Here is a 144,179-nt window from a genome sequence, read left to right as displayed (position 1 = left end):
ACTATCCACAGGATACGGGACAAGTGTCTGACTGGAGGGGGTCCAACCACTGGAGAGTGGAGACCCAACCAATCGCTAGTTTAAAATGTAGCGGCATTCACATTGCTACTCCATTCAGCTGAATGGGGCTGCCGGAGATAGCTGACTGCTTGAATGCTATCTCCAGCAATCTGCCAGAATTGAATGAAGCAGTAGCACACATGTAGGTCCACCACTCCATTTAACAGCAGAACATGGATCTAGTGATCAGCAGGGCCCCAGCACATGGACCCCACTGAGCAGACCTATACCCAATTCTGTGGATAGTGGATAAGTTGTTGTAATGGAAATTCAATAAATCCTAAGTGCGATGGGTTTGTTTCCGTATGTCCCATTCATTATGATTAAGGCTGAAATCAAACATTTGGGCACTTTTGCAATAAAAATGGGAGTTGCGTCCCTTTTTGCTTTTTGTATTATTGAGGCTCCCAGTGGTCACCAATGACGTTTATGATGTGTCTAATTGACAACCCATAATGATATATAAGTAAAAAAAAACTTTAACATATATCAAATGTATTCCTATAAGAGGATAAGACGTGAGAAGACCTCTGGGCAAACAGAGTAACATAGGCTTTCCCCAAAATATATCTATTAGTGTATATAAATACATGTACGACAACATATAAATTCTTCAAAATTTTCTCATACCTTATCAGATGGATACTGTAGGTTATGTCACTTCTCCACAGGTACATATGTCTATCAAACACTGATGACTTATTCTTGGGGCAATATTCCTCCTCCATGTAATTAGTTAATGAGGTAATTTCTTCAACTGAAGCTTTAAGGCAGGTAAGTTTTTAGGTGGTACATACTTAGCCAGCATTGCATCGAGTCTGGGGTGTTCAGCTAGCATGCCCAGGATATTCCTGCCATACATCCTGGCTTGTGGGCAGCTATCCTGCACAGCTTTGGCTACAGCTGGTATTACCCTATCTGTGATGCCCTTTCTTCCAGAAAGGAAAAACTCTGGGCCCATTCTATCCACCAGACCTGAGAGATGTTTCACTCTGGTGGATCTCACCGTGGTGTTCTTGTGGCAGAGTCCTCCTTCTATCAGGGCTGTGAGAGCGGGGCCAGGGCTGACATTCTCCACCATTGATGTTAGAGCACTGTTCACTGCCTCCCGGATAAAGGAGCTGGAATCCCCGGCCTTGTGTAATAACACACTGACTGTCTGCTGGAGGTTGTAGTCCATGTGTGTCTTCACTGTAGAGAACATTGTATCCAAGCATTTAATAGCTGCAAGTGACACGGCTGATCTCAGGTTGTTCACTTCTTTTATTACAGCGGTCCTGAGTTCTCGTACGGATGGTAGAGCAACTTCAGTATGGCAGGATATCAGGGAGACAATGGTATCAATCCCTTGGATTTTTTTTTCCCAGTCCTCTTTCCCCAGCAGGCTCAGGGCCTCAGCAGCCGCCGTATAGGGCTGGGATAGTTGTTTTAGGTTTTTGTTAGGGGTAACTTTCTGGTTTTTTATTGCATGATGACTTGAAGATGTTCTTATAGGTGGTAATGCTGATGTATTTGTCTTGGGTGCAGGAGGTTCATCATGCTGGCCCCTTGGATGTAGCTGGGAATTCTTATACTGCACCGTTTTCACAGATGTTATTTTTGGCAACGGTCTTGATTGATATGCCTGGCAAGAATTCTCCTCGTAGATCTTTTTCTTAAGGGAGTCCAGGGTCTTTTCCGCTGCTGCCAAATATTTAGCCACTTGGTCAAGGTCTTTGGTTACTTCTTTTGCTGTGGCTCTTTTTGACCATGTAGGTGATTCAGATGTGATAGGAATATTCCATCCTGATGTTCTTTCATAGCCACTAGATGATGGGTGTCTCTCAGGGTTTCTCAGTTGAGTATTACTGGTCAGTCTGACCAGCACTTTCTGAGCCGCCATGTCCCTGTGTTCAGTGTAGTTGTCACCTAGGCGGTATTTAGATGGTAGTGTCGACTTCTTGCCATACTGATTGGAAGATGAGAAGTCTGAGAGGTCAGACTCTGAGCTAGATGTTACTAAGCTATAGTCAAGTGAGTCTGACTCCCACATCTTCCAAAATTCCCCAAATTCTCCTAATCACTCGATGCGCTCGCCAATATCACTGCTGCTCCTTTGAAAGAAAGTCAAGCAATCTACAGAACACTGAGTGAGCCAGGTTCTAATCCAATCTTCTCACAATGCCGCGGTTATGACATCAGCACCACGTGTAGAATGTTCAATTTAAAGGGCCACTGACTCCAAAATAGAGGAATATATTTAATATGGTTCACACAGAAATGCACATAACTCAATGTGTGTTGGCTTAAATGTTTCAGTTTGTGTTTCATTTTGTGACTTTATGTCTTTAATTATGGTTAAACTCAAATTTTATTTGCACGAGGGCTATTGTTACCTGTTATCAACCATTTCAGATAAACAGAAGTCAAAATATCTTATCTTAATATTCAACATTCCAGTTTAATCATTTCTTTACTATTAAATATTTAGGGCACATTTTTTGTATCATCACCTAGGTGACTTTTGGTTTTTACCATGTCATCAGCAGGAAGAACTCATTGGCTAAAGCCTATGAATGTTTGCACTGTAAAATGTGGGGGACGGAGTCTCAGTAATAACTAAAAGATGGGACTAAACATGAAGGGATGTGGGTTACTTTGACAGTTGGTACCAGGAGAAAGTGGGAGGCAGTTGAGAAGGATAACTGATAGAAGATGGCTGGAGGCTGAGTACAGAGAAATATCAATGCTGATCTAAAACTTAAGAAAACTTTAAAGGCTATGTACACCTACGGAGACAATTTTTTATAAGTATGATTGAATTGTACTAATTTTGGGGTAAAAATCATTTGTTTAATTGGTCTTTATTAAAAATATGGAGCTGATCTGTCACAAAGGGTTACTTGTTTAGCTGTGTGACTGGTACTTTCACCTTCACTTTGTGCTCTAATAACCCTTAGCTTTAAGTTACTTAAAGGGGTTTTCACATCTCAGACAATGGGGGTATATTGCTAGGATATGCCCCCATTCAGTATCGAACTAAGGTTCCTAGGGCCCACCAGTAAAATGTATTTTGGGGGCCCACCGTACGGATACATTCAAATATTACCTGCTCACACAGCAGCAAGTTGCTACCAGATGATTGAATATGGGGGTCCTTGCAGCAACTTTGAGAAGGTAGGTCCTGGGGAGAAGAGGACACTGTCTAGCTTTCCTCTATACCTGGAAGTCATCTCAGCTCTGATCGTGTCTATAATAATAAACTGGGGAGTTTCTTTAATAATCTGTCAAGTTTTTTATATAAACTTAGGCTGTTGAGGAGCTGTACATTGAGGAGCTGTATGTAGTGCAGGAAGTCTACTGTGTTATGTGCCACTTGTGCAGGGGGTGGATGACAAGGGGCCCACCTTGCTAAGGGGCCCACTGGGGGATTCACCTGTACCACTGTGGGCCAGTCCGAGCCTGCCCCTATTGTCTGATAGGTGCGAGTCCCCTACACTGAGAATGGATGCACGAAAGTTGTGGAGGGCTCACTGCGCATGCGCAGCCGTCCTCCATACATTTCTATGGGGCCACCGAAAATAACCGAGCACTAGCTTGGTCACCACCTTCCCCGTTCCATTCTCGGTGTAGGTGCGGGTCCCAGCGGTGTGACCCACACCCATCAGACAATGGGGGATATCCTAATGATATGCCCCCATTGTCTCAGATGGGAAAACCCCTTTAAAGGTCATAAACACAGTATATATACTGTCTCTTCATCTTAACAGGAGAACAAAAGGATGAAGCAAAGTTTGGATGAAGAACAAAAGTCAAGAAAGGAATTGGAAAAGTTGGTTCGCAAAATGTTGAAACAAGCTAGTGAGACAGCACGTGACGACCCCTCGTACTAGTTCCCACTTGTCAGAAGACTCATCCGGGACACTTACTGTAAGAACACGGAATAAGGAGTATACCCCTTCTCAGCATATGAGGGTCCCAGTGAGGGTTAGAAGGAATAGATACATACATGGCTGGAATCTATTTGAACTTTCTCTATGGCTCTGTGTACCATCATCACACTAGAGGCAGACATTATGTAGAGTAAAATTTTATGTGGCCCCTTTTAAACAGGCAGTCTGTGTGCTCCTACTTTGTAAAAGTTCCTCAGACGGAGGGATCAAGGTGACATTGGCCTGTACAGTCACATCTCATCCATGAATTTTATCATATGTAAATAAGTGCAAACTCCATGAGACTTCCAAGGAGTATATTACAAAGTAGGCGCCCGGACAGTGCTTGGTTCAATAAACCTTATTTATAGTCAACCGGTACAAATTGTCTGTAGAGACAACAATGAGATAAAAAAGAAAAATGGACTGATAGCTGGACTATTTGATTAGTTATATTTGTATACGAACAGTCGCACTATAAATGGAATACTCAGCCCTGGTTGGAGTACCGCACTAGGAGTTGTTCAGAAAGGGCAGACTGACTGTAGGCTTTGTCTCATCAGCATTGTGAGAATCTACCTTCTTTAAAGGGACACTGACAGGGCCAAAAAGCATATTAAGGTATATATATGACCGTACAGGTCTTATAAAGTGTATTAGAATCATCTAAGTATCCCCCCTGTCCACCTTATAACTACAGTAATCTGAAGTTTTATAACCTGCCCAAGGGGCGGCGTTTCATCTCAGCTTGCGCCCAGCCAGCCTCGCCACAACTGCCGTTTGAAGCGCCGCCCAGCTCATCAATATTCACTTCGCTGGGCGGCTACTAGTGTCCCCGGCCATCTTCAGCTCATGCGCCCGGCACCCTCACTGGCCGGGATCGCATCGCGCCTGCGCACAGTCTCATTCTCAGAGGGGTCTCCTGCCTGATTTTAGGTTGAGCGGCCTTGCTGTTGGGTGTTTGGCAGGATGCAAGGCAGGAGTGCAGAAACACAGGTTGGCGGATGACGGAGGAAAAGACCAGGCCCAATTTGATTGCATTAAGTAAACTCTCACTTTACTGATTGGACAATGGGAGCAGTAGTTCATATCGCTACAAAGGGCACAGTTCCAAAATATAGTCTTCTCTTAATAACTGTATATGGGCAGCAATAGTGATGGTGGTGCCAGTCCCCGAGTCTAATTCAAAAATACTTAAAGGGTTTCTATCACTTCGTATGCCATAATTAGCTCTCAGACACTAGCGATCCGCTAGTGTCTGCTCTGGCCAACCATCCTAATATAACAGCTTTTGGGGCAGCCGTTTTGCTAAAAAAATAACTTTTATAAATATGCTAATGAGCCTCTAGGTGTTATGTGGGCGTCATTAGCACCTAGAGGCTCCGTCTACCTTCATACACAGCCACCGCCCAGCGCGTCCCTCCAGCCCGCCCATCTCCTGCTGAATGCGATCCTCCGTGTGACGCAGCGGACGAATTCTCGCGCATGCGCCGTGCGCGGCTGTATTCGGCGCATGCGCAGTGAATGTCTGACCGCTTCCCTGCTCAGACATCTCCACTGCGCCTGCGCCGATGACGTCATAGTGCTCCAAGGAGGCACCCACTAAACTATTAACCCCTTAGAGACCAGCCTGTTTTGGACCTTAGTGATCAAGCAATTTTTTTTCTTTCTTTCTTTGTCACATTCACACTGGAATAAATTACATTATAATTGTGTAGTGCAGGTTGTTCTGGATGCAGCAATACCAAATATGTGGTAGGGATTTTATTTTTAGAAATTTTATTTTCAATTGAAAAGCTTTTTTTCAAATGGAAGAAGGATGTATTTTTAACTTGGAGATTTTTTTTAATTTTGTTATTCATTAACTGGTCCCACAAAGGACTATGACAGGCAATCTTCTTATGCAGTACAGTGTATCATACTGTCAGTGCTATACTGATTGGCAATCATCAGGGTGTGCCAGAGAGGTGCAGCCTAAGGCCCCTTTCACACGAGCGTGACGGATTAGGTCCGGATGCGTTCAGTGAAACTCGCACTATTTTGCAAGCAAGTTCAGTCAGTTTTGTCTGCGATTGCGTTCAGTTGTTCAGTTTTTTCCGCGCGAGTGCAATGCATTTTGATGCGTTTTTCACGCGCGTGATAAAAAACGGAAGGTTTACAAACAACATCTCATAGCAACCATCAGTGAAAAACGCATCGCACCCGCACTTGCTTGCGGATGCATTGCGTTTTTCACGCAGCCCCATTCACTTCTATGGGGCCAGGGCTGCGTGAAAAACTCAGAATATAGAGCATGCTGCGATTTTCACGCAACGCAAAACTGATGCGTGAAAACCAACGCTCATGTACACAGACCCATTGAAATTAATGGGTCAGGATTCAGTGCGGGTGCTATGCGTTCACGTCACGCATTGAACCCGCGCGGAAAACTCGCTCGTGTGAAAGGGGCCTAATGGGCATACACTGCAGGCAGGCATGGATCCTTCATTAGGCCCTAGGCTGCCATACTTAGATGCAGCAGTCACTATTGATCGTGGCAGTAATTGTGGGCGTAAATAGCCTGGATTGGTGCTTCTGCAGGGGTAATGCATATCCATTGACTGGCCAAAGTGGTGATGTACCACCCATGCATCAAGTGACTCAATGACACATGGGAGATACATCACCGCTGTGGCCAGTCATTGGCTACAGTGGTCAAGTGACCTGCGTCAAACCAAGTGTTGATAACGGGAGACCCAAGACCTGCAGAACCAACTAAGTATTATCGCACAACCGGTCAAAGAAAGAAACTTGTGACTATTTTTACAACTAAAATAGCCGCAAGTCCTTTAATAAATGAACCTCAATGAATCGGCAGAGACCACTGTAGAATGTCAGCTGCAGTGCTTTCAGAATTGTAAATGTGGCTACACTGACTATAATTCAGTACAAGATACATTCATCAATGAATTTACAAAGTTCTCAGTTTCTCATGTAAATGAAGCCTACGGGTGATCAGTAAAAAGGTGGGCATAAACATTAAACGGATTGTCCAATAAGTGCAAAAATTGAAGAACATTTGGAAATCAGGTCCACAAAAAACACATCACACATCAGCTTATAGTCTTGCATTTTCAGAGCAACATCTCCCACCCCTGTTGTTTTGGATCCCTTGCCTTTCTTGCACATCTCACTAGAAAATGGCTGCAGCCAGGGGCGGACTGGGAACTTAAAGTGGCCCTGGAAAAAAAAACGGCACCCATTTTGTAGGCAGGTCCATATTAACAGTAGGCGGGGAAACACAAGTAGGCGGGTCAACAATACCATAGTGCAAAATACCAAATAACACAGTGTAGCACAATATACTGGTCCAAAAGCTGGCCCTCTGTGGTGGCCATCAATAACTACCATCTTCTGTTCTCTTCCTCCAGTTGTCTATGGAGCTTAGGTTAGGAGCTGAGGTGTGGGCCACAGCAGTTGAATTCAGGAGGGAATGTGCAGTCACTGGCTACCTGATTATCACAGTGTTAATTACATTAGGAGGAGGACTTGGGTGGCCCCCTAGGGCATCGGCCCACCGGGAAATTTCCCTGTAGTGTCTATGACCAATCCGCCCCTGGCTTCTTCAGTCACTGGACCTCATCATTTCTGGTCTAGTGAGAACCTGAAATGGCAGGGAATGTAGCCGCGGTGCTGTAACAGCGGGACTTCTGAGGGCTTTTAATTTAAAAAAATGCTTTCTTCTAACCTGTGGGAAAAAGATTATTTATTTAGTATTTACCCTTAACACACTAATACCGCTGTCTTTGCTGCACTCTTTAATTCGGGTCAGGACCAGATGTCTTCCCTTCTCTTACTGTTCCTTCGTGAGCAGAAGAGCCCCCGCGCCTGTGTGAGTGCAGAAGATATGGCGGCATTGGCAGTGCAAGGGAGCAGTAAGCACTAACTAAACTACTTTTCTTCCACAGGTAAAAAAAAGAATCCCCGCAAATCAGCTGTTTGAAGGGGTCATGGCACGTGTGCAAGCACGGCATCCTCTTAGGGTACTTTCACACTTGCGGCAGAGGATTCCGGCTGACAGTTCCATCGCTGGAACTGCCTGGCGGATCCGTCAAAACGTATGCAAACTGATGGCATTTGTCAGACGGATCAGGATCCTGATCTGTATGACAAAGGCATTGAAATCCGTTTTGCCGGCACACGCGGGCCGGATCCGGCATTAATGCTTTTAAATGGACGGAACTCCATATGATCTATACCAGTGTATTACTGTACAACGGCGGCAGCAGGAAGCGCATGGCGTCATAGCAACCAATGACGCTGTGCGCTCCTGCACTCAGAAGAAATCCAGGCCGGTATCACACGGACCGTGTTCCACGGCCGTGTGAATGCAGCCTAAGAACATGTGGCTGTAGCCCAAGGCCTCTTTCACATGAGTGATACAGATTGTGTACGGATCTGTTCAGGGAAAAACTGATGGTTTTGCACGTAATCAGTTCAATAATTTTTTTCTGTGATTGCATTCGATGTATGCGTTGTTTTTTATTTGGATTGTACTGTGTGCGTTTTTCATGCGCATGAAGAATAACAATCTACATCTCCTAACCAACCATCAGCGAAAAACGCATTGCATTTGGATGCCTTCTGTTTTTCAGACAATTTCCATTCATATCTATGGGACCAGCGCTGCGTGAAAAATGCTAAATGTAGAACATGCTGCTATTTTTTCTGAACACAAAGATAATGCCAGAAAAACAATGCTCATTTACACAGACCCATTGAAATGAAAGGGTCAGAATTCAGTCCGGATTCTACCAGTTTGCTACATACATCGCATCTGTACAGAAAACTTGCTAGTGTGAAACAGCCCTAATATATCAGTTCTTTTCCTGCAACAAAATGGTCATTTGGGCAAAAGTCCCTTTAAAAATGAATTCTTATTTAGAGGTACATTCTTCAACAAGTATTAGGAAATGGAGAAGTCAGAGCAAACTAGCCTAATCATATGTGTTTCCAAAATGATGCGCAGGGTTTATGGTTTCTTTTTCGGGGTGAAAGCCAAAATATTATGGTATTTTCCTATTATTGCCAATAGGAGAAAAATACCAAGAAATTCCTGAAGAAAATATAAGAAATGCAATAGAAATGCAAAAAATGGTCTTGTCATTTCAGGCCAATGGAATATACAGTGATAGGCTGTCTCTGTTTAATTTTACCCAAAAGTTATTTTAAGTGACTGATAGTAAAAGAAAACAGATGCTTCAATGTCAAAGAACCCATCGTGCATCTGACCTGTGCACTCTTCAGGCTTAATTACAACACTGCTACTCCTCCACTCACAGCTAGATTGACACACCCATCATGTATCTGAAGGAGCAGAGCAATACACTCCTCAACATTGAAATTGCAACTACAAGAAGGACAAGCTGTGAGGCTATGGAAATCTAGAAAGTTAAAGGGGGGCACTAAGATCTACAGATGATTACATTTTCACCTAACTCCAGTCTGTGGCATGTAGATGGTGCATAAAAGCCAGCTTGAAAGTTTTTTAGCCACATGAAACCTCAAAAACTGAATCAAGTCATGTGGGATGATTGTACGAGGCCTCCTGTTCATCAACGTGCCTGTCATCACCACTTGTCACAAACAGAGAGACAGAATCCTTGACAGGCTCGGACTGGCCCACAGGGGAGCGGGTGAATCTACCGGTGGGCCCCCAGTCCCCCCACCCTGTGCACAAGTGGCCCATGGCGCAGCAGACTGACCTCACTGCATATAAATAGGCAGTGTGTAACATTTTAACCAGCCTATGTTCATATAAAAATCTATGTAGATTTGACAAACTACCCTTTTTACTTTTATAGATGCATTGGATGGCTCAAGTGACTTTTAGGTACAGAAGCAGGCTAGCCATTATCATCTTTCATCAGGGACCCACCTTTTCAAAGTCTCTGCAGGGACCGCTATATTTATTCATTTTTAGGGTCTTGCTGCTGTGTAAATAGATAATGTTTGCATGTAGCTGTACAGTGGGACCTCATTTTACGGGTGGGCCCAAAGCACCCCAGTCCGACACTGAACCTTAAAATTAGAGACCTTGGTTAATCACTTTGGCAGATCACTACACAACCATAGTGGAATGACAAGAGGTGCTATCACGTCTGATATGGCAGGTAACAGACATGCAGCGCAGAGAGGAGGGAAGGAGGGTACCCTTTCTCTAGGGATAGGGAGGAGTGGTGACCCCTAACTCACCTAGCACTGGCACCTGGCTGCCTTGACGCCCCATTGACGGTCTGCTCACTCGTACGTCGATCACGTAATTCGTCCCTGGCTTACCCTGAAAGAAGCCCTAGGTAGTAAGTAGGGCGATGGGAGCACTAGTCCTCACCACTGACACTTAGGGTAACAACAGGGAAAGGACAAACAACACTAACACCACAAACAATCCCAGAAGAGGGACAAAAAAAAGAAGAGAACCGGAGATCAGACAGCACCAGTTCCAACTGTTCCAACAGTTCCACAGCAACTCTAATTCCACCAGAGGTCAGAATAGAAAATCTGGACGGAAGGTCTATATCTGGCAACAAGGGAAGTAGAAGGGGAGAAAATATAGTAGATGGGAGTGGCTGACAGAGAACAGCTGAAAGGAAAAGCTACCAATTCCTAAATGGGACAAAAGGGATTGCAAACTAAAGCAGGAAAACCTGGCCGGAATCCATTCCCACCACTAGGTCATGGAGCGATCCCTTGAAACCGAGCGAGTAGCCACCCGCTGCGACCTTCTGACCTCAGGCACAACAGGGTCAGCGATAGGTCGTGAAACCCTCGTGATAGTACCCCCCTTTCTACGAGGGGGCACTGGACACTCAGGACCAGGTCTTTCTGGATGAGAAATGTGGAAAAACGAATTAACTTGCTGTTGTTTACTTCCGACGCTGGCACTCACATTCTTTCTTCCGGACCATAGCCCCTCCAATGCACCAGATATTGAAGGGAGAGACGGACAAAACGAGAATCAACAATTCTTGCCACCTGAAACTCCAAACTGTCATCGACAATAATTGGAGGGGGCGGTAACGGTGATGGTTCCAGAGGTACAACATACCTTTTGAGCAATGATTTATGAAATACATTATGAATTTTCAATGTTTGAGGCAGCTCCAGGCGAAATGCCACGAGGTTAATGACAGTGACTATTTTTTAAGGACCAATAAACCTAGGACCTAATTTCCAAGAGGGAACCTTTAACATAGCATTTCTAGTCGACAACCACACAGTCCTTCACCCCTAGGTCTGCACCTGGCGAACGTTTTCTATCAGCCATACGTATATATCTGCCTCCTATATTTTTCTAATTGCTTTGAACCTTTCGCCATACAGAAGAGAGAGATGACGTAAACCGTTCTTCTTCAGGGATCCCAGAAGGCTCCCCCTCACTGAAAGTGCAAAATTGAGGATGAAAACCCTGTGCACCAAAAAATGGTGACTTACCAATTGATTCTTGACGGTGATTGTTTATAGCAAACTCTGCTAAAGGTAAGTGAGATGACCATTCCTCCTGATTTTCAGACACAACACTTAAGGTAAGTCTCTAGGTTTTGGTTGGTGCATTCGGTCTGGCCGTTCAACTGCGGATCAAAAGCTGAGGAGAAGGACAAATGTACCCCAAGACAAGTACAAAAAGTTCTCCAGAATTTAGAAATAAACTGGGTTCCCCGATCCGAAACAACATCGGAAGGGGCCCTGTGAAGCCTAAGTGTAACGCAGAGACAACCACCCCCTTTTGGAAAATCAGCACCGGATCGTCAACATCACCCCCTCCAGGAAAACGTTTGGATAGCTCATTAGCTTTGGTAATGAGTTCGTATGGAGGCGATGTATACACCCAGGTTGTCATCCTCCGCACAACCTGGGGTCAGTAGTTCCAGAGGTTGTTTCTTTTTGGGTATGGATGGACAAGCTCCAATGAAATGACCCCTCCAACCACAGGAAAAACAAACCCCAGACTTACGGCAAGCTCCAGGAGGACCAACCTGATGAGTAGCTCCTCCTAATTGCATAGGTTCGTTTGAGTCAGAACAAACTGACTCCTGCCTGAGAAAAGTTTCTGGAGGACAAGAACTCCACAGCCTATCCCTAAGGCCTCTTGCACACGACCGTATGCCCTCTGAGACATACGGTCTGTGAGCTCCCGTGCGCACGATCAATGCCGCTTCGGGACATATGGCCCGCTCGGGGGGCATACAGTCATCTGCAAGTGCCCTAAGGTGTCTATAAATTCTTATAGATAGTGGCCTCAAGGTAAATAGGAGTCTCATACAGCGCAAGTGCGTCTTTTACTTCGTAACTAGTTGTGACACCCTCGTGACAGGTGCACAGAGGCGAACTTCTGCATGGACGGATTATCTGTAATGCCCCAAGTGGCATTACCACCTCTTTTTGGAACCCCATTATCTGTAATGGTTGATCTTGTGTCATCTCCTGCAAATTATACCATGTCATGCACAGTGTGTAAATATATTTTTATTCTGCAGTGGTTTAACATGTAATGTGCCTGGTTCACCAGCAGATGGTGGCATTTCTGGCAGAGCTGAGTTACCAAGAATGGAGCCCTTCTTCCATTCTAGCCCCCTCTCTAGAGAGGGAGGAGTTGAGTTAATGTCACATTAGTCTAACCTACGCACCTAAGGGAGAGGTCGTGTCTAGCCTTCCCCTCCTTGGGGGCAGGTGGTGTTCAGAGTAGCCCCTGTATGGGGAGGAAGCAGGTCTCGTCCCTGCCGGACAGGCCCTGACTGTGAGTTCTAAATGGTTGCATGTCCCCTCCTGGGCTTGCATTGCCTAAAAGCCAAGCTAAGGAAGCTTGAAGCCAGGAAGAAACCAGGAACATAGAAAAGGATTCTTTACGGTAAGAGCAGTGAGACTATGGAACTCTCTGCCTGAGGAGGTGGTGATGGTGAGTACAATAAAGGAATTCAAGAGGGGCCTGGATGTATTTCTGGAGCGTAATAATATTACAGGCTATAGCTACTAGAGACGGGTCGTTGATCCAGGGAGTTATTCTGATTGCCTGATTGGAGCCGGGAAGGAATTTTTTATTCCCCTAAAGTGGGGAAAATTTGCTTCTACCTCACAGGGTTTTTTTTTTTGCCTTCCTCTGGATCAACTTGCAGGATAACAGGCCAAACTGGATGAACAAATGTCTTTTTTCGGCCTTATGTACTATGTTACTATGTTACAGTGAGAGTCAGACAGAAACAGAGAAGTTGCAGCAGAAGCAGAAGGAAAAGTTAGCTAGCATAGCAGAGTTGAAAGAGTTCAGATATAACAGAGCTGAGAGTGTTTGCCTGCCAGAACTTCATGCCAAAACCTGCTGGTAACCAAGACCATGTCTGTAAACTGTTTGAAGAAACATTTCTACAAAGTAAATTACTGCGTTTAATTACTTCAATACAAGTCTGGACTCAATTATTCCTTTATCATCCAAGTTAACCACCCCTTTTGCACTGCTTTGGACTACAACTTCTGGGGACCCAAGGATATCAAGGTAGGAGCACCGTGACAAAGTGCTAAAGCCACACCTAAGGGACACTATAGACAGCCCTCATACCACTCTGGCATTCATACATCTGGGTATTAACACCACTATACTTAAAGTGGACTCCATGTCCTCGTTGCTTCAATGCATCTGGCGTCACTACAACCTGCTCTATCAGAGGGACATATATTGTAAAAACCTCTTAAGGGGCAAGGGATACCCCAGGTCCTTAGTAGGCCCATTGCACATCTAATTAGAATAATGGCACATGGTGATCCATTCTGTACTGGAAATTGGAAGTCACATTCAGGCTTAGGGTGGCAAACAGTGTCTACATAAACCACCTTCTTGCACAACATTGGTTAGGTGGCACCTTTAATACCGCGTGGCCAGTAACAATGAAGACCGACTATACAATGCGGTATTCATTAGTTAAATAAATCAGCTGCAGGTTAATTGACCGCGCAGTTCATGACTGCAGTACGGACACAAACCACTGCATCACGGCCGCTCCGTGTGGCTGTACCCTAACATGTCTATCTATCATGTGATTTCAATAATTCCACAACTTTTCCTTGCTGGTGCTGTAATTTCAATGTTGAGGAGTGTAGCTCTAAAAATAACACTAGGGAATCAAATGCAAACACCTCTCCTAAAGGTGAATTCCCATCTGAAACATTTCTGGCATATCGCTAGGATCCTCTGGGACCCACTCATAACAGAGCCCCAAAGTGAAGGGAGAGCAAGCCATGCCTGTGCCACAACCCTCTATTTTCCACCGTGTCACTTCTGAAAACAGCTGAGTGCTGGCTGAACTATATTTGGAATAGTGGTGAATGGTGGGGGTCTGCACTTACATGACTTGCTCTCAATTCACTGCTATGGGATTTACAAAAATAGCAAATGTGCTTGCTCGACTATTTTCTGAGGTCCCATAGCAGTTTATGGAGAGGACACCTCATATGTGCAGTGTGTGCTCTGTTCACTTTGGCCCTGTTCTGGAGATAGGGGCAGTTCCCAGCAATATCCTAGCAATATGCCCTAAATGTCCCACATGGGAAAACCTCTTTAACCCCTTCCCGACCAGCGCCATAATAGTACGGCGCAGCGGGACGTGACTTGCCGCCCAGCGCAGTACTATTACGGCGCGCTGATCGGGCGGGTGCAGGAGCTGCACCCGCCCGATCAGCTGCAGGGGACCGGCTGTTCCCGTTAGCCGAACCCCTGCTGTATGTGTCGGCATCAGTGAAAACAACGATACCGGCGCATTAACCTCTTCTATGCCGCAGTCAGCGCTTACTGCAACATAGAAGGGGTTTGCTGCGGGTAAGGGAGCCCATCGGGTCCCTGCGCTGCTGTGACGGAGACCGAATGGATGAGAAGGCAGCCCGATGCCGTGCAGAGGCTGCCCAATGCCTTGCACGGCATCGGGACCTGCCTTCTATGGGTGCCCAGGAGATCTAGCCTCAGGCTGGGTCTCCTAGGCAACCTGTTAGTGTACTGTATTACTCTGTGTAATACACTAACAGGCAATGCATTACTATACAGATGTATTGTAATGCATTGCAGAGGGGATCAGACCCCCAAAAGTTGAAGTCCCAGAGTGGGACAGAAATAAAGTAAAAAAAAGTTTTAAAAAAATTGTTTCTAATAATAAAAAAAAGTTTTAAGGGTAGAAAAAAAACGTCCCTGATTTTATAATAAAAAATAAAATAAAAAATAAACAAACACATATTAGGTATCTATAAATATATCACATGATCAACCCCATATATATTCTTATTATTATAGCCAAATTTACCACCCTAACTCCTACCACAGTTTTTACACTAAATAGACAGTAATATACTGAAACGTGCGGATTGTTCCCAATTGGTGTGCTATTACTTTGTGGAACGTTTCGCCGAATGGTTCACAAAATATCAGCTTTTTTGGGCGAAATTGGTCCCATAGGAATGAATGGCGGAATGTTCAAAACTAGAGTGGGAGCTGACAAAAGCTAGAGTGTGAGCTGAAAAATCAGGACATGATTTCTAAACTGCCACCACTCCCTCATTTTCAAGCACATCTAGACAAATCTTATATCAAAACGTTCAGCTATCCCCTGCTGCCACTAAAAATGTCCAGCTAAGTCATAATCCTAATAGTTTTCACAATATGAGAAATTGTTTGCAACTCACGCCGCCCATTGACATTCATTGAAACTCTACTCTAGCCACCTCACATTTGAAGGGCAATTTCTAAACTGCGACTGTGCAATGTCTTTTTTTTTTTTTTGGGCTTAGAATTTTAAAAGCAATTCTTAAAATTTTTAAGAAAATTTCCAAAACACACTTTTTAAGGACCAGTTCAGGTCTGAAATCACTTTGTGGGACTTACATAGTGAAACCACCCATACATGACCCCATTATAGAAACTACACCCCTCAAGCTACTCAAAACTGATTTTACAAAGTTTGGTAACCCTTTAGGTGTTCCTCAAGAATTAAAGGAAATAGAGATGAAATTTCACAATTTCACCTTTTTGGCAGATTTTCCATTTTAATCCAATTTTTTCTTTAACACATCGAGGGTTAACAGCAAAACAAAACTCAATATTTATTACCTGATTCTGCGGTTTACAGAAATGCCCCACATGTGGTTATAAACTGCTGTATGGGCACACAGCAGGGTGCAGAAGGAAAGGAACGCCATATGGTTTTTGGAAGGCAGATTTTGCTGCAGGTTCTGTTATGCATGCTGGCTGCGGTCTTGTGAGTGAACAGGGTATCAGTATGGATGCATTTCTGTTTGTGTCACGGGTTGTTTGTGCTCTGGTGGACTGGCTGTGGTGTGTATGCTGGTTGCCAGTGGCAATGTCCATTACTGCAGCCTGTGTATTCACTTCCCTGTTCATGCATGCTCCCCTCCATGTTTGGTTGTGGTGGGGTTAAATGGGTTCTCCTGGAATTGAGAAAAGGAAAATACTTTATTATAAATATATTCCCAAATAACTTGCATTAGTTATAATGGCTTGTTTTGTCTGTGAATCAATCATCAGGAGAAATAAAATGGCCGTCGTCCTATTAGTACACATAGAACCTGTCCTAATCACACAGGAGGACAAGTTACTTCACAACAGTAAACTAGAGAGCTGTGTCATCCTCCTCTCTGCTCTGCTTGTCAGAGATTATGGACCTGAATACATATGATAAGATCTTTAGCTGAATCTCTGTAGGAATGGAGTTCATGAGGAGAAATGAAGTACAGAGAGGATTGACAGGACCGACTGTGGTAATGGAGACTGCATACAAGAGCTGCTGCTCATTACCCCCACCTCCCCTCTGTACTTCATGTCTCCTCATAAACTCCATTCCTACAGAGGTTCAGCTGAAGATCATATCAGCTGTATTCAGGATCATGATCCCTGACAAGCAGAGCAGAGGAGGCTGAGTGTTGTGAAGTAACTTGTCCTCCTGCGTGAATAGGACAGGTTTTTTGTGTACTAATAGGACGGCGGCCATTTTATTTCTCCTGATGATTGCTCACCAGACAAAATGAGCCATTATAACTAATAAAAGGTATTTGGGAATATATTTATAATAAAGTAATGTGTAAGTATTTTCATTTTCTTAATTCCTGGAGAACTCCTTTAACTTTCCCTGGTATGTTCCTAGGTGTGGCTTATCAGGTGCCCTCGTTATCCAGCTATATCTGTCTGTGAGCTGTGGGGCTTGCTGGGTGTAGCACCTTGCTGCTCGCTCAGGAGGTCAGTCTGTCCTGTGCCTTGCTGGGTGTAGCCCCTTGCTGATAACCCAGGGGGTTTTGCCATCTGCCCTTGTTTGTGAGGTCACCTGGTAATGCATTGATGTTATTCTTTTGCCTGATCTTCTGTACCTGTTCTGTGTCCTGATCCTGTCTGTTTCATGTTTAGCCTAGCAGTGCTCTAACTGCGTCTGATAGCTTGGCGGTGCTAAACCGCTTCTGATTCTGCCTGTCCTTTGTCCAGCCTGGCAGTGCCTACTGCTTCTGATCTAGTCTGTCCCTTGTCTGTCCTGCAGTGCCGTACTGCTTCTGTTCCTGTGTTTGTCCTGCCTTCGTGAGAGGGTCCCTGGGTTCTCCAGAGGGAGGATCTCTAGTCTGTGTCCAGCTCTGCCTGTAACCGGCTTGCTTCCCTTCTGCATGGGGTGCAGGCATCTGCTTCTGTGCTGGTTCCTGTTTGTCTTGTTGTCTGAACCATGTCCTATGTTTGCTTGGGTTCCAGTTGTGTTGTCTGTTCCGCTGGTGCTTGTTTATAAGGCTGAAAAAAAGACATCTGCCCATCCAGTTCAGCCTGTTATCCTACAACTTGATCCAGAGGAAGGCAAAAAAAAAACTGTGAGGTAGAAGCCAATTTTCCTCACTTTAGGGGAAAAAATTCCTTCCCAACTCCAATCAGGCAATCAGAATAAATCCCTGGATCAACGACCCATCTCTAGTAGCTATAGCCTGTAATATTATTACACTCCAGAAATACATCCAGGCCCCTCTTGAACTCTTTTAGAGAACTCACCATCACCACCTCCTCAGGCAGAGAGTTCCATAGTCTCACTGCTCTTACCGTAAAGAATCCTTTTGTATGTTTGTTTACAAATCTTCTTTCCTCCAGACACAGAGGATGTCCCCTCGTCACAGTCGCAGTCCTGGGGTTAAATAGATGATGGAAGAAATCTCTGTACTGACCCCTGATATATTTATACATAGTTTTTAGATCTCCTCTCAGTCGTCTTTTTTTTTAAAGTGAATAACCCTATGGCCTCCTGCACACGACCGTTTTTTTTTCTTCCATTTACGGGCCGTTTTTTGCGTTCTGTATACGGTCCGTATATGGATCCATTCATTTCAGTGGTTCCGCAAAAAAAAACGTATGCATTCTGTTTCCGTTTTTCCGTTCCGTTGAAAGATAGAACATGTCCTATTATTGCCCGCAAATCACGTTACGTGGCTCCATTCAAGTCAATGGGTCCGCAAGAAAAACGGAACACATATGGAATGTACTCTGTATGTCTTCCGTATCCATTCCGTTTTTGCGGAACCATCTATTGAAAATGTTATGCCCAGCCCAATTTTTTCTATGTAATTACTGTATACTGTATATGCCATACGTAAAAACGGAACGGAAACGGAAACACAACGGAAACAAAAAACAGAACAACAGATCCATGAAAAACGGACCGCAAAACACTGAAAAAGCCATACGGTCGTGTGCAGGACGCCTAATTTTGATAATCTTTCTGGGTACTGTAGTCCACCCATGCCAGTAATTACTTTAGTTGCTCTCCTCTGAACCCTCTCCAGCTCTATGTCTGCCTTGTTTACAGGAGCCCAGAACTGTACACAGTACTCCATGTGTGGTCTAACTAGTGATTTGTAAAGTGGCAGGACTATGTTCTCATCACGGGCATCTATGCCCCTTTTGATGCAACCCATTATCTTATTGCCTTGGCAGCAGCTACCTGACACTGGTTTCTGCAGTTTAGTTTGTTCTCCACTAAAATTCCTAGGTCCTTTTCCATGTCAGTGTTACCCAGTGTTTTACCATATGGTATGTACGGGTGACTTGCATTATTCCTTCCTATGTGCATAACCTTTGTCAGTGTTAAATCTCATGTGCCACTTCTCTGCCCAAGCCTCCAATCTATCCAGATCCCTCTGTAGTAGTATACTGTCCTCTTCAGTGTAAATTACTTTACACAGTTTAGTGTCATCTGCAAAAATTGAAACTTTACTATGCAAGCCTTCTACAAGATCATTAATAAATATATTGAAGAGAATAGGGCCCAATACTGACCCCTGAGGTACCCCACTAGTGACAGTGACCCAATCTGAGTGTGTACCATTAATAACCACCCTCTGTTTTCTATCACTCAGCCAGTTACTTACCCACATACAGACGTTTTCTCCCAGTCCAAGCATTCTCATTTTATATACTAACCTTTTATGTGAATGAAAAAAGGGTGGTTGTCCAATATTATCTGTACCTGGATGTTTTTAAATTTTGATACGAAATAAAGTGCTATTGGAACTTCTCAAAGAAAGGCTGGACAACCACCCTTTTTTTATTCATTCCTTCAAACTCTGCTTCCAGTCCGGGTGAGGAAGCGGTCCGTGCCTCCATGATTGAATTCTCCAGACAGGTGAGAGCTGCTCTGACTACCTTTGAATAACCTTTTATGTGGTACAGTGTCTAATGCTTTGGAGAAGTCCAGATATACGACATCCATTGATTCGCCGCTGTCAAGTCTAGAACTTGCCTCCTCATAGAAACTGATTAAATTGGTTTGGCATGACCGATCCCTCATGAAGCCATGCTGATATGGCGTTATTTGCTTCTTTTCATTAAGGTGCTCCAAGATAGCATCTCTTAGAAAACCTTCAAACAGTTTACCCACGACAGATGTTAAACTTACCGGCCTATAGTTTCCAGGCTCTTTTTATGGACCCTTTTTGAATATTGTACATCTAGATCTGTACATCTGACCTACACTCACCTAAAGAATTATTAGGAACACCATACTAGTACGGTGTTGGACCCCCTTTTGCCTTCAGAACTGCCTTAATTCTACGTGGCATTGATTCAACAAGGTGCTGATAGCATTCTTTAGAAATGTTGGCCCATATTGATAGGATAGCATCTTGCAGTTGATGGAGATTTGAGGGATGCACATCCAGGGCACGAAGCTCCCGTTCCACCACATCCCAAAGATGCTCTATTGGGTTGAGATCTGGTGACTGTGGGGGCCATTTTAGTACAGTGAACTCATTGTCATGTTCAAGAAACCAATTTGAAATGATTCGAGCTTTGTGACATGGTGCATTATCCTGCTGGAAGAAGCCATCAGAGGATGGATACATGTTCTCATTCTGTTTACGCCAAATTCGGACTCTACCATTTGAATGTCTCAACAGAAATCGAGACTCATCAGACCAGGCAACATTTTTCCAGTCTTCAACAGTCCAATTTTGGTGAGCTCGTGCAAATTGTAGCCTCTTTTTCCTATTTGTAGTGGAGATGAGTGGTATCCGGTGGGGTCTTCTGCTGTTGTAGCCCATCCGCCTCAAGGTTGTGCGTGTTGTGGCTTCACAAATGCTTTGCTGCATACCTCGGTTGTAACAAGTGGTTATTTCAGTCAACGTTGCTCTTCTATCAGCTTGAATCAGTCGGCCCATTCTCCTCTGACCTCTAGCATCCACAAGGCATTTTTGCCCACAGGACTGCCGCATACTGGATGTTTTTCCCTTTTCACACCGTTCTTTGTAAACCCTAGAAATGGTTGTGTGTGAAAATCCCAGTAACTGAGCAGATTGTGAAATACTCAGATCGGCCCGTCTGGCACCAACAACCATGCCACGCTCAAAATTGCTTAAATCACCTTTCTTTCCCATTCTGACATTCAGTTTGGAGTTCAGGAGATTGTCTTGACCAGGAGCACACCCCTAAATGCATTGAAGCAACTGCCATGTGATTGGTTGACTAGATAATTGCATTAATGAGAAATAGAACAGGTGTTCCTAATAATTCTTTAGGTGAGTGTAAATTGAGCTTACTTTGACTTTGATCTATGCTTAGTTTCATTCTTTTACTAGATACCAGACAGCCACAGCCCCTCTACCTAAATAAAAGATAAAAGAAAGATTACACTGTACAGATTTAATAATTTAGGCAAATGAGCCAAATATTAAATAATGTGAACCTTGAAATATAATATGGCCTAAGCATGTGATGATGCCGATTTCTGGCATCCTACGGGAAAAGTAAGAACCCAGTATTAGTGACTCCTGCACTGGGAAAGATGGCTGCAATAAAACAGTCATGAAAGGTATGCTTTCTTACTATTAAAGAGCACAGCAGAGCAATGCATTCTGTCATGGAGCGGCAGGGCAGTTAATAGAGAGTGAAATTGGAGAAGAATGTGTGGACGCTTACGGCTTTTCTCCTTAAAACAAATAGAGAATTCCTCAGGACTGCTGCAGGAATTAAACAATTAAACAATGATCCACTTGGGGAGGATTTCAACTGTTGCCATGGCAACGAGAAAGCTGTTCTAGACAAGTTCTGGATGGGCTGGAGACTGAATTCAAGAGGGCAAGTGCCCTTTGTCTTCAATCATTTGCATTTGGTGGGATTATTTTCAAATCACGCTCTTTGTATACCAACAACATGGCAATATACATCCTGCAAAATATTACAAGAGGAGAACAAGGAATCAGCCAGTGTTCAGACAGGGATGCTACAAGATGCTTTATTTGCCCATCATTTTGTTAGGTTTAGGCATTTCTGCACTCATTTCCCAGACTGGCACCGAGCCAAGCGATTTCTAGGTCATGACAGATTTTTTCCAAGCTGCGGTATGCAGCTCTGAGATTTATTGTGGCAATACAAAGAAGATTCAATCAAAATGAGTATCAAAATATTTCTTATTTTATCCAAACCTTGTTTGTGATTTCTCATTAAAGCAATTATACTATTTTAGGTTAACTGCATACCATGCAGATTACACAGATTTTTTTTCTGCACAGATTTTTGTGCTGAAAAAACGCAGAGTAGTACAGTACCAGCAAAGTCAATGAGATTTGCAAAATGTCATGTACACATTGCGTTTCCAGTGAATGAGTCCGCATCCGTGATGTGGAGTGCACAGGGGCCGGTGCCCGTGTATTGAGGACCGCAATACGGCCACAGGCACACAGCGGCCGTGTGAGCAAACGCTTATGTAGAGTGGTTTCCCCATAGACTACAGGGAATCCGCAACAAAAAAACACATAAAAACCGCACAAAAAATGCTCAAAATCCATAAAGCATGGATTATGGTTTATATTATGTATTGAGAAAGTGTCAAAAAATTATTTGTAGGATTGAAATGGAAAAACATAGGGGCACATTTATTAATAAAGGAGGATCCGCCGAAGTTATGATGGGGCGCCGGTCTCTCCATAACTTCGGCGCATCCAGAGCCGGTCCTAAATGTAAGACGGCTTCCTAGCTGTCTTACATTTAGACCTTTTTCTACGCCTGATAAATTAGCCACATAGTTCCACCTTGGTATACTGGGTTTTCGTTTTAATACTTTCAGATCAGTGTTTTTACTTTCTGGTATTGAGATCTGTCATAGGGTCTCAATACCGGAGGAAAGCGCTTACGTTTTGTCCCCATTCATTGTCAATCGAGGCAAAACTGAACTGAACGGGACGCACCAGAATGCATTTTTCAGTGTGTCATGGGAAGCGGAGCAAGACGGATCTGGCATGAAACACAATGTAAGAGTACTTTCACACTTGTGGCAGAGGATTCCGGCAGGGCAGTTCCGGCAATCCTGACGCAAACGGATGGCATTTGTCAGACGGATCAGGATGCGGATCCGTCTGACAAATGCATTGAAATACCGGATCCGTCTTTCCGGTGTCATCCAGAAAAACGGATCCAGTATTTATTTATTTTTGCATTTTTAAAGGTCTGCTCATGCGCAGACCGGAAAACCGGATCCGTTTTGCCGGAACACTTAATGACGGATCCAGCACTAATACATTTAAATGGAAATTAATGCCGGCAAGTGATCAGTATTTTTGGCCGGAGAGAAAACTGCAGCATGCTGCGGTATTTTCTCCGGCTAAAAAACATAAGAGGGACTGATGCATCCTGAACGGATTGTTCTCCATTCACAATGCATTAGGATAAAACTGAACTCAAGACCGGAAAAGAAAAACGCTAGTGTATAAATAGGCATATACAAACACGTTTTTCCAGCTCACCATATATTTCCCATGCACGGAACAGACCGGACCAGTCCTCACTTGAAACACGAAGAAAAAGAGAAGTTCCAGCATTCATGATAAAACCTAGTTTTTTTCTTTATTCATAATGGTCACAATTCACATACACGGACAGCTTCTCCCTCCACCGCTAGGTTGACATGTTTCGGGCTTGTTAGTCCTAAGGCTCCATTCACACGTCCGCAATTTCGTTCCGCATTTTGCAGAACGGAATTGCGGACCCGTTTTGCTGTCCGGACACGGAATTGCGGATCCGCACTTCTGTTCCGCAAAAAAATAGAACATGTCCTATTCTTGTCCGCAATTGCGGACAAGAACAGGCATATTCTATTAGTGCCGGCAATGTGCGGTCCGCAAAATGCGGAACGCACATTGCCGCTTTCCGTGTTTTGCGGCTCTGCGGCTCCGCAAAACACGTTGCGGACGACGTGTGAATGGAGCCTTACTCGTAACCTGTGAAAGTGCCCTAAGGCCTCTTGCACATGACCGTATGGTTTTGCAGTCCGTTTTAAACTGATCCGTTTTTCCGTTTTTTTTTGTTTCAGTAGTGTTTCTGTTTTCGTTCCGCTTCCGTTCCGTTTTTTTGCTTGGTTTCTGTTTAAACAGTACATTCAAAAACTGGGCTGGGCATAACATTTTTAATAGATGGTTCTGCAAAAACGGAACGGAAACGGAAGACATACGGATCGTTATTTGCGGGCAATAATAGGACAATTTCTAGCTTTCAGAGGAACGGAAATACGGAAAAGGAATACATACGGAGTACATTCTGTTTTTTTTTTGCGGAACCATTGAAATTTATGGTTCCGCATACGGACCGCAAACGGAATCCGTAAAAACGGAACGGAAACGGATAAAAAAACATGCGTGTGCAAGAGGCCTAAATCAATGGTGCCAGATCAGTTTTCTCTGACACAAAAGAAAATGGATCTGGCACCTATTGACTTACAATGGTGTTAGTGCTGGATCGGCTAAGATAATACAACCAGATCCGTTCATAGCGGAAGCGTTTTTGCTGATCCATGATGGATCCAGCAAAAACGCAGATGTGAAAGTACATGTTGACTTTATTCTACACATCAGTATGATTACAGCAATACCAAATCCTGTCGTTTTTGTTACTTTTTGTTATGATTTACTACTTTTAAAAAAAATTATACACCAGTTTTTTTTTAAACTGTCACCATATTGTACTATATCTTTTTATTTTTCCACCGATAGGGCTGTGTGAGACTTTACTTTTTTGTACATGTTATTTCTTTGATTATTTTTTATTACTGTTTTCTTCTTACACCAGTGTCAGACGATTGTGAGTAATGCAAGAAATGACAAATGGTCCGAGTGGCCATCACAAGAACGCAGACCGCTGCCTGACGTTGGCCTTGTGGCGTTCAGGGCCTATGATCGATATTTCATATTCCGGGCTCTGAATATTCCTTAGCAGAAAACGCAGCACAAGCGCACCACATTTGGCTGATACAGGTTTGCCTTGTTTTAATATCTCAGTATTTTGAAGACCTCTAGAGGACATTAGGAAGGATCCCTAGATCTGAAAACATGGGCAGAATAAGGATTTCCTACAGTGGTACATGGTCTATGCAATCTACTAGGAGCTCAGTACATCATCAACCTTGCAAATGTCTCTGATTTGCTTGCTTCAATGTGTCAGTCCAGCCTTTTTAGTTTAGAGAGTTGTCCAGACTGCACAGGATTGTATCAAAGTGGAGGATTAGCTATCAACCGCTGAAAAAGAATGTTTCTATTCACTGACAGCAAGCACCACTCCTGAAAGTGAATTCTAGAGGTTTCATATCTTTTCAGCATACAGTATGTGAGGTATGTGAGGTGCCAGTTGTCCCTGCACTAGAGGAATTAGGCTGCAGCTAATCCCTGTCCCTAGAACTAGGAGGATCCAGCTGTCTGGTGCAGATTATGAAGGGTGGCCATCCCTCAGAGACACCATGGTAACAGGGGGGCAGAAGAGGCTCCTTATTGTTCTCCTCGCAGGCAGCAGAGTATAGTGATTGTTTTAGCACAGGACTTCCTCAGCCATTCCTTTCATGTAGTCATTTCCATTGAGATGGCATCCTGCACATATCTTGGTGTGCTCTGCTGAAGGAGGAGTTTCCTATGTTATTGTTTTTGGGGCAGGTCCACCCAACTTTCCTATTGGAGAAAGCCCAGTGAATTTGTCCTTGTCAGATCCCCTCATACACCTCCCCAGCCAGTCAGTCAGTGGGGGGTCAGAGCTGGAGCAGCAAGTGCCTGAGCATCACTGACCATCCCAGGCCGGGACACACTCCGGAGGACAAGTGAGAGGGTCTGCACAGTGTGACAAACACCTCAGGACAGCAGCCATGACCAGCCTGGGCTATCTGCTGCCATTCCTCTGGGCTCTGGGTAAGTGCACTGATGTCCCTTGAATTCATTAAAACTTCCCGCTTGGATGGAGCTTCCCCTCCCCTCAAGACGAGAGAGATCAGTCACACGGTCCTGCGCGGCAGAGGCGCTGGGTGTGTGGAGAATTATGTCTGTGTATACCCTCTGGGCTCATATGTCTGTGTGTGCCTGTTATATACACCCTCTGGGCTCATATGTCTGTGTGTGCCTGTTATATACACCCTCTGGGCTCATATGTCTGTGTGTGCCTGTTATATACACCCTCTGGGCTCATATGTCTGTGTGTGCCTGTTATATACACCCCCTGGGCTCATATATCTGTGTGTGTGCCTGTTATATACACCCTCTGGGCTCATATGTCTGTGTGTGCCTGTTATATACACCCTCTGGGCTCATATATCTGTGTGTGTGCCTGTTATATACACCCTCTGGGCTCATATGTCTGTGTGTGCCTGTTATATACACCCTCTGGGCTCATATGTCTGTGTGTGCCTGTTATATACATCCTCTAGGCTCATATATCTGTGTGTGCCTGTTATATACACCCCCTGGGCTCATATGCCTGTGTGTGCCTGTTATATACACCCTCTAGGCTCATATATCTGTGTGTGCCTGTTATATACACCCTCTAGACTCATACAGAGAGAAGTATAGCTGTGTATGCCTGTTATATACACCTCTAGGCTCATATGTCTGTGTGTGCCTGTTATATACACCATCTAGGCTCATATATCTGTGTTTGCCTGTTATATACACCTTCTAGGCTCATATATCTGTGTTTGCCTGTTATATACACCCTCTAGACTCATACAGAGAGAAGTATAGCTGTGTATGCCTGTTATATACACCTCTAGGCTCATATGTCTGTGTGTGCCTGTTATATACACCATCTAGCCTCATATATCTGTGTGTGTGCCTGTTATATACACCATCTAGGCTCATATATCTGTGTTTGCCTGTTATATACACCTTCTAGGCTCATATATCTGTGTTTGCCTGTTATATACACCCTCTAGACTCATACAGAGAGAAGTATAGCTGTGTATGCCTGTTATATACACCTCTAGGCTCATATGTCTGTGTGTGCCTGTTATATACACCCTCTGGGCTCATATGTCTGTGTGTGCCTGTTATATACATCCTCTAGGCTCATATATCTGTGTTTGCCTGTTATATACACCTTCTAGGCTCATATATCTGTGTTTGCCTGTTATATACACCCTCTAGACTCATACAGAGAGAAGTATAGCTGTGTATGCCTGTTATATACACCTCTAGGCTCATATGTCTGTGTGTGCCTGTTATATACACCATCTAGCCTCATATATCTGTGTGTGTGCCTGTTATATACACCATCTAGGCTCATATATCTGTGTGTGCCTGTTATATACACCCTCTAGGCTTATATCTCTGTGTGTGCCTGTTATATACACCCCCTGGGCTCATATATCTGTGTGTGTGCCTGTTATATACACCATCTAGGCTCATATATCTGTGTGTGCCTGTTATATACACCCTCTGGGCTCATATGTCTGTGTGTGCCTGTTATATACACCTCTAGGCTCATATGTCTGTGTGTGCCTGTTATATACACCCTCTAGGCTCATATATCTGTGTGTGCCTGTTATATACATCCTCAAGGCTCATATATCTGTGTGTGCCTGTTATATACATCCACTAGGCTCATATATCTGTGTGTGCCTGTTATATACATCCTCTAGGCTCATATATCTGTGTGTGCCTGTTATATACACCCTCTAGGCTCATATGTCTGTGTGTGCCTGTTATATACACCCCTAGGCTCATATGTCTGTGTGTGCCTGTTATATACACCCTCTAGGCTGTTAATACACCAACTACGGCTGTGCCCAGCCAATATGTGCACCGCACGGCCCCAAATGAATGAACTCCTATAACTGCACAACACGCCAGCAGTGATGTTCATATAAAACTTAAATAAATAGTGTGAAGTCCAGGTGAACACCCGTCAACCCACAAGCAGCATTAAGGCATATTAAGTACATAACAATGAAATAACCAACCTGGCTAGGGAAAGCGCCCGACGACCGTTTCGCTCACTGGCTTTATCACAGGGCACCCTCTAGGCTCTTGTATACAAATGGAAGAAATGTCATAAAGCTGCAGTTTTATATTTTTTTATGTTCAGCAGTTTTGTTACTTTTTAATAGAATAAGCTGCAGGCATCTCTAGTCCTTGGTGGAGCCCCATTATAAGCCTAAGTTCGCATCTGCATTAAGAAATTGTGTTTTTTTTATTTTTTTTCTCTTCCGGCCGAATCCAAACTATGTTTACACTGCCCAAAGGACGGCACTGACATATAATGGGGTCCATCAGGTTTCTGTCCTAGGGTCCTCATCGTGGTACCAGACCAAATAACGCTGCATGTGGCGTCCCTTATACGCAGAGACCATGGCACAGATGGCAGTCTTAGATGTATCCATCCCAGACAGAAAGTTACAATTGTCCTGTTGACTGGAATCTGGCACAATTGCATAAAAAATTCTTCACGTTTTATAAAAAAAATTCATAGAGGTGTCTTAGGAGATATACTGCCGTAAAGCTGATGGGGGATATTGATATTTGTTTTAAAAAAAAACACCATTTGTCTTTATCAGTTTTTTTAATTTATTTTTTATTTTTTGGGGGCTGTTTTTTTGCAATACTAAAATTTGATATAGGAATTTATTCCGGCATTTTTCAACTCTCCTAAGGCATCTTTCACACGAGTTTTCCGTCCAGATGCGATTCGTGTTGCAAACACATATCCTCTGGACTGAATTCTGACCCATTCATTTCAATGTGTATGTGCACATGAAAGTTGTTTTTCACGCATCATCTTTGAGTTCAGGAAAAATCGCAGCATGCTCTATATTGTGTGTTTTTCACACAGCCCTGGCCCTATAGAAGGGAATGGGGCTTGTGTGGAAAACGGAAGCCATCTGGATGCCATACGTTTTTCACTGATGGTTGCAAGGAGATGATGAGAGTTATTCTTTAGTTCTTCTTCACGCTCACGAAAAACGCCTTAAAAACTGATTGCATCCGCACGGAAAAAACGGAAATTCTGAATGCAAATGCAAACAAATCTGATTAAACTTGCGTGCACAACCATCAGTTTTTAATCGAACAGACCCTGCGCGTGTGTGCCCCATGCCTGTGCTGCAGACCGCAAATTTTGTTCCACAATGCATGGGCGCCGTCCCTGTGTATGCCGTTTGCAGATGCGGACCCATCGAAGAGAGGCGCAGATCGAAATCCCCGGGCAGCGCTTCGTAGTGCTTCCGATCTGTGCCTCCTCTCCGTATCTTGCGGTCCGCAATATCGGCACGCACGGGGCACACACGCTCTTGTGCATGAGCCTTCAGTCTGTATTGCTCGTGTGAAATAAGCCTAAGGGGGAAAAAAAAGGCCGGACCTAGAGCATGGACCATATTTGCTAATGTGAGTGCACCTAGATCCTGGCATAAGTTGCGCCAAGATTTATAGAAATGCTTAGCCTGAATGGGGCGTGGTTTAACATGCTGCATTTTTGGCCCAAATTGCTCCAAAATCCTGGTGTAAAATTTAGTCTGGAGCTAAGCCAATCAATAGTTGATGTAGAGTTAGAGAAAAGTGTCTATCCCTGCACCAGCTTCAGCCCCTGTGACAAATCTAGTCCTGGACCTGACCACCTCTTCAAGTTTACTCCATCTATAGGGTTAGTACATCTGGGCCAATATGTGACACCAGCCATATATTAGTCTTCATTACTCTCCCTCTTTTGTGACATATGCATGAAGCACTCACACAGAGGTATCAGTAATATACAGGCGTCTTGTGTGATCTACTCGTGTTGCTTTTTATGTGTTTTTGGTTTCACAATAAGGAGAACCATGAAGTACTTCACTCATTCAGCGTTTTCACGTCCTTCTTCTGTGCAATATACTACAGGCCGGTGTACCACAGTGATGCTGGAGCTTGTAGTTCTGTACAGTTATACAATGTAGCAGTATTGTACTATTATTGCACCATGTTAGTGGAGGCATATTTTGTATGACGTGTATGGGGCCGGCTGCACTTCTCGATGGCTGGTCCCAGGGGTTCTCCTACCGAACTCTTGGCCCACTGGTGTAAAGTAGCACTGGCTTAGTTGCCAATAGCAACCAAACAGATTCTACCTTTCATTTATCAGAGCTCCTTTGGAAAGTGAAAGGTGGAATCTGATTGGTTGCTATGGGAAAATAAAGCAGTTTTCCTTTACACCAGTTTTGATAAATCTCCCTCATTATTTTTACTAGATCCACTGGGTTTTTGGAGCTGCTCTCCACTGTGGCTAGTGACTGGGGGAAGGTGTACAATTGGTTTTAGGGTATTTGCAGATGGTGGAAAATCTGACACGTATTTTGTCAGAGAAAGCAAAGGCAGAAAGCCAAGAATGAGCCTCGGTTCCTGCCTAAATGTGGAAACCCTGCCTTAGTTCACATGGCGGATTTTGCAAATTCCAGATTCCCTACAAATTCCTTTCCATTGAATGGAGCTAAACCGCGGGTCCCAGCATTGTCCTTCCGGACACCGCGTCAAGAAAGGACATGTCTTTTTTTGGCATTGCCGCAACTGTAAACCAAGGCCACATGAAGTGGGATCAGCACCACTGCTGGCAGATTTTTGGTATGGTATGCACATCAAATTTGAATTTCATTTTAAGGCTTCCATTTTTTTGTCTGTTTTTTACAGGATTTCGTACACAAACCTTTTTGTTATGTGTTGTCTTCTGGCATAGAAAACATGCCTAAAAATCAACATACCTTGTGTATGCAGCAGTTTGAAAAAAAATTCCATGGGCCCAAAAATTATGAGGAAGATGCCACAAAAAAACCACATTGGTTTGTAGTGCATTCCATAGGAATATGCTGGCTGAGGCCTCCTGTAAACGTACGTGTGCTGCCCGTTGCCGTATTGCAGACCGCATTTGCGGATCCGCAATACACGGGCGCGCAGTTCCGTGGGTATTCCGCATCACAGATGTGGACTCATTCACTTCAATGGGTCCGCAAATCCGGAGATGCGGAACGGAAGCGTTGAAAGGAACCCCACGGAAGCACTACGGAGTGCTTAAGTGGGGTTTCGTCCCGTACTTCCATTCCGCAAAAAGATAGAACATGTCCTATCTTTTTGCAGAACGGGTGGATCGCAGACCCATTCAAGTAAATGGGTCCGCGATCCGCTGCGGCTGCCCCGCGGTCGGTGTTCATGCATTGCGGGCCGCAGCACGGCCACGGGGCGCACACGCTCGTGTGCAGGAGGCCTAAAGAAGCACCAGATTATTACAGTGAGTGACGCTAAATGATAAATCTGGTGCACCTTTAGACTGTCTAGCTGAAGTTTACCATCTAGTTGGCATACATTGTGCAAGAATTTTTGCGCAAAGTGTCACAACTTAAACCACACCCCTTTACTATCAAGCCACTCCCACTTTATTGAGCCAGAATCTGGTGCATTTTCATTAGTAGAGTTGCCCGTATGTGTGAAACCACCTGTACACTTTGTTTGGAGTTGCTAGTATTTTGGGGCAATAATATGATTTAGGGCTCATGCACACAGCCGTAGTCTCAGTCCGTGTCAATCCGCATTTTTTGGAGGATCAGATGCGGACCCATTCGCCTCAGGGCTCATGCACACAAACGTATTTTCTTTCCGTGTCCGTTCCGGGTTTTTTTTGTGGACCGTATGCTGAACCATTCATTTCAGTGGGGCTGCAAAAAAAAAAAGGTAAGGTACTCCGTTTGCATTCCGTTTCCGTATGTCTGTATTTCCATTCCGCAAAAAAATAGAACATTTCCTATTATTGTCCGCATTACGGACAAGGATAGTACTTTTCTATTAGGGGCCAGCTGTTCCGTTTAGCAAAATACGTAATGCACACAGATGTCACCCGTATTTTTTGCGGATCCGTTTTTTGTGGACCGCAAAATACCTACAGTCGTGTGCATGAGGCCTTAATGGGGCTGCAATAGACGTGGACAGCACACCCATGGTATTCATGGGTCAGCCATTTTTGTATATAAAAAAGCAGGGTACTGTGGGTATAACTAGCTTTACAGCCTTGACCACCTTAAGATCTGACCACAGATAGGTTGTATTTAAACCTAAAGATTACCTAAAACTTGCTCTTTTAATCATTTTGACAGACTTCTGAATGTCACTAGGACATGTATAAGGAGGTTTGGATTGCTATGAGAACCACTGCTTGGAGATGATTACGTGAATGCTGTACTTTTTAAGTGCAACTTGCATGGCAGAGAAACCTGTGGCGATGGCTAAGGTTATGGTGTCGGTATTGTCGGTATATACCCGGTGGGTATATAGAGCCTTATTTTCAAGGCAATGCTCCATGGGGAAAAGGTATGCAGATCAGCTCATGTCAGTCCGAATCATCCAGCCACAATACTGCCGAAAATATGCAAGTGCGAAAACGGCCTTTGTCCCCTCACACCTTTTTTAATTATTTCTCTTGTGTATTACTATATGTTTTGCTTATTTGTTACACCACATGTTCTCTGTACCCGCTAACTTCATAATAGAAGAGGCTTAGTGCACACCGACATAAGTAACCAGTGGTTCCTGGTGTCCTTGTAATCCCCAGCGATCCAATGTACGTTATGCTAATTCCTTTAAGGATCACAACATTTTGGAATATCAGTAGTTTTTTTTATGAAGTGAGTGTTAAATACAGCTTCACTGTTGGATGTTTCATTCTTTTCATAGAAGATAATGGAGAATGACTCCAGTCTGTCATATAGCCCTAGTCCATAAAGTACTTGCTGTATCAGACAACATCAAAGAACCTTGAAGCCCAGTGCTAAATGGTTTTCTTTGTGTGGCGTCTGATGTAGGAAGCATTTTCATGGTGCTGTCGTTCAGTATGTTATGTCTGTACACGTATCCTTACTAATGTTAGAAAAATCAGTCCACACAGATTTGTTTAGGGGTTCTTGTTTGTTTGCTTTTATTCGCTTTTAGCCATTATTTAACACATTCCTGGGTTTTATACTACTTATTCTCCACATAGTAAACCAGTCTGACTGTATACCTTTACTCTCCTTCAAAAAGTATCTATTATAGGGGTTATCCGATATCTAAAATATCCCCCCACTGCCCGGGCCCCTTGTATGTATTATACTTACCTGCTCGCCAGCACCCACGTCGTTCCGGATGCCTGCACGGCCGCTGCTGCATCTCTCCATCGCTCGGATCAACACATGCGGCGATGGGGGGAGCAGCCAATAGCAGGTGGAGACGGTGACCAAGGAGTCTCTGTCGTGGCCTGCTATTGGCTGCTCACCCTGCCACCAGATGTTTTGATCCTAGTGAAGGGGAGATGCAGCAGTGGCCGTGCAGGGATCCGAACTGACGCGGGAGCCGGTAAATATAATCCATACAAGGGGCCCGGACATTGGGGGGGGGGGGGGGGTAGAATTTGGATAACCCCTTTAAGTCAAAGCCATGCACTAGTAGAATAGTGCTCATCTGTGTGAAGGACTGTGACTTGAGACACATTAGGAAATTTATTAAGACTGTCTTAATAAGGAATCTCGCTGGAATACAATGTACCAAAATTACATTATTTTCAGCACATCCTCAAGAACTCTGTGCGCCACAAAATTGAAGATTTCAGGTGTCAAGTATGTCTGTTTTCTAGTGGACATGATGTTAATGTGTCAGGCTATGGAAGTCCTGCAGCCTGGACCCTCCGGCCCCCACTCCACCCAGATTTTGTAAAAGTGGTGAGGGTGCCAGAAAAGGGGGAAAAGTCACACAATAATGCATTTCCCTCTAACTTTTGCTAAATATGAGCATCTGTTGTTCTGCAGTATATGCCAATCGCTGTATTCTTTCACCTGCTATGTGTACGTGTTCCTAATTCCCATGTGCGTTGTAGAAAATGGAGGGCAGGGATTTCCTTCCCATTGTCTTGTGCTATGTTTATCATAATGACTGTGCCACAATGCCATATAATAGTCGTTATTCCTCTATGTGTATCCTTACTAGATTTGTCCAGCTGCAGGGACCTCATAAAGGGATAAGTTCTTCAACAGGAGAATCGTTTCTAGAAGACAATATGGAAATATTTTATTGAAAGAAGACCAGACGTAGAGCAGTTTCACCGGAGGGAGTAGCTGCTAGTTATTACGATGACAACCCCGTCCATGTACACCGTTATGTCAAAGAGGGTATCTGTAAGGGTACGACCCCAAGGGTGTGGCTGGCAGCATTCAGCCAAACCATGTCCACTGGTGGCAACCAATGGCCACATGATTTTGCAGTAAAATCTTGTGGCCGTTGGCTTATATGGGTGGGTCTAACTTAGCCACATGTAACCAGCTGCAACGTAGAGTGGTACCCTAAGGGTGTCTCCTGCTGGACTTAAGCTGGTTACATGTATCTACAGTATAACCCGAAGCAGCTTCGCGTGGCACTAACTGCTGGTTGCACGAGGTTAAACAAACCAGACCCTCCTGATGTGCTAGCTTTTACATAAAAAAAAGGGGTAGTATTCCGGAGACAATCTTTAATATGCTTAAAATTGCAGCGCATAATATATATATATATAATATATAGAAATATAGTTATCTGATCGGACTCCGTCCTTTTTTTGTCACATTCCAAGAGCTATAATTCTTGTTCTTTTACCATTGACACGGCTGTAAGAGGGCATGTTTTTTGCATTTTTTATTTTTCAATGGTCCCACTTTGGGTCCATATTGCGGAAGGGGTGCTACCCCTTTCAAAGGTGATAGAAAAAAGTTGCAATTCTACCATAGTTTTTCAAATTTTTACATTTTGTGTTGTTGACTAGGTAGCAAAAATATCATGTTACTTTTTTCTGTGGGTCGGTACAATTATGGAAATACCAAAATATATCATATAGTTTTCTTTCCATTTTGCCATTTTTGCACATTAAAAATATTTTATATTTTAAAAAAATCATTTATGTGCTGTCACATTTCCGAGGGGCATCAATTTTTTGAAATCTTTTCGATTGATGGAGCTTTGTAAGGGAGCTATAGTTTTTAATCAGTGCCATTTCAGGATATACCGTATATTTGACTTTTTGAATACTTTTTATTCTGTTGTTTGGAAATTGAGATGAGCAAAAATTATTTTTATTTTATACATTATTTACTATTCAACTATAGGTTAATAGATCAGGTTGTTGCAGACACACTCCAATGGCAATTGTGTGTGCTTTTTCTTTTCTTTTTTTTTTTTTACATACTACATTTTTATTGGGGATAAGAGTTTTCATTTTCTTCTGGATTTTTTATGGTTTATTAAGCGGTGGCTCAATCACTAGTATAATACACCAAAATACTTATTACTAATCATACAATAGTATCATTCAGACATAACACCCCCAAAGAGAGCCCCAGTACCATTTGTGTCAGTCACAGTTTCCCCATCAGTTCCTGTCTCCCTCAGTGCCAGCCACAGTCAGTTCTTCTTTGAGTAAGGGCTCATGCACACGAACATGTGCCGACCGTATTGCGGCCTGCATTTGAATGGGTCCGCAATCCCGAAGATACGGTGTGGAACGGAGGTACAGATCAGAGGTTTTCTGTCCGTGCTTCCGCACTGCAAAAAAAAGTGTTGCATGCACAACTTTTTTGCGGTGCGAACCATCCTATGCGGATCGCGGACCATATTCAAGTGAATGGATCCTTGTCTGCAGACAGCAGGCACATGGTTGGCACCAATGCGTTGCAGACCGCAGCACGGTGCATGAGCCCTAACCCTGTGAATAGCTCTATGAGCTGCCTATTCTTGCCCACTGCTTTACTGGGGGACATCCAGCAAAAACATTATATATATAATGTTGTGGTGTTCCTTGGTCCGACGGTTTCTCATATTCTCATTTGCTAGATTAGACATTATTTACATATTAATGGGTTTGGTTTTGCCTCTGCCATTTCCTCCTTGTCCTCCTTCTAAAATTGCTCATACTTAAAGGGGTTGTCTCACTTCAGCAAATGGCATGTATTATGTAGAGGAAGTTGATACAAGGCAGTTCCTAATGTATTGTGATTGTCCATATTGCTTCCTTTGCTGGCTGGATTCATTTTTCCATTACATTATACACTGCTCGTTTCCATGGTTACGACCACCCTGCAGTCCATCAGTGGCAGCCGTGCTTGCACACTATAGTCAAAAGTGCCGGCCTCTAAGGTGGCTGGGGCTGTGGGAGCTCGCATAGGCTGGTGCTTTTTTCTATAGTGTGCAAGCACGGTCACCGCTAATTAATTGCAGGGTTATCGTAACCATGGAAAGGAGCAGTGTATAACATGATGGGAGAATGAATCCACCTAGCAAAGGAGGCAATATGGATAATAACAACACATTAGTAACTGCCTTGTATTTACTTTATCTATGTGATATATACTATTTGCAGAAGTAACACAACCCGTTTAAGGGCCTTTTGCACAGACAAATTTTTGTAGGAACAGATGTTCTATGTGGACATAAAGACCAAGACATTACCCCATATTAACTAAATAGGGACGAGCAGTCGTACTAGAGTTCACCTGCCCTGCTTTCAGTTTGCATTGTCCATTGGGAAGTCTCTTTAACCGAGCGTTGATCAGATTGTTAGATTGTTCATTGGTGCCCATTTAGGGCAGGGCATCAGCCCGTATAAAGCCACCTGTAGATTTCAAGCCTGGTGTTAGAACCAAGACGACAGCCTTGCAATTTTAGCCATATGATTGGGCTGCACCCTTACTACTCCCTGGTGTGTCTAGATGTCACTTGCTGTAACTTGAGCGACCTCATATGTACACCTTGCTCTCCAGCCAGAAGGGAAAACCAACACACTGTGGGAATCAAGGCACGGAGAAGTCAGATGCCTACCGCCAGTTGTAGCTTTACCAGTCCTTCTCCAGCTAAAAAGAATTGTTTCATAATGAATAATACCTCCTCATAGTGTCACATCTTAATACTAAAAATATGGGCTAGAGAAATCGAAATGCTGTCCAAACTGCGTGGTCCGCACCTCTGTACAAGGTCCAGCATGCGTTGGAGTCATCCCTGGATCAAATGAAGCATCCCATCCTGTCTTGACAGGAAGCCTGTGCTCAGAAATACGGATATCACCTCATAGCATTGTGACACAACTTGGGGGAAAAGGATATGGACAATTTAAGCTAAACTTAGAAAATCTTGCTATGGCGACAGTGTTTATCCATAAGTATAATGTAAATGTGCTTATTTTATTTTGAAGAAATAAACAACAGCACTCAATAAAGAACTATGTTCTGGTTATTTATTGGCAACTTCACCAAATTGTGACGTTTCGGTCGTAGGACCTTTATCAAACACAAGTTGCCGTTGAGAAAATGTGTGAAGAGTAGATTGAGCTGATGGTGTATCCACACCCATATAAACGCTCTATATGGGTGTATCCACACCCATATAAAAGCGTTTATATGGGTGTGGATACACCATCAGCTCAATCTACTCTTCACACATTTTCTCAACGGCAACTTGTGTTTGATAAAGGTCCTACGACCGAAACGTCACAATTTGGTGAAGTTGCCAATAAATAACCAGAACATAGTTCTTTATTGAGTGCTGTTGTTTATTTCTTCAATGTATGATTCTGGCTGGGAAGCCAGCACAACAAGCACCACAGTCCACAATAGATAAGAGTGCCACGTCTTGTCTATTTAAAATGTGCTTATTTTATTCAACCGTCAGATCTATCATTTAATACTTCTGCGTCAAATCATTGGTTTGGCCAGTCTACCAGTTAAAGCAGGCATCCTCAAACTGCGGCCCTCCAGCTGTTGCAAAACTACAACTTCCAGTATGCCGGAACAGCCTACAGCTATCAGCCTACAGCAGGGCATTGGGGAAGTTGTAGTTTTAGGAGGGCCACAGTTTGAGGATGCCTGAGCTAAAGACTTGTCACAAATTGTATGACAATTGAAGATTATGCTAGCTTTAGTGTACTAATAATCTTAATTTTAATAAAGACAGGAGGCGAGTATTTTGCATTAACTCTCTTTACTAACTCCACAGCAGTAAAGAAAAAAATGTAAAGAGTAACAAGTAGATCACTCCGCCGCATAGTATATAAGGGTCATGCTGCCTGTACACTTCCTCTTTCTAAAAGCGACATCAAAGTCCAGGTTGAGCTCGAACATCCAGAAATTCAACGAAAACTGTAACAGCGGTTTCTGGCGAGCAGAACTTGAGGAGACTTCTGGTAAATGAGGTTGGAGGTAAGACCGAACGAAGCTCTCATCTCATCCTATGGGGTCGTAAGATTAACAAACCAGCGACCAGTGGAGGACCTGAAGAGGGTTACGCTGAAAGGAGAGTATAAAATAGGTTAGGTATAGAATCGTAACTATTCACGCTTATGGGCTTTAACGGAATAGTGTAAAATTAAATCATTACAAATAGCGTGCAAATTATCTAGTGGCTAAATGTATGGTAGGTGTAAGTATGTAATACAACTAAGAACTGCCCGTCAGGGAGGCAATACTTAGGGTGAGAAATTCTGAATATGTCCCAAAACAGAGAGATTATTAAAATCGAGCCCCATATCCGACACCTTGAGATTCACTCCCCCAAAGAGTCAGGGTAGGGAATAGAAGGGAGGGAAAATACTCGCCTCCTGTCTTTATTAAAATTAAGATTATTACTACACTAAAGCTAGCATAATCTTCAATTTTAAAACATGACAGGAGGCTTCCTATTTTGCAATTTTAACGCTGAAGAAGAGATGTCCCAGCAGAAGGGGGAGTGCGAAAATAAAAGGTACGGAAAGTAGATTCCCTAGACCAGTCCGCCGTTCGGAGAATATCCGAAAGGGACGCCCCTGCCATTAGGGCTGCTGAAGCCGCCACTCCGCGAACGGAGTGGGCGCCGAAAGCGGGGTCTATACATGTGAGGGAAAGGATCCAGCGGATCCAACGGGCCAGCGTGGTGACAGAGACTGGGGCGTAAGGGCGCACGTAGGAAACTAGGAGTTGACCCGACGTAGAGGAACGGAGTGAGGAGGTAACCGAAACATAACTGCGAAGGGTGGACACAACACAGAGCTGCGGGTCGTCTGGAAAAAAGAGATAAGAGACCGACGTCGAACCTGATTTAGTGCGACGAGAGATATGGAAAGTGACTCCTTCAGGGGTCACCTCAAAGGCATCGACATCGAAGGCCCGAACGTCCGACACCCGTCGGAAAGACACAAGACAGAGGAGAAAAGCGCACTTAGCGGATAGTTGGCGAAGGGAGAGGCGGTCATTCGGAGGCCAATCCCTGAAAAAACTGAGAACCAGTCCCATGTCCCATAGGTGATGGTATTTGGGGGCTGGGGGGCGGCGGAGCCGCATGCCGCGGAGTAGGCGACAGACCAGAGGATCTTTGCCGACCGGGAGGTCCCCGACGGGAGTATGGGCTGCCGAAATCGCGGAGCGAACGACGTTGATAGAGCGATAAGAGCGGCCAGAAGAAAACAAGGAGGAAAGAAAATTGAGAATCATGGGAACAGGTGCCGTAAATGGATCGGAGTCCCGTTCCATGCACCAAGTAGACCAGGAGGCCCAAGCTGAAAGGTAGCAGCGTCTAGTTCCCGGGGCCCATGAGTCCCATAAGAGGTCCCTAGCAGTCTGCGATAGTCCGCTGACTCGCCAGGAACCCCGGAAAGAGACCAAGCCACCAGGGGTAGTCGATCTTCCAGGATGAGCGGGTGGAGACATCCTTTGGGATCCGTGAGCAGGTCCTGGAAGGATGGAAGGAGGAGAGGATCCATGTAGGAGGAGGCCAGGAGGTCCGGGAACCATGGTTGACTGCCACAAGGGCGTTATGAGAACCAGTTTGATTTGCTGTGTCCGCATCTGGTGTAGTGTTCTCGCAATCATGGAGAATGTGGGAAAAGCGTAGGCTCCTGTCGCCGGCCATTGTTGGAGAAAAGCGTCTGTCGCCTTGCTCTCCGGGTCCGGAAGCCAGCTGAAGAACTCCGGGGTCTGGTGATTGTTGCGAGAGGCGAACAGATCCAGGTGAAAGGGACCCCTCCGGGCTGCCAGGGCCCTGAAGATTCTCGTGTTCAGCTTCCAGTCGCTGACGTCTCTCCAGTGGCGAGAGAACCAGTCGGCTGTGAGGTTGATTTCTCCCGGCAAGTATTCCGCTTGTAACGTGATGTTGCGAGGGAGGCAGTAGTCGAAGATGTTCCTCGTGATATCCGACAGTAGGCGTGAGCGAGCGCCTCCTAGGCGGTTGATGTACTGGACTGCGGAGATGTTGTCCATGCGAAGGAGGATGCAACAATTGGAGCTCTCCCGAGCCAGGCTGCGGATCGCGAAGGATCCTGCTAGGAGTTTGAGGCAATTGATGTGCATGGAGAGCTCCTGCGTAGTCCATGCTCCTTCCGTGGAGATGGTTCCATTGGTGGCACCCCATCCCCACAAGCTGGCGTCTGATTCTAAAACGAAATCTGGAGTGTCTCCGAATATGGCCTTGCCGTTCCAGGCTTGCATGCTGTCCAGCCACCATGACCCGAGGTAAATGATAATAATACGATATAGTAAGAAATAAATGCACAAGAAGTAATTTAGCTCCAGGGGAGCAAAAAGTCTGACCTGTCTGCTGATGGAGCAGTAAAGAAAGAGGAAGTGTACAGGCAGCATGACCCTTATATACTATGCGGCGGAGTGATCTACTTGTTACTCTTTACATTTTTTTCTTTACTGCTGTGGAGTTAGTAAAGAGAGTTAATGCAAAATAGGAAGCCTCCTGTCATGTTTTAAAATTAGTGCATCCACCAACACACATTTAAAATGATAGATTCTGGTTAATGACTTGGTACCAAGACCATGAAAGGTTACCCGACTACTCCAAAAGCATCAAGAAACCTGGTTCCCACTGGGGAGTATATACTCTTTGTAGCCAACAACCCTTGCTGGTTGTATTTCATGGGAAAGAATTGTCAGCAGAAGCAGAAAAGAAATTCATCAAAGGTGTTGTCCGGGCTTTACTATGCAATGGCCTATCCTCTGGAGTTGATCGGAGGGGGCTTAGCTCCATTGCCAGAAATTGGCTTTAAAACTACACAACTCCATCAACCTTGTAGTGGACAGCGCTCTTCGCTGCAGTTGTGTTCCCATTGAAGCCTGCAGTCCTTTGCCTCCCTGTATGAATGCAGTGGTGGCTGAGCATGCACACTACCGGTTTATTCATTTCTGAGCGACTGGTGCATGTTCAATTCTATTCATGTTGGGTGACACAGGACCCCGTTCTCGTGGTCTTAGCGGTGGAACCCCCACTAATCCAACTCTTATTGTATCCTAGTTTAAACTTGGCAGCAGTCCTTTTTATGTACAAGGGATGTTACGATCATGGGAAGAACTGTTGTCTAAACTGCGTTGCTTTCTTCATAACTTAAAAGGAGAATACCTATTATCAGTGCAGCGAAGAATGGGTCAGTATGTACCGTAAATACGAGACTGGCACACAACAAGCATTTTTCTCTGGTTAATCCTCATACCCTTTGAACTAGAGCACTGTGGAAATAGAGACTGGAAAATATAGCTCATTATCTATGAATAATGGTGGGAATAATAATACAAAAACATGCCTGTGCTATCACTGATATGTCTGGTGCACTGTCAGGCACAGATATGTCCACTTTGACAAATGAAATGTTTCTGAAAATACAGAAAGAACGAAACTGCACTTTATGAGATAGTTCACAGGTTGTTATGAAGCCAAGGCTCTCAAGTAATATATAGCCACGTCTTTCCTGGTACAGGCTGACACCACTTAAGTATTTTGGCTGGGATTTCAGTGTAAAATGTGTGCTAGCATGGAATGTTAGATGTGTTGTCTAGGAGCCGATAGAAAGCAAACAGGAACACAGCCACATACCTTCATCGACTATAACCCATATTATCCGAAACATAGATCACCATTATCTGATTGGCTTACACCTTTGTTTCAGGTTGTAAAATAGTTGCCGATACAGTTACAGGAAATTCTTCTCAAACACACGCACTGGTAACAGTTTCATAGGAAGCCAGTACTTGTTTGTTTTTGGAGTGTAGAACACAGGAGTAGCAAGAGGATACCCTCACAAAAATGGGGACAATTACAAACCCTGTGCAAAACATCACTGAAAAATGTTACAGTTTATACAGTATATCGAAAGCCAATGCAATGGGGGCATGGGGCTAATACTATAACAAAAACAGACTTTGAGTGATTAAACCAATAAAAAACAATATCACCTAAAAAGTCTACACGACACAATATGCATATAAACAGTTTTCAGTCTTTATTAAGTTCATGGTAATAATAAAAGTATTTAAAAAAGTCCATGCCCATAATGACTAGTGGTGATAAGACAGACAAGATTACATCATGCACATCACATCAATATGACATAATCTGGTTAATTCCCAACATAAGATGTATACAGACCGCGGATAACACCACACCCCAACGTGCACTTGCCAATGCTTCGTCTAGGAGTTTATATATTGTGCATCACATTATCTTATAAAGGACATGTGTCATAGGCCAAACTGGCAATTACCGTCCAGAGCAAAGGGACCTTAGGGATGACATACTGTATGCAAACACAGTGGTGTAGGCCGAAGCCTTCCATCACAAGTTTACTCTGGGAAGTCCATCAGGATGGCTGAAGAGTGGAGATCTCCGGGGTTCTTATCAAGTACCTTGCATGATTAATAGGATTGTGTCGTCTGTGACAATGGGTAGTAGATTGTACCCCAATAATACAGGTCTATATTTTCTTCATTGTTGTCTCGCTACCCATCCACGCCCATCCTGGCTCTTTCCTGACTTATCCCAGCTCCGGAGTCCGTCTTTGCTCTGGACCACTGTGTTGGTAGTTTACACATCTGAAGTGAAAGCTTTTGTAGAGAATATGTGCTCTTCACAAGATGACTTTGCCTCTTTTGTGTTTTTACATTCCAGCTGTAATGGGTCTATGGAGTCAGTTGTGCTCCATATTTGGTCTCTCACAAGTTACTTCTTTCTTTAGAGTAGATTGTCCTTGGAGATTGGTGGCCTCTAGTGAATTCCACTGTACATTCCAGTTACTCCTGCGCCTTTATTCACCTTTTGCCCCTTCCCTTTTTAAAAGATTATTTTTAAAACACATTCAGGAAATGAATACAGTTAGTTACCTCCCTTTGGCAGACCCTCTTCAATTGTACAAAGAGTCAGCCATGCACAATATAGGACTGAGTACCTTCCTAACTTGAACAAACAAATCCCTCTATCCAGGACGTTACCTTTTAACCTTATTAGTCGCCTACAAACTAAAGGGAAATTTAAATATCATTTTTTTTAAAGAAAAATTTGGAATATGTACAATGTCTGAACAATATGGTCTGTGTTTTGTTCCTTTGGTAAACATTGCTTGCTTCTTTAGTGACCATGAATTAATTAAAGGGGTTATCTGGTTATATATTTTTTTTCATCTCATCTCGGCATCAGGCATGTGGTGTGACTGAGTAATAAAATCCACTTAGCTGCTCTTGTTTTCTGAATTCCTGCAGCCGCATTTGATCCCAGCCTGGCCACAAGTGTGAGGTGCCAGTTAGCAGTGATGTATGCAGGACCAGCGCATGACCTCTGCCACCGTTAAGGGCACTCTTTGGCCAGCAGCATTGACGTGCAGGGAGTAGGCACATCACACTTCCATCCAGGCGGGGATCAGAAACAGCGGAAACGGAGGCGCACTGCAGGAGCCCGGATGATCACTTGAGTGGGCCTTTTTTTCACACACAAGGCCTGGCCATCAATTTCCATTTTAGGGCACAGACAAGCCCTTTAATGTTTGTATCCAGGGGTGGACTGGGGATGCTGGCCAGGTTCATAAGTGCCTGATGCTCCTACATGAATTAATGCTGACAGCGTCAGATCTTTATGTACCTGGCTGGCGACCAAGAGAGGGGCTGGGGCATTGGCCTCTGCAGGAAATTTCTCTGTAGGGTTTATGGCCAGTCCGCCCATGTTCTGAAAGTTGAGATCATTAGATTAATGTCAATTAAACACATATAATTATTAATTATTTCAAACAAATAGTGAGAACGCTTTGTTTCGATGTTTCCTTAGAAGTATTCAACCCTCTTTTTCCAATCTAGAACCTGCATCTGCAATCTCGCATCCGTACATTTCTTAGCCAGGAATCTGCAAAAATGCATGTACATGCCCTCATCATCTCCCGCCTAGACTACTGTAACATTCACCTCTGTGGCCTTCCATCTAGCACCCCCTCGCACCCCTTCAAATCTATCCTTAACTCTGCTGCCCAACTAATCCATCCCCCCCCCGTTACTCCTCTGCTTCTCCCCTCTGCCAACTCCTTCACTGGCTCCTCATTGTTCAGTGAATTCAGTTTAAAATACTAACAAATACATACAAGGTCGTCCACAACCTGTCCCCTCTGTACATTTCTGAGCTACTTTCCCGAATAGATCTCCACACGAAATCTCCGATCCTTACAAGACCTCCTTCTCTCCTCTTATCACCTCTTCCCACAATCACATCCATCCAAGATTTCTCCCGTGCATCCTCCATACTCTGGAAGTCTCTATCCCTACAGTGGAATCCTTCAAAAGAAACCTGAAAACCCACCTCTTCAGACAAGCCTACAACCAGTGACCCTGCTGCTGGCTTTGTCATGTCCATGGTACTATCTAAGTGCATATGTCTCGGTGTTTGTATTAATACACTGTAACAAATATATGAACTCAGTTTAGTAAAATGTTGTTTTGTGACCTTAAACTTCCATTTATCAGGCACATCTGTCTGAGGAGTTCAGTTGATAAGCCTAAAATGTTGTACTAGTGAGCTAGCTTTTGTTCTGCCGAGGCCCAGTGGAATTCCCTTCCTTTCTGCTCTCTGAGTCAGGAAGCAGTTTGGTGACTTTAGGGAGTTAATTTCTATGGGGCATGTTACTTTTTTTAGTGAAACAATATCATTTTAGATAATGCACACCCAGCTTCCCATTACTATAACTCAGTAATAGATGTTTCTGTCCTGACATCACGGAGCAGCCAGCATAGAAGATTAACCTTTCCTGTGAAACAATAGGGCATAGATAAAACACTTGATATTTATAGTTCACTCACAGGGTTAACATTATAAATCCATACACATGACCACAATATGCTATTATGAAAAGCTCTATGGCCATGTTCACACTAGCTGTGGGTTCTTGGAAAACTGCAGCATCCAGATCTTATGTATATGTGTATACGATTTCAAAACAGTTTCTTTTGCTATTTCCATTTTTTAGGCTTGCTGTTTTTTGTCAGACCACAGCCTGCTCTGTCAGTTGCGTTTTGCTGAGATTTTCCTCATCGAACCCAACAATAAAAAACAGAGCTGCTTTTAAACATAGTACAATGATTATAGTATCCTAGAGCTTCTTTCACCAAATAGCATCAGCCAAGGTCGTATAGTGCAATGGACCTCCTTACTCTCTAAACTAAAGCTACTTTTACATAGGCCGAACCCGATTCACAAGCAGTTATCGGGAATAAACCATTCGTTCCTGATAATTGCCTGATCGTAAGTGGAGGTGACAACTGCATTTACATACAGCAATCACCTGTGCTGACTCTTTTCTGGGTAGCAGATCTGGGATCTGCTGCCGGCAAACAGTGATATAATGGGCCGCATCAAACGTGCTTTCACCCAAGGAAGAACCAATTGGTATACCTTTACATGTGGCAATTATCAGGAACGAGTGTTTGTATAACCGGCCTTGATAATGTGCCTATGTTAAAGGGCCTTTGTCATTATACACTTCTAAGGGGGAGAAGCTAGATCTGGTAGACGTATACAGGGAGTGCAGAATTATTAGGCAAATGAGTATTTTGACCACATCATCCTCTTTTTATGCATGTTGTCTTACTCCAAGCTGTATAGGCTCGAAAGCCTACTACCAATTAAGCATATTAGGTGATGTGCATCTCTGTAATGAGAAGGGGTGTGGTCTAATGACATCAACACCCTATATTAGGTGTGCATAATTATTAGGCAATTATTATTCCTTTGGCAAAATGGGTCAAAAGAAGGACTTGACAGGCTCAGAAAAGTCAAAAATAGTGAGATATCTTGCAGAGGGATGCAGCACTCTTAAAATTGCAAAGCTTCTGAAGCGTGATCATCGAACAATCAAGCGTTTCATTCAAAATAGTCAACAGGGTCGCAAGAAGCGTGTGGAAAAACCAAGGCGCAAAATAACTGCCCATGAACTGAGAAAAGTCAAGCGTGCAGCTGCCAAGATGCCACTTGCCACCAGTTTGGCCATATTTCAGAGCTGCAACATCACTGGAGTGCCCAAAAGCACAAGGTGTGCAATACTCAGAGACATGGCCAAGGTAAGAAAGGCTGAAAGACGACCACCACAGAACAAGACACACAAGCTGAAACGTCAAGACTGGGCCAAGAAATATCTCAAGACTGATTTTTCTAAGGTTTTATGGACTGATGAAATGAGAGTGAGTCTTGATGGGCCAGATGGATGGGCCCGTGGCTGGATTGGTAAAGGGCAGAGAGCTCCAGTCCGACTCAGACGCCAGCAAGGTGGAGGTGGAGTACTGGTTTGGGCTGGTATCATCAAAGATGAGCTTGTGGGGCCTTTTCGGGTTGAGGATGGAGTCAAGCTCAACTCCCAGTCCTACTGCCAGTTTCTGGAAGACACCTTCTTCAAGCAGTGGTACAGGAAGAAGTCTGCATCCTTCAAGAAAAACATGATTTTCATGCAGGACAATGCTCCATCACACGCGTCCAAGTACTCCACAGCGTGGCTGGCAAGAAAGGGTATAAAAGAAGAAAATCTAATGACATGGCCTCCTTGTTCACCTGATCTGAACCCCATTGAGAACCTGTGGTCCATCATCAAATGTGAGATTTACAAGGAGGGAAAACAGTACACCTCTCTGAACAGTGTCTGGGAGGCTGTGGTTGCTGCTGCATGCAATGTTGATGGTGAACAGATCAAAACACTGACAGAATCCATGGATGGCAGGCTTTTGAGTGTCCTTGCAGAGAAAGGTGGCTATATTGGTCACTGATTTGTTTTTGTTTTGTTTTTGAATGTCAGAAATGTATATTTGTGAATGTTGAGATGTTATATTGGTTTCACTGGTAAAAATAAATAATTGAAATGGGTATATATTAGTTTTTTGTTAAGTTGCCTAATAATTATGCACAGTAATAGTCACCTGCACACACAGATATCCCCCTAAAATAGCTAAAACTAAAAACAAACTAAAAACTACTTCCAAAAATATTCAGCTTTGATATTAATGAGTTTTTTGGGTTCATTGAGAACATGGTTGTTGTTCAATAATAAAATTAATCCTCAAAAATACAACTTGCCTAATAATTTTGCACTCCCTGTACAAAGTAATGGAAACAGCACAGTATCTCCTTTTTTTATTCATGTCTATGGGTTTTAATCTTCTGATTACTGTTACAGTGCTGTTAGCAGAAGCTACAAAGGCTCTGTGAGAGCTTAACTGTGAGTCATATGGAGAATGTAAGGATTTAGCAACCAGCAGCATTTCTGGGTAAGGGGATTTTTTCTTTTTGAGGATTTATGAAGCTCTCTTTGTGTGTATGCTGCATCATCCCAAATCTCATTAGACACCATGAAGAGTAAGGCTAAATGTACACGATCAGGATTGCGTGCGGATTTTCCACGTGGATTTGCGTGCGTAAAATCCGCACCGTAGGTCATGTACATTGTACTCTATGAGAATTTGAAATTCTCAATGCACACGATGCAGTTTCTTTTCTGTGCGGATTTCGACCTGTGGTGCGGATTTTAAAATCCGCAGGCTGTCAATTTATTTTATTTTTCCTGACCGGATTTTCTTCATTCACTTAGTAAAATCCACCCCAAATCTGCACCAATTGATGCAGATTGACCGCACGGATTTGCCTGCGAACACCTGCGGATTTCAGTGCGGATTCTCCGCACTTGAATCCTGAACGTGTGCATGTACCCTAAGGCCCCTTTCACACGGGCGAGTATTCCGCGCGGATGCGATGTGTGAGTTGAACGCATTGCACCCGCACTGAATACCGACCCATTCTTTTTTATGGGGCTGTTCACATGAGCGGTGATTTTCACGCATCACTTGTGCGTTGCGCGAAAATCGCAGCATGCTCTATATTCTGCGTTTTTCACACAACGCAGGCCCCATAGAAGTGAATGGGGTTGCGTGAAAATCGCAAGCATCCGCAAGCAAGTGCGGATGCGGTGCGATTTTCACGCATCACTTATGCGTTGCGTGAAAATCGCAGCATGCTCTATATTCTGCGTTATAGTCCCTGGCCCTATCTTATATGAAGGATAGCTTTACGCCTATCCCATGCATGCTTAAACCCCTTCACTGTATTTGCAGCTGCCACTTCTGCAGGAAGGCTATTCCATGCATCCACTACTCTCTCAGTAAAGTAATACTTCCTTATATTACTTTTAAACCTTTGCCCCTCTAATTTAAAACTGTGTCCTCTTGTGGTAGTTTTTCTTCTTTTAAATATGCTCTCCTCCTCCTCCTCCTGCGTGAAAATCACCACTCATGTGAACAGCCCCATAGAAATGAATGGGTCGGTATTCAGTGCGGGTGCAATGCGTTCAACTCACGCATCGCACCAACCCACCGCTCCATCCATCACCGCTCCATCTATTTTTTTCAGGATCAGAATTGCGGACCCGGAAGTGCGGGTCCGCAATTCCGGATCGGGTCCGCACTTCGTGCGGCCCCATAGAAATGTATGGGTCCGCAATTCCGTTCCGCAAAATGCGGAATGGAACCTAAGTGGAGGTGAAGCGCTGCACTTACATGCAGCGATCTATTGTGATTACTCGTCCTCATACAGCTGCATTGTTTCTGGGCAGCAGATCGCTGTTTAGACCGCACAATCTGCTGCCCAGAAACAATAATTTAGGTGCCTGCACTAACGACAGTTTCACCCGATGAACGAGAGTTATGCTCATTCATCGTGTGATCTGCTGCACTTTTAGACGGGCAGATTGTCGGGAGTGAGCTGCCCGATTTTCTGCACGTCTAAATCCACTTTAAAGGTTTGCTTGTTTTACTTTGGAAGAGGATCATCAGTATGATAGATAAGATATGCAGTTAGGACAATGTATCCAGGGTATCAAAACTCAAAACAGCCATGGCCATGCAAATTAGATGAACATAGGCCAAACTTTTATTGTGTATGGGGTAGGAATTTTGGATTTGAAAATGACTAAGGGTACTTTCACACTAGCGTTTTTCTTTTCCGGCGCTGAGTTCCGTCCTAGGGGCTCAAATCCGGAAAAGAACTGATCAGTTTTATCCTAATGCATTCTGAATGGAGAGTCAGTCCTTCAGGATGCATCAGGATGTCTTCAGTTCAGTCTTTTTGACTGATCAGGCTTTTCAGAAAAACGTAGCATGCAGTATTTTTACCTCCGGCCAAAAAGCCTGAACACTTTGACTGAACGCCGGATCAGGCCTTTTTCCCATTGACTTGCATTAACGCCGGATCTGGCGCTGTGTGTTCAGTCAAAACGGATCCGGCTTTTGCATGTTAAACCCGAAAAATGTGAAAAAAAAGTTAAAGTCCATAAATGGCGGATCCGTTTTTTCCAATGCATTTTTTCATTGTGATCAAAATCCTGATCAGGATTTAAATGTAATCCGTTTTCACACGTTTTTCCGGATCCGGCGGCCAGTTCCGGTGTCAGAATTGAACGCCGGATTAAAACAACGCTAGTGTGAAAGTAGCCTTATCCTTTGTTCTCATTCTCATTCTGCTACCAGATGTGCCTGTCAGTGGCATATTCCTCTATCCTCACTGAGAGCACATGCATGCTTGGCCTAGTATGCATGCGTATATGAGGGGTAAGGAGGAATGTAAAGGTGTATGGAAAACTTCAACCCCTTCCTGACATCCTCTGTATGTGTATGGCAGATGTTGAGTCTTTAAAAATGGCGCCCTGTCATAAGCTGAGTAGGCGCCATATCCGCTGGGTGCCTGCTGTTTTACACAGCAAACACCTGGTGGCAGAATCTGTGAATGGTGATATCGCAGATCATGGAGTTTTAACCCCCAGATGCCATGGTCAATTGTGAAAATGGCATCTGAGCGGTCTTTTCCCAGGGGCACTGCATTCCTTTGGACCAAACCGATCCTGCGCACCAAAATTGCGGGATCGGTTCACTTGCTATGATAGCCTCGGGCCTTCTGAAGAAGAAGAGTTCCTATCAAGCCCTGTATGTGGCAGGGCTTGATAGGAATGTAGGGCAAATGCCCCTACTATGAAAATGTAAAAGTATTTATGCCATACAGTGAATGGCGTCAAAATGAAAAGTCAGGTATACCCCATAAAGGTATCAAATGGTATAAAAACTACAGATCACCCTGCAAAAGATAAGCCTTCACACAGCTCCGTGGACGTACATATAAAAAACGTATTGGGGTCCGAATATGACAATGCAAATAAACAAATTCAGATTTTCAAAGTTTTTATTTTTTAAGTATTAAAAAGGGGGTTAATCTGGTCATACACAATAGATAGCGACGGTGTGTGCACACTGCACTAGTAGAAAGTGTGGTTCTGTGTTCATATGATGATATCTCAAAATAATGAGCTGTCATGTTGACTTTCTCAGCCGGTAATCATTGGGTTTGTTTATACTTATTTTTTTTCTTTCTGCTGCATCTGCCAATTTTGGATAACTAGTTTATATCACAAGTTTATATTCTGCCAAAATGTACCAGGACTAAGGGCTCGCTCACATCACCGTCTGGATTTCCGTTTTATTCACCCATTCAACGTTTTGTTTTGCATTAAAGTCAATGAGTGACAGATTGTAACGGATTGCTTTGTATGTGATCCGTTATGCAATCCGTTTTTCTGTTCCGTTTTTTTTCTGAGCATGCTCAAATGAAATTAGAAAAAAAAAAAAATGGATCCGAATGAATAACGGAACATAACGGAAAGCTTTTCCCTAATTATAAATTTTTTTTTTTTTTTTTGTAAATTCCTTATTTTGAGAGAATTTTATATAATCAAAGAAACATTGATACATACACTCCTTCACTCACTATCTCCGGTATGTAGGCGCCAGGAGTAGAATTATGAATTATTTAATTACTACTTCAAAGTGGCTTTTCATGTCTGAATTGTCATTAAATACAATGGGGGTGTCAGTATAAAGTCAAGCTCTGCTTCCCTCAATGACTTTTCTCTATTTGTCATAAATCATCCTTAAAGAGGACCTTTCACCGATTATTACACTATGAACTAACTATACAGACATGTGGAGCGGCACCCGGGGATCTCACTGCACTTACTATTATCCCCGGGCGCCGCTCCGTTCTCCTGCTATGCCCTCCGGTATCTCCGTTCCCTAAGTTATGGTAGGCGGAGTCTGCCCTAGCGCTGGCCAATCGCACTGCAGAGCTCACAGCCTGGGAGAAAATAACCTCCCAGGCTGTGAGCTCTGCGCTGCGATTGGCCAGCGCTAGGGCAGACTCCGCCTACCATAACTTAGGGACTGGTATCTCCGCCTACTATAACTTAGTGAGCGGAGATACCGGAGGGCATAGCGGGAGAACGGAGCGGCGCCCGGGGATAATAGTAAGTGCAGTGAGATCCCCGGGTGCCGCTCTACCTATCTGTATAGTTAGTTCATAGGGTAAGAATCGGTGAAAGGTCCTCTTTAAGGTCTCATGCACACGACCGTATTTTGTTTCCGTGTCCGATCCGTTTTTTTTTTTTGCGGATAGGATGCGGACCCATTCATTTCAATGGGTCCGCAAAAAATGCTGACAGCAAAAAAATAGTGCATGTCCTATTTTTTTCTAGTTTGCGGACAAGGATAGGCATTATTACAATGGATCCGCAAAAAAAACGGATCCGCAAAAAAAACGGATGCCATACGCAATTTGCGGATCGCAAAACACATACGGTCGTGTGCATGTAGCCTAAGCCTCATTCACACGTCAGTATTTTGGTCAGTGATTTCCATCAGTAAGGCCTCATGCACACAACTGTAGTTCTGGTCCGCATCTGAGCTGCATTTTTTGCTGCTTAGGTGCGGACCTATTCACTTCAATGGGGCCGCAAAAGATGCGGACAGCACTCCGTGTGCTGTCCGCATCCGTTGCTCCGTTCCATGGCCCCGCAAAAAAAATATAACGTCATATTTCTGTCCATTTTGCGGACAAGAATAGGCATTTCCACAATGGGCTGCCCGTTCCGTTCCGCAAATTGCGGAAGGCACACGGACGGCTTCTGTTTTTTGCGGACCGCAAAAAAACGTAACGGTCGTGTTCATGTAGCCTAATTGTGAGCCAAAACCAGGATTGGAGCCTCCACAGACATAAGGTATAAGGGAAAGATCTGCCCCTGTCCTGTGTTTAGAGCCGCACCTGATTTTGGCTCACAATCGCTGATGGAAATCACTGACCAAACACTTAAATGTGAATGAGGCATTACTAGGTAAATGACGTATTACCTCTTTGCAGATATTTTCCCTACACAAATATTTAAGTCTAGGGAAAATAAAAATATGTAATATATTAATCATAATTTCCCATGTTTTTAGACAACAACAGGAAACACAGGGACCTCAATTGTCTTTTTTGGCAGAAACATAATTTCAATCATTTGTTTTCACTGGTGATGTAGACTGTATCACTATAGTGAAATATTTAAATGGAAAAAATAAATCTGTGCAGAATAAGGGCCCATTCAGACGGCCGTAGTGCTTTGCGGATCCGCAATTTGCAAAACACTACGATACCGGCTGTGTGCGTTACAAGAATAGGGCTTGTTCTGTCTTTTCCGCGACACGGAACCACTCCCCTCCACCGCATGCAGGACCTGTGAAGAATCCACACTTACCTCCTCCCCACCGTTTGGTTACGACTCTCACAGAGCCAGATCAAAACAGGGAGCAGGTAAGTACTGATCTCTTCACAGGTCGCGTTGGCATGTACTGTATCATATATGCACTTGTGATTCCGGTATCCTGTTCCAACAAAGTAACAGAATGTCGCAATTACCATATCCGTCATATGCCAAACACCGCCGGCACCTGACGGATCCCATTGACTGTAATTTGATCCACAGGATGTCCAGTGTTAATACCAACATTCTCCTGGACAAAATACCGCAGCAGGCATATGTCGGACATGGCAATTCTGATATTCTGTACCTTTGCCAGAACAGAATATACGAATTTCAAACACATATGTGGACGTAGCCTAAAGGCTGTATTACATTAAGGCCCCTTTCACACAGACGAGATTTCCGCGCGGGTGCAATGCGTGAGGTGAACGCATTGCACCCGCACTGAATCCGGACCCATTCATTTCTATGGGGCTGTGCACATGGGCGGTGATTTTCACGCATCACTTGTGCGTTGCGTGAAAATCGCAGCATGCTCCTCTTTTGCATGCTGCTTACTCGCAAGCAAGTGCGGATGCGGTGCGATTTTCACTCATGGTCGCTAGGTGTTACGATCGGGATGGACACCCGATCATTATTATTTTCCCTTATAACATGGTTATAAGGGAAAATAATTGCATTCTGAATACAGAATGCATAGTAGAATATGGCTGGAGGGGTTAAAAAAAAACCTCACCTTAATCCACTTGTTCGAGCAGCCGGCATTTTTTATATTTTTTTTAACCCCTCCAGCCCTATTGTACTATGCATTCTGTATTCAGAATGCAATTATTTTCCCTTATAACCATGTTATAAGGGAAAATAATACAATCTACACAACCTTGAACCCAAACCTGAACTTCTGTGAAGAAGTTCGGGTCTGGGTACCACATTCAGTTTTTTATCACGCGCGTGCAAAACGCATTGCAACCGCACGATAATAACTGAACAACGGAACGCAATCGCATTTAAAACTGACTGCAATTGCGTACCTACTCGCGCGGGTTTGCCGCAATTCACCGGGACGCATCCGGACCTAATCCGGACACGCTCGTCTGCAAGGGGCCTAAAGGATTTTGCAGAGGACTGTTGGGAAGGAGGCGTTCCTTCCTAGTAATTGCCTGCTTGTTAGTGGAGAAGACAACTACTGTTACATGCAGTGATCCCCTCTACAGTATGGGAAGGAGCGATCGCTAATGCCATCGCTCTTCCCCATACTGGCTAGCAGCAGATCGTGATAAGACAGCGATTATTTTTCAGTCTGTGGCAGTATTACACTGCCAGATCATCATTAACGAGGATTCCTACGAACGCTTTTCAGCAGGGGCTGATTGGCCATAGACCTTACAGGGAATTTTCCGGTGGGCTAATGCCCAGGGGGCCGCCTGAGTCCTAACCCCCCATTTTGGGGATGTATTTTGTGATGTGGTATTTGGCTCTGTTGGGGTGGTATTGCTGGCCCTGCCTTCCATCAATTTGGACCCAACTACAAAATGGGGCCACTTTTAGTATTTTATCCAGGGCCACTTTAAGTTCCCAGTCCGCCCCTGCTTGTCAGCGATGATCTGGCCGACTATCAGCCGGTGTAATGCAGCCTTTAGTTGTGTGTATTCTATCCTTTCATAGCTTGGGTCCAGTTGTGATCTATTCCCCACCCTCTGGCCTTTAACTGTTGTGTCTCCCCTTTGTTCTTATGCATGCAATGCACGATAACAAAGGGAAGGACCACCACTTAATGCGAGCGTGCAGTCTGGCAAATGTTTCTCAAGTCAGTTTTAAGGGAACTGTCCCAACCATCCCCCCAAACCACTGCAGAAAGTAACTTACTTGCCTGTGAAGGGTCATTGAATCTTTGTGACTCAAGCTGGCACCAGTCTAATCTATTTTGAAACAATAAGTGATGCCTCCCTGTATAGGTGCCCCTTAAGTGACCCAGCGAGACAGTTCACATCAAGACTAGACTGTGATAAGTAATATTGGAGGAAAAAGCAACTTCACATGACCAAGAATACCGCCCAGAAGAACCTGGTCGAAGAGGTGAAAATTAAACACGAGCCTCATATGAGCCACTAACTTTTTATCCAGGGATAATTTCGGATGAATTCACCCTAAGAGGCAAACTTTTTGGCATTAGTAAATGCTTGGACTACTGAATTCCAAAAATGTATTCTAGTGCAGTGTCTCAGTTTGTACCATTTTAACTGCATCTTACGCTATTATGTTATATTCGTCTCATATTTCTAGAGCAGACTTTTCCAGTTCGTCTTATTTCCTTTATTATTACATTAAAATTAGTTCTGCCAGAGTGAACAATGACATGTAATTTTTTTATTTATTATGGTTGACCCCGAGGAGTTGAACGTAGCAAAACCATCAACATGGAACCTGTGAATGGCTTGTATAAATATTTGGAGTCTCAGGCACAATGCATTTTCTTGAGACCTGGGCTTTTGCCAGTTTCTTTAGAGGGATGCGGATATCCTCACTTAGAGGAACATCTGTGAGAGTCATGGATCTTTCTAAAATGAAACTAGTTTTTAGAAAGTAGGCATTAGGGGTGGGTGATATGGCCTAAAAGCTATATTGCAATATAATTTTAAGCATGTGCGATATATATATCACAATATATTCTATATTTCGGGGGGGTTAAACTTTTTTTATTTTTACTTTTTATTTAATAACTATTAGCCTTCTTAGGGGCTAGAACCCTTTTCCTATTCACCCTGATAGAGCTCTATTATGGTGAATAGGACTTCACACTCTCCCTGCTGCCCTGTGCACACAGCACCAGGGAGCTGACTATGGCAGCCAGGGCTTCGGTAGCGTCCTGGCTGCCATGGTAACCGATCAAAGCCCCGTGATTGCACTGCTGGGGCTCCTATCAGAAGCTGCCCCCCTGGGGCCACTGCCACCAATGATTTAATCGTGTAGAGGGGGGGGCCCGAAATTAATATAATACTTAGAAGAGGGGGAGTAGAAGGGAGGGGCTGTGGCCACTGCGCCACCAATGAATATACTTAATATGCCTGAATACAAACGTAGCCTGCATGTGGACCTGAGGGGTTAATTACGGCGGATCACGACGCACAGTAATAGAGGCCAGGTATGGGATATGGTCGGCACATGCAGGCTATGTTTGTATTCAGCTATATTAACTATATTTATTGGTGACGCAGTGGCCACAGTCCCTCTCCTCCTCTCTGTTCTCATTGGTGGCGCAGTGGCCACAGTCCCTCCTCCTCCTACTCTGTTCTCATTGGTGGCGGAGTGGCCACAGTCCCTCCTCCTCCTACTCTGTTCTCATTGGTGGCGGAGTGGCCACAGTCCCTCCTCCTCCTACTCTGTTCTCATTGGTGGCAGAGTGGCCACAGTCCCTCCTCCTCCTCTGTTCTCATTGGTGGCGCAGAGGCCACAGTCCCTCCCCTCCTCCTCCTAATCTGTTCTCATTGGTGGTCAGTGGCAGCCGCACACAGTGGGGAGGGAGGGACTCCCTCCTTCTCCACTGTGCCGGCTCAGGAGAACATGGTGCGTGCCGAGAGTGGCGGATGCCATGTTCTACTGCGATATGGCGATATAAATGAAATCTCTATCATTGGCCAAATTGATATCGTTTATATTGCATATCGTCTGTATCTCCCACCCCTAGTAGGCATTATCACACATACTGTATGTATGGTAAATACATTTATTGCTTGACTCAATTTACTAATCCTGTCTAAAATGTAGACAGCGGACATTTAGGCTAAAAGATGCATCAAATTTATCCCAGTGGCTCATGCTGTATGACAAATCTAGTGCATCGCTGGACAGTTTTGTCTAACTTTATATTGATTGAAAATGCAAAAACAGATGTCTCATTCCCTAAATTAGAAAGTTTCTGCAGGTGCTCAACAACAACTAAAATGTAATAGGAACACACACAAAATGCCATTCAAAGGGCCGTATGTATTTTGTGGTCTGCATAACGCAGATCCGCAAAAAATATGGATGGCATCTGCATTGCATCAATTTTATTTTATTTTTTTGCGGACCCATTGTAACAGTACCTATCTCTGTCCGCAAAACAGACAATAATAGGACATGTTCTATCTTTTTTGCGATGGATACACGGATGTGGACAGCACAGCGCATTTTTTGCGGACCCATTGAAATGAATGGGTCCGCATTCGATCTGCAAAAAATCTAGATCGAGTACGGACCAAAAAATACAGTCGTGTGAATGGGGAGTATATTCTGGGGAGAAAAAAATCAAGCACTCAAGCCCCACTGAAAAATGAATATAAAAATACCATATATATTTATATACTTTAAAAAGGAATAGAAACCAAATCAAAACACAGAGCACTCTAGCACTTGAACTATCACATTCAGCAGCAAGATGCATAAACAGACAATTAGCCTCTGTCCTGCAATAAGTATACTGCCAAAAACGTACCCTCGCACATAAATAATCCTATAATAATACAATAAGGGCTCATGCACATGGCCGTAGTTTTGGTTGCATCCCATCCGCATGTTTTGCTGTTTGGATGCGGACTGCAAAAGATATCCTCATCCGTACTTCTGTTCCACTGCCCACGCAGTGGCTGATTGTACACTGGTCGTATTAGGAATCGTAGTAATGTCTCTCTACATATGAAGTGAATTAGGGCAGAATCGGACTGTACAGGGTTTTCTTTTTCTCTGTTACCATGGGAGATGCATAGGTCTGCATAGGAGCTGTATAAAACATTTTTGAAATTAAAAGCTATTGTTTCATTTTAGAGTCACTGAGACAGTAGTTGCAGAGTTGGATATAGCTTTTAGGGTCATACATCAGAGCAATTACTAAACTAAACAAAAAAAATTGGTGTTAGAACAAAGCCATATGCACACATTGACACAAAAAAGCTAACTAGATAGAAATTGATGCAAAACTTGGCATAAGGCGGATATGTAAATTATTACAGGTGTGGTCTGATTTGATACTGAGTCTTGCTACAAGAAGGCAAAAAAGTGCTTCCCTCACTGCCCTATAAAAAGGCACTCAGAGGCTTCTTTGGGGTAGTGTACCTCTCGGTGAGAGATCACTAACTGGTAGATATGCTTCTATGACGCGCTCAAAGACATTTTGCCCAGTCGATAGACTGATAGGGGGCATCATAGGACTAAGAGAAGCAGGATGGTCGTTTCAATGAATTGTCGCCATTTAGGCATTCTCACCCAGCTGTTAGGAGATGTAGGGAGCAGTGGCTATATTGGGGCATGCACACACAGCGAACATGCTTCAGATGAACCAGACAGACCAGCAGTAGAAAGGATCATTTGATCCACCGACAAGCACAAGCAGCTCTCATTGTTTTCTTGTCTACCATCCAGACACAGGTGGCACCTTCTTTACACACCCATATCTCTGCCTGGAGCGTTTCCAGACGCTTAGGAGAAGGAAATTTAGTGTCATGGGGACCATTATGAGTCCTTCCATGGACAGCCAGTCACTGTCGCATTTATTTGCAGTGGTGTTGCGAACAAGAAACAAGAACTGCTGCTGTAGCAACAAATCCAGGTTCCGGGTTCAAGTATGAAAGTCTTGTGGTGAACGCTTCAATCCTGCCTTTGCTGTGGAGCAACACACTGCCCCAACTGCTGTTGTGATTATCTGGGAAGCCATCGCATACAAAAGTTGCTCACCCCTAGAAGTGATACGAGGGACACTAACAGCTTAGTGATATTTGCAGAATATCCTGTGGCCCCTTGTGTTGCTTCTCATGGCATGGCTTACAACTGGCATTTGTCAGCAGTATAATGCTCACCCACACACAGCAAAGGTTTCCCAGAAATGTCTCTGCCAAATTGCTACACTTCCTTGGCCTGCCCTGTTCCAGATTTATTGCTAATTGAGCATTTAGCTGGGATGCCAGCTTTGGCAACCTAGGAGTGTGCAGGATCTACAGGCAGCAACATCTCTAGGCAATTGTGCCGCAGAATACCATATGGAACCTGTATGCCTCCATACCCAACCATATCTCATGTTGTATCCAGGCTATAAAGGCGGTGCAACAGGGTACAAGAGACGATATTCAGCTGTACAGTTTCCCCAATAAACGTATCCTTCACTCTAATATTGTAATGACTTACATACAGTGGATATAAAAAGCCTACACACCCCTGTTAAAATGTCAGGTTTCTGTGATGTAAAAAAATGAGACAAAGATAAATTATTTCCACCTTTAATGTGACCTATAAACTGTACCACTCAATTGAAAAGCAAACTGAAATCTTTTGGGTAGAGGGAAGAAAAATATAAAAATAAAATAATATGGTTGTATAAGTGTGCACACCTTTAAACTAACACTTTGTTGAAGCACCTTTTGATTTTATTACAGCACTCAGTCTTTTGGGTATGAGTCTATCAGCATGGCACATTTTGACTTGGCAAGATTTGCCCACTCTTCTTTGCAAAAACACTCCAAATCTGTCAGATTGCGGGGACATCTCCTGTGCTAAGCCCTCTTCAGATCACCCCACAGATTTTCAATCAGATTCAGGTCTGGGCTCTGGCTGGGCCATTTCACTAAAATTTTAATCTTCTTCTGGTGAAGCGATTCCTTTGTTGATTTGGATGTATGCTTTGGGTCGTTGTCATGCTAAAAGATGTTCCTCTTCATGTTCAGCTTTCTAGCAGAAGCCTGAAGGTTTTGTGCCAATATTGACTGGTATATGGAACTGTTCATAATCAGTGATGGCCAGTTCGCAGTGTTCGCCGACGAACACATGCGATCTGCCATCTTTATTCCCAAGCCCGGCGATGCAGAGGTAAGTCCTTACCTGTGCCTGCGCTGCGAGCCGCTCTGAAACACATGTGGTCACCGGGAGCAGACAGTTCCGAGAACAGCCTTCATCGGGCTGTTCTCGGAACTGCCTGCTCCCGGTGACCGCATGTGTTTCAGAGCGGCTCGCGGCGCAGGCACAGGTAAGGACTTACCTCTGCATCGCCAGGCTTGGGAATAAAGATGGCAGATCGCATGTGTTTGTCGGCGAACACTGCGAACTGGCCATCACTGTTCATAATTCCCTCTAGCTTAACTAAGGCCCCAGTTCCAGCTGATAAAAAACAGCCCCAAAGCATGATGCTGCCACCACCATGCTTCACTGTGGGTATGGTGTTCATTTGGTGATGTGCAGTGTTGTTTTTGTACCAAACATATCTTTTGGAATTATGGCCAAAAAGTTCAACCTTGGTTTCATCAGACCATAACACCTTTTCCCACATGCTTTTGGGAGACTTCAGATGTGTTTTTGCAAAATGCAGCCTGGCTTAGATGTTTTTCTTCGTAAGAAAAGGCATTCGTTTTGCTACTCTACCCCATAGCCCGGACATATGAAGAATACGGGAGATTGTTGTCACATGTACCACACAGCCAGTACTTGCCAGATATTCCTGCAGCTCCTTAAATGTTGCTGTAGACCTCTTGGTAGCCTCCCAGACCAGTTTTCTTCTTGTCTTTTTATCAATTTTGGAGGGACGTCCAGTGCTTGGTAATGTCACTGTTGTGCCATATTTTCTCCACTTGATGATGACTGTCTTCACTGTATTCCATGGTATATCTAATGCCTTGGACATTCTTTTGTACCCTTCTCCTGACTGATACCTTTTAACAATGAGATCCCTCTGATGCTTTGGAAGCTCTCTGTGGACCATAGCTTTTGCTGTGGGATGCGACTAAGAACATTTCAGGAAAGACCAACTAGAGCAGCTGAACTTTATTTGGGGTTAATCAGAGGCACTTTAAATGATGGCAGGTGTATGCTGACTCCTATTTAACATGATTTTGAATGTGATTGCTTAGTTCTGAACACAGCTACATCCCCAGTTATAAGAGGGTGTGCACACTTATGCAACCACATTATTTTAGCTTTTTTTGCTTTCTTCCCTTCACCTAAAAGATTTTGTTTTGGTTTTTCAATTGAGTGGTACAGTTTATAGGTCACATTAAAGGTGGAAAAAGTTCTGAAATGATATATTTTTTTACAGCACAGAAACCTGACATTTTAACAGAGGTGTGTAGACTTTTATATCCACTGTATATCATTATTACATTCACACACAGCTTCATTGCATTCTAACAACTCCTTTTTGGTGTGTTATGTCAGTCAGTGTACATGAAATTATCTGCCCACTTGTACAGTACAGGCACCAAAATGTTTTCAATTCGCCTCGACCTTTGCAGACAGGCTTACTTTCTAAGGCCTAATTCAGCTCTGCACCTGCATAACACTAAAGTGGCCATGGAAAAAAAAAAACTAAAATTCAATCTCCTACAACTTCTACAACAGTAGATGTCGGGGGGTAAACAGTCTTTCTCCAAAGACATAGGATTGATGGAGATTCACCTTATAATTGAAAAGATCTGCTAACAAAAAATTATGGTTGGTGTTAGCTGAGCTTCTACAATGCAGAAGTTTATGTTGCAATGCATTATGGGAACGTTATTTTCCTGCATCAGAGTACTTCCCGCATATTTCCAAGAAAGCAGGAGTTATGCATATGTCCATTTAACAGGAAATACTGCCAGATTTCAGCTCTGAAGCCTAAAACATTGTAAATGAATCTTTGAACTGAAGGGCTGTAGCTCGGGAACAGAAAAAGAGAAATAATGTATTTACTAAGTCACTAAGCTTATATCTGCATATAAACTAAAATGATGTTCAAAGGTCGCCATATGCTTTAAGACTTGAATATTGGACAATGTTGCTATTATTCTCCTTGATGTTTGTTTTACAGACGTGGCCTTGAATTCCTAACTTACAATTGTTCTGGCTAGGTTTACAGACGCAAGAATTTTGTATTTTCAGGAAAACATTAATCATATTTGGTGGTCACCACAACAGTTAAACACGCAAAAACATACTTAAAGGGAATGTGTCATGAAAAAAATGACCTGCTGTTTAAATCACGTTTTTATGTTTAACATATTTTTAAATAATTTTTGATTATTTTTCATGTCAAGATCTATATTTGACAAAAATCTTAAAATTCAGCAGTTTTCACACTGGCCACTAGGCCTTATAATAGGTGCCACTTCTTGGTCTGTATAGATCACTTTACTGCGGTTATCTGCTTATCTGTCATTCTAATCCTGCCCGTAATGATATCATCTCTGTGTATAGATAAGACAGAATCCACCATTCACAATAGTTGATTGTGAAATCTCATCTATTCTTTCCTTGTACAATATCCTCTGCACAGGTCACAGAGCATGGCTAGAAAACTCTCCCATAGAAGTGAATGAGGTCCCCTCCTGACCATTGTGTCTATGGACCATGGGGCTGATGTTCAGGAAACAGAATAAATGAATCTGCAATCGGAAAAAAAAAAAAGATTAGAAAAAAAGGATGTGTGTTGATATCTGGTTTCAACTGGCAGATAATTTTTTGGGTGACACAATTCCTTTAAAGGGATTGTCTCACTTCAGTAAATGGCATTTATCATGTAGACAAAGTTAATACAAGGCGCTTACTAATGTATTGTGATTGTACATATTGCCTCCTTTGCTGGTGTGATTCATTTTTCCATTGCTTTATACACTGCTCATTTTTAGGGATTACAGCCAGTGCCTGGGTGGCCAGACCAGAGAGGCTAGCACTTTTTCTTATTGTGTGAAAGCACGGCCACCGCTTTTGGATTGCACAGTGGTTATAACCCCTGGATACGAGCAGTGTATAATGTGATAATAAGGAAACAATACGGATAAAACTAAGTGCCTTGTATTAACTTTATCCAGTGTCAGATGGTCCAGGGAAATTTCCCAGTAGACTGATGCCCAGGGGGCCGCCCAAACCCTTCCCACAGGCTGAGTACATAGTGATCTGATGCTCTCAGAGTTAATGCTGAGCATCAGGTACTTATGGACCTGGCCTGTGGCCACTGGCGTAACTATAGGGGTCGCAGCTGTCGCGACCGGTCCCCTAAGCCAGGGGGGCCCAGAGGGCCCCCCTTGCTAGTGGTACTGTACTTTTCCGTTTATAAGATGCAGTGCATCTTATAAAGGGAGTACTAGTGAGCGCTTCCATAATGGAAGCGCTCACTAGTCTGCAGGAGGAGGGGGAGAGAAGCGCTGTGAGCGCTATCCAGTACTTACCCCTATAGAGGTCTAATGGGGGTCTGATTGGGGGTGTGGAGGTCTAATGGGAGTCTGATTTTGGGGTCGGAGGTCTGATTGAGGGTCTGGAGGTCTAATGGGGGTCAGATATGGGGGTCTGAAGGTCTAATGGGGGTCTGATATGGGGGTCTGGAGGTCTAATGGGAGTTTGGAGGTCTAATGGGGGTCTTATATGGGGGTCTGGAGGTCTAATTGGGGTCTTATCTGAGGTCTGATATTGGGTCGGGGTCTTACATGGAGATCTAATGGGGGTCTGATCTGAGGTCTAAAACTGGGGTCTTATATAGGGTCTGACATAGAGGTCTAAAGGGGGTTTGGTCCGAGATGGAGGGATCTCATTTAGGGTTTTATATGGGGGTCTGATCTGAAAGGAAGGGGGGATTTTTTTTGTACTAGCGCACAATATAAAGGGGTGTTTTTGTACTGACGCACTATCTGTGTGGTACCAGTATTTTCAGGGGGACTGTTTCTGCAGGAAAGTATTGGGGAGCACAGTGGACACAGTATTGGGGGTGGCAGGATGGGGTGTTGGGAAGGTGAGGAGGAGGATGGAAAAGTAGGAAAGTAAGATGTCTGTTAAACTCTGCAGAGACGAGGTGCGGCTGAAAGAAGTCGGAACTGCCTGCCGGATCTGGAAATCCGTATGCAAACGGACAGCATTTGTAGATGGATCTGGATCCGTCTCACAAATGCATTGCAATACCGGATCCGTCTCTCTGGTGTCATCTGGAAAAACGTATCCAGTATTTATTTTTTGCACATTTTTAAAGGTCTGCGCATGCGCAGAACGGGAAACCAAATCCGTTTTTCCGGAACACTTGGTGCTGGATCCGGCATTAATGCATTTCAATGGAAAATAATGCCGGATCCGGAATTCTGGCAAGTAATCCGGCATGCTGCGGTATTTTCTCCGGCCAAATACCGTAAGAGGGACTGAACTGAAGACATTCTGATGCATACTGAACGGATTGCTCTCCATTCAGAATGTATTAGGATAAAACTGATCAGTTTTTTCCAGTATTGAGCCCCTAGGACGGAACTCAAATCTTTAATTAGAGAAAATTAGAGGAGGAGGACAGAACGTGGCAGCTCTTGAGGGCCACCACAGAATGGCGGCTCCTGGGGAGGAAGTTTGTGCTGCACTATGGTATTGCTGACCCAACCTACTTGTGTTGCCCTGCCAATTTGTACCCACCGAAAACATGGGGGTGGCACTTTTAGACTTTAAGTTCCTAGTCCACCCCTAACTTTGTCTACATTTGCTGAAGTGAGACAACCCCTTTAAGACTTTAAATATTCCATGTTTCTGCTAAACCAATACTCATGTCTTAACACAGTGCCCCTGTAGAATTTGCTGTCTTGTACATGTGCCTGTTGGGTGAACATACAGGATGCTGTTTTGTAGTAAATGTTAGTTTTTTTTCCATTTCAGACAATGAGCATTTTGTAGGGTATTCTACAGCTAGGCCTCAAATAAGGCTTTATACACATGGTTAGATATATGGTAGTGGGATTGTGTATCTTCTTCCTCATCTGTGATGTTTGCTTTTGTTTTTTATGTTTTTGCTGTTTCATTCAATACAATTAGAACACATTCTGTGTGAAGATATATTGATCTAGAGCAGTGGATCTGTTTTTTTGTCAATGGATATTTAGGACGAGAAAGCCATATTTCTTGGTAAATGTGTACTGGGAAGATAAGGGCAGATCTATTCAACAAGTGAAGAGTCCGTTATCTTTATAATAGAGCATGACACCATGACTTTATCTCTCTGTATGCTGAGAGGTAACACTGACACCAGTACGTCTTTGTTTTACATAGTCAGACCTGATTGCAGACACAGAGGTTTGCAGAATACAGCTATATTTCATGTATAATTGAACACGATTTGAAAAGATCACCTCTTCTATGCTATTTATTGCCTGCTGTTAGCGTGCTAGTACACGTTCATGTTTTGATCAGGTTTTGTGATGCAGTTTTAAAGCTAAAAACAGATACCCATAATGTTGCTCACTCACAAACAGCAAGAAGTAAGAAAAAAAATTAGGTAGCAAGAATATGAGAAAGGGAAATGGCCACATAAAAGAAGATTATATCCCATAATAATATGGGATATAATCTTGCGCGTTATTAGCGCTACACAAACATGAAAGGTATAGTCACAGTGATATATATGTGAATGTCACCACTAAAAGTGACATAGTGCTAGAACATAAATACTAATAAAGTGCAAAAAATGCATATTTATAAGAAAATACATGATTATATACATAGAAATAAGTGTACACACTATCAATAAACACAAAAATACTCATGTAAATTAAAATACATAATAATAACAAATGTGCGAGATGAGTTATAATATTCACAACATATTGTAATGAACAATATAGAGTGACATAGTGCTATCAAAAATCATAATCATGATCACTAAATAGTATCAAATAAATATATTAAAATAAATGCCAAAATACATGTGACAACACCAAAACATAAAATATAGAAAACCACCCAAAAAGTATCACATTTCCATATCCCACAGATGATAATACATATTAATATTTCATGTAGTAATATTCCTCATAACCAAAAGATGAACTCTTCTCTCACTTCCCATTCTATTTAACACGTCCTTATGGTCACATAAATTCTGTTCATAGCATAGTTATTGTTCCAATATTCAAAGGGCGTTTATGGCTACAAAAATAAAGATACAGTTGCAAGAAAAAGTATGTGAACCCTTTGGAATGATATGGATTTCTGCACAAATTGGTCATGAAATGTGATCTGATCTTCATCTAAGTCACAACAATAGACAATCACAGACTTATTAAACTAATAACACACATAATTAAATGTCACCATATTTTTATTGAACACACTATATAAACATTCACAGTGCAGATGTAAAAAGTATGTGAACCCTTGGATTTAATAACTGGTTGAACCTCCTTTGGCAGCAATAACTTCCACCAAACGTTTCCTGTAGTTGCAGATCAGACGTGCACAACGGTCAGGAGTAATTCTTGACCATTCCTCTTTACAGAACTGTTTCAGCTCAGCAATATTCTTGGGATGTCTGGTGTGAATCGCTTTCTTGAGGTCATGCCACAGCATCTCAATCGGGTTGAGGTCAGGACTCTGCCTGGCCCACTCCAGAAGGCGTATTATCTTCTGTTTAAGCCATTCTGTTATTGATTTACTTCTATGCTTTGGGTCGTTGTCCTGTTGCAACACCCATCTTCTGTTGAGCTTCAGCTGGTGGACAGATGGCCTTAAGTTCTCTTGCAAAATGTCTTGGTAAACTTGGGAATTCATTTTTCTTTCGATGATAGCAATCCGTCCAGGCCCTGACGCAGCAAAGCAGCCCCAAACCATGGTGCCCCCACCATACCTCACAGTTGGGGTGAGGTTTTGATGTTTGTGTGCTGTGCCTCTTTTTCTCCACACATAGTGCTGTGTGTTTCTTCCAAACAACTCAACTTTGGTTTCATCTGTCCACAGAATATTTTGCCAGTACTGCTGTGGAACCTCCAGGTGCTCTTGTGCAAACTGTAAACGTGCAGCAATGTTTTTTTTGGACAGCAGTGGCTTCCTCTGTGGTATCCTCCCATGAAATCCATTCTTGTTTAGTGTTTTACGTACCGTAGATTCGCTAACAGGGATGTCAGCATATGCCAGAGACTTTTGTAAGTCTTTAGCTGACACTCTAGGATTCTTCTTCACCTCATTGAGCAGTCTGCGCTGTGCTCTTGCAGTCATCTTTACAGGACGGCCACTCCTAGGGAGAGTAGCAGCAGTGCTGAACTTTCTCCATTATAGACAATTTGTCTTACCGTGGACTGATGAACAGCAAGGCTTTTAGAGATACTTTTATAACCCTTTCCAGCTTTATGCAAGTCAGCAATTCTTAATCGTAGGTCTTCTGAGAGCTCTTTTGTGCGAGGCATCATTCACATCAGGCAATGCTTCTTGTGAAAAGCAAACCCAGAACTGGTGTGTGTTTTTTATAGGGCAGGGCAGCTGTAACCAACACCTCCAATCTCATCTCATTGATTGGGCTCCAGTTGGCTGACACCTCACTCCAATTAGCTCTTGGAGATGTCATTAGTCCAGGGGTTCACATACTTTTTCCATCTGCACTGTGAATGTTTACATGGTGTGTTCAATAAAAACATGGTAACATTTAATTCTTTGTGTGTTATTAGTTTAAGCAGACTGTGATTGTCTATTGTTGTGACTTAGATGAAGATCAGATCACATTTTATGACCAATTTGTGCAGAAATCCATATCATTCCAAAGGGTTCACATACTTTTTCTTGCAACTGTATATAAACATAAATAAAAATACAAGACATCATAAAAACACCTATAAAAAGGATTTAAATTTTAAAGCTGAGGGCGTCATTAAGCTCGAACAGATCCTCCTGGCTCTGCAAAACGTCAAGCCCTGCCAGATGAGCAAAATGTCATCAATATACCTCGACCCCGAAACCACGGCGTCATGACCCCTCGAATTCATTACAATCTCTTTCTCACACTGCCCCAGGAAGAGATTAGCATATGAGGGCGCACAAGTCGTCCCTATAGCCGTTCCCCGGCGCTGTAGGAAGAATCGATCCTGGAATGTAAACGTGTTGTGTGTCAACACAAAATCTAATAGAGTCATGATAAGATCAATAAGATCTTTATCAAGACTAGTCATTTCTAAAATTAATCTTGACGCATGCAGCCCGTGGTCGTGGTAGATAGACGTATACAGGGACTCGACATCGCACGTGACAAGGAGCATGCCCCTCTCCAGATGTACCCCATTCAATCTCCTGAGGACGTCCGTAGTGTCACGAACAAATGAAGGCAAGGTTTCTACACATTTTTGTAGATAAAAATCTACAAAATGGAAGACCATCTCACACAAGCCACCAATTCCAGATACAATAGGTCGTCCCGGTGGGGACCTAGAATCTTTATGTATTTTGGGAAGTAAATAAAATGTGGGAAGGACCGGGAAATCTTTCACCAAGCCCTCCCACATTTTAGAACTAATAATACCAGTGTCATATGCTCTTTTTAGTATCATAACTAATACCAACTTATACTGCTACATAGGGTTCTGATCTAATTTGCAATAACAGGATCTATCCCCTAGTTGGCGGAAAGCCTCCTTTTCATACATCTGCACCGGCCAGATCACAACATTGCCCCCCCTTATTAGCTGGTTTTATTACAATATTATTCCTATTTTTGAATTCCTACAGAGCAATCCTCTGTTCCCTATTAAAATTGTCGTGAAATCTAGTATTCCGGATCTCCTCAGTACAATTCAAGTACACAATGAAGGAAAAGGACCTCAGTTAGGAAAGAAGACTAATGAATCTTTTGATGCATGTGTCTTTACAGAGGAAGAGGTTCTAAGTCAGCTGTCTAAAATTAATACAAATAAGTCACAGGGGCCTGATGGGATACACCCAAAGCTATTAAAAGAGCTCAGCGGTTAACTAGCAAAACCATTAACAGATTTATTTAACCAATCACTGGCAACAGGAGTTGTCCCAGAAGATTGGAAATTGGCAAATGTGCCCATTCACAAGAAAAGTAGTAAGGAGGAATTGGGCAACTATAGGCCAGTAAGCCTGACATCAATAGTGGGGAAATTAATGGAAACCATCCTTAAGGAGAGGATTGTGGAACATCTAAAATCCCATGGATTGAAAGATGAAAAACAGCATGGGTTTACTTCAGGGAGATCATGTCAAACTAATCTTATTGATTTTTTTGAATGGGTGACTAAAATAATAGATGGCGGAGGTGCAGTAGACATCGCTTATCTGGACCTTAGTAAGGCTTTTGATACTGTCCCACATAGAAGGCTTATAAATAAATTGCAGTCTTTGGGCTTGGACTCCCATATTGTTGAGTGGATTAGGCAGTGGCTGAGGGACAGACAACAGAGGGTTGTAGTCAATGGAGTATATTCAGACCAAGGTCTTGTTACCAGTGGGGGTACCTCAGGGATCTGTTCTGGGACCCATATTGTTTAATATCTTTATCAGCGAAATTGCAGAAGGCCTCGATGGTAAGGTGTGTCTTTTTGCTGATGACACAAAGTTTTGTAACAGGGTTGATGTTCCTGGAGGGATACACCAAATGGAAAAGGATTTAGGAAAACTAGAGGAATGGTCAAAAATCTGGCAACTAAAATTTAATGTTGATAAGTGCAAGATAATGCACCTGGGGCGTAAAAACCCAAGAGCAGAATATAAAATCAGTGATACAGTCCTAACCTCAGTATCTGAGGAAAGGGATTTAGGGGTCATTATTTCAGAAGACTTAAAGGTAGGCAGACAATGTCATAGAGCAGCAGGAAATGCTAGCAGAATGCTTGGGTGTATAGCAAGAGGAATTACCAGTAGAAAGAGAGGTGCTCATGCCGCTCTACAGAGCACTAGTGAGACCTCATTTGGAGTATTGTGCGCAGTACTGGAGACCATATCTCCAGAAGGATATTGATACTTTGGAGAGAGTTCAGAGAAGAGCTACTAAACTAGTACATGGATTGCAGGATAAAACTTACCAGGAAAGATTAAAGGACCTTAACATGTATAGCTTGGAAGAAAGACGAGACAGAGGGGATATGATAGAAACTTTTAAATACATAAAGGGAATCAACAAGGTAAAAGAGGAGAGAATATTTAAAAGAAGAAAAACTGCTACAAGAGGGCATAATTTTAAATTAGAGGGGCAAAGGTTTAAAAGTAATATCAGGAAGTATTACTTTACTGAGAGAGTAGTGGATGCATGGAATAGCCTTCCTGCAGAAGTGGTAGCTGCAAATACAGTGAAGGAGTTTAAGCATGCATGGGATAGGCATAAGGCCATCCTTCATATAAGATAGGGCCAGCGGCTATTCATAGTATTCAGTATATTGGGCAGACTAGATGGGCCAAATGGTTCTTATCTGCCGACACATTATATGTTTCTATGTTTCTATAGTAGTATTAATAAAAGGAAACGACAGATGTAAAAAGGTGCCAGAATCACCTGACCTATGCTGCTACTACCCCCAAAAAGATCTACCACATGTCAAGTGTCACCATATCCAAAAAAGATACACTATAAAACATGAATATCACAAAACGGCCTACCTGTTACTCCATGCATGGGTATATCCCTCAGTACGGGTAGATACCTATATCAAGTTCACTTCTAGGAAGTGTATAATAACACTCTCTAATAAATACTGCCCAAAACAATGGTACAGCATGAGCCCAGAAATAAGCAATGGGATGGAAAAAATGAAAAACAGAAAAAAGAAGAAAAAAGAAAAGAAACCCCCCATAAGCCACCACCCACAACCTAGTCAGGAAAGCCAATAACAGTGTGACCAATATTTGCCACAAGTTGCCACAATATTATGTACAATACATACCACAGGACATGATTAGGGGTATACAGAGCAGCGCTAGTCAGCAAGAATACCTTGACGCGCGTTTCGCCTCTGCTTCGTCAGGAGGTAGTGATATGTAGCCCAAAGCCCCTTTTTAAATCCAAAAAAGGGGGTGCCAAGTGTTGATGAATTACTTACATAAATCACATAAGCCGTTGTATTCTACAAAGCGCATCCCCACCTGGTGATGCGCACAGCCCACCACAGCAATGCGCTACAACAGCTGACAGGGTAACCAAGCAACTCTGTAAACAATCAACTCGGCGCCCGTTCCATGTCACTACGAGACCGGACGAAGGAAGCAAGAAGTAAGAAAAAAATTAGGTAGCAAAAATATGAGAAAGGGAAGTGGCCACATAAAAGAAAAACAGATTTGGGTTGAAAAGGCAAAGTATATGCAACAGATACAACATCACCTCTTTTTTGGATCCACTCCTGGTTTTAGCCTCCAAAGTCTATCACTCCAACAAAACTCGAATGTGTATTGGCTCCATGAGGGTGCAGCTCTGTAGCGAAAGTTAACTGTTTTCAAACTAATTGCACAGTAACCCCAAAACTCTGTGGCCATTAACAATGAACTCTGAATAAATCAGTTTGCGGTGAGTAAAGGTACTGTTACACGGAGTGAATATTGTACCGATTCTCGTGCATACAAGCGAAAATGGACAAGAGTCGTGTGATTTAATAAGTATTAAAGATGAGCAATAAATCGCTTGTTTCTCGTCCATTGTGATCTTTCAGCATGCTATAAAATTATTGTTCGTCGTTAATACATCCGTTTGTATAATATGTAGTCGTCTAGTCGCTAACAATCCACTGCGTGGCTTCCGGGGAGTGGCAATAGATGTGAAATTTACCAGTTTTTTTCCATTGGCTACCTTGAAACGGAAATATGTTACCAGATGGGGAATGGGATATACAGTGGGTGGGACAGTAGGTGTTAACAGGTGGTGTACACCCATCACCACGATATTATCTATTGTCACACTTTTTATTCCATCTGAAGATCAACCTCTTGACCAAGCATCTGTCCACCATAAAAGCAATCGCAAGTACGAAGGATTATCTATGCGTATAATAAAGCAAACATTTTGTCGTTAATGAGTCCCCACATCTTCGATCGTGATGTGTAGGACATCTGCTAGATTAATAGTACCTTTAGTTGGATACTTCTGTGACTTCCATTGTCACATTGCTCAAGCCGAAGTGTATATGTATTTCAGCCGCGCTATGTGGCTGTACCCTGACAGTGTCTAATAAAATCTGTTTCACTGGAAATGTCTTCAGCTGTGTCTTTAACACTGAACTTAAACCAACTCAGAACTTAAACACTGGCTATCACATGTATAGGATATTTGTGGGCAGCCTTGTTCTACCACTAGATACGTACATTGTAATATACCGGTAAGTCTATCAAGCTCAACACATTTTTCTACTGTTGAGTGAGGTTGAAACACATCTGAGTGGGCCCTAATATAGGTAACGCCATCCCATGAACACTACATATACCACTAAATAGAGACTAAGTAATATTACTGCACAATTACTGAACAGAGCACACTATACAGAGACCAATATTATGAATAATACCACTGTGTTACTACCACCACCATACTGTTACTGAATAAAAACACATTACAAAGACCAGTATTACCACCATACATTGACCATATAGTGGTGAATATTAGTGTTACACAGGAGCTCTGCAGACTGTATAATAGATTACGGTGCAATAAAATCCAATGATTTACAGTTAATGCACGTTTTCTCCAATTGGAGTCGTTCACTTTTCCTGTCATTTCTAGCTGTCCTGGACCACCATGACACGTCTTCCAGCCATTACTTGTGTCAGCACAGTTTATAACAGAGACATCTTTGACTCCATACCTTTCCAGCATCCTCTCTACCTTTTCCCAACCTATGCAAACTTCTAATCCTACTGATACCCCCAATTCTCTGCCCCATCTTCTCCTATTACTGTACTTACTTGTGGCAAATACTTTACTTTATATTAGCGTCATAAATAGTGCCACATAGACAGCACCCATGAAAACAATAGGGGTAGATAGTGGCCCCAAAAATAATAGTGCTAGATACACAGTGTCCCAGTTGATGATAGTGCACCACACAGTGCCACCTTTTGTACCCTACAGACTAATTTGAGATGAGGTGCTGTCTTATTTAATATCCAAGTCATGTCTCAAGGCCTATTTAAAGGGTCGAACATAAATATATAGGATAGCTGCCTTACTTATGGTGTCATTAGAGGCAGAGCTTATTAACCACCTCCGGACCGCCTAACGCAGGATCGCGTTCCGGAGGTGGCAGCCCTGCGCAGAGTCACGCATATATGCGTCATCTCGCGATGGGCGAGATTTCCTGTGAACGCGCGCACAGAGGCGCGCGCGCTCACAGGAACGGAAGGTAAGAGAGTTGATCTCCAGCCTGCCAGCGGCGATCGTTCGCTGGCAGGCTGGAGATGTGTTTTTTTTAACCCCTAACAGGTATATTAGACGCTGTTTTGATAACAGCGTCTAATATACCTGCTACCTGGTCCTCTGGTGGTCCCCTTTGTTTGGATCGACCACCAGAGGACACAGGTAGCTCAGTAAAGTCCCACCAAGCACCACTACACTACACTACACCCCCCCCCCCGTCACTTATTAACCCCTTATTAGCCCCTGATCACCCCTGATCACCCCATATAGACTCCCTGATCACCCCCCTGTCATTGATCACCCCCCTGTCATTGATTACCCCCCTGTAAAGCTCCATTCAGATGTCCGCATGATTTTTACGGATCCACTGATAGATGGATCGGATCCGCAAAACGCATCCGGACGTCTGAATGAAGCCTTACAGGGGCGTGATCAATGACTGTGGTTATCACCCCATATAGACTCCCTGATCACCCCCCCTGTCATTGATTACACCCCTGTCATTGATCAACCCCCTGTAAAGCTCCATTCAGATGTCCGCATGATTTTTACGGATGCACTGATAGATGGATCCGATCCGCAAAACGCATCCGGACGTCTGAATGAAGCCTTACAGGGGCGTGATCAATGACTGTGGTGATCACCCCATATAGACTCCCTGATCACCCCCCCTGTCATTGATTACACCCCTGTCATTGATTACCCCCCTGTAAAGCTCCATTCAGACGTCCGCATGATTTTTACGGATGCACTGATAGATGGATCCGATCCGCAAAACGCATCCGGACGTCTGAATGAAGCCTTACAGGGGCGTGATCAATGACTGTGGTTATCACCCCATATAGACTCCCTGATCACCCCCCCTGTCATTGATTACACCCCTGTCATTGATCAACCCCCTGTAAAGCTCCATTCAGATGTCCGCATGATTTTTACGGATGCACTGATAGATGGATCCGATCCGCAAAACGCATCCGGACGTCTGAATGAAGCCTTACAGGGGCGTGATCAATGACTGTGGTGATCACCCCATATAGACTCCCTGATCACCCCCCTGTAAAGCTCCATTCAGATGTCCGCATGATTTTTACGGATGCACTGATAGATGGATCCGATCCGCAAAACGCATCCGGACGTCTGAATGAAGCCTTACAGGGGCGTGATCAATGACTGTGGTGATCACCCCATATAGACTCCCTGATCACCCCCCTGTCATTGATCACCCCCCTGTAAAGCTCCATTCAGATGTCCGCATGATTTTTACGGATGCACTGATAGATGGATCCGATCCGCAAAACGCATCCGGACGTCTGAATGAAGCCTTACAGGGGCATGATCAATGACTGTGGTGATCACCCCATATAGACTCCCTGATCACCCCCCTGTCATTGATCACCCCCCTGTAAAGCTCCATTCAGATGTCCGCATGATTTTTACGGATCCACTGATAGATGGATCGGATCCGCAAAACGCATCCGGACGTCTGAATGAAGCCTTACAGGGGAGTGATCAATGACTGTGGTGATCACCCCATATAGACTCCCTGATCACCCCCCTGTCATTGATTACCCCCCTGTAAAGCTCCATTCAGATGTCCGCATGATTTTTACGGATGCACTGATAGATGGATCGGATCCGCAAAACGCATCCGGACGTCTGAATGAAGCCTTACAGGGGCGTGATCAATGACTGTGGTGATCACCCCATATAGACTCCCTGATCACCCCCCTGTCATTGATCACCCCCCCTGTCATTGATCACCCCCCTGTCATTGATCACCCCCCTGTCATTGATCACCCCTCTGTAAGGCTCCATTCAGATATTTTTTTGGCCCAAGTTAGCAGAATTTTTTTTTTTTTTCTTACAAAGTCTCATATTCCACTAACTTGTGTCAAAAAATAAAATCTCACATGAACTCACCATACCCCTCACGGAATCCAAATGCGTAAAATTTTTTAGACATTTATATTCCAGACTTCTTCTCACGCTTTAGGGCCCCTAGAATGCCAGGGCAGTATAAATACCCCACATGTGACCCCATTTCGGAAAGAAGACACCCCCAGGTATTCCGTGAGGGGCATATTGAGTCCATGAAAGATTGAAATTTTTGTCCCAAGTTAGCGGAACGGGAGACTTTGTGAGAAAAAAATTAAAAATATCAATTTCCGCTAACTTGTGCCAAAAAAAAAAAATTTCTATGAACTCGCCATGCCCCTCATTGAATACCTTGGGGTGTCTTCTTTCCAAAATGGGGTCACATGTGGGGTATTTATACTGCTCTGGCATTCTAGGGGCCCCAAAGCGTGAGAAGAAGTCTGGTATCCAAATGTCTAAAAATGCCCTCCTAAAAGGAATTTGGGCACCTTTGCGCATCTAGGCTGCAAAAAAGTGTCACACATCTGGTATCGCCGTACTCAGGAGAAGTTGGGGAATGTGTTTTGGGGTGTCATTTTACATATACCCATGCTGGGTGAGAGAAATATCTTGGTCAAATGCCAACTTTGTATAAAAAAATGGGAAAAGTTGTCTTTTGCCAAGATATTTCTCTCACCCAGCATGGGTATATGTAAAATGACACCCCAAAACACATTCCCCAACTTCTCCTGAATACGGCGATACCACATGTGTGACACTTTTTTGCAGCCTAGGTGGGCAAAGGGGCCCATATTCCAAAGAGCACCTTTAGGATTTCACAGGTCATTTACCTACTTACCACACATTAGGGCCCCTGGAAAATGCCAGGGCAGTATAACTACCCCACAAGTGACCCCATTTTGGAAAGAAGACACCCCAAGGTATTCCGTGAGGGGCATGGCGAGTTCCTAGAATTTTTTATTTTTTGTCACAAGTTAGTGGAAAATGATGATTTTTTTTTTTTTTTTTTTTCATACAAAGTCTCATATTCCACTAACTTGTGACAAAAAATAAAAAGTTCCATGAACTCACTATGCCCATCAGCGAATACCTTGGGGTCTCTTCTTTCCAAAATGGGGTCACTTGTGGGGTAGTTATACTGCCCTGGCATTCTAGGGGCCCAAATGTGTGGTAAGGAGTTTGAAATCAAATTCTGTAAAAAATGACCTGTGAAATCCGAAAGGTGCTCTTTTGAATATGGGCCCCTTTGCCCACCTAGGCTGCAAAAAAGTGTCACACATCTGGTATCTCCGTAATCGGGAGAAGTTGGGGAATGTGTTTTGGGGTGTCATTTTACATATACCCATGCTGGGTGAGAGAAATATCTTGGCAAAAGACAACTTTTCCCATTTTTTTATACAAAGTTGGCATTTGACCAAGATATTTATCTCACCCAGCATGGGTATATGTAAAAAGACACCCCAAAACACATTCCTCAACTTCTGCTGAATACGGAGATACCAGATGTGTGACACTTTTTTGCAGCCTAGGTGGGCAAAGGGGCCCACATTCCAAAGAGCACCTTTCGGATTTCACAGGTCATTTACCTACTTACCACACATTTGGGCCCCTAGAATGCCAGGGCAGTATAACTACCCCACAAGTGACCCCATTTTGGAAAGAAGAGACCCCAAGGTATTCGCTGATGGGCATAGTGAGTTCATGGAAGTTTTTATTTTTTGTCACAAGTTTGTGGAATATGAGACTTTGTATGAAAAAAATAAATAAAAAAAAAATCATCATTTTCCACTAACTTGTGACAAAAAATAAAAAATTCTAGGAACTCGCCATGCCCCTCACGGAATACCTTGGGGTGTCTTCTTTCCAAAATGGGGTCACTTGTGGGGTAGTTATACTGCCCTGGTATTCTAGGGGCCCAAATGTGTGGTAAGGAGTTTGAAATCAAATTCAGGAAAAAATGAGGAGTGAAATCCGAAAGGTGCTCTTTGGAATATGGGCCCCTTTGCCCACCTAGGCTGCAAAAAAGTGTCACACATCTGGTATCCCCGTACTCAGGAGAAGTTGAGGAATGTGTTTTGGGGTGTCTTTTTACATATACCCATGCTGGGTGAGATAAATATCTTGGTCAAATGACAACTTTGTATAAAAAAATGGGAAAAGTTGTCTTTTGCCAAGATATTTCTCTCACCCAGCATGGGTATATATAAAATGACACCCCAAAACACATTCCCCACCTTCTCCTGAGTACGGAGATACCAGATGTGTGACACTTTTTTGCAGCCTAGGTGGGCAAAGGGGCCCATATTCCAAAGAGCACCTTTCGGATTTCACTGGTCATTTTTTACAGAATTTGATTTCAAACTCCTTACCACACATTTGGGCCCCTAGAATGCCAGGGCAGTATAACTTCCCCACAAGTGACCCCATTTTGGAAAGAAGAGACCCCAAGGTATTCGCTGATGGGCATAGTGAGTTCATAGAACTTTTTATTTTTTGTCACAAGTTAGTGGAATATGAGACTTTGTAAGAAAAAAAAAAAAAAAAAAAAAAAATCATAATTTTCCGCTAACTTGTGACAAAAAATAAAAAGTTCTATGAACTCACTATGCCCATCAGTGAATACCTTAGTGTGTGTACTTTCAGAAATGGGGTCATTTGTGGGGTGTTTGTACTGTCTGGGCATTATAGAACCTCAGGAAACATGACAGGTGCTCAGAAAGTCAGAGCTGCTTCAAAAAGCGGAAATTCACATTTTTGTACCATAGTTTGTAAACGCTATAACTTTTACCCAAACCATTTTTTTTTTACCCAAACATTTTTTTTTTATCAAAGACATGTAGAACTATAAATTTAGAGCAAAATTTCTATATGGATGTCGTTTTTTTTGCAAAATTTTACAACTGAAAGTGAAAAATGTCATTTTTTTGCAAAAAAATCGTTAAATTTCGATTAATAACAAAAAAAGTAAAAATGTCAGCAGCAATGAAATACCACCAAATGAAAGCTCTATTAGTGAGAAGAAAAGGAGGTAAAATTCATTTGGGTGGTAAGTTGCATGACCGAGCAATAAACGGTGAAAGTAGGGTAGGTCAGAAGCGTAAAAAGTGGCCTGGTCTTTCAGGGTGTTTAAGCACTGGGGGCTGAGGTGGTTAAGAGCTCATTTGCATCCCTTTCTTCCCAGAATTCCAGAGGAGCATGTATGGCCTATAAGTCTCACGCCGATTAAGGCACTCTCCCCAAGGAGAGAGGGTACCCCCATATACAAGGGCTCATTCACACAAAGTTTTTTGCGTTCTGTATAAAGGCAGTTTTTTTGCATTCCGTATACGGAACCATTCATTTCAGTGGTTCCCCCCAAAAAAACTAAATGTACTCCGTATGCATTCCGTTTCCGTATTTCCGTTCCATTAAAAGATAGAACATGTTCTATTATTGCCTGCAAATCACGCTCCTCGGCTCCATTCAAGTCAATGGGTCCGCAAAAAAAAAAACGGAACACATACGAAATGTACTCCGTATGTCTTCCGTATCTTTTCCGTTTTTTCAGAACCATCTATTGAAGATGTTATGCCCAGCCCAATTTTTTCTATGTAATTACTGTATATTGTATATGCCATACGGAAAAACGTAACGGAACTGGAAACACTACTGGAACGGAAAAACGGATATATTAAAAACGGCCCGCGAGACACTGAAAAAGCCATACGGTCGTGTGAACGAGCCCTAATAGTGATGCTGAATGCCCACATAAAGTAATAATTCCCATGCCCTTTACAAAGTATTTATGCCCTATAAAATGTAATAATGCCGTTGTGCCTCCAAGTAATAATGATCCTTAAAACGCAGTACTGCCCCCTTACCCCCCCTGTACAGCAATAATGCCATTGTATGTCCCTTCGAAGATAATAATACCCCTAACAAGTGATAATGCACCTTAGTGCCCCCTTAAAAAGTAATAATGCTTTTACATAAGTGATCATATCCACTTAATAAAGCCTAATGCTCTCTAAGTGCCCCCCTTAATAATAATAATGACAGCTCAATAAGTAATGCTTCCCTTTGTGGCTTGCATGCAATTGCCAGCTTTGATCCTACTTCCCCCCAAAACTTATACTGACCACGATCCCTCGACAAGCATGGCATCCAAGCATAGTTAGCATGATGATGTTCTTGCACCACTTGCAACGGGACATTTACATCTGCTTGTTCCTGGTAAACTGTAGGCTGCAAGATTGTGAATGGTAGGGAGCATATTTCACCCCCATAAATGTTTTGTGATAAGAGAGAGGGAAAGAGCACCAGGGGCATTGCCTGGCCTACAATACTGGCCTACACACTCATACGACGAATACTAGACGCTCTCTGTAATGCGAAAAAATACCTCCTCGACAACACATACACAGTGGATATAAAAAGTCTACACACCCCTGTTAAATTCTCAGGTTTCTGTGATGTAAAAAAATAAGACAAAGATAAATCATTTCAGAACTTTTTCCACCTTTAATGTGACCTATAAACTGTACAACTCAATTGAAAAACAAACTGAAATCTTTTAGGTGGAGGGAAGAAAAAATATAAAAATAAAATAATACTTCAATACTTTGTTGAAGCACCTTTTGATTTTATTACAGCACTCAGTCTTTTTGGGTATGAATCTATCAGCATGGCACATTTTGACTTGGAAAGATTTTCCCACTCTTCTTTGCAAAAACACTCCAAATCTGTCAGATTGCGAGGTCATCTCCTGTGCTAAGCCCTCTTCAGATCACCCCACAGATTTTCAATCAGATTCAGGTCTGGGCTCTGACTGGGCCATTTCACAAAAATTTTAATCTTCTTCTGGTGAAGCCATTCCTTTGTTGATTTGGATGTATGCTTTGGGTCGTTGTCATGCTGAAAGATGAAGTTCCTCTTCATGTTCAGCTTCCTAGCAGAAGCCTGAAGGTTTTGTGCCAATATTGAATGGTATTTGGAATTGTTCATAATTCCCTCTAACCTAACTAAGGCCCCAGTTCCAGCTGAAGAAAAACAGCCCAAAGCATGATGCTGCCACTACCATGCTTCACTGTGGGTGTGGTGTTCTTTCAGTGATGTGCATTGTTGTTTTTGGGCCAAACATATCTTTTGGAATTATGGCCAAAAAGTTCAACCCTGGTTTCATCAGACCATAACACCTTTTCCCACATGCTTTTGGGAGACTTCAGATGTGTTTTTGCAAAATGTAGCCTGGCTTGGATGTTTTTCTTCGTAAGAAAAGGCTTTCGGGAGATTGTTGTCACATGTACCACACACCCAGTATTTGCCAGATATTCCTGCAGCTCCTTTAATGTTGCTGTAGGCCTCTTGGTAGCCTCCCAGACCAGTTTTCTTCTTGTCTTTTCATCAATTTTGGAGGGACGTCCAGTTCTTGGTAATGTCACTGTTGTGCCATATTTTCTCCACTTGATGATGACGGTCTTCACTGTGTTCCATGGTATATCTAATGCCTTGGAAATTCTTTTGTACCCTTCTCCTGACTGATACCTTTTAACAATGAAATCCCTCTGATGCTTTGGAACACTCTGTGGACCATGGCTTTTGCTGTGGGATGCGACTAAGAAAATTTCAGGAAAGACCAACTAGAGCAGCTGAACTTTATTTGGAGTTAATCAGAGGCACTTTAAATGATGGCAGGTGTATGCTGACTCCTATTTAACATGATTTTGAATGTGATTGCTTAATTCTGAACACAGATACATCCCCAGTTATAAGGGGGTGTGCACACTTACGCAACCACATTATTTTTTATTTTATTTTTTCTTTTCTTCCCTTCACCTAAAAGATTTCAGTTTATTTTTCAATTGAGTTGTACAGTTTATAGGTCACATTAAAGGTGGAAAAAGTTATGAAATGATTTATCTTTGTCTCATTTTTTTACATCACAGAAACTTGACATTTTAACAGGGGTGTGTAGACTTTTTATATCCCCTGTATATTACCCAGAAACCCAGAGTAATGTACTAATCCATCTCTCTCTCCATATGTTTGGTACATATTTTTTGCGTATCAGATGTGGATCCACTCATTTCAATTTGTTAATTCCTCTGGCTTACAGAAAATAGGACATTTCTACAGTAGTTAAAGAGGACCTTTCACCGATTCTTACCCTATGAACTAACTATACAGACATGGAGAGCGGCGCCCGGGGATCTCACTGCACTTACTGTTATCCCCGGGCGCCGCTCCGTTCTGCCGCTATGCCCTCCGGTATCTTCGTTCCCTAAGTTATGGTAGGCGGAGTCTGCCCTTGTTCTTCTGTAGCGCTGGCCAATCGCATTGCATAGCTCACAGCCTGGGAGAAAATAACCTCCCAGGCTGTGAGCTCTGCGCTGCGATTGGCCAGCGCTAGGGCAGACTCCGCCTACCATAACTTAGGGACTGGTATCTCCGCCTACTATAACTTAGTGAGCGGAGATACCGGAGGGCATAGCAGGAGAACGAAGCGGCGCCCGGGGATAATAGTAAGTGCAGTGAGATCCCCGGGCGCCGCTCCACATGTCTGTATAGTTAGTTCATAGGGTAAGAATCGGTGAAAGGTCCTCTTTAAAAAAAAATGGCGGTGTGCACCCAGACCGGATTCATATTTTACAATCTGTGGCTTGCAGACCGCAAAACACATATGGTTGTGTGCATGGGGCCTCATTCACATGCATAGAAGTAAGGATAGGATTGATGTATTTACATAGAAAATAACTATAATGTGATATTGTAAAGTTTCAGGCAAAACCTGAAAAAGCCCAGCAACACAAAAGATTCTTGATAAAATATTTAAGCTTTATTATGTCTAAGTATAACAATTTACAAAGGGAACCATTGTCTGCAGATGATTGTACGAGTCACCCCTTAGGGTGCGGCCACAAAGTCAGGTTTCCTGATACAGTTTTGGAAGCTAGGATCAGGAGTGGAGAGAAATGGACAAATATGATTTCTCTTTTTTGAATTTACTCCTGGCTTTAGTTTCTAAAACTGCATCAGGAAAGCAGACTCTAAGGCTGTACCTTAAAAACACATGTAGTAGTCACATGATCATCATACGTGAGGATGAAAAAAAGACAACTGTAAATGACAAAAAAGAGGAATAAATCCTAATTTTTAACAGTTACTGTTTTTATCCATACAAATAAAATGCATGTCAGTATTGTACATTAGTAGTTATAAATAACATCTTGTAAGAGGTAAAGGGGTATTCTGGTAATAATAATAAATTATAATAATAAAGTAAAGCACTCAGCTATTTCCTGCAGGTCCCATAGAGATGAGCGGAGGAGCAGTCCACCCAATTGACATGCTGTTCCGTTTATTTCAAGTGGCCGTCCCCTTCTCCAGATCTATACCTCCACATAATCCTGTCTCTGAGCTCTACGGGCTGTTCTTTCCTCCTCATGTCTTGACTTTTGCTGTAATATGCATTGTCAACAATATATAGAGAGGGGTGTGTCTTTCCAAATTGTTTCCAGTCAACTGAATTTACCACAGGTGGACTCCAGTGAAGGTGTAGAAACATCTCAAATATAAGAGAAATGGGGGGGTACACAGAGCTAATTTTCAAGTGTCATAGCCAAGGGTCTGAATACTTATGTCCGTACAAAATTTGAATTTCCCTTTTTTCATAAATTTGGGAACATTTCTAAAATTCTCTTTTATTTTCTCATTATGGGGCACTGAGTGCAGATTGATGGGGAACACTTGATTGTCTTTTTATTTCAGCACAAGACTGCAACATAATGTGAAAAAATTTAAAGGTTGTGAAGACTTTCCAAATGTACTGTATGTGTATGGGGGAGTCAGAAGACATAGCTGTCAGACAATCTACTGAATGTGTATTAACCACCTCAGCCCCCAGTGCTTAAACACCCTGAAAGACCAGGCCACTTTTTACACTTCTGACCTACACTACTTTCACCGTTTATTGCTCGGTCATGCAACTTACCACCCAAATGAATTTTACCTCCTTTTCTTCTCACTAATAGAGCTTTCATTTGGTGGTATTTCATTGCTGCTGACATTTTTACTTTTTTTGTTATTAATCGAAATTTAACGATTTTTTTGCAAAAAAATGACATTTTTCACTTTCAGTTGTCAAATTTTGCAAAAAAAACGAGATCCATATAGAAATTTTGCTTTAAATTTATAGTTCTACATGTCTTTGATAAAAAAAAAATGTTTGGGTAAAAAAAAAATGGTTTGGGTAAAAGTTATAGCGTTTACAAACTATGGTACAAAAATGTGAATTTCCGCTTTTTGAAGCAGCTCTGACTTTCTGAGCACCTGTCATGTTTCCTGAGGTTCTACAATGCCCAGACAGTACAAACACCCCACAAATGACCCCATTTCGGAAAGTACACACCCTAAGGTATTCGCTGATGGGCATAGTGAGTTCATAGAAATTTTTATTTTTTGTCACAAGTTAGCGGAAAATGATGATTTTTTTTTTTTCTTACAAAGTCTCATATTCCACTAACTTGTGACAAAAAATAAAAACTTCTATGAACTCACTATGCCCATCACGAAATACCTTGGGGTCTCTTCTTTCCAAAATGGGGTCACTTGTGGGGTAGTTATACTGCCCTGGCATTCTAGGGGCCCAAATGTGTGGTAAGGAGTTTGAAATCAAATTCAGAAAAAAATGACCTGTGAAATCCGAAAGGTGCTCTTTGGAATATGGGCCCCTTTGCCCACCTAGGCTGCAAAAAAGTGTCACACATCTGGTATCTCCGTACTCAGGAGAAGGTGGGGAATGTGTTTTGGGGTGTTATTTTATATATACCCATGCTGGGTGAGAGAAATATCTTGGCAAAAGACAACTTTTCCCATTTTTTTATACAAAGTTGGCATTTGACCAAGATATTTATCTCACCCAGCATGGGTATATGTAAAAAGACACCCCAAAACACATTCCTCAACTTCTCCTGAGTACGGAGATACCAGATGTGTGACACTTTTTTGCAGCCTAGGTGGGCAAAGGGGCCCATATTCCAAAGAGCACCTTTCGGATTTCACTGGTCATTTTTTTCTGAATTTGATTTCAAACTCCTTACCACACATTTGGGCCCCTAGAATGCCAGGGCAGTATAACTACCCCACAAGTGACCCCATTTTGGAAAGAAGACACCCCAAGGTATTCCGTGAGGGGCATGGAGAGTTCCTAGAATTTTTTATTTTTTGTCACAAGTTAGTGGAAAATGATGATTTTTTTTTTTATTTTTTTTTTCATACAAAGTCTCATATTCCACTAACTTGTGACAAAAAATAAAAACTTCTATGAACTCACTATGCCCATCACGAAATACCTTGGGGTCTCTTCTTTCCAAAATGGGGTCACTTGTGGGGTAGTTATACTGCCCTGGCATTCTAGGGGCCCAAATGTGTGGTAAGGAGTTTGAAATCAAATTCAGAAAAAAATGACCTGTGAAATCCGAAAGGTGCTCTTTGGAATATGGGCCCCTTTGTCCACCTAGGCTGCAAAAAAGTGTCACACATCTGGTATCTCCGTACTCAGGAGAAGGTGGGGAATGTGTTTTGGAGTGTTATTTTATATATACCCATGCTGGGTGAGAGAAATATCTTGGCAAAAGACAACTTTTCCCATTTTTTTTATACAAAGTTGGCATTTGACCAAGATATTTATCTCACCCAGCATGGGTATATGTAAAAAGACACCCCAAAACACATTCCTCAACTTCTCCTGAGTACGGAGATACCAGATGTGTGACACTTTTTTGCAGCCTAGGTGGGCAAAGGGGCCCATATTCCAAAGAGCACCTTTCGGATTTCACTGGTCATTTTTTTCTGAATTTGATTTCAAACTCCTTACCACACATTTGGGCCCCTAGAATGCCAGGGCAGTATAACTACCCCACAAGTGACCCCATTTTGGAAAGAAGACACCCCAAGGTATTCGCTGATGGGCATAGTGAGTTCATGGAAATTTTTATTTTTTGTCACAAGTTAGTGGAATATGAGACTTTGTATGAAAAAAAAAAAAAAAAAAATCATCATTTTCCACTAACTTGTGACAAAAAATAAAAAATTCTAGGAACTTGCCATGCCCCTCACGGAATACCTTGGGGTGTCTTCTTTCCAAAATGGGGTCACTTGTGGGGTAGTTATACTGCCCTGGCATTTTCCAGGGGCCCTAATGTCTGGTAAGTAGGTAAATGACCTGTGAAATCCGAAAGGTGCTCTTTGGAATGTGGGCCCCTTTGCCCACCTAGGCTGCAAAAAAGTGTCACACATCTGGTATCTCCGTACTCAGGAGAAGGTGGGGAATGTGTTTTGGGGTGTCATTTTACATATACCCATGCTGGGTGAGAGAAATATCTTGGCAAAAGACAACTTTTCCCATTTTTTTTATACAAAGTTGGCATTTGACCAAGATATTTATCTCACCCAGCATGGGTATATGTAAAAAGACACCCCAAACACATTCCTCAACTTCTCCTGAATACAGAGATACCAGATGTGTGACACTTTTTTGCAGCCTAGGTGGGCAAAGGGGCCCAAATTCCTTTTAGGAGGGCATTTTTAGACATTTGGATACCAGACTTCTTCTCACGCTTTGGGGCCCCTAAAATGCCAGGGCAGTATAAATACCCCACATGTGACCCCATTTTGGTAAGAAGACACCCCAAGGTATTCAATGAGGGGCATGGCGAGTTCATTGAAAAAAAAAAATTTTGGCACAAGTTAGCGGAAATTGATTTTTTTGATTTTGTTCTCACAAAGTCTCCCTTTCCGCTAACTTTGGACAAAAATTTCAATCTTTCATGGACTCAATATGCCCCTCAGCGAATACCTTGGGGTGTCTTCTTTCCAAAATGGTGTTATTTGTGGGGTGTTTGTACTGCCCTGGCATTTGAGGGTCTCCGCAATCATTACATGTATGCCCAGCATTAGGAGTTTCTGCTATTCTCCTTATATTGAGCATACGGGTAATGAGATTTTTTTTTTCCGTTCAGCCTCTGGGCTGAAAGAAAAAAATGAACGGCACAGATTTCTTCATTCGCATCGATCAATGTGGATGAAAAAATCTCTGCCAAAAAAAGAAAAAGGAGGGGAAAGGCGTCTGCCAGGACATAGGAGCTCCGCCCAACATCCATACCCACTTCAGCTCGTATGCCCTGGCAAACCAGATTTCTCCATTCACATCAATCGATGTGGATGAATAAATCATTGCCGGGATTTTTTTTTTTATATATACAAAGTGTTTGCCAAAGTATATGAACACCGCCACCTCCTCAGCTCATATGCCTCGGCAAACATATCTTTTACTGCAGAGGAGAAATCTCGTCTTGCAGCGCCGCATACACCGACTTGCGTGTAATCTGACAGCAGCGCAATGCTTCTGTCCGAATGCACATCAGTGCTGCAGCTGGTCGATCGGTTGGTCCACCTGGAAGGTAAAAAAAACAAAACAAAAAAGAAAAAACCAGGCCGCAAAGCAATAACTTTATTAACTGTTGAACAGAACATAGAAACTTTTTTTAAACTTTTTTAACTGAACGTTTAACTTTTTTACTTACCGGTATTTTTTTTTTTGTTTAGTTTTTTTTACCTTTATAGAGCAAACCTCTCCTTCCCCATGGGACAATGTGCAAAGCGCAAATCGCCCAAAGATGTGGCGAAGTACGTTATGCACTTTATCCCAGGTGAAAGGAGAGGTTTGCAGCAGCTGTGAGAGAAAGGGCCCTAATAGCCCTGTGTGCCTGTCCTGGTGAGATGTGATCCCTATGCTAGGTGTACCTGTGTGTGGTACTTCCGGAAACACTCACCATAGCATAGGGCAGGGTGGTCCGGACAGTCAGGACAGAAATAGCGGGTGTCACGCCTTATTCCACTCCTGCTACAGACACAACATTTTTTTCGGGGTGGCGGTTGGGTTGAGGTACCAGCAACGACACTGGGGAAATGTCGCTCGTGTAGACGGCTAACTACACTGGTGGATGGGGCCACGGAACCTCCCGGATAAATGAGGTTCTCGATGATCTCTTCCTGGAATTTGAGGAAGGATCCTGTTCTCCCAGCCTTACTGTAGAGAACAAAACTATTATAGGCAGCCAATTGAATTAAATATACAGACACCTTCTTATACCAGCGTCTGGTTCTGCGGGAAACTAAATAGGGAGCCAACATCTGGTCATTGAAGTCCACCCCTCCCATGAGCGCATTATAGTCGTGGACTGAGAGGGGCTTTTCAATGACACGGGTTGCCCTCTCAATTTGGATTGTCGTGTCTGCGTGAATGGAGGAGAGCATGTAAACGTCACGCTTGTCTCTCCATTTCACCGCGAGCAGTTCTTCGTTACACAAGGCAGCCCTCTCCCCCCTTGCAAGACGGGTGGTTACAAGCCGTTGGGGGAAGCCCACGCGACTAGTTCGCGCGGTGCCACAGGCGCAAATCCGTTCTAGAAACAAATGCCTAAAGAGGGCCACACTTGTGTAAAAATTGTCCACATAAAGATGGTACCCCTTGCCGAATAAGGGTGACACCAAGTCCCAGACTGTCTTCCCACTGCTCCCCAGGTAGTCAGGGCAACCGACCGGCTCCAGGGTCTGATCTTTTCCCTCATAGATCCGAAATTTGTGGGTATAGCCTGTGGCTCTTTCACAGAGCTTATACAATTTGACCCCATACCGGGCACGCTTGCTTGGGATGTATTGTTTGAAGCCAAGGCGCCCGGTAAAATGTATTAGGGACTCGTCTACGCAGATGTTTTGCTCGGGGGTATACAAATCTGCAAATTTCTGGTTGAAATGGTCTATGAGGGGCCGAATTTTGTGGAGCCGGTCAAAAGCTGGGTGGCCTCTGGGACGGGAGGTGGTGTTGTCGCTAAAGTGCAGGAAACGCAGGATGGTCTCAAATCGTGTCCTGGACATAGCAGCAGAGAACATGGGCATGTGATGAATCGGGTTCGTGGACCAATATGACCGCAATTCATGCTTTTTAGTTAGACCCATGTTGAGGAGAAGGCCCAGAAAAATTTTAAGTTCGGAAACTTGGACTGGTTTCCACCGGAAAGACTGGGCATAAGAGCTTCCCGGGTTGGCGGATATAAATTGTGTGGCATACCGGTTTGTCTCTGCCACGACTAAGTCCAAGAGCTCCGCGGTCAAGAACAGCTCAAAAAATCCCAGGGCCGAACCGATTTGAGCCGTCTCAACCCGAACTCCAGACTGGGCGGTGAAAGGGGGAACTACAGGTGCGGCTGAAGTTGGTGACTGCCAATCAGGGTTTGCCAGCACCTCAGGGATTCTAGGGGCTCTACGGGCCTGTCTGCGCGGTGGCTGCGACGGGGTAACTAGTGCACGTGCCACCGTACCAGCTTCAACTGCCCTTCTGGTGCTCGCCACGTCACCATGTTGTACGGCAGTGCTGGTACTAGGTCCAGGAAGGGCTGCGCTGCTGGTGTATGCCTCACCACGTGATCCGGCAGCGACAGCCCCACTCTGCTGCTCTTGAAGCGGATCCTTTATAACCTGTGGTCTAGCGACACGGGGCCGGGTACGCCTGGTGCTGCCAGGGACCTCCACCTCCTCGTCCGAACTTTGGGTCAGAGAGCCACTGCTTTCCACAGGTTCATATTCTGACCCGCTAGATTCGTCAGATGAGGGTTCCCACTCCTCATCCGACTGGGTCAGAATCCTGTAAGCCTCTTCAGAAGAATACCCCCTGTTTGACATTTTGGACTACTAAATTTAGGGGTATTCCCTGAGACTACCCAAGAAAAAAAGCAAGCCTGTCTTACAAAGGGGAGGCTAGCGAAGTACCGGAGGCCGCTGCGGTTGATAAAAAATATCAAAACTGATTTTTTTATCGCCGCAGTGCGTGTAAAGTGAATGTGCAGTGATCAAAAAACAAATTTTTTTTTGTCACTGCGGTGGGGCGGGCGTGGGTGAACGCACGTGTGGGCGACCGATCAGGCCTGATCGGGCAAACACTGCGTTTTGAGTGGAGGGCGAGCTAAGGTGACACTAATACTATTATAGATCTGACCGTGATCAGTTTTGATCACTTACAGATACTATAAAAGTACAAATGCTGATTAGCGATACGCTAAACAGCGAATAAAAGTGACTGCGGTGCGGTGGGCTGGGCGCTAACTGACGCTAACTACCTAACCAAGGGGCCTAAGCTATCCCTAAAACCTAACAGCCAATACTAGTGAAAAAAAAAAGTGACAGTTTACACTAATCACTTTTTGTCTTTCACTAAGTGATTGACAGGGGGCGATCAAGGGGTTAATTAGGATGATGGGGGTGATGGAAGGTGATCAGGGGCTAAGGTGTAGTGTTGGTGGGTACTCACAGTGAAGTCTGCTCCTCTGCTGGATCCAACCGACGAAAAGGACCAGCAGAGAAGCAGAGAAGCCATATAACAGATCATATTTACTAATATGATCTGTTATCTGGCTTCTGATTTGATTTTTTGAAAATCGCCAGCCTGCCAGCCAATGATCGTTGCTGGCAGGCTGGTGACGAAATACTTCTTTAACTTTTGCCGGCCCGCGATGCGCATGCGCGGGCCGGCAATGCACGAAATCTCGCGTCTCGCGAGAGGACGCACCGGCGCGTCCACCCAGAACAACAGGACCGCCGCAAAGACGCAATCCTGCGTACGGCGGTCCTGAGGAGGTTAAATTTGTATTTCAATATTAGTATAATTTAGTTAAAAAGATTTTCCGAGACTTTAAAACTGATAACGTATCCTCTGGATAGGTCATCGATATCTGATTGGTGGAGGTCTGACACCCAGGACCATTGGCGATCAGCTGTTTGAGAAAGCACCAGCAATTGCAGTAGCGCCATGGCTTTCTCACAGCTTTCCCAAGGCCAGTAATGACACGTTCATCGGTCACATGTCCTAGGCGCAGCTCAGACCCATAGAAATGAATGGGGCTGAGCTGCGATACCAAGCACAGCCACTATACAATGAATGGTGCTGTGCTTGGTAAGCTGTGAGAAGGCCGTGGCACTTATAGGAACGGCTGATCGGCAGGGGTCCTGGTTTTCAGACCCCCCACCGATCAGATACTGAGGATAAGTCATCAGTGTTAAAGTTTTGGAAAACCCTTTAAGTGTGTCTTAAATTCTTTCATGATTTCCATTGCTCCTCACACATATTAGTGACATCTTTACAGTGAAGTCTATTGTCAGTACACAGCATTACCATGTATGATTTTCCCATGTTTCGAACCCTAGGAGAAAGGGAAATGTGTGCCAGCATTGTGCATGAAAATGTGTCTGCCTGCCTGTCTGAATCGGGTGTGTTCACATAATTTCCTAGCTGATTATTCTCATTTCCCCTTCCACTATTTATAGACTTGACTTATACAATTGACTCAAAATGGGCAATAAGAAGTTTTAAGAAATAGAAAAAGTTGCTCGTTTATTGTATATTTTGATTAATGTGAAAATGATGACTGTTAGGATGAGTTCACATCACTGCAAATAATTTCCATTGTTGTGCTTCATTAAAAAATAATGGAACTGCCAGATTCAGGACATAACTGAGATGAACGGAGCTGAATAGACTCCAGTAACTAAACAGAGTCCGTTCAGTTTCCGTTCGGGATCCTCTTTTTTCACATGGAATCTTTTTGACGGAATCTTTGATGGAGGCCCCAAACTCAGGCTCTAATGCAGATGTGAACAGACCCTTATTTACTAATTGCATTCAGTTTTTGAGGGATATGCTGGACATTTCATGAAGCAAAAGTTTTAATGATTTTACAGAGTAAAGCTAGCTTCACACTAAGCATTGTGATTCGGCATTGCCAGTAGCCACTGAGTTCCTGTCCGGCCACATTGAACTATAATAGGGACCGGCAGAGATCCGTTCGCAACCCAGCAAATATACCGAAACAGCCAGCCAGATCTCACAACGCTAGTGTGAAACTAGCCTGTCATTTCATTTTTTTTGAAGAGTACATATCAGTCTACGGAGAGGGGAGGGGGAGGAGGAGAGAGGGGCTGCTGCAGATAGACAGTCTGCTGGTTTACTGCCTAACTTCACCTTTAGAGTCACATCTAAACTACGTAGTTGTACCGTGTAATGTCCTCCATGCCTTCTGGGGATGTGCCACAAAGAGTTAGAAAGCAGGATCCCATGTTTCTCCATGAGTAATGTATGGACAGACATGATTACAGCTAGTCTGTACTCACTATCTCTGAAAAAATGAATTTAAGACAAATTGCAAAGGGAAAAACTGCTAAAAAGACAGATACAAGTAATATAATAGTCAGGGAAAAGTGTTATTCCTCTTGTGTACACACATAGCAGCTTATTCTGAAAATGTACCTGAAACAACAGTTACATTTTAAGAGTCATAAGAGAGAGTCCATTGTAATATTAAATATCATTTTCTTTTCTAGCATTGGGACAGACTGTAACGGATAAACCTACAACGGTAGCTACACCTCCACGTGCTACTAATCAAGTGACTACAATTGTGAACCCAGCCGGAGCTACAGTGAACGCAGCTGGAACTACAGTGAACGCAGCCGGAACTACAGTGAACGCAGCCGGAACTACAGTGAACGCAGCCGGAACTACAGTGAACCCAGCCGGAACTACAGTGAACCCAGCCGGAACTACAGTAAACCCAGCCGGAAATACAGTGAACCCAGCCGGAACTACAGTGAACCCAGCCAAAACAACAGTGAACCCAGCCAATCCAGCAGTCCCCCCTTCTGCTGCTTCTACTAATGCAGCCGTCAGTAGTGTAATAACTAAATTAACCTCAGTGTCTGCAGGGACTAGCAAGCCGACTGCCACAGTAAACAGTGGTCCGCAAGCAGCTGTACTGGCAACAACTGTCAAGACTGACACTAAATCAGTTGGGGTAACAAACAGTGAACCTAGGCTTAGCACCATAAAAGTCAATACTCCAAGCGTAAAAGGCCATGAAGGTAACTCCATCCAACCAACAAAGCTCGCAGAAGCTTCTGCAACAGTCTTAAATGACAGTAGTGTACTAGGTAAGCAAAATCTTGATTCTTAGTTTATTGTTGTTTTTACATATTGAAATATACATGTTAACAGGAAAGAGAGCAAGGGACTGGAATACAAAGAACAAGGTAAGATCAAACAGTTTAATGTTCAAAGTACTTGAGGGACATTTATGAAAAGGGTTTTCCTGGATTTTCTAACTAATCACCTATGCTCTGGATAGGTCATCAGTAGTTTTGAGAAGGCAGCAGTGGTCCTTCACATGAATGAGACTGTGCTCCTTCTAGGCCATGTGACACATGAACATGTCGTCACTCGGTCTAGGAAAAGCAGAGAGAAGGCCATGGTACTCACAAGAGCACAACTGCTCGAACAGCTGAAAGAGGATAGGTCATCAGTATAAAAATCTCGAAAAACCCTTTTAAGCCCTGTACACGCACTATTGTGTAAAAAAAAGTCACACATTATGGCGCATGCCATATGTGCACCTTAATTTGCAACTTTTTAGGCTTCTCGCCACTTTTATGAAGGGGCGGGGCTAAGCAGAAGGGATGGGCTTTGCGCCACCTGCCACATTTGCTCTAACTTTTGCCAGAAAGTGGCGGAAGTTATAGTTGAAGTCTATGCCAGCCTGTAGCTGGGCTAGACTTTCGTTTCTGGCATACGGCAGGGTAGAGATGCCCCCCTTGTATTGTTACAATTGTTTTGTATTCCTGCTTGATAGTACGGTATTAAACATTTATACATATGATTTTCCAACAACTTAAACTATGGAGGAAAAATGTCAGACTACTTATTAAAATGACTGAAAAATCAAGCAGCACCTTAGAAACGCAAATGAGTTACTTGGTCAAAGCAATTTTCAAACAACTCAATGTAGTCATATGGACAGTGACTGTCATGCAAGTCTTTAACCCCTTATAGTGATTTGATGTACATATATAGCATAATGCCAGACGGTGTGTATGGAATGGGCTCAGGAGCTGAGCCCACTACTTATGCGGCCGGTGACTAAAAAAAAGAAAAAAATCTAATCAACCCGTTTCCCAAGTTGTAGGTTTTTTTTCGAGTTTAACCTGACAAAGAATTTTTTCCTGCTTTTCAATACTGATATAGTAAATTAAATAGTGTCATTAGAAAGTGCAACTAGTCCAGCAAAAAAAAAAAACAAGCCTTCATATGGACATGTGAATGGAAAAGTGAAGAATTAAAAAAACAAAAAAAAAATAAAAACAATAAAACAAAGAATGCCTGCGATGCCGAATCGTTAAGTTGCATGACAAAATATTTATGTGTACCAATAGCTTTAATCAGCCACATGGTATGAAGGGGTATTCTCATCTTAGACCTCTGGGATTCACATCTTTCTCGAGAACGCAATCCATTGAGGAGCCACTGGCCGTCACACTCGGACTGTGATTAACTACCATCGAAGTGAATCAGACTAAGGGCTCATGCACACAGCCTTGTTTTTGGCTGTATCCGATCTACATTTTTCGGGAGTCGGATAGAGACCCATTCACAATGGGGCCACAAAAGATGCGGACTGAACACCGTGTGCTGTCTGTATCCGTATGTCCATTACGCAGCCCTGCAAAAAATTGAACATGTCCTATTCTTGTCCGTTTTATGGACAAAGATAGGACAGTTTTGTAGAGAGCAGGACATTCCGTAAAATAGAGAATGCACATGGCCGGTATCTGTGTTTTGCTGTCGTGTGCATGAGCCCTAACTGAAAAAGTGTAGCACAACAAGCTCAGCTGTTTCCATAAAACAACTATACAGTCCAGTGCAGCCTGGATGCAGCTGCTAGTGACCACCTCCTGGACGAGATTTGGGGACCTCCATTCCCAACATGTGGTTCTCAAAGATGGGACTGCATGTCTGATATTTATGGTATATCCTGTGTATTTGTGAAAAATGTCTAAGATGAGAATATCCCTTAAACTAATATTTCTAACATGAAAGAGAACCCGAATGCAGTTTATTCTGCAGGTACCAGGTTGTAGAGTGGGGAGAGTTAAGCAGATTGATGTACAGTGTTTTGGAAAAAGATTCAGCATAAGCCCTCATAGACACGACCGTGTGCCGTCTGCAGACTTGGACCCTTTCACTTGAATGGGGTCCGCCATCCGCATCTGACATCTTGCACTGCATGCACAACACTTTTTTGCGTTGCACAGGCACGGACAGAAAAACCTTCTGATCCATGTCTCCGTTCTGCACCGCACTGTATCTTCCAGATTGCGGACCCGCAACACGGGAACGGACCTGCTGTTGTCGTGTGCATGAGGCCTAACTTGTAATTTCTTGATCTAAACTCTGCCAATTTAAGTCTTAGGAGATCAGAGTGCAGTCTTAATCAATGACTGATTAGTTTGCACTCATACAGGGAAGAAAAGACAGCCCTCTGGACTCCTAAGCCCAGAAAAAGCTGAGATTTATGTCAATAACTGACGTTATACTGAATCTTTTTCCACAAGACTATATATAAATCTACACATCTCCTCTTGCTCCATAACATGCTGCTTGTGTACTTTAGATTCATCAGCATCTTTAATCTTTAATATGAAATGACGAGATAAATGCTAAATACTGAACGGGACTGCGCAGGCGCGAGATTTACACGGCAGACGGGGCCAGCAGGAGAACCAACACTGGCCTGGTCCTGTCAATCAAGACAGAAGGGTGTGGAAATGAGGTGGGCAAACGGAGCCTCTAGGAGCAGGTGCAACGCCCCCCTGGTCCTAGAGGCTCATTTGCATATAATACAAGTTTAAATGACACGAAAACGGGGTCATACCTAAGTAAAAGAAATACAGAGTTAAATTCAGGTGACATTTTCACATCTATAATGTCAGCCTATTTAATAGCGAAAATTGGGGTGACAAACCCTTTAAAGAGGTTGTCTGCCTTAGAGTACATTCACACAACAGTGAAAGGCACCTGTCACACGGCCATTGGCTGTTTAGACAGGAGCGCACCTAACGGCGATTAAAAACCTGTACACTTTGTTAAAAAAGGGCCCTTCAGAGGTTAAAATTTTTAAAAAAATACTCACCTCACCACTTGCATGTGAGAGAACACTTGATCTGCACTAGAGGCAGCAGGACCTGACGTACATCACATGATCACGATGGGAGTGTCAGGTCCTGCTGCATCCAGTGCAGAGCGAGTGTTCCCATGTAAATACATATACATACACTGGGGGGCACTATTGGGACCATTGGATGTCCAGGGGGCATTATGAGAATATCGTGTATATTAAGGGCACAGCAGGGGTTGGGATAAAAAAAAAAAAGCCAATGAAATTCATCAGTATCCGGATGCAAAATGGATGCAAAACGAAAGTTAAAAGACAGCCAGAAAATAGATCCACACATTGATGCAAAATGACCATGAAAAACTGACAGTATATCCATTTTTTATGTCACTAAATTTGCTACAATAAAAAAAATGCTTTACTCACAAACCTCCACCGTTTCCAGCACCGCAGTGATGTAGTCAATGAAAGGCATCAAAGGCATAACGGTCTCATGTTTGTACCTCTAGGTCTAGTGATTGGCTGCAGCGATGATGTGGAGTATATAGCGTATCATCTCTGCAGTGCCGGAAACAATTGAGGATTACCTGGAGAACTTTTTTTTTTTTTTTTTTTAAGCATGTTTAGTGACGTTGGAGAAGCTTTTAAAATAGTTGACCAACCCCTGTAAAGCAATAGAATACAGTATGTTTTGACTTCCCTCAGTGACATCACATCCAAACTTCATAAAAAATGAAGAAAACGTTACATCAAAGCTTGCTGCCACGTCACGTCCCTTCTCAGGAACATCAAAACAAAGCGATGGAATAAGCGTCACAAACAACTATATCGAAGTGGGAATACCCTCAACGGAGGCGCCATCTCGAGTGGCTAAACACTCCACGTCTACTACTGCAGCGGGAAGCATTTCAGATTTTACCACAAGCTTGCAAAAGAAAACTATACCAAGCATTATACCATCTGTAAACTACAAGCAGGAGAATATTGAGGTAAACACTCTTCCGGACTTTGAAATTATATACAATTCTCATTCGTAGATGAAAAATGACATTAAAGGATATATTAGCTGTATGCTCATAGCCATTGTCTATCTATTGTCAGTGCATTTGTTGTGAAAGATGGCATAAGAGCCATGTCCTTACTGGCCAGTACAACATCTACGACAATGCATTATGGTCCCCTCTATGGTCACCCTTTATTCTTCACAACATGTTATATCATGTGATAGACACACAATTGCACAGCTCAAGATTTAACTCAGTACTGTGAGACCATATCCACGCGGCATCTGTCAGTGAATTTGAACCTATGACACTGACTGACCTGTTACATGTGCCCTTGGCAGCTGACGGCATCTGTGTTGGTCCCATGTTCATATGTGCCCGCATTGCTGAGAAAAATTATGTTTTATTATATGCAGATGAGCCTCTAGGAGCAATGGGGGGCGCCAGCCGTTTTCACTGCCTGTTCATGCCAATCAAAGTGCAGAAAGCACAGCAGTTGCAGAGAGAGCTGAGCCTCTAGGTATAATCACAATGCCCCTGTTGCTCCTAGAGGCTTTTTTGCATATAGTAAAACATCAGTTTCATAGGTACAAATCTGCCGACAGATGTCTTTTACATCCACTGCAGATTTCAACAGTTGTTTTCTGTTCCAAATTCAAAACGCCACAAACAGCGTCTTATTGACATCAATGAAAAAGCGCAGTCAGGTGCACATGGCCGCACTTTTTACCTGGCTGTTTTCAAATACACTTGAGAAGTAACATGTTACTTCCTTAAAGCGTATATTAGCTGCATTTCACATGGCGTCAATGGTAAAGGGCTAAAATAGCTAGAGGTATTTTTGGCATCGTCCTGTCGCCAAAAGCACTCTGTTCTGAGAGGCAGATCAGACTGATCTGCCACTGGTTTTGCTCACACAGATTGAATCAATGTGAACATAGCCTGACTGCACTCAACTGTGTGTCTGTCACATTTCCTGCAAAAAAAACAGAGAATGACAGGAAGCATAGATCTTGAAAACCATGTGGAATTCTATTGGAAAAGTGTACAACATTTCATTTTACAAGACGTTATTTGCTGAAACTGTTATAGCCTTAAAGGGGTTGTCTCATTTGAGGCATTGGCCGCATATCCTACGGATATGGTGCCAATGTCAGGTAGAGGTTGGACCGAAAGTGAAGGAGAACACACCGTGTGTGCTCTCCATTCAGTTCTATGGGAGGTCCAAAAATAGGGTTAGTGAGGGTGCTCAGCTATTAATGGAAAGCGCACCGTGCTCACTCCAGGGGTCCCGTTCTGGTGATAGGTGCGGGTCCCAGAGGTGGAACCTGCCCCTATTTGACATTGGTGGCATATTCTAGCAATGCCCATAAGAGGTGAAGTTACAGTCTGTTTCCATCCCATAGGTGATCAATATCTGATCATGGGGGTCCAACTCCTGCCCCCCCCCCCCGCCAATCAGCTGTTTGAAGAGGCCATGGCTTTCCAGTGAGTGATGCAGCTTCCCCACAGCTTGCCAAGAACAGCGCCATATTATATAGCGGCTGTGCTTTTTATTTCACCAGAATGGGACTGAGCTGCGCCTAGGCTATGTGACTAATGGATGTGATGTCACTGGTCAAGGAAGAGGTCTACAGCGCTCACTGGAGCGTCACAGCCTCTATAGATAGCTAATCAGCAGGTGTGCCAGGAGTCAACCCCCTTCTGATCATTTTTGTGCATATTTTCTCAGTTCCATTGTAAAAAAGTATTTTCAATGCAAGTTTTCTGTTTTTCTTCTTTTTTTTTTTCCTAGTTCAATTGTAAAGAAGCACATGAAGGATCTTTGATGAAGATTAATATAGAACCTTCAAAAATTTGTGTAAGTACTGTACCAAAACTGAAAGAAATGACATTATTCTCTGTTCCATTTATTTTTTGCATAGAAAACATTGGGGAAGATTTATCAAACTGGTGTAAAGTAGAACTGGTTTAGTTGCCAATCAGATTCCACCTTTCATTTTTCACAGCTCCGTTGGAAAATGGAAGTTGGAATCTGATTGGTTGCTAATGGCAACTAAGTCAGTTCTACTTTACACCAATTTGATAAATGTCCCCCATTGTGTGTATGCAATCATTTTCGGGCTATTATTAAAGCATAGGTATCCTTTTAGCAAACTTTGCATTAATCAATATGACAGATTGTGTACATGAGGAATAACACTATTTCTGGTCATCATTATATGAGTTGTATCTGGCATTTTTTGCAGTTTTCTCCCATGTATACTAGATCTTTAGTTTGCAGTTCTCCCAGATCTGGTGGTGGAGACTAGCTCCCATCCACTGCACACAGAACTTTCTCACACTCAGACACAGCCCTAGGGTCATGGTGGACATTACTGAGAAGTACTGACCTGTACTGAAGTAAATAACACCCTTAGGGCTCATGCACATGAACGTATTTTCTTTCCGCTCCCGTTCCGTTTTTTTGTGGACCGTATACGGAACCATTCACTTCAATAGGTCTGCAAAAACAACGGAAGGTACTCCGTGTGCATTCTGTTTCCGTATTTGGATTCCGCAAAAAAGTAGTGCATGTCCTATTATTGTCCGCAAATCACAGTCTGAGGCCCCATTCAAGTCAATGGGTCCGCAAAAAATACGGAACGCACACGGAATACATCCGTATGTCATCCGTATTTCATCCATATTTTGCGGATCCCTACTGTAGAAATGCTATGCCCAGCCCATGTTGCTCATGTGTTTGGTGATTAATAAGTTAATGTTTCCGTTTCTGATCCGCAAAAAACGGATCGCATATGGAAACCATACGGATATGTTTTGTGGAATAACGGAATGGAAGAGGATTTAAATCGGAGAAAAAAAAACTGAACAACGGATCTGTGAAAAACGGACCGCAAAACAACAATGGTCGTGTGCATGAGCCCTTAGGCTAAGATAGAAACTTTTTAGCTATTTAGCTGTAGCAGTCTATTGCTCACTCCTCCCCCTTCCATAGACCTGTATTGAATGATGTAATCTGATCTTTCCATAAGCAGTCTCACCAAGATGGATTTCTCTGACATTTCAGAGACAATTTCATTTTAGAAAATGATAACTGATAACTGTAGAAAAATGCATTTCCTCTGATAAGATATATTGCACAGTTTCTTACAGTCACTTGTACTATTGATTTATGTAAAGTTGTGTGAAAATTATTACAGTGGTTAAGGTCTGTTCACACTATTTTTGAGCCTTCGGTTGGACGTATATTTCTGGAAATCCTCCTGACATATACCCGAAGGCTCAAGAATAATAATATATAATAATACAGTATATTAATATATAACTAGAAAAGCTAAAATTTCTGGGGAAATTGTGTGAAGTGTTCTTGCCTCCACCAGTAGTCTACAAGTGGAATGGGCGGAGTAACTGGGTGGAGTGGCTTGAGTAACTGTTGTGTGGTTGGAGTGGCTAACCAATTGATTAATCAAATTTAAAAAGTGCACATTGCAAGCTTGATAGAGTGAGAAATGCATTTTAACTTTTATTTATTTATATAGCACATTTAATTGTAATGTTGTTGCCCAAAGTGCAACAACATTACATTAAAGCATACATTTATAAAAACATTAGCAGCCGATTTCTGTAGGTGGGCTTGAAAATGAGGGAGTGGTGGCAGTTTAGAAATCATGTCCTGATTTTTCAGCTCACACTCTAGCTTTTGTCACTCTGCCGGCTGCTCACACACCTGGGTTCCTATGACAACTCACTCTACAGGGCAGAGAAGAGCGGTTAAAAACAAACTGCTCCAACTTGCTCACTTCACTGGCGGTTGCCATCTTCAAACGGTTGTAGTTTAAAATGTATAAATCCTACAGCGAAGTTTTATATTGTGAGAATCACAAGACCCAGACCTAAATTTTGATGCGTAGTATGTCTCTGAAATATTAAAAATGAAGGCACAGTCGCAGTTTAGAAATTGCCCTTTAAATTTGAGGTGGCTAGAGTGGAGTTTCAATGAATGTCAATGGGCGGCGTGAGTTACAAACAAATGGTCATATTGTGAAAACTATCAGGACTATGGCTTAGCTGACATTTTTAGTGGCAGCAGAGATAGCTGAACGTTTTGATATAAGATTTGTGTAGGTGGGCTTGAAATGAGGGGAGTGGTGGCAGTTTACAAATCATGTCCTGATTTTTCAGCTCACACTCTAGCTTTTGTCAGCTCCCACTCTAGTTTTGAACATTCTGCCATTCATTCCTATGGGACCAATTTCGCCCCAAAAATGCAGATATTTTGTGACCCATTCGGCAAAACGTTCCACGAAGTAATAGCACACCAATCGGGAACAATCTGCACGTTTCGGTATATTACTGTCTATGTAGTGTAAAAACTGTGGGAGGAGTTAGGGTGGTAAATTTGGCTACAAATAAGAATATATACGTGAGATAACGGTAAGTGGTCTTGCCATGCAAGAACACTTAATTATACCTGTGTTGCCCACATTAAAAGATAGACAGTTCACAGTATACATTTTTTATGGGATGCCCCTGAATAGAATAGTGTTGTCTACTAAATTATACAGCAAAAAAAGCTATACTGACACATACCTGAGAACCTACAAAAGAACACTGAGAGCTGATAAGCTATAAAAATATTGTTTTATTAAATACATAATTAAAAGCATACAGAGAGATGACAGACAAATGCACAAAGTGCAGCACAATCCTGGAAAGTTGGTAGAGTACAAAAAATGTATAAGAACAGAAGTGACCCAAATGTAAATACATCCAAATGAAACAAAGCTACCATATAGAATATATATTGAAGGAATACCCACTGTTGGTAGGAGTACAAATAATATCATCAGATATAAAGTGCAAGTGCAAGCTTATGTATATAAGCAAAGAAAAGGAAAGATAACCCTCCAATGTGGGTCCTTGGATATATATATATATATATATATACCTATTCAATTAGTCTAGGCGGGTACTAAAGTGCATGTGCAAATCACGCAATAGTTACAAAAAGAAACACATAGTAAGTGTTTGATCAGAAAGACCAAGAAACCGCAAAAGGTATAACAGGTAAGCAGGTAAATGGAATAAGGTCACATACCGTGTGTGAAATGATAATAAGTCCACAGGAAGACTGCACACCCCGACGCGCGTTTCGATTTGAAACCTGACACATACCTGCCCTACAAAAGCCAAAAGGACAGTCTTGTGACATCTGTCTGGTGAATGCATTTTTTCACACTGTTGCCCCTAAAAAAAATTCAAATGCTTGTTCATCGGCAGCTCATATCATATAAACAGGGGATGCAGTGGTGACATTATTTGATCTTCTTGGGCGCTAATGATTGTAGTAATAATCATTGATCCCCATCTAGTTTCCACCGGCCAGTGTGAGGGCTCTTTAAACGAGTGCCAGTCGTTTGTCCATCAATAGGTGCTTGTTATGGCTTCACATCAGTCTGTCTAAAAGGTCCCTTAGAATGAAACAGTAAGCACAGTTGTAAGCAAACTAACCATGTGGATGTCACCAGTGTTTTCTCCTAGGCACGCCATTGTTTTAAAGCGCAGTATCAAATAATCTGATGAATAATGTGTATGAAAAGACCATTCGCTTCCTCTTGAGCAGAACATTATTTCACTGGTCTAAGCTGTGTTATTTGGCCCTTCTACAATATATTCAGTTCCATCTGAACAATAGATCCATTTCATGCCACACACGTTACAATTTTTTTTGTCTGTTTAGTGAGACTCTTTTGACACATGCATGTTTTAGTCCATTAGCCAAGATGCAGACCTCTGAATTGAAGGCAAGATTACTATAATATTAATAAAGCAATATTGTTTAGGACAAATGTATATAAATCAGGTAATATTTAAATTCATGCTTGTAAATTTTGTTCCTGGCAGTTCAGATTCTGAAACAAAACATTCATTAATCCTATTTTGTCCGATAGGTTTTACACATTCCAATACTGCCATCTGCAGGTTCATTTAAGAATTACATTTCCTTGTGATGTGCATGCAATTTGTATTGAATCGTTTTTTTTATTTTACCTACTTGTATAGTACTGACATATTCCACAGCACTTTACAGACATTCCCATCACTCTCTGTGCCCAATGGGGCTCACAATTTAAATAAAAAATCAGTATGTCATTGGAGTGAGGGGCAAACTGGATTCGCCAAAGGAAACCCTTACAAACAAGGGAAGAATGTACAAACTCCATGAAGATGTTGTCTTTGGTCAGATGTGACCAAGAACCCCAGTGCTACAAGGCACCATTGCTAACCACTGAGCCAGGGTGCTGTCCATGAACCATCTATTTTTAACCCTTTTGCTGCCAGGGGTTTTTGCACCTCTGGTGTTCAGGGCAAATTCACACTTTTTACACAAATAATACTTCAATTCCAAAAGAACAAAAATCATACTAACCCCCGTACCAATATATATATTCGGAAAGTATATATGCAGCACATTTTCAAAATGACACTCAGTACTTTATACACAGAGGTAACTTTGTGTATATTTGCATCAAATTGAGTTTTTTTTTAAGTTGGGTAAACGTTGATATTAGTGAGTAAAAGTGTGACTAAAGCAGCACGTTGAACATGTGCAGAGGTCATATATACCACATTAGCCTAAATCTATGTGCATATATCTTAATAAAATCAACAGAACTGGAAATACCAAAAATATGGTTTTAGGCCTAGTTCACACGAACGTATGGCTTTTATTGTTTTTGGCGGTCCGTTTTTCATGGATCCGTTGTTCCGTTTTTGAGTTCCGTTGTGTTTTCGTTTCCTTTCCGTTTTTCCGTATGCCAAATACAGTATACAGTAAATACATAGAAAAAATTGTGCTGGGCATAACTTTTTTAATAGATGGTTCAGTAAAAACGGAACGGATACGGAAGACATACGGATGCATTTCCGTATGTGTTCCGTTTTTTTTGCGGACCCATTGACTTGAATGGAGCCACGGAACGTGATTTGCGGGCAATAATAGGACATGTTCTATCTTTCAACGGAAAAACGGAAATATGGAAACGGAATGCTTACGGAACACATTCCGTTTTTAATGCGGAACCATTGAAATTAATGGTTCCGTATACGGACCGTATACGGAACACAAAAAAACGTCCCGTACACTCGCAAAAAAAAACGATTGTGTGAACTAGGCCTTATGCTGGAAATTGTATAAAAAAGAACAACCTCTAAGGCCTAGTTCACACGATCGTTTTTTGTGCGAGTGTACGGGACGTTTTTTGGTGTTCCGTATATGGTCCGTATACGGAACCAATCATTTCAAAGGTTCCGCATTAAAAACGGAATGTGTTCCGTAAGCTTTCCGTTTTTCCGTTCCGCCTGACGATGCGGAGCCAAACGGGTCCGTCCTGACTTACAATGTAAGTCAATGGGGACGGATCCGTTTTCACTGACACAATATGGTGCAATTGAAAATGGATCCGCCTCCCATTGACTTTCAGTGTAAGTCAAAACGGATCCGTTTGCATTATAATTTTTATTTTTTATTTTTTTTCATGGTAATGCAAACGACTCCGTTCTGAACAGATACAAGCGTTTGCATTATCGGTGCGGATCCGTCTGTGCAGATACAAGACGGATCCGCACCTAACGCAGGTGTGAAAGTAGCCTTAAAAACACTGAAACAGAGAGCATGCACTATACCAGGTTTCAGCAACCTTCGGCATACCAGCTGCTGTGAAACTTCAACTCCCAGCATGCACACTTCCTCATCTATTCTTGTAACTGCCAGAAAAGTGAATGGAGCATTCTGGGAGTTGGAGTTTCAGAACAGCTGGAGTGCTGGAGGTTACTGATCCCTGCACTATACTAAACACTGCATACATGAGAGCCCGGCACAATACAAAAATATTATGAGGCCATTGTTTCTTGAGGGTTCACTGTAATTCAAATTTGCAACTAAAATACGTACTCTATATTTACTGCTGCATGTATTGAAAGAAACTCAGAAACTGTAATCCTAATTGAAAATATTAAATCTCTAAACCTAATATAATGCATTGGGTTGCTTTCAGAACGGTGTACCATGGGTGCTTAATTGCTCCTATATTATGTAAAACACATCTGAACCTTCTGTGGTTCATCAGAAATGTACTGTAGGTAGAGGCCCCTGGATTACACCTGTTTAAAGAGCTGCCTGATGGAAATCTTTTTCATCTGATAATTGTTATCATTATCACTGTGGCATGTAAACGGTATTACTAGAGAAACGTTCAGCATATTTTACGCTAAAGACTAGGCCTGGACAGGACAGGTACAGTGTAAAATGGAAACTTTATTGATGTTTGTGTGTGATTTTGTGACTAATTTGATGCTGTGCTCTAGGGCTGCACGATATATCGCAAAAATAATCGAATCGCGATAATCGGCAAATGCGATATGGCGATTCGGCCGACCCGAAAATGCCGCGATTATATATGACGGGGCCCCTATTGATAAAATGTCCTCTGTCCTATTGATAAAATGGGCAGCCTCTGTACTTACTTTCACGATGAATGCACTGCAGCGAGCGGGAGCGAGCGAGGCGGCCGGCGCGTAACTGACGTCACTTAGTCACGCTCCTGCTTCCTGAATTAAGTGGGAGGAGTGTGACAGTGATGTCAGTCACGCGCCGGCCGGCTCGCTCGCTGCCGCTCTCTGCAGTGCATTCATAGTGAAAGTACAGAGGCTGGCCATTTTATGAATAGGAGAGTTATGTATGCAGTTTAGGACACATGAGGGGACACATAGGGCCATGAGGGGGACCAGCATAAGATGCTATATGTGTGTCTTATGCTGGCCCCCCTCGTGGCCCCATGTGTCATAGCACACATCCCCCATAACAGTGCCCTCCGCAGATCCCCCATAACAGTGCCCTCCGCAGATCCCCCATAACAGTGCCCTCCGCAGATCCCCCATAACAGTGCCCTCCGCAGATCCCCCATAACAGCGCCCTCCGCAGATCCCCCATAACAGCGCCCTCCGCAGATCCCCCATAACAGCGCCCTCCGTAGATCCCCCACATAACAGCGTCATCCACAGATCCCCCACATAACAGCGCCATCCACAGATCCCCCACATAACAGCCCCATCCGCAGATCCCCCACATAACAGCGCCATCCGCAGATCCCCCACATAACAGCGCCATCCGCAGATCCCCCACATAACAGCGCCCTCCGCAGATCCCCCATAACAGCGCCCTCCGCAGATCCCCCATAACAGCGCCCTCCGTAGATCCCCCACATAACAGCGCCATCCGCAGATCCCCCACATAACAGCGCCATCCGCAGATCCCCCACATAACAGCGCCATCCGCAGATCCCCCACATAACAGCGCCATCCGCAGATCCCCCACATAACAGCGCCATCCGCAGATCCCCCACATAACAGCGCCATCCACAAATGGGAAAATCCAAGCAAATAGACCTCTAGCACAATTCCCTTAAAATATCGCATCACATATCGTTATCGCAATTTTTAGGGCCCTAATCGCAATCGCACAAAATTCCCATATCGTGCAGCCCTACTGTGCTCCAGACACTGGTAAACGTCAGGGCAGAGGCATCAATAAAAGGCCTAATTAGGGTTGTTTTAAAGCTTAAAATACGTTTTGAAACAAGACTTGTCATATCTCTAGCTGATATACTGTACAGCTTGAGATACAGTCATCAGTAGTAAGGTCATACCTCATACTACTTTGGGTACTGAACTGCTATCCTGCAAGGACGTATGACTTTCATTCTTGCAGGGAAAGGGTTAATGACATAGTAACACTGTACACTATGCAGTTGTCACTTTTTTTTCTTCCAAAAACCTGTTGCAAATATTCTACAGTTATACGAAAAAGTATACAAATAAGCTTTCAAGAATGAAGCACACTCTCACTACAGTAGGTTAAAGCTTGGGCTCCATTCTCAGCGACTGTGACATAATTTGAGCTACAGCTTCGTGAGCTCATAGTGGTACAAAAACCAAGGCTTTTTCAAAAAGTATATGCTTTTTTTCATGAGGGATCAGGGATTCAGCAATACCAAGACTATACAACAGCCCAAGTAGGTGCAATTGAGACATGTAATTGTTACACATTGCGATCCAAACTAGTGTAATGATATATAAGTGGTAGCGCTTGATATGAAGTCTGATTATGGTAGCTGTTTCGTGTTAGATACTGTAGTTAGCACTGAGAATATTTTATACATATTTCCCTTTTGTTATTCAGTTGCGGTACTGATAGTTTTGCATATTTTACAGTGCAGCAAGGTATATTTTGACTGTAGAGCTTGTGAAATTGCACATTGTTTCCCCGAAAAACCTGTTGCACAATTCCTTCCGTTAATAAGTGTACAGATGACTGTATTTTACTGCTTCACCAGCAGGGTATATTTTGACACCAGAGGTTGTCCAATTGTGACTTTTTACAAAATCCTGTTTTCTGTAGTTTATAAGTGTGCAAATAAGAGTATTTTCCTGTGTGAACAGCAGGGTATATTTTGGCTGCACATCTATTTTTTTTTTTTCAAAAACATGTTGCAAAGTTTCTTCAATTAAAAATTAATATGTACAGTAAGCATATTTTGCAACGTCATGGTCAGCATATATTTTTGGTGGAGCAATTGCTTTGTACCAGTACTACTATGTGTGTATAAACACAGACAGGCATCGGCCCCCATTAAGGGATAGTTTTTCTACCACTTTTTGAGAACAGAACATTGCTTCTTCCGATATTACCATGTGTGTAAACAGAGCAGTTAGACACAGAAGTCAACGAGTTTAGGGTCTTACAGGAAAAGTGTTAGATATTGGAAAGACATATTGTTTTGATAAATTTAATTACTTGATAGAAAGTCAGGTTGTAACACTAGGGACAGGATAGGGTCAGTTAGTTTATTGTGTGTTTTTACATGCTTTAGCTGTTCACATACATGCAGACTCTGCTGCACTGCACACTAGTTTTTCCAATCGTGCCTTTTTTTCCCAAAAACCTGTTGCACATTTTCTCACATGTACAAAAAAAAGAAAGGCAAAATGTGAGTCGTGGGACCTCAGAGTCATACACTAATTTTCAGGCCGACAACGTTCAATTTGGGTCAAATTTATTTGTACCCAAATTGAATGTTTCCAGACATGAAAATAATTTCAAGAAATTAATTCATCTCTAGTGGCCACTTAAAATTTTTAAAAGTCTCAGACACAATTATCCATAGTTTTCAGCCATGACAGAGTCACTCCATGTGGCCCTTCCCTTATAAGTATCAGCATTTTAGTTTCGCTGGTAGTAATACATGTTTTTTTCTTCTAGGGACATGATGCTAATGAAAATGACGCAAAAGAAATATTGAAACATATCTGCACAACTATAAAGCCGGGATACCAGCCAAACAAAGATAAATGCCATATAGATCTGGGCAGTGGAAGTTCTAGTCACCTGGTGGTAGTAAATGCCTATGTTCAAAGTGAGTACTACAAATGTAACCAAAATTGTTTCATTTATAGAGGGAGTGTTAATGGCAAAAACATGTTACTGAATAGCCTTGGTTTGTAATATTAGAATAATGGTGTGATTTATTTGATGTACAATACCAGTTAATATATTTCATTTATAAGAATGTAGGATGAAAAAATTGTGAACTGTCTGGTATTGTTTTCTGTATTCTTTTGCTAAAATACAAATGGACAACAACCATCAAAACTGAACCAATATAGCAAAATAGCTAGAAAGAGATTGGAAAAATGTTAATGCCTAGTTATTTTATCTGCCAGGATTAGAGTTGAGCGAACCCGAACTGTAAAGTTCGGGTTCGTACCGAACTTTAGGGTTTTCGGCACCCGGACCCGAACCCGAACATTTACGTTACAGTTTGGGTTCGGTGTTCGGCGATTTTTATGGCGCTTTTTGAAAGGCTGCAAAGCAGCCAATCAACAAGCGTCATACTACTTGCCCCAAAAGGCCATCACAGCCATGCCTACTATTGGCATGGCTGTGATTGGCCAACTGCAGCATGTGACCCAGCTCCTATTTAAGCTGGAGTCATGTAGCGACGCCCGTCACTCTGCTCGGATTAGTGTAGGGAGAGGCTGCAGCTGCTGTGAGGGAGAGATCAGAGAGAAATTTTATCAAGAACTGGTTTATGTACTCAGCGATCTACAGAAAAAGTGTTTTGTGGGTGCAGTGCACAATTTTTTTAAGCCTGCCCTGAGCCAACTACTGCTGAAAACGAACTTTTTTTTCTTCAGTTAGTCAATATCAATGCATGATCGGCAGCCATTTTATGCAACGATAGTGCACCAGCATAGGCTATCTGCAAGTCCAGAAATACAGCTTTGGCATACTGGGGTGAAAAAAGCCTCTGATATACTGCACATCTGGGATTACACGTGCATAAGTGACTGTCACATTTAGGACAGAAATACAGCTTTTTGGTTAGGGTGAAAAAACCCTCTAATATACTGCACATCTGGGATTACACGTGCATAAGTCACTGTCACATTTAGGACAGAAATACAGCTTTTTGGTTAGGGTGAATGAAAAAACCCTCTAATATACTGCACATCTGGGATTACACGTACATAAGTGACAGTCACATTTAGGCCATAAATACGGCTTTGGCATACTGGGGTGAAAAAAAGCCTCTGATATACTGCATATCTGGGATTACACGTGCATAAGTGACTGTCACATTTAGGACAGAAATACAGCTTTTTGGTTAGGGTGAAAAAACCCTCTGATATACTGCACATCTGGGATTACACGTGCATAAGTCACTGTCACATTTAGGACAGAAATACAGCTTTTTGGTTAGGGTGAAAAAACCCTCTAATATACTGCACATCTGGGATTAGACAAGCATAAGTGACTGTCACATTTAGGACAGAAATACAGCTTTTTGGTTAGGGTGAAAAAACCCTCTAATATACTGCACATCTGGGATTAGACAAGCATAAGTGACTGTCACATTTAGGACAGAAATACAGCTTTTTGGTTAGGGTGAAAAACCCCTCTAATATACTGCACATCTGGGATTACACGTGCATAAGTCACTGTCACATTTAGGACAGAAATACAGCTTTTTGGTTAGGGTGAAAAAACCCTCTAATATACTGCACATTTGGGATTACACGTGCATAAGTGACTGTCACATTTAGGACAGAAATACAGCTTTTTGGTTAGGGTGAAAAAACCTCTAATATACTGCACATCTGGGATTAGACAAGCATAAGTGACTGTCACATTTAGGCCATAAATACGGCTTTGGCATACTGGGGTGAAAAAAGCCTCTGATATACTGCACATCTAGGATTAGACATGCATAAGTGACTGTCACATTTAGGCCAGAAATACTGCTTTTTGGTTACTGGGGTGAAAAAACCCTCTGATATACTGCACATCTGGGATAAGATGTGCATAAGTGAGTGTCACATTTAGGCCACAAATACCGTTGTCATATAGAGTTTAAAAAAAATATCAAGTGCAATACCCTACATCAGGGTTTATATTGGCGGTTAATTATTTTTAACATACTTAACCACTTTTTACTTTGCTTTGTGAACGCTAACTATGAGGCAAACATGTAATAAGGGACGCGGTCATGGTCGTGGTGGTGGTGTTGGTGGAGCCTCTGGTGCAGGGAGAGGACGTGGCCGTTCTGCCACAGCTACACGTCCTCCTGAACCTACTACTTCAGGTCCCAGTAGCCGCCAGAATCTACAGCGATATTTGGTCGGGCCTAATGCCGTTCTAAGGATGGTAAGGCCTGAGCAAGTACAGGCGCTAGTCAATTGGGTGGCCGACAGTGGATCCAGCACGTTCACATTATCTCCCACCCAGTCTTCTGCAGAAAGTGCACAGGTGGCGCCTGAATCCATGCCCATCAGTCTGTCACATCACCCCCATGCATATCGGGGAACCTGTCTGAGCCTCAAGTCATGCAGCAGTCTCTTATGCTGTTTGAAGACTCTGCTGGCAGGGTTTCCCAAGGGCATCCACCTAGCCCTTCCCCAGGGGTGGAAGACATAGAATGCACTGACGCACAACCACTTATGTTTCCTGATGAGGACATGGGAATACCACCTCAGCACGTCTCTGATGATGACGAAACACAGGTGCCAACTGCTGCGTCTTTCTGCAGTGTGCAGACCGAAAAGGAGGTCAGGGAGGAAGACTGGGTGGAAGACGATGCAGGAGACGATGAGGTCCTAGACCCCACATGAATAAAGGTCGTGCCACTGACTTTCAGAGTTCGGAGGAAGAGGCAGTGGTGAGACCGAGCCAACAGCGTAGCAAAAGCGGGAGCAGGGTGCAAAAGCAGAGCAGCCGTCGCCAAAACAGTTCGCCTGCTACTGGCCACCATCACCAGGGACCGAGCACACCAAAGGCAGCTTCAAGGAGTTCCCTGGCATGGCACTTCTTCACACAATGTGCTGACGACAAGACCCGAGTGGTTTGCACGCTGTGCCATTAGAGCCTGAAGCGAGGCATTAACGTTCTGAACCTTAGCACAACCTGCATGACCAGGCATCTACATGCGAGACACGGGCTGCAGTGGAGTAAGCACCTTCAAAACCAAGAAAGGGCTCAGGCCCCTCCTGCTCCCTCTTCTGCTGCTGCCTCGGCCTCTTTCTCCGCCTCTGGAGGAACGTTGGCACCTGCCGCCCAGCAAACAGAAGATGTGCCACCAACACCACCTCCGTCACCAAGCATCTCCACCATGTCACACTGAAGCGTTCAGCTCTCCATCTCACAAACCTTTGAGAGAACGCGTAAATTCCCCCCTAGCCACCCTCGATCCCTGGCCCTGAATGCCAGCATTTCTAAACTGCTGGCCTTTGAAATGCTGTCATTCAGGCTGGTGGAGACGGACAGCTTCAAACAGCTCATGTCGCTTGCTGTCCCACAGTACGTCGTTCCCAGCCGCCACTACTTCTCCAGGAGAGCCGTGCCCTCCCTGCACAACCAAGTATCGGATAAAATCAAGTGTGCACTGCGCAACGCCATATGTGGCAAGGTCCACCTAACCACAGATACGTGGACCAGTAAGCACGGCTAGGGACGCTATATCTCCCTAACTGCACACTGGGTAAATGTAGTGGCGGCTGTGCCCCAGGCGGAGAGCTGTTTGGCGCACGTCCTTCCGCCGCCAAGGATCGCAGGGCATCATTCTTTGCCTCCTGTTGCCCCCTCTTTCTACTCGGCTTCCTCCTCCTCTTCTACCACCTCCTCATCTGGTCAGCGACAGACCTTCACCACCAACTTCAGCACAGCCAGGAGTAAACGTCAGCAGGCCGTTCTGAAACTGATGTGTTTGGGGGACAGGCCCCACACCGCGCAGCAGTTGTGGCGGGGTATAGAACAACAGACCGACGAGTGGTTGCTGCCAGTGAGCCTCAAGCCCGGCCTGGTGGTGTGTGATAATGGGCGAAATCTCGTTGCAGCTCTGGGACTAGCCGGTTTGACGCACATCCCTTGCCTGGCGCATGTGCTGAATTTGGTGGTGCAGAAATTCATTCACAACTACCCCGACATGTCAGAGCTGCTGCATAAAGTGCGGGCCGTCTGTGCGCGCTTCCGGCGTTCTCATCCTGCCGCCGCTCGGCTGTCTGCTCTACAGCGTAACTTCGGCCTTCCCGCTTACCGCTTCATATGCGACGTGCCCACCAGGTGGAACTCCATCTTGCACATGCTGGAGAGACTGTGCGAGCAGCAGCAAGCCATAGTGGAGTTTCAGCTGCAGCACGCACGGGTGGGTCGCACTGCGGGACAGCACCACTTCAGCACCAATGACTGGGCCTCCATGCGAGAGCTGTGTGCCCTGTTGCGCTGTTTCGAGTACTCCACCAACATGGCCAGTGGCGATGACTCCGTTATCAGCGTTACAATACCACTTCTATGTCTCCTTGAGAAAACACTTAGGGCGATGATGGAAGAGGATGTGGCCCAGGACGAGGAGGAGGAAGAGGGGTCATCTCTAACACTTTCAGGCCAGTCTTTTAGAAGTGGCTCAGCAAGAGGATTTTTGCAACAGCAGAGGCCAGGTACAAATTTGGCCAGCCAGGGCCCACTACTGGAGGAGGAGGAGGGTGGGGATGAAGCATGTTCACAGCGGGGTGGCATCCAACGCAGCTCGGGCCCATCACTGGTGCGTGGCTGGGGGGATACTGAGGACGCAGACGATACGCTTGTCCATACCTCTGGGCAGCCTGGCACACATGAGCGACTACATGCTGCAGTGCCTGCGCAACGACTGCAGAGTTGCCCACATTTTAACGTGTGCTGTCTACCGGGTGGCCACCCTGCTGGATCCCTGTTACAAAGACAATGTGCTGTCCTTAATTCCCTCACTGGAGCGTGATCGGAAGATGCGCTACTACAGGCACACGCTGGTAGACACGCTCCTGACAGCATTCCCGACTGACGCCGGGGGACAAGTGGAAGCACAAGGGGAAGGCAGGGGAGGAGGAAGAGGTCGCCAATGCAGCTGTGTCAGTGCCAGCACCTCAGAAGGCAGGGTTAGCATGGCCGACATGTGGCAAAGCTTTGTCACCTCGCCGCAACAACCGGCCCCAACTGCTGATATGGAGCGTGTTAGCAGGAGGCAGCATTTGAACAACATGGTGGAACAGTACCTTTGCACACGACTACACGTACTGACTGATGGTTCTGCCCCAATTAACTTCTGGGTCTCCAAATTGTCCACATGACCAGAGCTTGCCCTGTATGCCTTGGAGGTGCTGGCCTGCCCTGCAGCCAGTGTACTCTCTGAACGTGTATTTAGCACGGCAGGAGGCGTCATTACAGACAGACGCAGCCGCCTGACCACAGCCAACGTGGACAAGCTCACGTTCATTAAAATGAACCAGGCTTGGATCCCACAAGACTTGTCTGTACCTTGTGCAGAATAGACATTTATACCACCATCAAACATACATTCTTGTACTCAAGTCAAGTGCAATGATTCTTTTGTTTTCTTTTTTTTATTTGTCCCAATATTTTGGGGGCTACCTACCCCAATAAAAAAAATTAAAAAAACATTGTTGGCTACCTCCTCCTCCTTTATTGCTGCTTCCACCTACAACACCACATTCACCGTCTCCTCAACCTCCGACTCCATATCCACCTCCTTCTCTGAGTTGCAGGTTAATAATTTGTAATTTTTAGTTATTTTATTTCATTTTAAGTTATTTCCCTATCCACATTTGTTTGCAGAGCAGTTGCCATGCTCTTAAGCACATTTTACTGCCTTTTACATCCCTCTAGCCTTTTCAAGGACTATTTTAGAGCCATTTTAATTTTAAAAAGTGCCAATTTTAGTGCCCTAAATTGAAAAAATCCTTATTTTTAATTGTTGGGGTGACATTTTACCATTTTTGGTGTATACAAACCCCTGCTGTGCCTGGGTGACAGGGGCCTAAATCTCTCAAAATCCTCTGTTGTATTGCTGGGTGACATGAACCCCCTTTTGCCGCGAATGAACCCCTGCTGTGCCTGGGTGACAGGGGCCTAAATCTCAGAAAATCCTCTGTTCTATTGCTGGGTGACATGAACCCCCTTTTGCTGTGAATGAACCCCTGCTGTGCTTGGGTGACAGGGGCCTACATCTCTCAAAATCCTCTGTTGTATTACTGGGTGACAAGAACCCCCTTTTGCCGTGAATGAACCCCTGCTGTGCCTGGGTGACAGGGACCAAAATCTCTCAAAATCCTCTGTTGTATTGCTGGGTGACAAGAACCCCCTTTTGCCGTGAATGAACCCCTGCTGTGCCTGGGTGACAGGGGCCTAAATCTCTCAAAATCCACTGTTCTATTGCTGGGTGACATGAACCCCCTTTTGCCGTGAATGAACTCCTGCTGTGCCTGGGTGACAGGGGCCTAAATCTCTCAAAATCCTCTGTTCTATTGCTGGGTGACATGATCCCCCTTTTGCCGTGAATGAACCCCTGCTGTGCCTGGGTGGCATGGGCCTAAATCTCTCAAAATCGTCTGTTCTATTGCTGGGTGACATGAACCCCCTTTTGCCGTGAATGAACCGCTGCTCTGCATTGCTGACAGGGGCCTAAATCTCTCAAAATCCTCTGTTCTATTGCTGGGTGACATGAACCCCCTTTTGCCGTGAATGAACCCCTGCTGTGACTGGGGCTTAAATCTCTCATAATCCTCTGTTGTATTGCTGTGTGACATGAACCCCCTTTTGCCGTGAATGAACCCCTGCTCTGCATTGCTGACAGGGGCCTAAATCTCTCAAAATTCTCTGTTCTATTGCTGGATGACAAGAACCCCCTTTTGCCGTGAATGAACCCCTGCTGTGCCTGGGTGACATGAACCCCCTTTTTCCGTGAATGAACCCCTGCTGTGCCTGGGTGACAGGGGCCTAAATCTCTCAAAATCCTCTGTTGTATTGCTGGGTGACATGAACCCCCTTTTGCCGTGAATGAACCCCTGCTGTGCCTGGGTGACAGGGGCCTAAATCTCTCAAAATCCTCTGTTCTATTGCTGTGTGACATGAACCCCCTTTTGCCATGAATGAACCCCTGCTCTGCCTGGGTGACAAGGGCCTAAATCTCTCAAAATGCTCTGTTGTATTGCTGGGTTACATGATCCCCCTTTTGCCGTGAATGAACCCCTGCTGTGCCTGGGTGACAGGGGCCTAAATCTCTCAAAATCCTCTGTTCTATTGCTGGGTGACATGTACCCCCTTTTGCCGTGAATGAACCCCTGCTCTGCATTGCTGACAGGGGCATAAATCTCTCAAAATCCTCTGTTCTATTGCTGGGTGACATGAACCCCCTTTTGCCGTGAATGAACCCCTGCTGTGCCTGGGTGACAGGGGCCTAAATCTCTCAAAATCCTCTGTTCTATTGCTGGGTGACATGAACCCCCTTTTGCCGTGAATGAACCCCTGCTCTGCATTGCTGACAGGGAACTAAATTTTGTGAAAACATCTGTTACTGATCGGAAAATGCGCGACTACAAGCGCACACAGATGATGGCATTCCCACCTGACAGCGGGGGCACAGTGGAAGCACAAGGCAAAGGCAGAGGAGGAGGAAGAGGTCGCCAACGCATCTGGGGCACCACCAGCACCTGAGAAGGCAGGGTTAGCATGGCCAAAATGTGGAAAAGCTTTGTCAGCCTTGGAGGTGCTGACCTGCCCTGCAGCCAGTGTATAGTGTGAACGTGTGTTTAGCACGGCAGAGAGCATTATCACAGGCCTCAGCCAATGTGGACAAGCTTACGTTTATTAAAATGAACCAAGCATGGATCCCACAGGACTTGTCCGTACCTTGTGCAGAATAGACATTTATACCAGCCTCAACCATCCATTCTTGTACTCAAGTGCACTTATTCTTTGTTTTATTTTGTTATATGTCCCAATATTTTGGGGGATACCCCAATTAAAAAATAAAAATAACACAAATCAGTGTTGGCTACCTATTCCTCCTTCACCGCCGCTTCCACCTACACAGCCACGTCAACCTACACCGCCACATCCACCGCCTCCTCAACTTCCTACTCCTAGATCCAGATTGTTATTTTAAATTTTTCTGTATTTTATGTTATTTTAAGTCATTTCCCTATCCACATTTGTTTGCAGAACAGTTGTCATGCTCTTAAGCACATTTTGATGCCTTTTGCAGCCCTCTAGCCCTTTCCAGGACTTTTTTTAGAGCAATTTTAGTGCCCAAAAGTTCGGGTCCCCATTGACTTCAATGGGGTTCGGGGTCAAGTTCGGGTCAAGAACCCAAACTGTTTTTTCAAGTTCGGCCGAACCTGCCGAACCCGAACATCCAGGTGTCCGCTCAACTCTAGCCAGGATAACATAATGAGATATGTTTCTGCAAATGCAGTGCCACGTGTGCTACATTTGATCAATCTGTAACAACATACATAAATGTCTACATTTGCTTAATGACTCTTCTTTTTCTATGTCTGGGCCTGTGTGGAGTAGAGATGTGAATTTTAAAGAAAAAAAAGTAACATTTCATAAAAAATGTTTAAATCCTGGCCAAACAATAGCTCCATTCACCTTACTTTTACAGAAGTGCATGGCTTAAATGCCTTTAAAGGGGTGGCCCATCTCATACCTTGGTGGCACATATGCCACCAATGTCTGATAGGTGCGAATCCCACCCCTGGGATAGGAGCCCGCAAAGTGAAGGAAATTGGACCGCGCATGCACGGCTGCCCTCCATTCACTTCTGTGGGGCTAACAGAAATAGCATAGGCCGCGCTCAACTATTTTCAGCAGTCCCATAGAAATGAATGTGGGGGCAGCCGCACATGCACAGCCCGCTCTCCTTCACTTTGCGGGTTCTGTTCTAGAGATGGGTGCGGGTCCCAGAAGTGGGGTCTGCACCGATCAGACATTGGTGGCATATCCTAGCAATATGTACTGATGCAAATTGTTAAATATAAGGAGATAAGACAGCGCAAATACAGTGATGAATATGGACTAATTATTTAGTGTCCCTGCCAGATTACTGTATATATTGTGCAGACAGTTCTCTGTAAAAGTGATGTATGGTAGAACACATATAGCCTACAATTACAATGACTCTCCAGTTCACAATTCTCGTTAACTGGGAAAGGAACAAGAACACTTATCTTTTCAGCTTCAGAGCTGGACAATCTGATGCACACTGTGTATTGGTAGTCCAAGATACTTCCTTCTTGTCCAGATCTGCTCTTGAATTGGTCAGCACTGTTCACGTAAGCAGGGCTGGCCAATCCAAGGGCAGTAGAAAGTGTCTTGGACAGTGCAGCCATCTTGAATGGCAGAAGAGGAGCCTGGGAATAGGTGGATCTGCAACTAAAAATATATATTTTTTTAAATCATCATGTACAGTGGATATTAAAAGTCTGCACACCCCTGTTAAAATGTCATGTTATTGTGCTGTAAAAAAAAATGAGACAAAGATAAATCATTTCAGAACTTTTTCCACCTTTAATGTGACCTATAAACTGTACAACTCAATTGAAAAACAAACTGAAATCTTTTAGGTGGAGGGAAGAAAAAAAATTAACTAAATCAATGTGGTTGCATAAGTGTGCACACCCTCTTATAACTGGGGATGTAGCTGTGTTCAGAATTAAGCAATCACATTCAAAATCATGTTAAATAGGAGTCAGCATACACCTGCCATCATTTAAAGTGCCTCTGATTAACCCCAAATAAAGTTCAGCTGCTCTAGTTGGTCTTTCCTGGAATTTTCTTAGTCGCATCCCACAGCATAAGCCATAGTCCACAGAGAGCTTCCAAAGCATCAGAGGGATCTCATTGTTAAAAGGTATCAGTCAGGAGAAAGGTATTTCCAAGGCATTAGATATACCATGGGACACAGTGAAGACCGTCATCATCAAGTGGAGAAAATATGGCACAACAGTGAAATTACCAAGCACTGGACGTCCCTCCAAAATTTATGAAAAAACAAGAGGAAAACTGGTCTGGGAGGCTATCAAGAGGCCTACAGCAACATTAAAGGAGCTGCAGGAATATCTGGCAAGTACTGGCTGTGTGGTACACGTGACAACAATCTCCTGTATTCTTCATATGTCTGGGCTATGGGGTAGAGTGGCAAGACGAAAGCCTTTTCTTACTAAGAAAAACTTCCAAGCCAGGCTACATTTTGCAAAAACACATCTGAAGTCTCCCAAAAGCATGTGGGAAAAGGTGTTATGGTCTGATGAAACCAGGGTTGAACTTTTTGGCCATAATTCCAAAAGATATGTTTGGCCCAAAAACAACACTGCCCATCACCAAAAGACCACCATACCCACAGTAAAGCATGGTGGTGGCAGCATCATACTTTGGGGTTGTTTTTCTTCAGCTGTAACTGGGGCCTTAGTTAAGCTAGAGGGAATTATGAACAGTTCCAAATACCAGTCAATATTGGCACAAAACCATCAGGCTTCTGCTAGAAAGCTGAACATGAAGAGGAACTTCATCTTTCAGCATGACAACGACCAAAAGCATACATCCAAATCAACAAAGGAATGGCTTTACCAGAAGAAGATTAAAGTTTTGGAATGGCCCAGCCAGAGCCCAGACCTGAATCTGATTGAAAATCTGTGGGGTGATCTGAAGAGGGCTATGCATAGGAGATGCCGTCGCAATCTGACAGATTTGGAGTGTTTGAGTGGGCAAATCTTGCCTAGTCAAAATGTGCCATGCTCATAGACTCATACCTAAAAAGACTGAGTGCTGCAATAAAATCAAAAGGTGCTTCAACAAAGTATTAGTTTAAGGGTGTGCACACTTATACAACCATATTATTTTATTTTTATATTTTTTCTGCCCTCTACCTAAAAGATTTCAGTTTGTTTTTCAATTGAGTTGTACAGTATATGGCCTCATGCACACGGACGTTTTTTTTTGCGGTCCGCAAAAACGGTTTCTGATGTTCCGTGATCCGTGTCCGTTTTTTCATCCGTGGGTCTTCCTTGATTTTTGGAGGATCCACGGACATGAAAAGTAAAAAAAAAAAACTAAGTCAAGTTTGCATTGAAAATGATAGGAAAAACGGACACGGATCACAGACACGGATCACGGACGCAGATGACTATCTTGTGTGCATCCGTGATTTTTCACGGACCCATTGAGTTGAATGGGTCCGTGAACCGTTGTCCGTGAATAAAATAGGACAGGTCATATTTTTTTCATGGACTGGAAAAACGGATGACGGACGCGGAGGCCAAACGGTGTATTTTCAGATTTTTCCACGGACCCATTGAAAGTCAATGGGTCCGCGAAAAAAAAAACGGAAAACGGAACAACGGCCGCGGATGCACACAACGGTCGTGTGCATGAGGCCTATAGGTCACATTAAAGGTGGAAAACGTTCTGACATAATTTATCTTTGTCTCATTTTTTTACATCACAGAAACCTGACATTTTAACAGGGGTGTGTAGGCTTTTTATATCCCCTGTAAGTGTTCTGTTCATTCTCATGTTAATGTGAATTTTTTTTAGGAGGGTAAGGAAAGCGCAAAACCAACCTGTAACCAACCTTTTTTTTTTTTAAGGTTCCTTAAGTCCAGATGAATTGTATGCATCACTAAAACACATAAAAAAGGTAAATGATTTCCTAAATGTCCTCCGTTGTTAAAGTATGAGGCTATGTTCTCATTGGCAAGAAATGCAGCTGACGCAGCAGAGCGAAATGGTCATTTTTGGCTGAATAATCCACATGTAAAATACAGCAACAATTTCCTATTGACTTCAACATAAAAAAACTGACCATGTGCACATGGTTGCTGCAGCTGATTTGAAAAACACTTGAGAAGTGGTTTGATACTTCTTTCAAGCAGATTTGATGGGGGAAGTCTATGAGAAAGGGATAAAATACTTTGATGAGTAGGAGGCGTATCTTGAGTGTTTTTGGCGGTATTTAGGCAAGGGCTACACAGCAACACTGTCACGGCCAGGATCGCTGAGCAGGGGTGATCCCATAGAAATTAATGGGATTGTCGCGGCAGTCGCAAGAAATCCAACCGTGTTGGATTTCATGCGGCTGCCACAGCAATCCCATTCATTTCTATGCGATCACCGCTACTTAGCGATCCTAGCTGCGACCAGTGTCGCTGTGTAGCCCTTGCCTTACAGCACCAAAAAAGACCTGTTTTCTGCTGTTATCCAGCATACGCTGGAATGTGAATGCGAGCATAGTGGAAGAGATTTATCAAAACATATAAATAATTATATTAATAAATTAGGACTAAGTATCATAGGGGTTGTCTTTTAGATCTATCAATCTCTTATGATAACTCTGTCGTATGAGGCTATATAAACAACAGGATATACATAGTATCATATGTATCTAGATACTGCATTATCAGGTAGTACTGTAATAGAATAGCACTTATTTGGCATTTCACACACTATGTACTACACTGATATGTGTAATCATATTTGTTATTAATAGTACGTTTTTTTATTTTTTATGTTCAGGACAGTTCTTATTTGTTTCAATATGAGAACAGAAAATTTGAAGAAGAAGATCTGGTGAGCATTCCGCTTATCAGTGCTATAGTCTCCCTGGCAGTGGCTCTATTGATCATTGCAGCCATTTATGGATGTTGGCATCAAAGGCAAACACGCAAAAGAGAACAAGTAAGTAATTGATTTATTATTACTGCAGTTGATGCACAGAATATGTGCAAACCAGGTTCATCATTTAACATTTCCACTGTAAGGCCCCTTTCACACAGGCGAGTTTTCAGCACGGGTGCAAGGCATGAGGTGAACTGTGAGGAAAAGGACCTTTGGTGATGTCACTGTGCTCATCACATGGTCCATCACATGATCCATCACCACATCCATTTTGTCATCAAAGGTCCTTTACCCAGGTTCTGAAGAAAGAAGAGGAGATCCACTATGTGGAAGTGGATGGGGTGAGTTAAATTTGTTTGTTATTTTTACCCCTCAATGGACATTTTACTTGACATTTTGCACCATGAATGATCCGAGCTGTGTGCTCGAGTAGGGCTCGGCCTGAAATAACATAAAGGTTCTCAAAAAAAAAAAAATATTTACTTGACATTTTGTATTAAGAATGCTATTATTTTAAATAATACAATTTACACAACACCTAACACAAACCCGAACTTCTGTGAAGAAGTTCAGTTTTGGGTCTGGGTACCAAACATGCCGATTTTTCTCACGTGTGTGCAAAACGCATTAAAACATTTTGCACTCGTGGGGAAAAATCGCACATTTTCCCGCAACGCACCCGCATCTGTTCCTGCATGTCACCCGCAACGCCCGTGTGAACCCAGCCTAAAGAAAACATTCAGGTTGATGCCCAAGCCCTTGTTTCAAATACCCTCCCCAGCTATGACCCTTGGGCAAGAGGGACGCCAGGGCTGAGACTGACCATTCAGTGCATGCTCTAATGGGTTCAGATTTGATTGATTTTCTATATAATACTGGAAATATTACCTTATACAAGGACTTGCAGGGCAGTGCCTATATTTTCCAGTTGAGCAACTATATACACATTGACAAAAAATAATGCACCAAGAAGGAGTTGTTGCAATCAAATGAAACATTAGATGTGTGACTGTAATGATGATATATGTGACATTAGATACAATATTAGAGCAAAGAGTATTGGGGAGGCTCCAGTAGACTGTTCAACTGCCTCTTGCCTAGATACAAGATGAGATATAGTTGGATATGGAGGTATACAGGTTCCATATAGTATCCTGTGACACATTTGCCCACAGATACTGCACCTGGGCCTGTAGATCCTGCAGACTCTTAAGTTGCTGAAGCTGGCCTCCCAGCTGGTCCCATAAATACTCAATTGACAATAAATATGGCGACTGAGCAGACCAAGGAAGTATTGCAAACTGACGGAGACATTAATGGAAAACTGTCACACCCTGCCCTGTGGGTGGTTTGAGGAGGTCTGTCAGAATTGCTGCACGTGACTCGATCTGATAGTTTGTTTGTTGTGGGTTTGAGCACAGTTCCACCTTCTCCCAGGTGGTGTTCTTTTGGGGATTAGTGAAGCTATTTGTACCTCCCTTTTTTCCTATAGTCTTTGCAGGTTATAGTTCTACCTTGTGTGAGCTTCGGATGCTTGGTGGATCGTCTGCTCCTTCTCGTATCAGATAAGTCTTTTCCCTTCTCTTTTCCCTTTTGGTTTCTGTTTGGTCTAAGCCTCTAGTGGGGCCGCTAGCTCCTTCGGGGGTAGAAGGCGCTGGGTGTCTCTTACTCTTTCTCCCTATTGCTGAGGGTCTGTTTAATGTGTTATAGTCTTAGGCACGGGGACATGTGTATATCTACCATTGAGGTATGCACATGGGCTTAGCAGCCTAGGGAAAGTGTGTCAGGGATTGCTAGGAGGTGACCTTGTTTTTCCCTAGCTTGTGGGTCCTAGTCTGTTGTTTAGTTTGTCTTTCAGTTTGCTGTTCCCTTCCCTACCTTTCATGACAAAAACACTTACTGTGGGTGAGCATTATTCTGCTGAAAAATGCTAGCTGAAAGCCCTGCTATGAGTGGCAACACATGTGGCTGCAGGATGTGGCCTACCAGGAGTGACCATCTGTTGTATGCAATGGCTTCTCAGATCATTACACCAGCAGCTGGGGCAGTGTGTTGCACCACAGCAAAGGCAGGATTGAAGTGCTCACCACAAGGCCTCCATACTCGAAACCAACCATCATAGGATGCCAAAAAGAACCTGGGTTCATTGCTAAAGACAATATGGTTCCAGTATGTAGCAGTCCAGGTTTATTATTCACGACACCACTGTAAATAAAGGAGATAGTGGCAGGCTGTTAATGGCAATTCCTTCTGCTAAGTGCCTGGAAATGGTCCAGGCAGAGACAGGGTTGTGTAATGAAAAGTGATGAGCTGCATAGGCAATATTCGAATTTGCAATATGTCGCAAATTGTGGGGGGAATATTCGCCATAAATTCGCGAATTCGAGATCTCTATTCATTATTTACTTGATTGTGAAAATCAGCAATGTAATATATTCGCAATAAAAAAATCGCGATTAGAATATTCGCGATCAACACTAAGGGGTAGGCAACTTTCCTATTGGTTGCTAGGGATGTTGTTAAGTGCCGATATTCACAATAAATTTGCGAAAAATTCGCAATTAGCATATTCGTGAATACGAATATATAGCACTATATTCTAAATATTCACGAATTCTCAAAGTGGCGATATTCGCAATTAAAATTCGCGATTCGAATATTCGCTCTCAACACTAGTAATAAAGGTGTCACCTGTCTCTGGATGGTAGGCAACAAAATTGTGGTAGCTGTTAACCCCTTGGCGACCCATGACATACTAGTACGTCATGGCCGCCAGTGCCTTAGAGACCCACGACATACTATTACGTCAAGATGATCGGGCGGGCACCGGAGTGGTGAGCATGCATGATCAATGCAGAGGCCCGGCAGTCACTGACAGCCATGCCCCTGCTGTATCCAACACTGTAAACAGTGATGCGCTGACTGCAGCATACACAGGGCTTGCTGAGTGTCCCGGCTCCCTCCCCATCAGGTCCCCATACTGCGATGACAGGAACCTGGGAACACAGGCATCGGGGCTTGCCTTCCATGGAGCCAATGAGATCCTGCCTTATTAGGCTGGGTCTCCTTGGCAACTGTGAACACAGTGCTCTCACACAATGCATTACTATACATGATGTATAGTAATGCATTGTATAGGGGATCAGACCCCCAAAAGTTGACACAGTGGGACAAAAATAAAAAATGTCAAGTAAAAAAAAGCCTCATCTGTCATCTCATCCCACAAAAAAAGAGCCCCTACATAAGACAGTCGCCTGAAAAATAAAAAAAATATGGCTTTCAGTAAATGGAGTCGCAAAAACATGTTTTCTTTCAAAAATGCTTTTATGCTGTGTAGTGTTTCACTCTGGTAGACAGGATTAGCGGATGCAGTATTAGAGGCAACAACAAGGTCTTTGAATCAAACAGTTCAGTGTTTTATTCACACTTTAGGCAAGTGAAAAAACAAGCATTAATAATCAAACAAAATGTCACCTTGCGGTGTTGGTGTTAATTCACACCATGCGGCAATTCTGCCTCAAAGAGTCCTTGACCATAGCAGCACCAACCTGTTTTCACGCCAAACAGGTAGCAAGCCTTCATCCAGACAAAAGGCTCCCAGATCCCAACATAGAGACCTGGCTTCATAGCCCAGCTGCCTATTTAAGGACAGCCAGGTGCTGCCAAGACCCGGACCAGCACTTAAATTCTGGTCTGGTATTTGACCCCACCTGGCTGTAAATCAGCCCAGCAGCACATGCTGGGAGGAAAATACCTGTTTTCCCAGACAAAACCTCTCACTGTGTCACATACCCTTCCCCCTTTGTTCAACCCTGAGGGGGTGAACACACGCCAGACAGTGTACCCGGGCCCTGTGTTCCGCCGAAAACTTAAAGTTTTGTAGGGAGAGAAACCATTGGTTGACCCGGGCATTTCTGTCCTTGGCCTGGCTCATCCACTTGAGAGGGGAGTGGTCAGTCATCAGGCGGAATTTTCTCCCCAATAAATAATAGCGGAGAGATTCTAGTGCCCACTTGATAGCCAGGCACTCTCTCTCCACTATACTATACCGTATCTCGGCTGGGGTGAGCTTACGGCTGAGGAAGAAAATGGGATGCTCCTCCCCGTTGACTTCCTGAGACAGTACAGCACCGAGGCCTACTTCGGAGGCATCGGTCTGTACTATAAACAACCTTTTAAAGTCGGGCGTCACCAAAACCGGGGACCCGCACAGGGCCGACTTCAAAGCGGAGAAAGCCTCTTCCGCCCGATCATCCCAGCGAACCATCATTGACTTGTGTCCCTTCAAGAGTCCTGTCAAGGGCGCAGCTAGAGTAGCAAAGTGGGGGAAAAAAACTTCATGTAATAGCCCACCGTTCCCAGGAATGACTTTATTTGCCTAGTGGTGACAGGTCGGGGTCAATTCTGTATCGCCTCTATTTTGTTCACTTGGGGTTTTACATACCCCAGGTACTTAGTCTCTTCTAACCCTATCGCACATTTTTTTGGGTTAGCGGTTAGGCCAGCTTTCCGAAGGGAGTCCACTACAGCCTGCACTTTGGGTAGGTGACTTTCCCAGTCGGTACTGCGGATGACAATATCTTCCAGGTAAGCCGAAGTGTACCGACGATGTGGATGAAGTACGATGTCCATTAGTCGCTGAAAAGTGGCGGGGGCGCCATGCAGACCAGAGGGTTAGACCTTATATTGATACAGCCCCTCAGGCATGATGAAGGCAGTTTTCTCTTTGGCAGCCTCCGTTAAGGGCACCTGCCAGTACCCTTTCGTGAGGTCCAAAACAGAAAAATACTGGGCTTGTCCTAACCTCTCAATGAGCTCATCCACCAGGGGCATGGGATATGCATCAAATTTGGAAACCTTGTTAAGTTTTCGAAAGTCGTTACAAAACCCAACGTCCCGTCCGGCTTGGGTATCAATACTATAGGACTGGCCCACACTTTTTGACTACTCAATGACGTCTAGCTGCAACATTAGCTGCACCTCCTCCGATATGGCTTGTCACCGAGCTTCGGGTACCCAGTATGGTTTTAATCAGACTTTTGTCTGAGGCTCCTTGACAATGTCATGCTGGATTATGGAAGTGCGTCCAGGGAGGTCCAAGAATACATCCGTGTTCCGACTAACAAACTCCCTGGCCTCCTGAGTCTGTTTAGAGGAGAGGCGGTCAGCAATTTTTACTGTGGCAGCCACCTCTCTTGCATCAGACAGAGGGGCCGGTACCTCTTCTCCTACAAAACCCGGCCGCGGGCTGTCTTCTGTACAGGTTTCCCTATCTTTCCACGGTTTGAGTAAATTCACATGGTAAACCTGCTTCGGCTTTCGCCGCCCTGGCTGGTGTACCTTGTAGTTCACATCTCCAATTTTCTCGAGTAAGGCTGCGTTCACACGGGCGAGATTTCCGCGCGGGTGCAATGCGGTAGGTGAACGCATTGCACCCGCACTGAATCTGGACCCATTCATTTCAATGGGGCTGTTCAGATGAGCGATGATTTTCACGCATCACTTATGCGTTGCGTGAAAATCGCAGCATGCTCTATATTCTGCGTTTTTCACGCAACGCAGGCCCCATAGAAGTGAATGGGGTTGCGTGAAAATCGCATGCATCCGCAAGCAAGTGCGGATGCAGTGCGATTTTCACGCACGGTTGCTAGGTGACTGTCTATACACTGTATTATTTTCCCTTATAACATGGTTATAAGGGAAAATAATAGCATTCTGAATACAGAATGCTTAGTAGGTGATCAATTGAGGGTTAAAAAATAAAAAAAATTAACTCACCTTGTCCTCTTGTTCGCGTAGTTCTCCCGGTCTTTAGTTCTTTAAAAAGATGAACTATGGGCTAAAGGACCTTTGGTGACGTCAGATCACATGCTCCAATCACAGGGTCCATCACCGCGGTGATGTACCATGTGATTGGAGCATGTGATCTGACGTCACCAAAGGTCCTTTAGCCCATAGTTCATCTTTTTAAAGAACTAAAGACCGGGAGAACTACGCGAACAAGAGGACAAGGTGAGTTAATTTTTTTTATTTTTTAACCCTCAATTGATCACCTACTAAGCATTCTGTATTCAGAATGCTATTATTTTCCCCATATAACCATGTTATAAGGGAAAATAATAACATCTACACAACACCGAACCCAAACCTGAACTTCAGTGAAGAAGTTCGGGTCTGGGTAACACAGTCGTTTTTTTATCACGCGCGTGCAAAACACATTGCACCCGCGCGATAAAAACTGAACAGCGGAACGCAATCGCAGTCAAAACTGACTGCAATTGCATTCCTACTCGCGCGGGTTTGCCGCAACACACCGGGACGCATCCGGAACTAATCCGGACACGCTCGTGTGAACGCAGCCTAACTCTTGGGGCCCCTGTCAACTAGCCAGGAATTCACTGTCCATGATCGGCACCAGAACCAAAACCCAATCACCCGGGTTGAAGATCCGGACCCGAGCCTGCCGATTATATACCCGACTCTGGGCTCGCTGAGCTGCCTCCATATGCTCCCTAACAAGAGGTAACACTGTCTCTATCCGATCTTGCATCTGGGTAGCGTACTCAATGACACTTTTATGTAGAGTGGGTTGTTGTTCCCACGCCTCTTTGGCCACGTCCAAGAGACCGCGAGGGTGTCTGCCATATAGCAGTTCGAAGGGCGAACACCTAGTGGAGGCCTGGGGTACCTCTCGCACTGCAAACATGAGATAGGGCAGAAGGAGGTCCCAGTCCTTCCCATCTTTAGACACTACCTTTTTCAACATATTTTTTAATGTTTGGTTAAACCGTTCTACCAGACCGTCCGTTTGCGGTTGGTAAACGGACGTCCGTAGTTGTTTTATGTGCAACAACTTTCAGAGTTCCCTCCTCACCTTGGACATAAAAGGGGTCCCTTGGTCGGTCAGAACCTCTTTAGGTAGTCCTACTCGGGAAAACATCTCCATTAAATGGAATCTGTCACCTAGAAAACACATATTAAATCAACCACAGTACCTTAAAGTATCCCCCAGTGTGTTTCTAATTATGATTTTCTTTCCTCATTCTGTCTCCTCATATTTGTTAAAATCGCAGTTTTAATGTCTGTTGGCTCCTTCTCCAAGTCAGGCTTGAAGTAGAGGGGACAGCGGCCTCCTTGCTTCAAGGCACGATAACCCCGCCCCTCCTGTGTGTAGCCTTACTCTGATAGGGAACTTAGATTGTGAGCCTCCTTCGGGACAGTGATTGGGGAGTGATTCTAATGTTGTAAAGCGGAATATGTCAGTGCTATATAAGTGAGTATAATAAATAAATAAATATGTACCAATAAAAACATCAACTCTTCCTGCAAAAAACTAAAACTGAAACAAAAAAGCAAGGAAGCAACAGCCGTTTCGCGCTTGTTGCGCTTTTTTAAGCGAGAGAAAACCCAACAAGCACGAAAAGGCTGATGCCTCCTAGCTGTGTTTGGTCTGCATGACGCTGACCTTTTTATGTAAATAAAGCTGCAAAGAGTATCTTTTGGGTGAGTGCCACATTCTTTTTTTCATGTTTTTCATGCTGAGCACCACCACTACTCACATTCAATCAGTGCAGCACCAAATTAAATCCCACACCTACAGCAGTGCCGACTGTATCCTCTACATATTACTCATAAAATAGTTATTACTTTACATTTCCCATATGTCTAATATATGTTGGCATTATTGTGTTTGGTCCGCATGACGCTGACCTTTTTATGTGAATAAGGCCTCATGCACACGACAGTTTTTTACGTCCGCCCAAAAAAACGGATGCGGCATCCGTTTTTTTTGGAGGGTCTGTTTTTTTCCACAGATCCCTTGTAATAAATGCCTATCCTTGTCCGCAAATGTGAAAAAAGTAGGACATGCACAATTTTTTTTGCTGAAGGGAAACACGGACAACGGACGCGGAACACAAACGGATGAACTATCAGCATTTTTTTGCTGACCTATTGAAATAAATGGGTCCCCATCCTATCCGCAAAAAAAACGGAACGGAGGCCGAGAAAAACAACTGTCGGGTGCATGAGGCCTAAGGCCCCTTTCACACGAGCGAGTTTTCCGCGCGGATGCGTTGCGGGAGGTGAACGCATTGCATCCGCACGGAATCCTGACCCATTAATTTCTATGGGGCTGTTCACATGAGCGGTGATTTTCACGCATCACTTGTGCGTTGCGTGAAAATCGCAGCATGCTCCTCTTTGTGCGTTTTTCACGTAACGCAAGCCCCATAGAAATGAATGGGGTTGCGTGAAAATCGTAAGCATCCGCAAGCAAGTGCGGATGCGGTGCGATTTTCACGCATGGTTGCTAGGAGACGATCGGGATGGAGACCCGATCATTATTATTTTCCCTTATAACATGGTTATAAGGGAAAATAATAGCATTCTGAATATAGAATGCAAAGTAAAACCACGCTGGAGGGGCTAAAAATTTTTTTGAAATCATTTAACTCACCTTAGTCCACTTGTTCGCGATGCCGGCATCTGCTTCTGTCCCCTTTACTGAATAGGACCTGTGGTGAGCATTAATTATAGGTCAAGGACCTTTGATGACGTCACTCCGGTCATCACATGGTACGTCACATGCTCTTTTACCATGGTGATTCACCATGGTAAAAGATCATGTGACGTACCATGTGATGACCGGAGTGACGTCATCAAAGGTCCTTGACCTATAATTAATGCTCACCACAGGTTCTATTCAGTAAAGGGGACAGAAGGAGATGCCGGGCCGCGATCAATTGGACTAAGGTGAGTTAAATGATTGTTTATTTTTTTTTTAACCCCTCTAGCGCTGTTTTACTATGCATTCTATATTCAGAATGCTATTATTTTCCCTTATAACCATGTTATAAGGGAAAATAATACAATCTACAGAACACCGATCCCAAGCCTGAACTTCTGCGAAGAAGTTTGGGTACCAAACATGTGCGATTTTTCTCACGTGAGTGCAAAACGCATTATAATGTTTTGCACTCGCGTGAAAAAATCGCGGGTGTTCCCGCAACGCACCCGCACATTTTCCCGCAACGCCCGTGTGAAAGAGGCCGAAAGCTGCAAAGAGTATTTTTTGGTGAGTGCCGCATTCTTTTTTCTTTTCTCTCCTTTGTTGCAAATACTATTTTTTAAGGTATCACTACTGCTAGAAGAGATACTGCTAGAAGAGATAGAAGATGTATTATTAATATTGTTAAGCAAGCAAAGCAGGAAGGGGACGTGGATGTTCTTGTCCATCTAGGGACAAATGACCTGGCTTGCAATAAAGTGTCAGAGGTGAAAAAATCTTTTATCACACTTGGTAATGACGCACAGGATTTTGCATCCACCATTTCATTTTCTGAAGTTCTGCCTGTGCATAATGTTCAGAATGATAGGCAGAGGCGCATAAAGGAGTTCAACATATGGCTTGGTAAATGGTGTCAAGAGCAAGGATTTGGCTTTGTTTCTCATGATAGCTCTACTTGGAATAGAAAGGAACTGTACAAAAAAGATGGTTTGCATCTTTCTCTCAAAGGAACAAATGTACTTAGTGAACAACTCCAAGAATTTGCGGAAGAGTATTTAAACTAGGAAGGGGGGCCAAAAGAGTGAGAATAAAACAGTCCAATTGCCCCCCGAAACAATGTCACTACAGGTCAGAAGCACAGAGGTTAAGAAATGATAAGCTCAGAGTCCTGTCTACAAATGCTCGCAGTTTAGGTAAAAAAATCAATGAACTTGGGTCAATAATGGCATCTGAGAATGTAGATTTAGTGGCTGTTACGGAGACATGGTTTAATGAAAGAAATGACTGGGACATAACCATACCAGGGTACTCTTTATACAGAAGAGACAGAGAAGGCAAGAAAGGAGGAGGAGTGGCCCTGTATGTGAAAGATAGCATTAAATCTAACCTAATACAAGTTGGTGAGGCCAACATAGAGTCAGTTTGGGTTACGTTGCAGTTTGCTAACCATGCAGTAACTCGTGTAGGTGTGATATATAGACCACCTGGTCAAGTTAAAGAACTAGATGATCTACTAGTTGAAGAAATAGCTAAAATGACAATGAAAGGAGAAGTTATCATTATGGGAGATTTCAATCTTCCAGATATAAACTGGAAAACCAAAATAGCAAGTTCTACCAGGAGTACAGATATTCTAAATTCCCTACTGGGGTTATCTCTACAACAAGTGGTTGAGGAGCCAACCCGGAGGGAGGCCATTCTGGATTTGGTATTCACAAATGGGGATTCGGTATATGATGTCATTGTAGGCGAAACCTTGGGATCTAGTAATCACCAGTCAGTGTGGTTTAATATAAGAACTGTGAAAGAGTCCCACCACACAAAAACAAAAGTTTTAGATTTTAGAAAAACAGACTTTTCAAAAATGAAATTAGTCATAAATGAGTCCTTATCAGACTGGAACGGATTACATGGAGTCCAGGAGAAATGGGACTACTTAAAAGGTGCATTATTGAAGGCAACAGAAAATTGCATTAGACTTGTCAGTAAAAGCAAAAAAAGGAAGAGACCACTGTGGTACTCAGCAGAAGTGGCCCAAATCATTAAAAATAAAAAGCTAGCATTTTGTAATTATAAAAAAAACCAGAGCAATGAAGATAAGGAAATCTACAAGATTAGGCAGAAAGAGGCCAAGCAAGTTATAAGAACTTCTAAAGCGCAGGCAGAAGAAAAACTAGCTCAGTCTATGGAAAAAGGGGATAAGACATTCTTCAGATATATAAATGAAAAAAGGAAATTAAAACAAGGAATAACTAAATTAAAAACAAAGGACGGAAGGTATGTAGAAGAGAATAAAGGGCTAGCCGACTGCCTTAATGAATACTTCTGTTCAGTTTTTACAAAAGAAAAAGAAGGAGAAGGACCTCCACTAGAAAGGATGACTAATAAATCGTTTGATGCATGTGTCTTTACAGAGGAAGATGTTCTAAATTTGCTGTCTAAAGTGAAGACAAATAAGTCACAGGGGCCTGATGAGATACACCCAAAATTATTAAAAGCGCTTAGTGGTGAGCTGGCAAAACCGTTAACAGATTTATTTAACCAATCATTAGTAACAGGAGTCGTCCCGGAAGATTGGAAATTGGCAAATGTCGTGCCCATTCACAAGAAAGGTAGTAGGGAGGAATCGAGCAACTATAGACCAGTGAGTCTGACATCAATAGCAGGTAAATTAATGGAAACCCTATTAAAGGATAGGATTGTGGAACATCTAAAATCCCATGGATTGCAAGATGAAAAACAACATGGGTTTACTTCAGGGAGATCATGTCAAACAAATCTTATAGATTTTTTTTGACTGGATGACTAAAATAATAGATGGTGGAGGTGCAGTAGACATTGCATATCTAGATTTTAGTAAGGCTTTTGACACTATCCCACATAGAAGACTTATCAATAAACTGCAGTCATTGAGCATGGACTCCCATATTGTTGAGTGGATTAGGCAGTGGCTGAGTGACAGACAGCAGAGGGTTGTAGTCAATGGAGAACATTCAAAACAAGGTCATGTTACAAGTGTGGTTCCACAGGGATCTGTACTGGGACCAATTTTGTTTAATATCTTCATAAGTGATATTGCAAAAGGCCTCGATGGTAAGGTTTGTCTTTTTGCTGATGACACAAAGATATGTAACAGGGTTGATGTTCCTGGAGGGAAACGCCAAATGGAAAAGGATTTAGGAAAACTAGAAGAATGGTCAGAACTCTGGCAACTGAAATTTAATGTGGATAAGTGCAAGATAATGCACCTGGGGCGTAAAAACCCAAGGGCAGAATATAGAATATTTGACACAGTCCTGACCTCAGTATCTGAGGGAAGGGATTTAGGAGTAATTATTTCAGAAGACTTAAAGGTGGGAAGACAATGTAATAGGGCAGCACGAAATGCCAGCAGAATGCTTGGATGTATAGGGAGAGGTATAAGCAGTAGAAAGAGTGAAGTGCTTATGCCGCTGTACAGAACACTGGTGAGACCTCACTTGGAGTATTGTGCGCAGTACTGGAGGCCATATCTCCAGAAGGATATAGCTACTCTAGAGAGAGTTCAGAGAAGAGCTACTAAACTAGTACATGGATTGCAGGATAAAACTTACCAGGAAAGGTTAAAGGACCTTAATATGTATAGCTTGGAAGAAAGAAGAGACAGAGGGGATATGATAGAAACTTTTAAATACATAAAGGGAATCAACTCGGTAAAGGAGGAGAGCATATTTAAAAGAAGAAAAACTACCACAAGAGGACACAGTTTTAAAGTAGAGGGGCATAGGTTTAAAAGTAATATAAGGAAGTATTACTTTACTGAGAGAGTAGTGGATGCATGGAATAGCCTTCCTGCAGAAGTGGTAGCTGCAAATACAGTGAAGGAGTTTAAGCATGCATGGGATAGGCATAAGGCTATCCTTCATATAAGATAGGGCCAGGGACTATTCATAGGATTCAGATATATTGGGCAGACTAGATGGGCCAAATGGTTCTTATCTGCCGACACATTCTATGTTTCACTATCTGCCTTAAAAGCAGAGGAATTGAAATTTAGAAAATTGAGAATTTTTCCCAATTTTTGGTACATTTTGGAATTTTTTATACATAAAGGTAAAATATATCTAATCAAATTTACTAACATCATGAAGTACAATGTGTCACGAGAAAACAATCTCAGAATGGTTATTACCACATAAAGTGACACATCAGATTTGCAAAAAATGTCCTGGTCGTTCAGGTGAAAAATGGATGTGTCCTCAAGGGGTTATTGCTTGTCGGCAGATCAAACAATCCTCTCTACTGGTGGTGTGTCTGGGCTTTCTAGAACCTGTTCGCAGTATGTGCCCTCATGTAACCACTGCTCCCCAGATCACCTAACAGCTAGGTCAGAATGGCCTAGATGGCAAGCAGTTCGTCAGAACTACCATCCTGCTTCTCTCAGCCTCTGAGAGCTTTTTTATAGGGCAGCGGAGGAAGTACATTTACGTTGTCTTGTGGCAAGACCCAGTGTCAATCAGACCACACCTGTAATCATTCATACTGTATATCAGACAAAATTGCATGCTGAATTTAGCAACAAATCGACATTTCTAACCGAGTACTTTTTTTTTTTTTGTCAATGAGTGTGAATGAGCGGTATCTTGTGGGGCTTCTTTAGAAATGATTAATTAACAAAGCCTGAACACATGTATTATAGAAGTGTCCTATCTACAAACTAAAATAAAATGTCCTCGTTAGTGACGGTGTTTTCACAATGGTTACAGGCTCTAAACCTGCACAATCTATGGCAGTGCAGGTGCCTGGACACCTGCTCAGGATTGGGGAAACCTCTTTAACCCCTTAAATGCCATGATCAATAGCGACCAAGGCATCTAAATGGTTCAATTATTTTTATATATAATATATATATACACACACTCACCTAAAGAATTATTAGGAACACCTGTTCTATTTCTCATTAATGCAATTATCTAGTCAACCAATCACATGGCAGTTGCTTCAATGCATTTAGGGGGGTGGTCCTGGTCAAGACAATCTCCTGAACTCCAAGCTGAATGTCAGAATGGGAAAGAAAGGTGATTTAAGCAATTTTGAGCGTGGCATGGTTGTTGGTGCCAGACGGGCCGGTCTGAATATTTCACAATCTGCTCAGTTACTGGGATTTTCACGTACAACCATTTCTAGGGTTTACAAAGAATGGTGTGAAAAGGGAAAAACATCCAGTATGCGGCAGTCCTGTGGGCAAAAATGCCTTGTGGATGCTAGAGGTCAGAGGAGAATGGGCCGACTGATTCAAGCTGATAGAAGAGCAACGTTGACTGAAATAACAACTTGTTACAACCGAGGTATGCAGCAAAGCATTTGTGAAGCCACAACACGCACAACCTTGAGGCGGATGGGCTACAACAGCAGAAGACCCCACCGGGTACCACTCATCTCCACTACAAATAGGAAAAAGAGGCTACAATTTGCACGAGCTCACCAAAATTGGACTGTTGAAGACTGGTAAAATGTTGCCTGGTCTGATGAGTCTCGATTTCTGTTGAGACATTCAAATGGTAGAGTCCGAATTTGGCGTAAACAGAATGAGAACATGTATAAATCCTCTGATGGCTACTTCCAGCAGGATAATGCACTATGTCACAAAGCTCGAATCATTTCAAATTGGTTTCTTGAACATGACAATGAGTTCACTGTACTAAAATGGCCCCCCCAGTCACCAGATCTCAACCCAATAGAGCATCTTTGGGATGTGGTGGAACGGGAGCTTCGTGCCCTGAATGTGCATCCCTCAAATCTCCATCAACTGCAAGATGCTATCCTATCAATATGGGCCAACATTTCTAAAGAATGCTATCAGCACCTTGTTGAATCAATGCCACGTAGAATTAAGGCAGTTCTGAAGGCAAAAGGGGGTCCAACACCGTATTAGTATGGTGTTCCTAGTAATTCTTTAGGTGAGTGTATATATATATATATATATATATATATATATACTGTATATAGTAAATGGCAGTGGATCTCATGAAGCGAATACTAATGAGCGTTCCCATTATGGAAGAGCTCATTAGTACCCAGTAGGACCAGGGAACAGTGAATATAGTGCTCCTGGTGCTGGCTGTACTCACTGCTCCCTGGTTTTCTACCAGGCACTCTCTGTGCTGTGTCCTGAATGCGTTCTGTGCTGTGTCCTGAATGCGTACAGCAGCAGGACATAGTGCGCGCTACCACTTGACTGTGCGATGTCAGGTCACAGTGCAACGCTGCACCGGCAGAAGGCCAGGAAGCGGTGAGTGCAGGAAGACCGCGCTGGATATTGTGATTGGTGGACCCATGCAGAGCAGGAGAGGTAAGTTATTTTATTTATTTTATATCTGATCTGAGGGTCTGATGAACCTTGGGGGGCCTGATTTGGGTTCTGATGAAGATTGGAGGTTCTGATTTGGGGGTCTGATATAGCTCTTGGTATGCAAAGATGAGAAAGTTTAAAAAAATGTAACATTGCTTGGCCACTAAGGCTTAACAGTCTGATCACTAAGGCTAATTTCAGACAAGCATGACTACTAGGGATGAGTGAATTATTCATCCGAAGTCGATTCATATAAAACTTTGAATACTGTACGAAGCGAGTAAAAAAAAAACCTTGTACCGAACTCGGGTTCAGTTCCAAGGTACCACATGGTACCGAACCCGAGTTCGGTACAAAGGTTTTTAACAGTAGAATTTAATTTACGAAGTTATTACCCGAAGTCTTGCAAAGTAATAACTTTGGCTCATAGGAGCCAATACATTTTAATACTGTACGGAGCGCTTGCCCTGTACAGAATTCAAACGAAGTCGATTTGCTCATCCCTAATGACTAGAAAACAGAAAGGACACTGCTCCTTTCATAGGGCAGCAGGGCATTAGAATGATTTATAATGCTGTGTGTCTCTACCCAACCTTGTATCTGCAGAATTGTATTGACATAATACAAGGACTGCCAGCCACACACAGCATTATAAATCATTATAATGCCCATGTGGTCCTGTGAAAGAAGCAGTGTCCATAACGGGAAATCATGCTCCCACACGGAGAGTGTTTTTTTGCAGTGGACATGCTCATCTGAAATTGGCCTAAGGGGCTAAAGATGATCTTTTCTCTCTCCTGACTTCTGTTTTAGTAACTACTTACATGTTCCGTATTATACCAATTCAGGAGCATCTTTTCTTATAACTCCCATGTTGTGCTGTTCCTCTGTTATTCCTACTAGACATGTCTGGCTAAAATGCAGTTAGGCTGTGTCCCTACACAATCTGATGATATCAAATCAGTGCTGCCAGTGTCAGACTGTACAGGGACATACCCCAACTGATAACACCCAGAAGAACCTTTATTCATACTCTCAGCAATTCATTTACTTCCAGTTAGAATAAACAAGGAACTGCACAACATAGAGTTTTATGAAGAGATGCTTCTGAATTGTTATTACATGAGGAATGCAAGTAGTTACCAAAACAGACAAGTTAGGAGAGGTGACATCCTCTTTAACCCCTTAGGGACACATGACGTACCGATACGGCATGTTTCCCGAGTCCTTAAGGACACATGACGTACCGGTACGTCATGTGGTGTTCCGATCACCGCCGCCCGGCGGGCGGTGATTGGAACAAGGTGCCTGCTCAAATCATTGAGCAGGCACCTCGGCTAAATTCAGACCTGCGGTTTGCGGCTTTTTATGGTGCGGGCGGCGGTGCCATCAGGTCCCCATGGGGCTGAGGGGGGGACCCAATGGCATGAAAGGCAGCGCAATGCCTTCCTGAGGCATCTGCGCTGCCTTCCGATGAAGAGCCTGTGAGATCCAGCCCCTTGGATCTCACAGGCCCCGGAAGCTGTATGAGTAATACACACAGTATTACTCATACAGCCAATGCATTCCAATACAAAAGTATTGGAATGCATTGTAAAGGAATATACCCCCAAAAGTTCAAGTCCCAAAGTGGGACAAAAAATAAAGTGCAAAAAAAAAAGTTTAAAAAATAAAGTTTTCCCCCCAAAAAATTAAAAGTTTCAAGTAAAAATAAACAAAAACGTCATTTTCCCCAAATAAAGTAAAAAAAAAAATTGCTAAAAAATAGGGGGGGGGGGGAGAGTATACATATTAGGTATCGCCGCGTCCGTATCGACTGGCTCTATAAACATATCACATGACCTAACCCCTCAGATGAACACCGTAAAAAAAAAACAAAAAAAAAAACTGTGATAAATAAACCATTTTTTGTCACCTTACATCAGAAAAAAATGTAATAGCAAGCGATCAAAAAGTCATATGCACCCCAAAATAGTGCCATTCAAACCGGCATCTCATCCCGAAAAAAATGAGACCCTACCTAAGATAATCGCCCAAAAACTCAAAAAAACTATGGCTCTCAGAATATGGAGACACTAAAACATGATTTTTTTTTTGTTTCAAAAATTACATTATTGTGTAAAACTTACATAAATAAAAAAAAAGTATAAATATTAGGTATCGCCACATCCGTATCGATCGGCTCTATAAAAATATCACATGACCTAACCCCTCAGATGAACACCGTAAATTTTTTAAAATAAAAGCTGCTAAATAAACAATTTTTTGTCACCTTACATCACAAAAAGTGTAATAGCAAGCGATCAAAAAGTCACACGCACCCCAAAATAGTGCCAATAAAACAGTCATCTCATCCCATAAAAATCATACCCTACCCAAGGTAATCGCCCAAAAACTGAAAAAATTATGGCTCTCAGATTATGGAAACACTAAAACATGATTTTTTTTTTGCTCCAAAAATGAAATCATTGTGTAAAACTTACATAAATAAAAAAAAAAGTATACATATTAGGTATCGCCGCATCCGTGACAACGTAACCTGTCAGATGAATGTTGGAAATAACAAAAAATAAAAACGGTGCCAAAACAGCTATTTCTTGTTATCTTGCCTCACAAAAAGTGTAATATAGAGCAACCAAAAATCATATGTACGCTAAACTAGTACCAACAATACTGCCACCCTATCCCGTAGTTTCTAAAATGGGGCCACTTTTTTGGAGTTTCTACTCTAGGGGTGCATCAGGGGGACTTCAAATGGGACATGGTGTCAAAAAAAACAGTCCAGCAAAATCTGCCTTCCAAAAACCGTATGGCATTCCTTTCCTTCTGCGCCCTGCCGTGTGCCCGTACAGCTGTTTACAACCACATATGGGGTGTTTCTGTAAACTACAGAATCAGGGCCATAAATATTCAGTTTTGTTTGGCTGTTAACCCTTGCTTTGTTACTGGGAAAAATGGATTAAAATGGAAAATTTGCACAAAAAATTTAAGTCTGAAATTTCATCTGCATTTGCCAATAACTCTTGTGGAACACCTAAAGGGTTAACGACGTTTGTAAAATCTATTTTGAATACCTTGAGGGGTGTAGTTTCTTAGATGGGGTCACTTTTATGGAGTTTCTACTCTAGGGTTGCATCAGGGGGGCTTCAAATGGGACATGGTGTAAAAAAAAAAACAGTCCAGCAAAACCTGCCTTCCAAAAACCGTATGGCATTCCTTTCCTTCTGCGCCCTGCCGTGTGCCCGTACAGTAGTTTACGACCCCATATGGGGTGTTTCTGTAAACTACAGAATCAGGGCCATAAATATTGAGTTTGGTTTGGCTGGTAACCCTTGCTTTGTAACCGGAAAAAAATTATTACAATGGAAAATCTGCAAAAAAAGTGAAATTTTGAAATTGTATCTCTATTTTTGATTAATTCTTGTGGAACACCTAAAGGGTTAAAGACGTTTGTAAAATCTGTTTTGAATACCTTGAGGGGTGTAGTTTATAGAATGGATTTTTGGGTGGTTTCTATTATGTAAGCCTCGCAAAGTGACTTCAGACCTGAACTGGTCCCTAAAAATTGGGTTTTTGAAAATTTCAGAAAAATTTCAAGATTTGCTTCTAAACTTCTAAGCCTTGTAACATCCCCAAAAAATAAAATATCATTCCCAAAATGATCCAAACATGAAGTAGACATATGGGGAATGTAAAGTAATAACTATTTTTGGAGGTATTACTATGTATTATAGAAGTAGAGAAATTGAAACTTGGAAATTTGCAATTTTTTACAAATTTTTGGTAAATTTTGTATTTTTTTATAAATAAAAATTAATTCTTTTGACTTCATTTTACCAATGTCATGAAGTACAATATGTGACGAAAAACAATCTCAGAATGGCCTGGATAAGTCAAAGCGTTTTAAAGTTATCAGCACTTAAAGTGACACTGGTCAGATTTGCAAGTGGCCTGGTCCACAAGGTGAAATAGGGACGAATCCTTAAGGGGTTAAGGGAGCCAATGACACTGCTAATATAGAAAATGTGGAATCTGGAAGTATAGGACACGGTGGCTCAGTGTTTAGCACTGGTGCCTTGCAGCACTGGGGTCCTAGGTTTGAATCTGAACAAGGACAACATCTGCATGGAGTCTGTATGTTCTCCCTGCGTTTGTGTGGGTTTCCTTTAGGTACTCCAGTTTCCTCCCACTCCAAAGACATACTGATAGGGAACTTAGATTGTGAGCCCCAATAGGGACAGTTTGATGCTAATGTCTGTAAAGTCCTGTGGAATATAGTAGCGCTATATACCGGCCTTATTGGCCAAAATGCTTTTGTAGCTAAATTATAGAAACACATCTACCATCAGTAGGCTATATGAATGAGTGATATATGTGTATGAAGATATAGCCACATTTAAAATCAACCAACATTTTTTTTTTGTGCTGACCACCTCTGGTCTGTGGAGATGCCTATCTATATTTATTTAATTGATACCCCCCTCAATTAATATTACAAAAGGAACAGGTCTTTGCTTTCATTTGTCATTGAGGAGCAACTACATTAACATTGTGTTAATTAACTCTGGGAGTGTCAGATTGTTCTGTACCCTGCTGGCAGCCATTAGGAGTGCCTTGGCAGGCCCCTGGTCATTGGCACACTGGGAATCTTCCTGGTAGGTCTATGGCAGTGATGGCTAAACTCCAACACTCCAGAAGTGAATGGAGCATGCTGGAAGTTATAGCTTCCCAACAGCTGGAGCACCACAGATTGCCTCCCAAGCTTGCATTGTCAGCATATGTCTATGAAATTTTTTATTTTAGGCCAAATAGTGACACATCTTCCACTGTACCATATAACATAACTAGTATACCGCCAAACAATGTAGTGTGTTGTAAATTACTTTTTTTCTTCTTCTAGAGACTGACTGAAGAACTGCAGACAATGGAAAATGGTTATCATGACAATCCAACTCTTGAAGTCATGGAGACCTCCCCCGAGATGCAGGAGAAAAAGGGTGGACCTAATGGAGAGCTTGGGGACAGCTGGATTGTTCCTCTTGACAACCTGACAAGAGAAGATTTAGATGATGAAGAAGACACCCACTTATAAAGCACGTGAACGCCAATAAGACTAAATGGAAATACCACTGCTACAAAGTGCATTAAATAGTTGGAAAACAAACGTACTGAGAGCACATTCACTGGAAGTGCCCCTTAGAGGCCCTTGCTGCCTCCAGCTCTGCCCCATACGTAGCCAAAGTTTTGGTAAATGTCATTCATTGAAATGTGTGTAAACCTAATTTGATGCTTGCAGCGTATGACGCCCGGCCACAGACATTAGAAGAGAACATCTCTTCACTCTTCCTGCTGATGGCTGAATTCGAAAGCACTGGAAATATTTGATAAATACAAGGTTTTGAACAACTAAGGCTTGGGCTTTAGTATATTGTTCAAGAAATAAGGGGACATGTATTTGATGAGTTCATTGTGTTACTGGATTTCAGAAATTGCTTTTAATGGAATAAGTCCAGATTTCTCAATGAAGTGTTCAGTTTTTCAGGTTATACTTTACTAAAGTGTTTTTTTTAAGGGATATGCCAGTGGAATGTGAATATGGGTGTATATATAACTTTATAAAACCATTTTCATACTCTGTTGTAATGTATACACATGTATTATCCACAAGAACAGTAATAGAATAAGTATCAGAACTCATAACGTGTCTCAGGTCAATCACCGTATAATTAATTCCTAGCTAGCTGTACCTACCACAGATAAACCCATCATCCACAATGTACTACACATCGTGTTTTAGTAACAAATAGATGAATACATTTAAAGAGGACCTTTCATCACAATAAAAAAATCTAAACTAAGTATGCTGACATGGAGAGCGGCGCCCAGGGATCTCTCTGCACTTAGTATTATCCCTGGGCGCCGCTCCGTTCTCCCGGTATAGGCTCCGGTATCTTCAGATTTTCAGCTCAACTGGGAGGAGCCTGCTCTTGTTCTCCTGGGCGTCTCCTTCTCCCAGGCTGGAGTGCTGGCCAATCGCAGCGCTCAGCTCATAACCTGAGAGAAAAAAAAAACTATCAGGCTATGAGCTGAGCGCTGCGATTGGCCAGTGCTACAGCCTGGGAGAAGGAGATGCCCAGGAGAACAAGAGCAGGCTCCTACCCGTTGAGCCGAAAATCTGAAGATACCGGAGCCTATACCGGGAGAACGGAGCGGCGCCCAGGGATAATAGTAAGTGCAGGGAGATCCCTGGGCACCGCTCTCCATGTCTGTATGCTTAGTTTAGATTTTTTATTGTAGTGAAAGGTCCTCTAAGTTTTAAGCATTTCTTCAGGAAATTGTAGAAAAACTGTACTCCATGTTTTCCTAGAACTAGAAAACCTAGTACAAGGCTGTGCCTCATACACACAAAGTTCTAACAAAACTGTAAAAAAACAAAAAAAAACAACATTCAACTTGGCCTTTACTCATTGTCATTTGTCCATTCTGGATGACCTTCGTGAAAGGAATGGAACAAGCAGTCAAATCAGACTTGGCCATGATAAAAGAGCATTGTGGTGCATTATCCATGAGGTGAAAACTTCCCTTGTGATAGCTCCATTCCATTACCGCAGGGGACGGCACTGTGGCAGATATACTGTCTACCCCTGCACCAACCCCTATACAGGGAAGGAGGGAAAAGGTTAGACACACCCCTGGGGGGCATAGGGTTAGGAGCATGTTTTATTACATTGAATCAGGGTGAAAGTGCAGTAAAGTTCACACAATTAGATTCCATTTTGAACTTCTGGGAAACATCTTGGCCGTCCAATAAGATAAGGTTATTTCTCGTTCATTCCATTGGGGGACACAGACCATGGGTATAGCTTAGAGATATTACTAGGAGGGACACTATGCAAAAAAAGAAGCTCCTCCTCCTCGGGCTATACCCCCAGGCACCTCCAGGAGAACTTCAGTCTTTGCTTAGTGTCCGTCCAAGGAGGTTGACTCTTACTCTTCTCCTGTTTGTTTTTTTCTGTTTTCAGATGGGGACGCAGGTCAGCATTGCGCTTTCCTGGCCCCTGTGGAGTGTCTGCCACGGTCTTCTGAAGGTTCCTGGCTACCTCCCATTCCCCCACAGAAGAAAAGTGGATCCAGGCTCGACATGTAAGCTCTGGCATCCCACCAGCTGCTGGGACACCTGCTGCCTACCCTCCCCAGAGCACTGCCCTCCTTTGGAGTCAGATGTCTGAAGAGGTGAATCCCTGCTGGTTTGGACATCGAGGGAGCATGCTGAGCAGATAAGTATTGCCTGCTTCAATCTCCCTTCTCTCTCTTCCCTCCCCCTATCTTCATGTCGTTTGTCTGGCACTCTGAGGCCGTCTGGGTGAGCTGGAAAAGGACCTGCTGGGGGCATTTTTTCCTAGAGGAGGGGGCCTTCCGGGTAGGGCTGAGGATTCCCTATCTTCATTTTTCCTACCTGCCTACAGCTCAAACGGCAGCTTAAGATCGGCAGAGACAGGACGCCTCTGCATATGATTATTTCCGTTCCTTTAGACTGCGGCCGCTGCGCTCTCTGCAGCTCCCCGCCGGACCGCTCCGTCATTCATTAACCCCTGCTGCGCCGTACGGCTATGGGGTGTACTTTGAATCGCGCGCGCGCGCGCTTTTTTCGCGCCGCAATGACGCGCTCAAGGGGGCGGAGCTTCGGCGTCCGGCCTGTTTTCTCCTTACGCCGGAGACTCTGCTGGTTTGTGGCCGTGCAGCTCCTCAGTGACCGGAGACTTCTGCTTTTTGCCTGGGTGGTAGGAATTGCAGCAACCTGGTAGGAAATCTGTTTTTACATTGGAATCCATCATGCCTAAACCTGGGGCCCCTAAGCCTTCCAAGGCTCCCTCTCAGGCTCCATTGGAGTCATGTAAGATATGCCTTAGGCCTTTTTCTGTCACTGGTTCTTGTGACTCATGCCCTGCTCCTATACAGGATCAGCCTCCTTCTCTTGCTCAGCCCGGTCCTCCCTCTGCCCCTGCGGAACCAGCGGTACCCGCCTGGGCCTCCGCCATGTCTAATGCGGCAGCTGATCTGGCCTTAGTTGCCAAGGCAGCCATATCCTTCATGGAGCGCATGGCGGCTACTACCCCTGTGGCAGCCACCACTCCATCTCCTCTCAGTGACTCTCACAGAGGGCGTCTGACTTCTAAAAGGCAGCGTGAGCGGCAGCATTCCTCCTCGGATGACTCCGCTTCTCCCCCTCGCCTTGAGGCATGCCCGGTTGACTCTCCCCCCCGCAGGGAGCGCAAATCCGAAGGGGAATTGTCCGGATCGGACGAAGTCACGGAGCGGGAACCCCTGCCTAAGCTTTCCACCATGGTAACAGAGTTGGTGGCAGCCGTCCGTGACACTTTTAATATACAAGGGGATTCGCCTCCCTCCACTAGTCGGGAGTTCTCCCTTTTTCCACCTAAGAAGCAGGAGTCCGCTGTGTTCCCTATTCATGAGGAATTCACTGCGGTCATATCAAAAGCTTGGGATCGTCCTAATCAAAAGTTTTCGGCCACCAAGCGTATGGATACACTGTATCCTTTTCCAGCTGACACAGTGGAAAAGTGGACTTCTTCCCCTAAGGTAGATCCTCCGGTGGCCAGGTTAGCCAAGAACACGGCCCTTCCCGTCCTAGACGGTTCCTCTCTGCAGGACGCGGTGGACAGACGTTTGGACTCACTTTCCAAGTCTATCTTCTCCCTGGCGGGCGCTTCCCTGCGACCGGCCTTCGCGTCAGCTTGGGTCGCCAGAGCCCTTACAATGTGGTTGCAGCGCCACCACCAGGATCTGTCAGAACAGGACGCCTCTGCAGATACTCTGGATTTTATCATTCAGATGTCTCAAGCTTCCAAATATCTCTGTGAGGCTTCAATGGACATCGGCTCCCTCTTTGCCCGTATTTCGGCCCTCTCTGTCATTCAGCGCAGGGAGGTCTGGCTGAAGGTGTGGGATGCTGATGCCTCATCTAAGCGTTCACTCGCTAATCTTCCCTTTGAAGGGTCCAGGCTCTTTGGGGCTCAACTAGATGAATTTATTTCGGCCGCAACTGGGGGCAAGAGCACTCATCTACCTCAGCCCAGGACCAAGCGTCCCTTTCGGTCTCGGCCTTCAGGTTTCCGGGGCCAGTCCTTTCGTCGCTTCTCCACTGCCAGGACGCCGTCGTCCTCATCGGCAGGGGGGTCCCAGGACTCCCGCAAGAAGCCTTTCTTCAAGCCCCAGCCTTCTTGGCGGCCTCGGGCGCAGTCAGCCCGTCCTCCTGCTCCCAAGCAACCCTCCGCATGAAGGGGTGCCCCCACCCCTCGTGGTGGGGGGACGTCTGCTCTCCTTTCAACAAGTTTGGAGGGCTCACGTTCTGGACGCCTGGGCTCTGGAAGTGGTGACGTCCGGTCACAAGTTGGAGTTCGCGTCCAGTCCGCCGGAACGTTTTTTCCCTTCTCGCGTTCCGGGGGATCCGGCCAAGGCCTCGGATCTCTTTTTTGCGGTCTCCTCTCTTCTGGACCGTGGTGTCATTTCCCCCGTTCCCCCAGAAGAGCAAGGGACAGGTTTTTACTCAAACCTGTTCGTTGTTCCAAAGAAGGAGGGGTCAGTGCGTCCGATCTTGGATCTAAAACTTCTCAACAAGTTTCTACGGGTGCGGAAGTTTCA

At 43.5% G+C, this 144,179-nt stretch overlaps 1 protein-coding gene across 1 annotated transcript; it reads left to right on the top strand.

Moving 5' to 3' along the window:
- Positions 1 to 25,450: 25,450 nt before the first annotated feature.
- Positions 25,451 to 140,453, top strand: PODXL (podocalyxin like). The gene is made up of 8 exons (XM_040413393.1): positions 25,451 to 25,676; positions 90,989 to 91,594; positions 95,314 to 95,597; positions 97,408 to 97,473; positions 106,936 to 107,089; positions 118,650 to 118,699; positions 119,575 to 119,736; positions 139,417 to 140,453. Exons 1-8 carry the CDS (start codon positions 25,634 to 25,636, stop codon positions 139,606 to 139,608), a joined length of 1,557 nt encoding a protein of 518 aa, XP_040269327.1. The 5' UTR covers positions 25,451 to 25,633; the 3' UTR covers positions 139,609 to 140,453.
- Positions 140,454 to 144,179: the final 3,726 nt, after the last annotated feature.

This window comes from Bufo bufo, chromosome 1 (assembly GCF_905171765.1).
Source record: "Bufo bufo chromosome 1, aBufBuf1.1, whole genome shotgun sequence".
Classification (NCBI taxonomy): Eukaryota; Metazoa; Chordata; class Amphibia; order Anura; family Bufonidae; genus Bufo; species Bufo bufo.
Note: the sequence above shows the minus strand (reverse complement) of the source record. Positions and strands in the feature narration are given on the sequence as shown.

Excerpts from the sequence above, each read along its gene's own strand:
- PODXL (XM_040413393.1), top strand. The coding sequence starts at position 25,634 with ATGACCAGCCTGGGCTATCTGCTGCCATTCCTCTGGGCTCTGG. Across the intron at positions 107,090-118,649 it reads AGTAAATGCCTATGTTCAAA|GTTCCTTAAGTCCAGATGAA; the intron begins GTGAGTACTACA and ends TTTTTTTTTAAG. Across the intron at positions 118,700-119,574 it reads CACTAAAACACATAAAAAAG|GACAGTTCTTATTTGTTTCA; the intron begins GTAAATGATTTC and ends TTTTATGTTCAG.